Source organism: Electrophorus electricus, chromosome 25 (genome assembly GCF_013358815.1).
Source record: "Electrophorus electricus isolate fEleEle1 chromosome 25, fEleEle1.pri, whole genome shotgun sequence".
Classification (NCBI taxonomy): domain Eukaryota; kingdom Metazoa; phylum Chordata; class Actinopteri; order Gymnotiformes; family Gymnotidae; genus Electrophorus; species Electrophorus electricus.
Window position 1 is genome coordinate 10,835,302 of NC_049559.1, and position 137,500 is coordinate 10,972,801.

General features: G+C 40.2%; 2 protein-coding genes and 2 pseudogenes across 2 annotated transcripts; all 4 read left to right on the forward strand.

Annotated features, from left to right (window-relative positions):
* The first annotated feature begins 46,482 nt into the window (after positions 1-46,482).
* LOC113582422 (interferon-induced protein 44-like) lies at positions 46,483-50,569 on the forward strand. Its single transcript, XM_035522731.1, is given in 7 exon segments — positions 46,483-46,612; positions 48,334-48,423; positions 48,426-48,481; positions 48,783-48,954; positions 50,047-50,147; positions 50,253-50,407; positions 50,554-50,569. Coding segments are annotated over 7 exon segments (720 nt in total).
* Positions 50,570-62,942: 12,373 nt separating this feature from the next.
* On the forward strand, positions 62,943-66,855 carry LOC118240772 (annotated as a pseudogene).
* Positions 66,856-75,162: 8,307 nt separating this feature from the next.
* LOC113582423 (interferon-induced protein 44-like) lies at positions 75,163-81,253 on the forward strand. The gene is made up of 8 exons (XM_035522732.1): positions 75,163-75,187; positions 75,637-75,903; positions 77,364-77,394; positions 78,164-78,357; positions 78,708-78,853; positions 79,043-79,214; positions 80,875-80,975; positions 81,083-81,253. Exons 1-8 carry the CDS (start codon positions 75,163-75,165, stop codon positions 81,251-81,253), a joined length of 1,107 nt encoding a protein of 368 aa, XP_035378625.1.
* Positions 81,254-88,125: 6,872 nt separating this feature from the next.
* LOC113582425 lies at positions 88,126-99,203 on the forward strand (annotated as a pseudogene).
* The last annotated feature ends 38,297 nt before the right edge of the window (positions 99,204-137,500 follow it).

Genomic DNA, 137,500 nt, shown 5'->3' on the forward strand with positions numbered 1-137,500 from the left:
CTAGGCCCTGCTTCGCCCCCCCCCCCCCCCCGTGAACAGACGACCGCAGAGCCGGAGAAGCTAGGCTAAACTTTTGTGCTGGTCTGTACTGGAAATGCTAGAGCAAGAGTGGGAAATGTTGGTCTGAATGTCACAGGTGCAACATGGGGACAGTCAGGACTTATTGCCCAGAAAATGGAGAATGTCATGAAATGGCTGTCAGCCAGAAGCTAAACGCAGACACGGCTGGGTCTACATGGAGCCGGATAAGAGAGAATGCACAGTGGTGTGTCAGAGACAAACTGTGTCAGAGATAAAAGTCATTTGCAAGTATTATGGGTTGCTCCGGAGTATCAAATAAAGGAATCTAAATTCCATTCTAGCCACTGCTTACTGAAAACCAGGCTAAAAATTAACAACGCTGACCTGGTCATAGTACAGGCAGAAGGAGATTTTGCTAAATGAGATCTCGCAGTAAGTGCTGAAGCACTGACTACAGCAATAGATGAGAAGGCTATTAAACCCTGGGTGTGTCACATGGATTCTCTGGTCCTCAGACAGAGGAGCAAGTCTGAGACAAGGCCCCAGTCAAGGAGCTCTAACAGGGAGGAGTCCTGTGCTTGGCTGTAATACAGAGGATGCTAAGTGGGTTACCTCACACTAGAAGATCAGCCAGCCTGCTGCTCCGAACGTGGTGGGGAAGTGCTGACCATGTGTGTGGGGGCGGGGATGAGGGTAAGGATAGGATGGGGTGGGGCGATATTTTGGCCCAGGACATGCACAGCCGTGGTGGAGTAAATCTGTCCTGATCCACCGGGCGTGTAGATACAAGCATTAGCTCTTGAGTCATGCCCAGACAGAGGGAGGGGAAATAGGGAAAAGAGAAAGACAGGAAGTGAGGAAAGAGGGAGAGAGGGATGGAGGGGAAAGAGGGAGGAAGGTCACACTAGAGAAAAATGGAATGAGAAAAGGAGAGTGGGAGGCAGAGATTGAGAAAGAGAGGGGAAGAGAGAGAGAGAGAGACAGAAGAGAGAGAGAGAGAGACAGAAGAGAGAGAGAGAGAGAGAGACAGAAGAGAGAGAGAGAGAGAGAGAGAGAAGAGAGAAAGAGAGAGAGAGACAGAAGAGAGAGAGAAAGAGAGAGAGAGAGAGAGAGAGAGAGAGAGATTAAACAGCGCTTAGTTCTGAATTCAGATCAGACTGGCAAGCACAGAGCCCAGATGATGTGAGAACACAGAGCATGAGGCTGAGCTGATGGAGCTCAGCACTAATGCAGACTACTGTATCCTTCTGAGCATCAGAGAACACACTCTCTCTCTCTCTCTCTCTCTCTCTCTCTCTCTCTCTCTCTCTCTCTCTCTCTCTCTATCTCTCTCTGTCTCACCCCCCCATATACACAATCTGAAGTCTGAGAACATCTGAAATACCCTGTAAAGAAATCTTAAGTAAAATCGGCATTTATGCCCTAAATGATTTATAATGAACTTTTCAGTCCAGTCATTAAGAAATAATTACTCTCTTAATTAAAGTTCTATAATCACACACTTAGAGAGAGCAGAGAGTAGCTAATAATTCATATCATGATTCTATTAAATCAAATATGTTTAGTGGTTAGTAAAGCAAAGTGATAGTAAGCAAAGCTATGGAAAAAATGCATAAGGTAAGATTTGATACAATAAAAACCAATCTTTCTCTACAGGTCTAGGGTCAGATTGTGCTCCCCAAATCCATAATCTTAGTAGTAAACATTGGTCTCAGCTCATGTCAGCAGCTCTACCAACACTAGCAGTTCCAGACTGGGCCGAAATATACTGGGATGTCCAGGTGTGTGTGTGCGCGTGCGTGTATGTGTGTGTGTGCGTGTGTGTGTGTGTGCGCGGTGGGGAGTTGTTTAAGCCCAGTTTGGCTGTGCTCAGGGCCGAGACTGGAGACTCAGATGCCGTGGTAGGTCCTAGCCCTCCAGGGAGGTCTGACTCATGGGGCTGGCAGACTGTGGATCTCCTAAACCAGGTGTCTCGGGGAGCCAGCCAGGGGTAAAGAGGTAAGCCCTTCTTCAGGCTTCTCCTCTCTCCTTTTTTTTCCAAGTCGATGCTGGATTCACAAGCCCTTTGAAACACCAGCCAACTCGATTTGTAATGTTTTCTCGGTCGAGTGTCACATGCTGTGAATATGAATTAACAAAAAAAGGGGCACCATCTGAGAGGGAAACTTGGAAACTGGAGCTGGTGGTTTTGGAGCTACAGATGTCTCCCAGCCTGAAAGAGCTAGCTGGCTGGGTCGTCTGTGTGTTCAGAACTTTGAAGAGGCATGGAGTGGCATTCTGCTTGTAAGTGTACTGCTAGGGGTTATGTGGGAATACCAAACAGCATGACTGAATCTTTAACGTCATATCAGAACGCTTCCCGTTCTTCTCACTCTCATTCTCCCTCACATATCTGAAAGTAACATTATAGTTTAATGAAAGTTAAATGCATGTGTGAAATGTATCTTACTTGCATTTCATTGTGCAGTTATTGAGTCATTTTTGTTTGCATGAGCATGGGGACTGGCATACTGAAATCAGTTTTTCAATCCATTCCCATAAGCGTAGATTTATTTATCATCTCAGCTGTTTGTAAAACTGTAAAAATCTCACAATGAATACTTTTGGGAATATGAGCTTTGGACAGTCCCTGAATCATCCCCCAAAAATCTCTTCATTCAGACATGTGACTGTTGCTTGTTGCATCATCAGGGGAGCCACCATTATCCTCTGTGCCATTCAGGTTCATTGTGATGATAACGAGAGCAGGGTGTGTCATCAGTTTTACCACTGTTAATATTATTCATGACATGTCTCTGACAAGCTCACATTTCCCCATTAATAAATTATTTGCCATGTTCCCCATAGAATCATCGCTGTTTATATAACTTCATCCTGAAATTCACAATTCGATGTGGAAGCCCAGATGTTCAAACATCATCAAGAAGCATTGCTTTCAAGAACAAGTGGAAGACTGAGGCAGGAGGGAGCAAAAATATGCTCTCAAACTTTATAGAAACACAACCCCCCCATTGATAAAGTCTGAGTGGTGCACTCCAGGGTATGTTTAGTCATGAGTGAATGACAGGGCTTGGACAGCTCCATTAGGAGCACAGATGGTGGGGGGGTGGGGGGGGGGGAAGAAAGGCTGGAACAAATGTAATATTGTCTGTGCATAGGGAGCCGCAGGACCTGCTCACAGCTTGAGTATCTGGCTGAGGCCCAAGCTGGTCGTTTTGTCCGGGAAGTGCACGGTGGTAGCGCGGGTGGCCGGTTACGCCGCCGGCAGACCGGCCTGCCAGGGAGTCAGCTCCGTCAGCTCCGTCAGCTTCTGGCCTCGTCACACGTCGGGTACTTAGCTCCTCTGTGCCCAGGAGGTGACGTGGGGAGGTCCCAGCCAGCTGTCTGAAAGAACGGCCCCGAGGAGGGTCAGCCAGGCAAGGTGAGACACACTCAGTCAAAAAGCAGGCTTTCATATCAATGAGACTGTCAGGCGTGACAGCTGATGGAAGCTAGACCACTGCTCATTTCCCTACTGGGCATTCTGATTTCCCATTTCATCTCTTTGCATTAGGAACTGAGGGAATTTCATAGTCAACGCCAACCTCACCAACCACAGTGCCAGGATGGCTGAGCTGATATTCAGAGTTTGAAATTTAAAAGAGTGACCCTGGGTGAAAAGCTAAGCCAGCAAACACAGCACCTCTACTTATCAGTGACCCATTTGGTCAGATGGTCCTGCAGCATCTCTGGCCAGTTACTTTAAACAATGTTGTCCTCTCCTTCTCATGATGAGGACAGAGAAGGAGGATGCATGGGGCTTGACTTCTCTGTCATCGCAGATGCCACACAAGTGCTTCAGTTGCCATCTGTGACTCATTAGTTATAGCCAAACAACAAGCTCATGCTACATGAATATATGCATGAATACAGTGTGTGTCAAGTCAACTCAGTATTGCTTGGATAGCGCTTTTTGTAATGTTCATCAGCTCGACTGCAATCTGCACCCACACCTGTAATGGGAAAGCAGTGCTGAGGAAAAAATGCTGTGAAACAGCACGAGAAAGAAACATTGAGGGATATCGAGACTCAGAAAGGAAACTGGTCCTCTTCTTGAATTCCAAGTAATGGAATTCAAATCACAGATGAAGCTTGCCAAAGTTGGAGTGAAGCAGCGCATTTGGATACTACAGAGGAAAAATCCATGAGGATAGCTAGTGACCGATGCTAAAAGTCTGTCAATAAAAAGAAAATCGGCTCTGTCAAAGGATAATCTGCAGCAAACAACTTTCACAATGATAACATGCGCAAAAACAAGGTCATTTCTGGGGGGAAACAGGAGTAGATGCCAAGTTCTGGCTCTTGCTAGAGAATCTGACTGTGTGAAGGAGAGAAAGAGGACACAGATACTGATAACAGTGCCAGAAGATACCAGTATGGTCCTCTTGCCCCTCATGCACTGTCACTTTCCTGCTCAAACTCATAAGCACTGCTGGGTTAAAGGTACAGTTCATCAAAATAATCTACCATTGATTCGGAGCCTAAAGAGGCAATATGTACAAATGTGCAATATGTATGCAAATGTGATTGCATATCCCAGCATTTTGGCTTCATAGACATTCATAGGATTGAGATTCATGTTATATAAATTTTGTATGACAAAGTGAATAACAGACACTAACAGTCATCTTTAAAAAGTGAAATCCATCCATAAATGTCACCCTGAAGACATTATATTAAGCTGATTCAGACACATGGTTTCTTGCTGATTCTGTGAAACATCACAAACCCATTTTTAACTTGGAGAACAATGTAAGTCAGGGAGATATAGTCACCCTTTTAAGAATATTACTGCCCCAGACCGCAGCTACTGACCACAAAACTACCCCATGCTGTTGCTTTCCATTGGGCCTTTACAGGTCCCTACTCAATCTGACTCAAACCAAACCCATTAGTGGTTTTAAATGGGCTGCGATGGCCTTCTACCTCACATGACGTTACAGTTCCCATTCAGATCTTTTTGCCCAGTCAGAAAAAGCACTGGAAAAAAAGCTAAAATCTACAAACCAACTGGTGAAATGTAGTGGGCGCATAGAAAGCAAAAAGAGACAAAACTAAAAACTGATCCTCCTGCATAGCTCCTAGCCATCACCTCTGTGCCTGTCCATTCCCTGCCTTTCCCTGCCTCGACTGATGGATATCGATCCAAGGCCCCTCTGAAAAAGGCAGCCTCGTATACTGAGCACGAGATTCATACCATTATTCCCTGGCACCCCGCTTATGAGAGACTGGGGGCGATCTGCACTTCAAGTCCCCTAAGCATCCACCGCTGCCTTTAATGACAGCCTCAGTGGAGAGCAGGGGTGAGCAGCAGGTATGAATGCATGCAGAGAGAAAGCATGGCTGGGTTGGAGAGGAAGGGTAAAGAGGTTAGATTTATACCGGTCGTTACTCCAAAACGCAGCTCATGTTGAGGTGATGGACGCGAGATCTGTGGAAGCTTAAGAAATGCCTAGCTCAGAGTGTATGCTGCTGCATCTTTTACCTGGGTTGGTTTGTGTGTGTGTGTGTGTGTGTGCACGTGTCTGTATGTAATATACAATATGAAAATGTGCCAACTTTGAACACTTTTAAACATTTATACCTGTTAAATAAAATTTTACTTGAAGTTGAATCTCTGACAAGTACACCAACAATCATCTTCACCGTGATCATTTGTATTTTGAATGAATAATTACATTTGTTTTCATTGTGCAACTTTGTGCCACTTTATCACTGGCTTAACTGGCTCAGAGCTACAACTAAGTGTTTCACCTCATTGATTAACCTTCATCTGCCTAAAGGTGCAGTTCACATTGGACAGAGCCCTCCAACACAGAAACGCAACCTGACTTTTAATGAGCTCAGAAAATTACTCACTAATACCTATGACAGAGGTGGCTGTGATTGATGAATGTATTTTATAAGGGGAGACACATATGTGTGTGTGTGTGTGTGTTACTTGTCTGGTCAACCAGCGACAGCCCAAAGACAATTTTTTGTGTGACACAACTCTTGCCCTCAAAGAGCAGACATGTGCATCATTGTGTTGTCTGTGAAGATACTTCAGAAAAGGGGGTTTTTATCAGTGCAGAAAATTACCATTCCTATAATTTGTACCATTCATCTATGTGTATTCAACTTCGTCTGCTTAAATAAGCAAACTTTGCTTGATTTGTCCTCTGATTTCACCTTCTTTTGTTTACAAGAGGAATGTAAATTAATCTAGAACATATGTGCCCATGATTATTCTCCTCACAGTCTTTCAAGATAAAACAAAACAGAAACACCACCACCAACAACAAAAATTCATGTTTTTTGTTGTAAGAACAAGATATTTTTAGGGTGTCAGAAGTTCCGCAATTTTGTAGACTGTACTGACCTTTGATGAACTTTTCAATGTTTATTTGTGTTTGTGGAGAAGCTTTGGATTATTTTTTTCAGCATGAGGTTGCTAGTTTAACATCAGTCAACCAGTTTAACAACACAGAAGGGAGAGTAGACTTAAAAAGCAGGAGAGAGACAGCAGGAGACAAGAGAGGCCATAGATATGGAGAGAGACAGTAGGAGGAGATGAGGGGGGGATAGATACAGAGAGAGACAGCAGAAGGAGATGAGGGAGAGAAATAGATATGGAGAGGGATGAGTGAGACTTTGAAGGCCACTGCTCAGAGACTGTATTCACCTCCTGAACTTGTTTACACTGAGGCACAAACTACAGAAACCAGAGACATAAACATTACATTGCATTACTTAATATTAACCTTAGTTGTAAATCTATCAAACATAAAATAAAACAATCAAAAACAACCACAAATGCATATATGATAAATAATAATAAAGAGATTTACCTCACACAAGTTTGGCTTACAAGTAGGCAACAATACATGTCAAAAGTGAGAATATGTGTTTATGTGTGTGTGTGTGTGTGTGTGTGTGTGTGTGAGAGAGAGAGAGAGAGAGAGAGAGAGAGAGAGAGAGAGAGAGAGAGAGAACAGGGATTGCAAAAGGTCAGTGTTACACCTGCGCCCTTCTTTGTTTCTTACTTCTTGTTCCACCACAGCATGCTACAAGCTATGCAAACCACAGCAGAACTGACGAAACTCTGCTGTTAATTTGACTCCATTAAAATGGCGATTTCTACATTTCCAATTACAGGTCTTGAATGTCTACCAACATTAATCAATAAGAACCACATTATGTTACCAATATGTCACTTGCAGTTAGTCTGAAACATATCAGAAATGTGACACACAATGTAAAGACTAATTTTACGTATTTTATGGTCTTGAGGCCTGTCCTGTATCTGTCCGGTTTTGCCCAGTATTCTAGGGTGGGCTGTGTGTGCTTCCCTGCACACGTCCGGCGTTGTGCCACCCTTCCTGATCCAGGCTTAGCCACCGTGTCTGCAGCACAGGGGGCATGAGGAACCCGAACTCACATAATGGCAAATCAATTTCACTCTTCCTGCTTGGGTGAAGTAAGAGCTTAGGGCATAATTACTGGGCCACAGAAAAGAGAGGAGAGAGAGAGAGAGAGAGAGAGAGAGAGAGACGGAGAGGTAGTAGAAAATGGCTGCTTCGTGAGCTAATCCACTGTTTGCCTGCTCTTTTGCTGAGGTGAAACCAATAGTGTTATCCAGCAGGTCCAGCTGAGGGACATCCACACAAACACACACACACACACACACACACACACACACACACACACACACACACACACACACACACACACAAGAACTTGCTCTCTGTCTCAGAGGAATGTGGCTGAAGTAGTAGCATTGACGCAAGGCACCATGTAATGAGATTCTTAACACACCGTCTGCATCATCTAGGTTTTCCGAATTTGCCACTACTACTCACTGTTCATGGAGTTGTGTGTGTGAGTGTGAGTGTGTGTGTGTGTGAGTGTGAGTGTGTGTGTGTGTATGTGTGTGAGTGTGTGTGTGTGAGTGTGTGTATGTGAGTGTGTGTGTGTGAGTGTGTGTGTGTATGTGTGTGTGTGTGTGTGTGAGTGTGTGTGTGAGTGTGTGTGTGTGTGTGTGTGTGTGTGTGTGTGTGTGTGTGTGTGTGTGTGTGTGTGTGTGTGTGTGTGTGTAAAGCATCCCCCTAAGGAGAGGAAGAGTGATTACGCACTTAAAGTGCAGTGCTGAGAGCAGAGGGCACTTCATTTCCACTGGTTCACGGGAGCAAAGTGTCACCTACATGCTGAGCAAATGAGACCCTCCTTGGGCCATGTGTGTGCATGTTTGGGGAGGGGTGTGTATGTGTGTGTGTGTGCTTGATAGAGAGAGAAATTAGAGGTACAGTACTTTGCCAAGATTTGAATCCACTGTGGAAGAGGGACGTAGCGTGTAGGCCATGCCGTGAAATGCTGTGACTCTATGCTTCCAGCGGCCATGGTCAACCTTCACGTCAACTCCAGCTGTGCACTACCCAGTAACCAACTGTAAAGCAGCACTTTTTGATTACTAACTTTAAACTACCTCACTGACAGCTTTTAGATCTGCATCATGACTCCGTGGCTAGACATCACTAGGTCATCTGTGAGGAAGGGCAATGCTGCTTATATCTGAGTCATGTGACCAGCACCACTATGACTACTGGATTCAACATATGTGCATATAAAATATTTTATGGCTGACAACTGTATGTACAGTAAAATCCTAAGCAGCACACCGTTCTGAGTAATAATGGGCTGAAAGGTTTAAAAAAGGTGTAATAAAGACTAGAGAGAAATGGCACTGGTGAAGACTTAAAACATCTTGACGTTCATTTTTTTTTTCGCTGATCAAGTTTTACAGGAGCGCAAACTTCCAATAGAGGAGCTTTAGGGAGGCTCATGTCCTGAGCTGTCGGTTCTCCTTATTACATGCTTTACTCTCACACACTGTGTGCTGCTGTTCTTTAGGGGGAGTCATGTACTGAGATGCCAGGTGCGTGCTGTGCATGAGGCCTTCACTGTCTGCCACGAGGCCGTCACACAGTGAACCTGAACCTTGCCATGAATTACCACTGCTGCTGCTCTCTGGAAGTTAGCATAGGGAGTGAGGTCAAATCAGACCAAGTACAAAGTCTCTTTCCCAAAGAACTCTATTTACAAACTCTTCTGTTCAGCATTAAACACAGAATAACCTACAATAGTTTATAGAAACACTAGAGGCAAAAGGCATTCAAGGACAGAAAAAAATCAATCTCCTCAAGAGTCAATTAATTGCTTTACATTCCACTAAGACCAGCATCTTTTCCCCCCAGAATCCCTCGATCCTGACCCCTCTTTCATCGTTATTCCTCCTCTCCTTTCCTCTTTTCCATTAGGATTTCTCCCATGGCTCTTTAAGGCTTTCTCCATGAGGGGTGGCGGGACACTTTTGTACATGTCAGCAACGACAATAAGGGTTTAACATCTCTGAACTTGGGAGCGGATCCTGGGTGCCGCAAATACCAACCCAATTACCCAGGAGTCAATGGAGAGCAAATTAAAAAGCCCTCGGGCTTTGCGCTGTGCCAGAAAACGCCAGCCGTATCAAGATGGTCAAGGCTGCAAACAAAGGGTCGGCACAGGCCCCCCCCACCAACTCCTTTTCTATCCTCTCTGCAGTGCCCTGATTAGCTCGCGAAAGATTTAGCATTCGCTTTTCTCTGCAACCAAGGGAGGAGGAGAACGGAACTTCATTCACACAGGTCTACGGTTCGAAAACCAAAATGGCCGCCAGCAGGGGGTAGCCATTAAGCGTGCTCGGTGAGGTGGAAATGACCACCTCTCATAATGTGACAATAAAGAAAAACAAGGGGAGACTGAGAGGGACCTTTGATGAACTTGACATGACTGAGGCAAAAGATGAAAAAAAAGTTTGTGGTTCATGCCAGTCAAGGAGTGTGGATGGCCCTCTTCACAGAGGAGGTAAGCAAAAATTTGGAGAGGGACACTTTTTTTTAAAAACAGTGTGCTGGTAGAGATGGTTGAACTTAGTGTTGGGTTTCTATAAAGCTGCTTTGTATGGAACTTGTTAAAAAGATCTTCCAAACCTAAAAAACACACATCGAAATACATCAATTATTTTCTAAATTTTCTCTCTTTCACAAGACTATTTTTAATCACGTCCTGTCCAGTCTTAGCAGGTGCTGACATCTAATCTTTTGCTCCAGTCTTTCTGCCTCTTCACCTCTTCTAGCGTGTAGATGTGCTCTAGAGTTTTTTAGAAAGCTGTTCTTCTCCACCAAAAGCTCTCCCCAGAGAGTCCCTGCACTCCCTTCCCACACCTCATCTCCAGACAGCCAATCTACTTCTGGAACTTCTTTGATCACGTTCCTATCTGTTCTCTGCTCTAGAGGGGGTCCGGAAGGGTGGGGGCTGTTGGTGAGAGTGCTTCTTAACCTCTCCTGATGGCATTTGGAACCGATTCCCAGGTTTATTCCCCTGGAGGGGTGGGTTGTGGGGGTGGAGTGGGTTGTGTAAGTCTCTATTTCTCCCATCTCGCTTGCCTCTCTGACATGAGAACTGTGTGAAGACGGCCCCCTTTTCCTTCAGCTAATGCTCCTCTCTGGCGCGAGGTGAAGCGGAGTGGGCTAAACTAATTACCAGCCCGGCTTTTCTAAGCCTGGAGCTTACGAGGCACAATGGAGCCTTCAGCTTCTCCAAGTCTGTCCCTCTCAGTCCCACATGCTGCTATCAGCAGGGCCAACAAAGGAACCTCCATTAGAGTAATTAACAACTAAATGAAATGCACTCTTGTTCCAGTGTTGTCCTAAGTTGTGATTTTTTTCTCTTCTACAAGAGAGAACCTTCTGAGCAATTGATGGACTTTAGGTTTCCCTCCCCCACGCACATCTCTCAGCAGCTTTAGACTTCTCACCATTGGTTTCCCTTTCTCACTGTTCATTCGCTGTTTCACATGTGTGCCAAATTAAAGTAAATAACTGAACGCACCCCGATGACCAGGCAGGGGTTCTGAAGGCAGGAGCAGTCAATTGGATTTACAATGCAGTTTTTATGACTGTTTAATGCTGGATTGATATTGTCTGTAATTAATATAACTCTCAGAAAATTGTCAGTTTAGCAAACATTTGTGCATCAGAGAGAGAGAGAGAGAGAGACTGAGAGAAAGAGAGAGAGAAAGACAGATAGATTGGTGAGACAAAGGTCTCAGAGTAAAGAAGTTACATCATCTAAATGTTATTTTGCCAAGAAGAGAAATCAAGGCTAATTGTGGGAGTGTTTCATCAATTTGTGACAAAGTAGCCAGTAGGCCAGCAGGTCCATTAGGTTTCCTTTAAATTAAAATATATTAACATACATGACAAATTACCAGTGTTAGTTCAGTCATTAATTTATCGAAGAAAATAAGAAAACAAGTTGACTGGAAATAAAAATCAAGTTACCGTTTTAGAAACTGCAGGATTTTTTCTTAGATTAGAACTTCTTAGATCAGAGCACTAAACCTAGCCAATGGGTATGATTTCAATATATATGACTACTACTTGCTGGCTGGCAATTCTTTATTCAGAGTTTTTCTACAGCAGGATCTGAAGGAGCCTTACACACTCAAGGACCAGGACAAGATCATTCTTTGTGGCATCCTGCTTATTTAATCTATTTCTTGGTTGCCTGTTACTTTACTCTCCAGTGCTGCAGAGAGGAGCATAGCTGTTTCTTCTCTCACTTGGTTGCCCTGCTGTTGCCCTCTGATTTTTCTTTAGGAACCTGGAAGAAGCTCTCAAGCTACTTTGCAGCACTATCTACAGCAAAAAGCACTACAAAAAAACAAAACAAAACAAAACTGGAACACACAATGTGGGCGTGGTGTGTGTGTATGCATGTGTGTATGTGTGTGTGTGAATTGGGTCAGCTAAAATTTTTTGGGGAGCCAGTTTTTTGGCTTAAGGCCCAGTGCTTGAGATCATCTTATGGGCGTATGTGATCATGATATGGGGTGCTGGCATAACATTGCATGTTTATCTCAACAACACTAGCATTAGCTATCACCACTTTATCCCACTTGTGAAAGCAACTGTGTTCTAATTTTTTTGGCTCACTATAGAGAAAAAGACCTGCACCAAATACCAATCCCATTGGTGAACTGTAATATGCAGTATTAATCACTAGTCAAAGCCTCATTATGAACCGGACATGCTAAATGGGTCATTTTGATTGGCATTCAGTGCTATTCTAATGGGCTCTAGTGGGGTAGTGAGGCTCTTTTCTAGCTCCTCTGGGTGTAGTGACACAGGCTCCTGAAGGATCTCCAAGGCTGTAGCAGAAATTTCTGTCTGATCTGTGATGATGAATGGATACACACCTGCAGGTCCACACACACACACACACACACACACACACACACACACACACACACACACATTGTCCCTTCTCCACGCAATCCTTATGCACATATTTTTAAACTTGCAAGATTTTTAATGCCATCTAGAAACAAAGAAATAAAACAACAAATGTGATTGTTTTACTAATGTATGGTAATGCTTTCTGTGATGCAAGTATGGAAAAGCGTTGTGTCCTTGGCAGTACTAAGTGCTGTTGTAGCAGATGGATCTGTAGTTTTTAAAAAAGGTTTAATCAGTAAAATGAGCAGCATTTTATAATCTGTAGCACAAATATGTTTTTAAGAGATAGGGGAAATGTTTACATGTTTGTGGGGTTCTTAAGCTCTATCCAGTAGCGCCCTTGGCTATATAATCTTATCGGAGGTGAAGAAACGGAAGTTTGTTATTCCGTTTCTCACCCCCACTCGTTCAATCACCTCTCTCTCTCTCTCTCTCTCTCTCTCTCACACACACACACAGCTGCTCCATCCACCCTTGCACTCTCACACAAACATAAACACAAATCTCTCTCTCTCTGTCTCACACTCACACACACACACACACACACACACACACACACACATAAAGTGCCTTTGTCTTTAAACCTTTAATGTTAATGATGCAGCAGCGGGAGTTGTTCTACAGGTCCTCCTCCTGTGAAAGACTGTTTATTTTCCCAGAAACCCCTTACCGCTCCTTTGACAACATGGTCTCCACCACTGCCAGGCTTTTACAGATCGAGAGGGGAAAAAAAAAACTCCCACCAAAGCAAGCCTAATGTTGAGCAATACCACATCTCAGACAGCGACATTGTTGGAATGTACCCTAAGCGTTGTGCTACAGCCACGCGGCAGGGCTCTCCTAGCTGTTTCATTACACACTATCTCCCCTACAGCTGTTTGAGCATCCTCGGTCTGTAAACGAACTCTGCTCCGGGCCAGTGTAGCGCCGCGTGCCCCTACTGTTAGCGTTCACCCCGCGATTGCTTGAATGCAGATAGGGGGTTCGGGGCAGGCCGTCGTAATTTTCCGCCGTGGCGGATTGAAGAAGGCGGTGCGGCACGCTGATAGAGGCGGATGGCTTATCGTGGGCCACAGCAATCACCAGTCAGAAATTACCTGCCCTCCCCCAGGTCTTAGATGACTGCTCATATTTGCATTTTGTTGTTGCCTCTCATTTTTCTCCTCATTCTGGATGTGAGCAAGGTCAAGGTGGCGCCGATCTGAGCAGTGCTTGTCCCTTCTGCACTCACACCGGGTCCGCAGCAACAGGAGTGCGACCTGATTTAAACTCGGACGATAGGCTGACGATAGGTGTGTTATGGCAGTAAGTGAGTAATACTGTGGCCCATTGGGAGGGTGGAACATTCATGAATAATACTGAAGTCATTTAATTTTATTTAAAATACTACAACTACAACTACTACTATTTATTTATTTGTTTGTTTGTTGTTATTGTGGCATTGCTCTATGTAAGTGAACATACGTTCTAAGTGTGTGTGTGTGTGTGTGTGTGTGTGTGTGTGTATGTGTGTCCGTACATGAGCAAGGAGACATCTGATTGGTGTCTTTGGCTAAGCAAGCATCTTTAAGCATAATTGTACCTCATCACTTTGTCATCAGAGGACCATATAATCAAGAAAATAAATTCCAGCTACATGGTGCTCCTCGTTGACTAGTTTAGAGTTTTTAATCTTTGGATTCTAAGCTTCTAAACTTTAGACCAAGAACATTTTCATGTACATCATTACATCTGCCACTGAAACAATCCTATACAGGCTAAATGTCCAGTCCATGTTTTGTTATTAGAACAAAAATGTTAAACCAAGTGTAGTTTTAGCAGTTGTAACTTTATTATCCTCGTTTGTATTATTATGTTAGATAATCAAACATGATAAAGGACACCTGTGCTAAATACACGTATTAAGGTACAAGGGGGAATGCATGCAAATAAAGGAATTGCTGTCATTGTAGATGTTATTGCTTCTTTTTCTTTTGTTGGGTTTTGCCTTTAAAGTACTGTAGGAAAAACTCAGAAACATGCATGATGTCATACTCTCTGTATAAAAGATAAAAGAAATTTAAAAGCTTCTTTGAGCTTTGAGCTTTTAGGAAAATAAAATAACCAGAATTAGCCCCCCCCCCCCCCATATACTCGCTGTCTTGCTCTCTCTCCCTGCATGCAAATCATTTGCTCCTCTTCACTAATTAATTGCTAATGCAGAGCACTAGATAAATCCCTTTTTAATGGTGCTGCATTCAACAGATGAAAGATGCTTCTTATAAAAGCACACAGCAATATTAAAGGATGCGTTCTTAAATTAAAACTTTCATTTCAGCCTCCATGCCTCTCTTCTGAACTCTCTTTCCCTTTGTCTTCCCATTTCAGAAGTGTGTGCATGTGAAAGGACTGGGGTGGTAATAACTGGCTTTTTCTCTCCTAGCAGAAAGATGGGGGGGGGGGGGGGAGGATATGGAGGCAGAGGGAGTTAGGGGCAAATTGAATGGATCTTTGATGCTCAGCAAGCTTCACAAATCACCACTCTACCCAGGATTCCTAGCGGCTCCTGCATCACCAAGTGCGTGTTTTGGTACAGTCACTATGGAAACTCTCCCTGTCCGAGACATTATTGACAGACGTACAGGGCTGAACACGCCCAGTGCACTTGTGCGATGGTGTGTGCCTGGGCGTGTGAGATTTCGCGTCTTACCTTCACACACTGCCTAACACCTGGCATTCGATACCACTGCAGGCGTGAGACGGCAAACACCTGCTGGGAACATCAGACCTCAGGACGCTGAAAAAAGCCTGCAAGGATGCTTCAAGCCGAATAAAATAATCAGACCCTGGTGGGTTCTTTTACTGCACAAAGGCCCAAATAGCAAAAGAAAAAATATGGAACAGTGTGAAGCCAAACATTTCTGCTCTGCATTCAATTGCTTGTGAAGTAAATCCTAAGATATATTCAGTTGTGAAGGACATAATACTGCAGAGAAGTAACTCACAAATAAAACAAATCAAGTTTATCCGAAAGTATTATTGCAAAAAAATAAAGGAAACAACTATTTCAAGTTCAAGTTCGGTTTATTCATCACATACATAGTCATACACAGTATAACTTGCAGTGAAATTTGTACATGACCAAGGACTACATTTATGTTTGCATGTACACTTACTGTCATAGCTCACTAAGAATGCATCAATATGTTATTTATTAAGAACATTCCTCAGTGGACCACCTCTCCTGCTATCAAGGATGAGCTGTTTGGTTTGTTTAAGTCATGCAACAAGTCAGAGGAACTGACTGCTTAAATACACAGTGATGTGTAGCACATTAGGGTCATGTGTGTGCATATAGGCAGCAAAGGCAACCCCTTCTTACCACAGACATTAAACAAATGAAAATATGACTGTTAATTCAAGCAAAAAAAGGCAGAATATGTGCATAGCGGATCACTGTTGGACCAGTGTGGATATACTAGTCCCTGTTTGGGCTTTGAGATTATGTCCAGTTACATTAAGCATTTGGGTACATTTGTTTTGGCACCGCTGAGGGACAGTGAGCTTGAAAGAAGAGAATTAAATTAATGTTAAAAATTCTTGGCTCAGTTGGTAAAGATGAAGACCTTTAATTATCATTTCTTCAGCTTCCCAGTTGAGCTTCCTTCTAAAGACCTTTCCAGGAAATTAGGCATACATGTTTTCTCTCTTTCTCTTTTTCAAGCTCTCTTTCCTTCTCCCTCTTTCTTATTACTCACAGTCTTCTTTTGCCCCGTCTTCTCATCGCCATCTCTTCCGGGTTGGCGATTACCGTCTGAAATGCTACAGATATAATTAGCCTTCTCACACATTTTGCTCAGTAAAACTTGCTGGTAGGTGATAGAACAGTTTTATACTCCAATTTTAAAACAACATTTTCTCTCCTTCCTTGCCCTGTTGAGCCAAGAAAGGTAATGGAATCCTGAAAAATTATGTACTGTTTCTGCTGTTAAGCACAGATTCATTTAGGCTCCTAATAGTAGTTATAAAATGTAAGTCATTTGGTTGTATGAGATGCAGTTTGTTTCCTGTACACAGTAAAGGCTCCCTCCTGGACTCGAGGTAGCTGTGTAGGTCTCCAGGTGTGAGTAAGAGCCTGTTGATGGATCAAGAACTGTACACTGCTAGAACTTTTCTGTAGTCACTGCCATGTGCAAGAGTGCAAGTGCAAACCACGGCCTGGTAGATATGACTCTTAACTGGAAATTTAACTGGATCCCTGGGATAGGGCAGGATTACCAGAGCTCTACATATATATGAAATGAGATGGTAGAATAAGTGGTTCGGAGAGAAATAGAATAGAATAGAATAGAATAGAATATGTTATCTAAGCATGGCTCTCTGAAATGTAGAACCACAGAACAGTTGACCAGTAGAGAGAACTGCAGTCTCTAGATAAAAGAAGGATGAGACATACAGCACATAAAGGTAGAAACAGTGAAAAATGTGAGAGGGATGGATAAAGAGAAGGGGGGAAACAGATCAGAGAAAGAACTTTGCCCGTTAATCATGACTGGGGTTGCCTGGGTGGAAGAAGGAAAGGGTGAGCCAAGCAGAGCTGACACTATTCCCCCGCTGGAGCTTGCCAGGGCTCGCGGAGGCCAGCGCAGCCCAGAGAGAAGCACCATCTGTGGGGTGAACTCGGCAAGGCCCCTTGATTCTCCCCCTGCACCTGGAACCACACACACACACACACACACACACACACACACACACACACACGAAGGCTCTCTATGTACATGCCCTCAGTTAGATGGACACGCGCACACACACATACACACACACACACACACACACACAAGATTACAAATGTGCATTAACAGTATATTTCCGCTGACTATGCACATGACCCTTGTTTGTCTGTCTTGTAATTTTTTTGGACTGTTTGACTGAAGTGGTCAAATGATAAACTAATCTCTTGCTGCTGTCTACCAAGAGATTTTAAAAAGATTCCACAACAATACAGTACAAAGCACTACATACAGAGTGAATATACACACAATAAAAGTTTGCAACAAAAGAGCACCTTGTCAATACAGTTGGTGTAAAGCTTTGGTTAGGAGTAACCGAGGATTTAAGAGCTCTGTGTGAAACAGATTGAGGTTTGACTGAACCAGACTGTGGTTTGCATATAAGCTGCCAGCTAAAAAAAACAAAACAAAAAAAAACCAGCCGATTGCACGTCCCAGGGGCACAGTATGTAATTCTAATTCTGCATACAGGTGATTACGCAGGAAACACGTTCATCCCAATTCATTCGAAGCAAGCGCTTCTTGTTAAGTGAATAACGACGGTTAAGTATGTCGGAAATGGAGGCGAATAGCCTCATTTAGTCTGCGCCATGATTCCTTTCAACCGCACTGGGAACGGCATACGCAGGCAAATCGCTCATCATTCTAAAAACAAAACAAAAAAGCGCAACACATATTTCTCACCTTTTAAAACTCTCTGACATTTTGAAAAAGGAAATTAAAAAAGGGAACGCGTGGCATGTGCTGCAAGGTTCATCCCACTTCCGTTATAATGCTCACAATTCTTTTATTCAGTTGCAGAGACAGAGATTGTCAAAGTTGATTTCAATCCCTGGTCCCCCCCCCCCCCCCCCCCCCCCCCCGCCCCTCTCCTTCTTTTTCCTCCTTGCCGGAGCTTTCTCTGGAGGGAGAATAATTTATCATAATGCAGGCGCTGTCGGCGAGCGTCGGCGCGTTAGCCGAAAGTGCTTGGCTCTTTTGTGCGCGAGTCTCCCTCGACTCTGGCTCGGAGGTCTGCGCGAGGGAGAGAGCGGTCGGAGAGCAGGCCGAGCGGTGGAGAAAGAATGGAGCAAAGGTCATGGCTTTTCATTCCTCTGCAGGGTCTGGCGGTGTGGTGTGCGCGGTCAGAAGCGGACGGAAGGGCTGGAGCATGCGATTTTGTTTTATTTCACGTGCGGCCGTAGAAGGTGTGTGTAGGTGTGTATTTTTATAATGCGCTTGTACGCATATGCGAGCGGTTAGGTGTGTGTGTGGTGTGATCAATTGAGAGCACTCCATGGATCTTTTTTTTTTTTTTAAACTTCATGAATGCCCATGTTATAACGTATAGAGATATTCAGCTCATGAAATAATGTAAGGTTCACAAGCTAGCCTATGTAAACACATCTCTGAATATATTCACGCTAGCTTGTGAACCTTACATTATCTCATGAGCTGAATATCTCTATACGTGTTTAACACAGAATGATTTAACTGGGGCAGTTACTACGTAGGTACATACATGTGTATCCAAGTGTTTCAGTAGAAATAAAACTGTGTGACTGGCACATCACACGAGGAAGAGAGACTGAGAGAAACAACGAGATAAAGAGAGAGAGAGAGAGGATGAGAGACTGAGAGAGACAGAGACAGATGAATAGATGGTGGGGGGGGGACTGGGTGAGAGAGAGAAACAAAGTGAGACTGAATGTGTATGGGGTTGAATACTTTTGCATCCCTCAGCAGCCATGCTAACACCATTTTCCTGTGTTCCTTTTAGATCCATGTGTTCTTGTGACTTGTGTCCCTTATGTTTACCATTCAGACCCTCCAAACACTGTGACTTGTGTCCCTTATGACTACCATTCAGATGAGATAATGGATGCACTAACCAGCATGTATTTTCAAGTCTTTCACAGGACAAAATACCTCCAAAGTTGCATCCCAGTAACATCTCTGTGAGTGAACTTCATTTCTAAAAGACACCTCAATTCAGAACCATTTGGCTGAAAGAGAACTCGACCATCCAAAAATCTAGAATCAACTGCATGAAACAAAGACCTACCTGCAATTTTTTCTGAGTGCCATTTATGATTACACTTATACTCTACAACTTGTCAGATGTACTTTTAACCTACACCCTTTCCTGCAATTGATCTAGTTGACTCTGTCTTGGAAAAGTCTTACAACGGAGTTTTGTATTGCTCATCCACTGCATGTCCACATTCAGAGGAAAACGTGATGTACCTCTGTCTCCATTCCACACAATTGCCTCCCAATTGATCTGCAGTGCTGCCATTTTCTCTTCCAACACCCTTCTAGCTGCCTCCTCTGCTCTCAGAGCTGGCCCACGGACCTCATTTATCCACGTCTTTCTCCTTTTCTTCCTTGCTCATTCTTTTATATTTCGCAGCTCTTTTGAAAGCTACATTAGAGGTGGGCTGAAAAGGCCAGCCGGTTGAGCCGCGGCGAGCTTTATTGAAGCAGACGCGTTGCCCATGCCAGCTAGGTGGCTTTGATTGTGTGCTTTGTGACCGAATCAATATTGCTTGTGAAGTGGAGAGCCAGTTGACATCAGCAAAGGGGAGTGGTTTGACTCTTGCCCTCTTTGAAAAGCCAAGGGACAGGCTGAGGCAATTCTGTCTATGAAATGGCACCACTCATAGTTTTCAGACCAATAATCACCATGAAAGACCAGTAACCGCATTAATATAATAGGCAGTAATAGGGCTTGGATGAATAATAATTTGGGTGAGAATCAAAGCAACATGCAGTAAGGTCAGTGGAAGGCACAGCAGCATGTAATCGTGAATACATATTCAAGAATAAGACATAACAACGTGCTTAACAAATGAAGCAGATGATGCTTAACCAGTGGTGACTTGTTCTCTGATCATTAACATGCTTATTTGCCAGCTACATTCTAAATGAAATGATTCAGTACACATGCAATATGTTAATCAGTACACATCAGTACACTTGACATTGGTACACATATAATTCATTAATGACTTAAGAAGCTGTTGCTGACTCCTCCCCACAACTGGCTACGAGTAATAATCCTGTATTGGTTCATCTGGGCTAGTTTATTGAATGAAGGCAAGTGCACTCTTTTCAAATTTCCTTCCCCTAAATCTCTTGATTGATTTTAACATATGACTATATTTCTCTAACCTTCCCTGCTACTTCACTATTCCTCCAAGCACTGCTTACATTTTAGGGTCCTGATATCCCATAACTCGAGCAAGGAGAGCCTGAGAAACAGATCACATAATGTGATATCTGAGTGAATATATGAGCAAGCTGGTGTGTTTTACCGCTGCTCACACTGCTAAAGACGGAAGCCATATTTTACGCTGGACTAAGACCACAGAGGGGTCAGGCTATCATAGTGCATGCAAATGCACTACAGGTGTCAAGTGTGAGATTCAGCATTGCACGCAATCGAGGCGGAGAATGTAAGCAGACTTCATCCACCAGGCTTCAGGAAAATTCATCCCCTAACATAAAAGAGAAAGCTGCAGAATGTGACTGTTCAAATTCTACCCTCTTAAAGTAACTGCTCAGTGCAATGTAATGTAATAAGGTGTCCAAATGCTCCATGTGCTGTACTAGTGAGATTTACATATGCCTAAATGAGCAAAACTTAGAATAAGGCATTATGGACTATGTGTAAAATTACACACAACTTTAAAAAAATGTTGCGGGTTGCTATGAAAAGTATCTTCCACTGGAGAAGAAGAGATTCTGTTCCAGGAGTGGAAGTGACTGCTGTAGACTCTGGCTCACCAGGTACAGTGCCAGAACAGATACATTTACCACATGTTCCATCAGAGGAGTTTCAAAGTAATGGCCTTATATATCTCTCTAGGGGAGTATGTGTGTGTGTGCGTGTGTGTGTGCGTGCGTGCGTGTGTGCGTGTGTGTGTGTGTGTGTGTGTGTGTGTGTGTGTGTGTGTGTGTGTGTGTGTGTGTAACTGCGTGTGACGGTGTGGGACTTTGAGGTCGCACATTATTTGATGAACTCTCTCTCATTCCAGACAGGTACCTCGACCATCATTGCACTAAAGACTCCATCGTCCTCACCAATGCTTTGTCTTTTAGTTTTTAATAGTTTCCACCCCATTTGAGTCCAAATGCCTTCATGTTCTAATCGTGGCTATTAGCTCAAACACATTCCTGACATTAGTGGAAGACAGAATGGATGTCATTTAGTACATAAAGTCACTTCAAAAGACTGTCCTTCCAGTAATTCCTTTTAGATGCACAAAAGCAGTATTATGTTTCTGAATATTGTTTTTGATTGCATTCATACAGATGCTTATGTATTTGGTTATTAATATCTAGAACTGATTTTACTGCAGATAAAGCTAGAGAAATAACTAGCTAGCTCGATAGATAGATAAATGATGTCTTGCAAAGATCCTTTTTATTAGGTCATTACCTTTTAGTAGATACCAGTTTCTGTGGAATTTGATTTGTCTCATCACTCTTTTGTGTTCATCACCAGTCTTGTGTTCATGTTTCAGTCTAGTGCAGTCTAGTTTTTACCATTGCCAAATGGTGCTTTTGTCATCTGACCAATCAATGCTGGTGTTTCCTAAGCCCCTATGTATCCACATCAAACGTTTTCATAGAATCTTAATGACTTTGCTGACAGTCATCCGCATGGTAGATCTTACTGCTGATTGTCTGTCTTCGTGTGGCTGACAGGACAGTCAAAACACGAGGTGTTCCTGACGTGTGGTGGAGAGGACGACGACAGGCGAGGTGAAGCAGGGTACTGGGGCAACATGGTGGGAGCTAACCCACTGGGGAAAGGGGGAGGTGCTGCCAGCGCCAAGCTTTGATGGTACATGACGAAGCAGTTCTACTGCTGCCACTGTCACTGCTAACAGCAGTGTCTCAGACACCTTGACATTTGGAAGCTTCCGGAATGGAAAATTCAACGAGAAGAGAGACACATTCAAACTTAAAAATAAGCTAAATTCTCCATTGCAGAACCCTAACAGGCAAAACTTTCCAACAGCTACAACTGTTAGGGTAGCCATGTCCTCATCCAGTCTCAGGCAATGGTTTGAACAATGAAACGTCTCATTTACTCCCTGTTTTCTACCAAAAATCATTTAAAGGTAATCTAAAATATTGATAGTAATTTTAAAGTGTGTCCATACAGAAAAGGAATAGGGTGTGTGGCCAGTTCACTCTATGAACTGCATAAAGCAAAACCATATGTATTTGTGATGGTGGTAACATTTTTCAATGAAATGGATGAAAATTGTTTACTTATGCTTAGTCATTTTTCTTTGGACAAATGTATATTCTAATATAGAATCTCCACAGGGCAATTTTGAGTTACACAGTAAGGACACAGTAATTCATCAGTTATGCCAACACTTCCTGATTGGGAGGAGGGTGCTTGAAATGCTGAGGCACCACTACCCAGCCAGACAAGTGCTCAGAAACACTCCGGAAATGTACTCAGGTGCTTTAGGTGAGTTGATGGCTAATTGGAGCAGAGCAGATCAGAACAGGTGCCTGGTGAAGCACAGAGAAAAGCCTGACTCATTTTACTGTTCCACTGCCAGCCACCACTCCTTTTTAAATCAGAGCCATGCGGCAGCGAAGTAAAAAAACAGAGGAAGGAAAACTGTAGGAAAGGACTGGTGAATGTATTTGAGAAAGTGAGTGTTTGAACAAAAGTGAGACGTGTCCAATTTTTTACATTTATTTATTTATTTTTAAAGTGAAGTTATTGAAATAACCCACAGTTTGTCCCTAGGGAAATAACCTCCTGAATGTCATGGCTGTTCAATTTAGATGAACCTTCTGACGTATGAAACTGGACTATGTTGACTGGAATGACGTTGGTAAAATTTCATGTTAAGCTCTGCTGGGTGAAATGGCGAATATGGATTACTAGTGTGGAACATCTGGGGGACAAAGATCAGGGCTTGAAAGCAACTTGAGCTTGTTTTCACAAGAAAGCCATGATACACACAAGTGTGTTCGTTGTGGCCAGCACTGGGGGAGAGGGTGTGTTGGGAGTTTGGTATAAAATGTGAGCTTACCTGAAATAGTCTTGCACAGGTACTAATGCTTTCAGAGTTGGATAAAAAATAATACAAAAATAAATACTCAGTAAAGGTGTGCAGTGTATTGTTAAAATATGTATATGTGCTGAGGTTGTCTGTTGTGGAAAGACCAATCAGTTCACATTATATCACATTACTACCTGTGTAGCCCATATTTTCAAATGATATAACTGGCATAAAGCCTCCATATCTTTTAAAACCCATAATAATGTGTAGAAGGCATTTAAGGCATGTAAGACATATCTAAAAAATATTTGCTTAAGTGCATTGTTGATTATCAAGATAATGCCTCAAATATGAACAAGATTTTGTTATTCCTATCAGATGATAGACCATGTGCTTATTAAATTGAGCATTATAGTACTGGTCCTCAGATAAGGATGTAATTCCTGTCAATATGAATTCCAACAGTAGACTGATATGTACCAGTCATACTCTGCTCATTGTAATGGCCTAAAAGAGACCAGATGCTGACATCTTCCTTCATTAAACTCTTCTACATGTCTGCTGTGTCCCACAGCACCAGCTATGTTTATGATACCATTAAAAAATTTGGGCTAATCCTGCTATACTTATTCATTAACACAACCATGGTGCCTATTTTACGGGCAATTTTCACAAACCTGGCACTGTGGGTATGTGAAATCATTCAAATGTGGTGATAGTGCGTTAAGTATAGTCTAGTAATGTCATCATCCCTAAACATCTTATTTATATTAAATATTGATTTTTTTTTGTATTTGTTCTCTAGCCAGATCTCATCAAAACCGTGAACTCAGTGACAGTGATATGTGAAACCCTGCAAGCAGCAGGACATGTCTGCTATGTAACAGTGGTCTCAGAATTCCCCAAAGGCAAAGAGATAAGGATGTTTGCCCATTACCGAGCCCAAAAAGCAATCAGCATGTCATATCTACAGAACCAGTACACAAACTATACAGAAAGGATCTCAGAAAAAGAATGTCACATTGACTGTCTGAGTTTTTGGTATGAGACCAACAACACATTGCTAATTGACTGCGAAGTTGCCACAATTATGTAGTGTGTCCCAGCATTCTGTGTGCTTAATGAAAATGTCTCCTTGGAGATGTGACCTTATGTGACCCCACACAGCATAACTAAGTAGACCACATTATTAAATGTGTTATAATGTAACTATTACTAAGCATTCCAGCAGCATACTGACTACAGACTATGTGCTTGCATTCAATAAACCTTTCAGAGTAGTAGAGCTGATCTAGGACCTGCTCCTGACAATAAAGTTTTATTAAATAAGAGAGGAATCTGATCCAAGATCAGCACTCTTACTCTGAGAAGCTTCTTAAATTTGGGCCTATATGTTTACTACCTAAGGCAGTATCCTGGAATGACACTGATTTGTTATAGTTTATGTCATGTCAACTAAATGTTATTTATTCATTTAATAACTTATTTTTTGTTTTTGTAAAAAGAAAAATGTGAATTTTAACTCTCTAAAATTTTCCTTTTATTTCAGGAATAGGTGAACACACAACATATTTGCTGTTTATCGTTACTGGTGTTATATACTTACATTTCTCAGTTATGATAGCCTCATAAGCCTCAATACAAAATCTAAACACATTTGCACACCAAACATATCTCAGCCGATTGACTCTCTTTGAAAAAAAAGCTTCTTTCCTTTGCCCATGTACATTGTGTACAGCACTTCTGTGTACACTGCCGATCAGAGTTTTCATCTCTTCTTCTGTTACCATATGCTGTACAAGTTACAGCTGAAATTGTAATTATGATGCTATCTGTATGTTATAGAGGTTTAGTAAATATATGTTCAGAGTGATGCTGAGTATTATGCACTTTGTGGCTGGACAAAAAAGAATGTATTGCTTGATCACCTTTGCAGGTACAGCAAATATATGTTTTCAATGAATGGCAAAGTCGACTAGCCCACTCAATGAGCCATCACCCACACAGCACTGACTCAGGAAATCTATCATGGCAAGGAGACCAGTGCATTACTCCAGACTCAGAACATCTTGGATCTATTATGCTTATGGTGAGTTTGGGGTGTAAGTCAGGTTGGTTCACTTTTTTAGTCTTCCAGCTCCAGTGCAAAGCTAATAGAAAAAATATTGGGATATCATATCATATATGTCTCAAGTGACTGAAAACATTTCTGGTAAGCGGAAAACTGTAAATTTGTAATTGCCAAGCATCTTAATATCAGCAGTCTCACCAGTGTTTCCATACAGAGGCATTAGAGGTTAGTCCAAAGAGATCTATAGGTGTTCTATATAAAGAAACTTAATAATATCAAAACTCCCAATTCTGTATTGTTTTACTGTATGTAAAAGACCCAAAATCCCAAATAAAAAGCAAATGTACTAATGTTGCAAGTCAGACATGATGTGGAGATGTCTGGAGAGTATCTTTGGCATGATGCCTGCAAACTGACCTCAGACCTCAGCCAAGTCGAAACAGGGAATATCTGAGTACACATACACAAAAAGGCACTGGAGGCACGGTGCAGCCTTTTCCCAGGCTCAAAGCAGGGCACATTATTCAATAATTTATCCACTCTGCCTCTGAATAATTTACAAGTGGGTGAATCCGGGAAAAGGTGTTTATATTGAACATATATACTTGGTTAGAACATCAGCAGCCTTGTTCTAAAATGAAACAATGAAACATAAAAAGGTAGCTAAATATCTCTCTCTCTTTCACAAACTCTCTCTCTCTCTCTCTCTCTCTCTCGCTCTCTCTCTCTGTCTCACACCACACACACACACACACACACACACACACACACACACACACACACACACACAAAGTGGAAAATGTGTTCTCATTGTGATTTTCAGTTTTAGTTTTATTTAAGGTAGAAATGTTTGCCCTCTGTATATTTATGGTATATAAAAGCACTGAATACTGACTACTGAATATGCAGTAGTATATCTACCCACTGCAGCATTACCTCTTTGCACTTGTTCATATTTAGTCATTAATCAAACATGATGGAATTGGGATGTACTTTGTGCCTTTACCACCAAGTATCTTGTACAAACACTTGCCAAAACAAGCTTTCTACCTTCCAGACTTCGCCTTAACACCTCGCCGTATAGCTTGAACCTCGCCTATGGACCTCAGCTTTTTGTGGATATTTTTCTAGACTGAACATTCCTGATCTAAGGTCTGATGTAAAATGAGTCACAGGAAGAGAGACAGGTGGGATGAATTTAAAGCCATGCAAGCCGGGGACTCGATAGAGACCTTTCCAACAAATCTCAGAGGCTGGAACCAGAGATTTGCTCACTTTATTTCTGATCCTGCCAACCCAATCTCCAAAGCCACCTCAGATAAATGGAGCTTCTGCACTTAGTGATAAGCTTTTAACTGTAATACGATTCTTTTGCCATGCAGTATCCTTGCTCGGGCTCTTCTCTAAGTTAAATAGTAGATTTGCTCTCCAAACTCTGAGGTAAACTGTAACGGCTTTCCCAGTCAGAAACACCTGATAGATATTCATAAGTATTCCACCAAGAGGGTGCTGCTGATAACCCCCCCCCCAAAAAAACCATCAACAACAACATCAACAACAACAAAAACTGGTGAATTGTTTTAAGCAGTCTGAAAAAAAAATCACTAGAGTAATCATACACTCAACATCCCTGAAAGATGAAAGCAATTTGCCTCTAAACTGTAATCAAGCTCTATTACACATGTCTCAGGTTATGAGGGTTGTTACTGGAGGTGGTGCAGGGATGTGTAAATAAAGAAAGAGAAAAGCAACTTTAATGCAAAAGTTAAAGGTAATAATTTATGTCTTAGATCCAAATATTTACTCATTGGAACTGCACAGTTGTATAATCAAGGCCAAAGAGACAGGATCTGTGCTAAAAGGGTTACAAATTACAATCCACCTAAGATGGATTGGCAAGTGTGAAAGTGAGAAGATAAAAACAAAGAAACAAAAAAAACCCAAAGAAACAAACAAAAAACCCCCAAAGATCTTTCAGCCTGTGGAAGTGTGTGTGCAGACTGCTTAGAGACTTAACATGGATTTCAGGTGCAGATATGTTCCTTTCCCTCAGTGGTTCTCACTACCTTGCATACTTAATTTGCCCATGTCACTCTGGATCTAATTGAGTGATGGGCGGGGGTGGGCGGGGTGGGCGGGGGTTGGGGGGGGGTGGAGAGCAGTCATAAAGAATGAGAGAGAGCAGGGAAGACTGATGGGGGGGAAAGAGAGAGAGAGTTGGAGAGAGAGAGGGAGAGAGAGGAGATTGCAGTGTGCAGTGGCAGGAGTAGCCACTCAAATGACTACGCTTTGAAGGCAACAGCTACAAGGTAATTCAGTTTAAAGTCTCTTGGGAGAAAACAGAAAACTGACAGGGTGGGCTTTTTTTTGGGTGCTTTGTTTATCTCTTCTTATCCTCCTGCCAGGCTCTTTTTAGCTACTTCTCATTGGCTAAATGGACGCTAATGGTTTCTCTGTTGGGGCTGACCCTGGGGTTTGATTTCCAGTTCGGCTGAATGGTAAATGAAGGAATGGACACCTGTAATTTATGACAACCTGCTCCCACATGGCAGAGGGGAAAACAGCGGGGTTGGCGCTTTCCTGTTGTCCTCTCACCCACTCACACCCATACTCAACACACACACACACACACACACACACACACACACACACACCCTCCACCCCACACACACCTATACACACACTACAGAGCATAAATGACCACAGCCTGTAACAACAGGCCATACTCTATATTATTACCAGCTAGTGTGGACTGAAAAAAACCACCTTATTTGAGGCTGATTCATTCATTAGAGAATAAACACATTAGAAATAATATTTTTAAAAAGTAAGTAGTAAAAATATTCTTTACTGTGCAATCAACTTAAATGTCTCCAATTTGCAGCTTTGTTATAGCTATATAAAGCAAGCTAACTGTACATGATAGGGTATGTGATGCACTGATATTTCTGATAAGGAAATTTCATCTTTACTAAAAAGAATAAGGAGAGCAAAATATTAAAGAATAAAGACAAACTCAAAAAACATACAAAAGAGGCTGACTTTGGTCTGATGTATCCTTTAAAAAGTCCCTTTCTATCGCTATTACAGATTCATGCATTTATTCATTTGTCCTGTTACAGAGTATTTGGGATGTGTTGGAAAATTGGAGATGATATTGGGATTTAGTGGAATCTGCTTCCATAAGGAGAATGAATGAATGAATGAATGAATGAACAACACAGTGAGCATTTCACCTGAACCATTTTACTTGAAACATCTTATTCAGAACGGAAAACGGAAATCTCTAAAAGCTGTCAGCTGTAGAATACCAGTTATTGCACGCACTTGTCATGCTCTTAGCCTCCTTGGTCTTGGTCCTGCTTACTGCCAACCTCCCCCCTTCCATGAGAGAAAGAGAGCAAGAGAGAGGGAGGGAGGGAGCAATAGAACAGGGCGGATGGGGTGGTGGTGGAGCGAAAAAAAAAGAGTTAAAAAAATCAAACATCGGTCACCGTGCCATTTGCTACCCCACTAATAAGAGCTGTCAGCACAACATCTACTTATAGTAGCACTCTAATGCAGAGATGGATCGATAACTGGAATTTCAAAGAGAGAGACTGTGAGCAATTCAGCACGCACACACGAGTGTGTGTGTGTGTGTGTGTGTGTGTGTGTGTTCATGAACCTATTCTGGATTCTGTCAACTCTAGATCCTGTTCAGCGGCAGGAATGGAGGCTCCCTTTTGATGATCCAAAATGGACTCACTGCTTTGAACCAAAATGGTTGTACTCCCTTTGAAGAACTGATGTGGCCCTCTCTGAAGACACAAAACAGAGTCGCCTCAGACAGCTCTGAAGACTTGGGGTGGTGTGGTCATTCCACTAGTTTTCTGGAAGCCCTGTAGAAGTTACCATTTTTTTTCATCCCAGGCATGAGAAGCTGATACTTGTACTTGAACTCTAGCTTGACCACCAGCTAGATCAGGTTTCACAGCAGGCACAAGTGGGCACACCAGCCCAGAACCCAATTAGGATTTGGTGTCATGGTGTTGACGTACGAAGGACAAAACGGTGGGAGCATGTGTGTGTGAATGTGTGAGAAAGACGAAAGACGAACAGGGGTGCTAGGAGATGACAGACCTCATCACAGGCATGATGGAAAGATCTGGAACACATGGTGCAGTGCTACATATCTTTACAGGCCATACTTTGAAGAGGTCAGAGATCAACTGCTATATGCTTGCATGTACACGACATATGTCCATAGATGCTTGAAAATTTTGATTTTGGCAGCCAAGATTAGCACATACTTAATTTCAGCTTCATTTAAAAAAAAAATCATGTCTACTTTAAGACCAAATACCTTGCTGCAGACAACGTAAAGCCTTAGAATCCTTCATAATGACAAATTGCACAATACTGTGTAATTAGCAAACAACTGTCAATTGTCATATCATTTCTTTATGTTTTTTTAAATGACATATTTTCCTCATAAATATCTCATTTGCTTCATAATTTATTGTCAAAACAAATTGAAACTCCTACAGCTGAAGAGGCACTCTGCATTTCACATACAGTGAGAAATATTTTCAAACTTTTGACATTGAAAAGGTAGACCTCCAACTCTCAACCAATGCTGGCCAACATGAAAAAAACAACAAAATTAGGTGAGTCATTTAAATAATTAGAATTGTCTAAAATGTACTGTATTTATGTTATACAATGTGTGTGGGTGTGTGTGAGAGAGAGGATGTTAAGTCCTGTAAATGCCCGTTTGAACACTGCTTTAAACACAGTGTCAATTCCTACATTGTAAGTGCAGTAGACAGGTGAATTAGCTCTCAAGTCATATCACATCACAGTCTCACCGTAACACCTCTATTCTTTTTCACTTTTCTCTCACACTTTCCTTTTTAGGTAAGTTTTAATCCCAAATACTACGTTAAGAAACTGGGTTAAATCTTATAGAGAGAAACAAAAAAGGTTCGCACACCCTCACCGGCATGTGTTTATTTATACTTACATTACATTATTAACTTTCTAGTTTTGGCAGAAACATCAATATTGTATTTGACATTATAGGCTGACATGCTTTGATTTTGTGAGAGACTGATATGGCATGACTGCTGACAGCTCTCATGTTTATTCACACACACACACACACACACACACACACACACACACACACACACACACACACACACACACACACCTATTGTTTGTGAGAATCCACAAAGAGCCTGCAAATTCATTCGCTTTCTGCAGACCACACACAGGCAGCCACTCCCACTTGGAGACAGGCATGCACTCACGCTTAAACGTGCCCACCCACCATCTTCTGCTGTGCTGCTAATAGCAGTGTTTGCATATAAGACCTGAAGAGGTTTGGAGAAGGGCTTGCAGTAATGAAGTCTGATCTCATTAAAAGATACAATGTGTGTATGTATGTACGTATGTACGTAAGTGTGTGTGTGTGTGTAATGGTATGGTTAGCTATTGTGAATATGCCTATTATTCTGGAACTGTGGTGTGTTGTTTTCAGAACGTATATGATAATGTCAAATGCAACTAATCTGTCATTGGACATATCATTATCAGCTAAGGGTTTCATTATTATTTAAATATTTTTAGCAGTTTGTTTGAGTTTTAATTATTAGTAAATGCTGAACTGTTTCAAACTGAAAGTCTCACAGGTGCTTTGTAATATTTCTTGCATGGACTGTATTGATTTAATCTCTTAAACATGCACAACAAAAAAATAATTTTGATGTGTTAAGTCCACAGAGGGTTTAACATACACAGACACACAAATACACATACCACACACACACCCACACAAACACACACACCTATACACACACCCACACACACTCCTTCTCGTATAATTGAACACATTTAAATAACCCTTCCACCTCTGCTCACTCAGTGCACAGATTTCATGATCACATCAGCATGGATTCTGGCCTTAGGGCAAGCAAGGTGTAGAAGTGTGCATGTCTGTACAAGTGTGTGCATGGGTGGGTGTGTGTAGGTGGTGAACGGTGCAGCCAGATATCCGCTGTAAAACCTGTAGAGTTTCCTGTTCTGATTGCCCTCATGAATGTTTGCCTGACCAGTGGAACTAGGGTCCCTGGGCTGGAATAATTTAGGAACAGTCAGAATCAGCACAGCTGTAAAATGTGCAGGTCTTCCAAAGTGTGGAATAGGTGTTGGATAGAGAGATCCCAAAAATAAGAGCCCTAAAAGTTCAGTGAGACATTTCAATAAAGGATCTAAAATTACCATGACAACAAAGGTTTTTAGAAAATCTTTAGAAAATTTAAACTGCTAGATCTGCATCTTAAGCTGTTGACTTTTTTGTTTTTTGGAGATTTTCTTTCACCACATTTGTGCCTCAGGAAAGCATTAACAGTAATTAAATAGTCAAAGTTCAAATTATTCAGTGGATTATTGTGTAAAATGTTGGCAAAATGTCAGCTCCTTTAGAGACTTAAAAAAAAGCAGCTGAGTATGTAAATAAATAAATGAATAGGTCCACTTTCCTTGCCTTGTTCTCCTGCCTTTACAGTTGGAATTCACAGAGTATGCCTGTTTGAATGATGCTGGGTTGGAGAGTGCCTCTTATGAGTGAAACAGTCATTGCTTAATGTCTTAGGCTGCAGCAGGGAGTCGATCAGAGTGAAACAGGGGGTGGGAGACAGATAAAGAGCATCCAACTAAGGCCACACTGATCAGAGACATGCTCATCACAAAGGGCCAGAACCCCAGACTCTCACTCACACTGCTCACATCGCTCCAAATGCATCCCATCAAAAATTCATATTTCTCTGAGTGCTGAGCGAATGTGGATATGATAGAGAAAGCGAGAGAGAGAGGCCTACAGAAAGTCTCTGAAAGGCTAGCTGAGAACCACAAATGAAGTAATCGAAAGATCTTGGGCTTCTGGAAATAGCCAAAATGAAACTTGATCTGCCTTCATGCACCACCGACCAATGCTTTGACACTTTCATCCAGGGACAGCCAGGTGCATTGTGGGTGATGAGTTAGGAAGGAACACTCTAACAACATCAAGAGGACCTTTAAACTGAGAGCGAATGGAAATGGAATGGGGAAAAAAAAAGAATATGTGCAGGATAAACCTAAATGTACTGCTCTGCTTGACAACTGGATTTTTCATGATCTGGGGTTATCACGTAGATAAAAAGAACTGAAATCAAGGATTTTATCTTTCACAAATGTTAGCATAGCCAACACCGAATGAAAACATCTCGGCACCAGTCCGAGGAGCAATTTAAACAATTAATTTAATTTCAAATGTTAACCAGCTCCCTGTTGCTTTGATTTCTTTTACTAGCGCCACATATGTCTTTAAATGGGATTTTCTTAAATGAAGAGTGGCTGAAGGTCACAGAAGTTTAAAAGGGGACACAGAGGTATTGCTAGATGGGAACACCTTCAATGCCTTTTCCTTCCCGAGGTGACGTAGGGTTGGTAGGGGTGGGGTGTAGGTGAGAACACGAGCGATTGGGCCTCAAATGAACGGAACCGAGAGATGCACACCCTCGTTAGAACAGAAGAACGGAGAAGGGGGAGTAGAGGACAGCCCCCCGGAGAATGTCCGTGAAGCACAGGAAAGTAACTCAGAATGATGGATGACAACATTTAGGAAGATGGAGTGCTTACTTACACCACTCACTGAATCTGGTTATGAGAGCTGCTGTAAATAAATAAATAAACAAACAAACAGAAAACAATCCCAGCAATGTAAAAGAAAAAAGAAAATGCAAATATATCTAGATCACTGGTAAAATCAGACATAATTTGCATATAATTTGGCAGTGTTTGTTGTTACAAATGGATTCTGGTGTGAATTGGATTTATATGACTATAATAGTCACATTTTATGCATGGCTCATAAATATTAAGTGAAACCATATGAATGCATTTTAGATTTGATTTGCTTATTACTGTTTACAAATACGTATTTGCATGGGTAGAATTTGAGGCATTTGTATGTGTTAGTGTTGGAGTTATGCTACCTACTCTTTCTCACTGGCACATTCGCATAAGTGAATATATTCCGCCAACAACAGAGTGCGACTGTGAGCCAAGCGGGTGAACGTGTGCATAAATCTTCCTCACACACACATCCCTCCATCTGGAAGAAAGAAGGCTAAGGAGTATGTACAATTTACTTCTACCCTTACAGAGAGCACGAGACAGGGAGGTGATGGAGAAATAAGGAAATGGGTAGAAAGTGGTTTTGGGGGATTAGAAGAATTTGAGATGACCCAGATATGAAGTAAGATCATGCGTTTAAAAAGTATTTAGCGCTTTTGCAGAAAAGAGAAATCTGGACACTAAAACCTGGGCGGGCGGGGGGTGTCTTGGGTGTAGTGTGGCGGGGACATTTGTGTGATTGAGTGAGCAATGTAAAAAATATTTTAATTACATAGTGCAAAGTTCTGAACCTACTTGTGCTATATATTGCACAATTTTGATACCACAACCCTCAGAATGGAAAGTGCCCCCTTCGCCTGTGTGCCACTGTTGCGGAGCGCACGCCAGTCCATTTCACTGTAAACGATATGTGTCCCGCTATTACCTCCGATGATAAATGTCTCCCAGCTCAGCCAAAGAATGCAGAGGATCACATTGCAAACCAGTGATTTAATTTCCCGTCAGAGGGGCTGCTGCGCTTTGCCCAACACTTATCCAGATTTACTCCGAACGCCACATTCATATAAACACAAGCTTGTCATGAGACATGGGATTTGCATCTGACAGTTAAATTCACAAGGGAATGTGTTGGGGGAGGGGTTGGTGTTGAGCTGAATGTCATAACTACTGTAAATACTGATTTAAAGCAATTCCTCATATATTATATGCACTTAACCGTTTTAAAAACACAGGATATAGATATTTGATCTAGTAAACAAACAAACAAACAAAACATTAACAACCCACAATTGGTTGGTTTCATGGTGCATTTCATGTTTGTACACTCACTAGTCAGTGTAAGTGTAAGTGCTGGTAGTGGTGGTGGTGGTGTGTGTGTGTGTGTGTGTGTGTGTGTGTGTGTGTGTGTGTGTGTGTGTGTGTGTGTGTGTGTGTGTGTGTGTGTGTGTGTGAGTGTGTGTGTGTGTGTGTGTGTGTGTGTGTGTGTGTGAGTGTGTGTGTGAGTGTGTGTGAGTGTGTGTGTGTGTGTGTGTGTGTGTGTGTGTGTGTGTGTGTGTGTGTGTGAGTGTGTGTATGTGTGTATATGTGTGTGTGTGTGTGTGTGTGTGTGTGTGTGTGTGTGTGTGTGTCTGTGTTTGTTTCAAGTGCCATAACGTGACTCAGTCATCACTGGAACCCTTGGCCCCTAGTCTTTGAGATATGGTGCCATGGCAATGGATAAATCATAACAATTATGAGCATAATTTAGGTGTCAAAGGGTCAGTTCGATGACTGGAGCACTGGGCATGAAACATCCTCTGAGTGCTGTCTCTTTTTCCAGAAGGTCAGAACTGGAGTTAGTAAGACACAGACACCTCCACACTGCCACAATCACACCTGTGACTGACAGTATAACATTTGTATAACTGACAATTACATCATGGGGTCATGATACTGAAACACAGAGGTGATACCTTGCCTTGCACAAACACTACAGAAGAGGGTTTCTTTCTTTCAGAACTTGCAAAAGGTCAACGTTGCAGTCAACCTGTGTTTCCTCTCTTGGTTCTCCTGGTCAACACTGTTTGCACTATTGTCTTTTTAGGCTGTATTATAATGTCTAATAACATCTAATGTCTAACTTTATTAGAATATGCACATGCTTATCCATCATTTGTATTTACTATTTCTTTTTTTTTTCTACAGTTACTGGGTATAGCTGAATGATTATACATTTTGACCAACCCGTTGCATACCACAAATAAATATCTTCATGATGTGAGAGGAAACAGGAACTGATAGAATTTTCACAGTGTCAACAGACTGTGTTTCATCTCCATTATATGACTACTTACACAGAAGAGGTGAGATTTCTCATAAGCTGAAAGGAAAATCAAACCAGGAGTAATAAATAAATAAATAAGAGACAAACAACTCTTTTCAGTAACATCTTAAAACTTCTAGCTCTTCCCACTATATCTCACTCTATATAGGTGAAATAGAAATAGAAGCACAAAAGCAATTTTAACTCTAACTCCCGGGCAAGACCAATAATCCTCCACTAAAATCCCTGGAGAGGAAAGTATGATCGAACGTACACCTGGGACAGAGAGAAGGAGGGAGAAAGAGAGTGTGAAATAAAAATATCAAAGAAAGAAAAAAGATATTTTCTCTCAGTGTACATGTGGACTATCACAACCTCTGAGCCATGTGCCTTTATTTTAAAAATCATTATTACAACTGAATAAATAAGTGAGAGAGAAAGAGAGTTTGAAAGGGAGAGAGAGGGTGATGGAGTGAGGGAGAGAGAGAGGAAATATGTGTGATTTGAAATTATTTTCTTTCAGCCTGTATATTAACTGCATACATTCGAAGGGTCAATGACCTTCCTTTTTCACCTCAACTGGTTGCCAGAGCAACTACTGGAATGGGAATTAGTCATTTGAAATGTTCAAATTCATTGGATAGGAAAGTGATTGCAATACATCAGTATCAAGCTTATCTTAACAAGTCCTGAAATCAACCGGGTTTATGACTGATGCATAAATACACTGGAAAGGTTCGTGTATAACACCGAAAAGGTAGCATCTACAGGGTGCAATCAGTAACAAACTCATCAACCTTGCTGCCTGGCTTCAACAAGGCAAAATGATAGACAGACAGATGAAGACAGACAGAAGTGCCTCTGCTTGTATCTGCTGGATGAAAACTATACATGAATATTAAGTATTAGCAAGCAATTATATTTAACAAAAATGTGTTCTATATGCTCTTTTTTATTAGCACACCCCCTAGTGGTACTGAGATATGTTCCTCTCCAGGGCATTAAGCTCATGCATTTATCAAAAGGTTAGGATTGTTCCTTCTGTCATAATTATTTTAGATATAAAATACAAATATCCATGGTTAAACCACTGAAAATACTGTGATAATATAGTAATAATGAATACATTATTTAATCAGATGCATAAAAAGCAGTGATTCAGCTATCTTGCAAATGTAGGCAATATATCTGCGTGTGGTAGAACAAGGTTTCCCACACAATACTCCTTATGGTTACAAGCAACCTGTTACAGCAGTACAAATGAGTCTTGGAAATGTTTATGGCAAGGGCTTAGGGAACCCCCCCCCCCCCCCCAAAAAAAACAAAACAAAAACAGGATCAAGTAAGTCTCACATCAACTTTACAAAGGACCAGGAAGAGGACCATTACAATGGAACAAAGTTATAGATAAAAATGACCAGATGCAACACAGTCAGAGCTTGTCACTTTTTAGATGGTCATTCCAAAGACCTTGGGCATACTTGAAGAAAAAACAGAAACAAATCACAGTAAAAACGTGTCAGAGTAGTAGCATTTGAAGAAAGGGCAAAGGGCATCACTTATGAGGACTGCACAATAGCTCATATCAATGAGCAATTAGCAACAGGACCTATGTCATGAAACTCAGTGGCAGTGCTGGGACCACCTGCGCTGCTCTTTCTCACGTCTTCCCTGCTACAAATCCCACCTGATTCAGTTTATCAACTAATGGAGAAGCACTTCCATTTCAGAATCAGGTTCAGTAGAGCAGGACAGAACATGAGAGCCGAGCATGGGCATCGGAGCACCACTGGCGTACAAGACTCAGAAAACCAGGCAGTCTTAGGCTGTGGAGTGCTACAAGTCTGCAAACTTCAACCAGAGGAGGCGCATGGATCCTGCGGCAGCTGCAGAGCACTTGAACCGTGCGAGGACAGACTGTTTCCATGGACACTGAAACGACAACCAGATGCTTGGCGTCAGCCTTTCCAACGGCAGCCATTTTGCTTGAACATGTGTGTCTTCCACGCTCCGCTGCCTCTGAAGCCTGCCACAGCGGAAAATCTATTTTGCTAAGGTTGAAGGTCAAATGCAGGTAAAAACAGCTGACTTGTAGGCTGGGTAACCACTTTGTCCTTCCTCAGGCCTTTTGCTGTTTTTTTTTTTTTCGAGTATAGCAAGCCTGAGAAAACACCACCATGCTACTGTTGAAGACATGGACAGCCCTCGAAAATAACCCATACCTCAGAGTACCTGCCAGAACACACTGGCATAGCACAGGCCGTGGTGTTCTCACTTTCAGTTTCTCTATGCCAGGTAAAACATAAACCAAACCACTTGTGATGCGTGCCGGCACTCATTTCTGTCTCTCCATGGTTGGGCTCATTCTTATCTTTCTCCTTTTTGCTATGGTATCTCCGCTTGAATGCATTCAAACAGCCGGTGCCTTCATCACGTGTCCAGATCGCTGCTTCGCTCTCATCCTGGAAGGCAAAGCCGGTATTGGGACTGCCAGGTCGTAACTAACAGATATAAGAAAGCATTAATTAATTTTACACCCTTTGAGGATTGGGCCAGCTTGTCAGAATGTTTATCTGTTATTTCAGCACTGTTGTACTCACTCATTTTCCCCCCTCCTTCCTGATTCTCTGTTTCAGGAAAATAAATGAAGAGGAGAAGCAGGAGGATCAGACAGATGCTGATCAGGGATGAGCACTGGAATACTGATTCCATTTTTAACAAGTGATTGGTTTGATGGTTTTGGAAGTTTAGAATAAAATACTCATGACAGTAATGCATTTGTCATCTATGTACTATCTTTAGTACTTTAGTACTACTACCGCAATGATGAATTAACAGTTGTAAACCATTAATTTCAAGAAATGTCACATGGTGTTAATAAGTCAGCGCTTAAGATGGCCCCAGAGCCGAGAAAACACTTTGCTTATGGTCATACTCAACATTGTGAGTAATTCCTCAAAGTGACTGAGAGTGGGTGAAAGCATAATGCTAATGTTTTTGATTCCTTCGTCAATATAATGCTCCTAATGACCTCACTAGTTGTATGGTTATTTATTTATAAGTCCACAACATTTTAAGTTCCCAGTTCCTCTCCTGTTAACAAGCAAATTACAGCTTTGCATACAAAAAAAGCAGTAGAAGAATGAATGTTTGTGTGACTGTATATATTTAAAAAAGTAATAAACTCCCCACTCACCCTCCACCGTGCAGTCTTTTACCTTCATGCTTGGGTCCCTTACCAGAGGCCTGGGAGCTTGAGGGTCCTACGTAGTATCTTAGCTGTTCCCAGGACTGCACTCCACTGGGCGGAGACCTTGGATATTGTTCCTGGGATCTGCTGGAGCCATTCTTCCAGTTTAGGGATCACAGCCCTTTGCATTTCTAAAGCTTTTTGTGTTCCTTGTTCCCAATGTTGCTGTCACTTGGGATTGCTGCATCTATCACCATGGCCCTCTTCTGCTGTTTATCCACCACTACTATGTCTATTTGGTTATTCATTACCATTTCTCTATCTGTATCTGGTGGTTCTGCAGGAACTTACCATGGTCATTGTCCATCACCTCCCCATGCTCAGCACACATTTCTGTGTCATAAAGGGAATTAACTACAATTTACTACAAGTTTGTGTAAAACACAGTGGCTCAGTGCACATGCAAAGACACACTGTAGGCCTGTATCCCAAGTGACATGAAATGTTAAGCTACTTATGTGTGAAACTGTTTCAATAACTATGATGAGAGAATATATCTTTAATAAGGGAGTATTTTCAGTTTCTAAATAATGGTCTAGATCTCTTCCGAAAAAAAAAAGAACTAAGAAATAGATATAAGGTACAAACTAAAAGCCAAAAACAATGCCTTTGACATTACCAAAGCACAGTTACAAGCTACAATACTATTGGCTACAGCTACATGCTCTAAGAGAAAACTCTTGCCTGTGAAACACAGGGTGGCAGCATTAACAACAGACATTTTGGTAAGCGCCCAGAGCATCATATTTATCAGAAGGCCTTGAGAATTTGGGATAAAGTACATTCACACAAGACGTGCTAGGACATTAATTCAGATCGGCTGTTATCTTTCCTCCCACCTCCACTAACCATCACTTTATGAGACACATCGAGTTTGATCTGTCTTAGTTTCTCAGGCTGCAGACAATAGTTGATATGAGTGGCTTGGCTATGCTCCACCACAATGAACAATTTTCTCATTTATATTTATTTACATTTGGCAGACCCTCTTGTCAAGAACAAATTCCATATTTATCAGTATGGCATATGTGTGTGACCTTGGGGTTACTAGCAACTCTCTCTACCAGCTCTACCACTGAGCTGGAGAAGCTTCCATTCCTTTCTCAGAAGATAAAAAAAATCTATATATACAAATTAAAGTTTAAACAATGTCATAAGTTATATCTGGACATATATCCACCAATTATTATTATAAACTGTTTGGTTTAGGACATTGCCTAGGCTAAAGGAACAGATATTAATGAAAGAAAACTTCATCTGTTTTTTTTTTTAAATAATAAGAAAGTTTGAAGCTAACTCTATTTTATGGAACAATGGATGTGTTAAAATTACAGGAAGATCATATAAATCCTGATAGAATGGTATTCTTATCAACTTACATATTTTGTTTATTTGAAATATTGTGGCACTCAAAGCACATTTCTTGGTGAATTATAATTCAAATATGTGTTTGTGGTAAATACTTTAATACTTAAATACTTGAATCCTGCTATTTTCCTATATATATGTATATATATGTAACAAGAAAAAAGTTTTTAAACACTCATGAGCCTGCATGCATGTACAAAGATGTCACAAAGACATTCATCTATTTAATCAATTTATATGAATTAAAAAACGTTTAAGCCGTTGTTCAAGAATTGTAAATCAGTGCAATTAGAAGCAGATGGCATGGGTAAGATGCTAGAGAGGAATACATGAGAGCAATAGAGAGAGGGAGAGAGGGCGAGAGAGAGAGATAGAGAGAGAGAGAGAGAGAGAGAGAGAGAGTGAGCACCAATCAAAGCCAACAGGCAACAGAGGACACAGCACCCATTACTGCGAGCTGGTCTGTATGAATGGCGGGGTGAAGTGCTGCTCTCTCCATCTGCAGCTGGCCACGTATAATAAGGCTGCTGGTCTGAGCTCCGGTCTGGCTTTCAGGGCTCCTCATAATGGCCCTCGACACAGGGCACAGGTGGAGAGCTGCTGTGAGGGGTTTATAATGGACCAGAAATAGCATTAGCAATATGGCTACATAAAAAAGCTAAATCACCAAATTGACACTGGCCCCAGCACGTCACCGAGAACGCTGGCCGAGAGGTAGCAGCTGGATATTGCTGGTCAGAGAGCTCTCCCCCTGTGTGCTCACCCCATGCTGTTGTCCTGCTCTGGTCACGCACAAGCTCCTCCTGCTGTGCAGATGGGATGCTGCTTCACTGGTGTGCAATTAGAAGGTTTAATTCGGCAAAACAGAAAATGGGAAGAGTAAAGAGGCCAAGTGCCTTTCTCTCTGGAAAAGAAAAAATGTTAATAATAGCTGTCAATGTGGTTGTCTTTTCAAAAACTGGAAATCAAGACTTAGAATGGCCTTGTGGTCAGATTGCACTTCACTGAACCTGACATATTTAATCTATGCTTTTTCTTATTTAATCTTGCATTTCCCCCAGTTTTCTTTATTTCTTTATTTTGCTTCTCTTGTGTTTTTTAATCTCCTTTATGTCTTTCATTTTTTGCCCCTGGATATTCACTGATGGAGCCAGTGGTATAATTCTTTCTTTCTTTTATTTATGGATAGTCTCAGTGGTCGTCTTTGTGACTGCATGATGTTTATAACAAATCCACCCCCCCCCCCCCACACACACACATGCCTTGTGATATTCTGAAGTAAACTAGACCTTGTAAAAACAGATTGGCTGAGGAATAGATCAAAAGGAAGGGAAACAGGCTAAAGAGAGAGTAAACGTCATCTAGTCAATAGCCTAAGGACAATCCAACCAAACACAAACACACACACACTTGGACCAGATAACATGTATATTGCGATGACTGTGTATATAATATATATGATAAATTGTGACCAAGAAAGTTCCTTGCAGCCGTCAGTGAAGCAGAGTTGAAATAGTCAGCAACAGTAGTACATGGTCCATCACCACAAGATCTGAAATAACTCCTAGCTCTTATCCCAGACTCACCAAAAAAGATCATGGACTTGTAACTTTCTTACATGCCTTCAAAATCATAAGTGCCCTTCTTTTTATACTCTTCTTGTAAAAACAAATCCATAGCTGATGAAGCATGAAAAAACCATCCCTCTCTCTCAGATAGAAGAATGACTTGTTCCTCCTTTAATGATAATGTTTTCTGTGGTCTCAGTAGATTTGGGGTTTATGAGATCTGGTATTATCACAATAATCATGAACATTATTTATGCCACTCTGTCACCAAATCACACAGTGTAGAACCGGCACTGATATGAAATATGCATTGTAATCTTGTTATGTTTAGGCAGCTGATAAGCCTATAAGATTTAAATTAAGCTTTTCTCTGTGGTAAAATTGCTATGATCTATGGTCTCTTAGATAAAAACAGCTATTTCTTCTGTCTGAGTCCTGTGAAATTTCACTTTCATTCCACCTCATGAACTTCACTGGCAAACTGCACTGTTTAATTCTCTAAATTCTCCTCCTCCTCCTCCTCCTACTACTACTACTACTAATTATTATTATTAAAGATCAATTTAATGGAGCAATAATTAGCCAAAGCTTGTCCACCTAAATACAATCAGAATCCAGGACTTTCTTTTTTTAGATTCTCAGAAGTTGATTCCTTTGCAAGCATTTATTACCACCTCAGCAAGATCTTCCTGTTTGTCTAGGACACACCTATTTATTTGTGTTTACTTATTTAAAACCAAAAGCAAGTTTAATAGAGGGAGACAGATTTGCAGAGGACGGGAGGTGAACTACTAACTTAATCCTCTTATATCACTATATCACACTTATATCACACTTCTTACTGAGGTAAGTAATGAATGGTGATATGGTCCAAGTCAGGAAAATTCAGTAAGCAAGGACATACCTATTTACTTGTTTAGTTAATTGAAACTGAAATTAGAATGCAAGTTTAAATACAGCGAGACAGAATCATAGAGAACAAGAGCAGAACTACTCACCTAATCCCTTTATAGAACTTATATATTATTATAATGCTGCCCTGTATTCATATAATGTAGAACTGTCGCTGCCATAAAATAGGCAATGTACTGCTTATCCGCTGCTTGTACAAGCAATAATTACACAGGTATTTTTAGCTTGCTGTGAAAGCTAAATAAAGATGAAAAATGAAAACTTAAATGTAACCTATACTTAAGTCCTACTTCATTCCAAAGTTTTATTATGTTTTATTATATATACAAAGGCCACGGACATTTTAAAATAGACTGGCTCTATACGTTTCTTTCAGGAAAACTGGTAACATCAGCTGGTACTGGTCAGAGGACATTTGAAAACCAGCACTTCTTAGAAATTGTAGTAATTGATCAATTTGTAAGAAACACAACATTTATTTTCATCTAACAGATACACTATGGTATTTTGGAGGATTGCCTATGCTATGCTGTACACAGATATTAGTCACAAATTCATACTCCACTACATCATATTTTGGTTTAAACTAAGCTACATTACATATTGCATGGGAAATGATGTGTGATGAGTGAGGCAGGATACAAGCGCGAGTCGAGGTTACAAGAAAACAAAAACATTTAAAGAAAACGAAAGTAAAAGACATTCAAACAAAGCAACACAAAATAACAAGGACAAACTTCATTAGACATTAATAGCAATATCAACATCCACGAAAAACATAAACAAACGAGCATATACACACGCTAATGAATATGGAAACTAGACACAGACGAGGACGATGGAGAATTCATCACGTGGATGAGACAGCTGAAGAAAGGAGCATGACACAATACATATAAAATAATAGTTTTATAGTAATGTGCATATAAAACAGTTTTCTAGTAATATAAAATCCTCTTTGTTGCACGCAAAATGATCCCCATACAATTTAAATGGTTTCAAATTTATAGAAAAGTGTTAAAAAATGAAAACAATGTAGAATGATAAATAATGTTGATAAATGGCAGAGAAAGTAAAATAATAGCAGTAAAATAATGTTATAATAAGAAAAAAAAATATTGTTGGCAGCATTGGGAGAACCTCATAATTACTTATGTTAAGGTAGAAATAATATAATACTGCTTATTTAAACACAAAACCCAAGCACTGAAAAAGGTAAATGATTAAAACAGTATACTTGCATTTAAAATGGTTAATTATCAAAAGAAAAACTAAAACTAATTTGACTGGGTTTGCTGTCAAAAATACACTTTTTTACTTTTTGGTAATTAATCATTGGTGAGCTTCCGAATGGAGTAAAGTACAAATGAAAAGTGCCCAAAATTGTCATTAAGTAAAGAATGAATACTCAAATGGTACTTAAGCACAGTGTTGGTCATACTCTGCTACTATCCACCTCTGAATACAGTAAATGTTAAAGAAATATGACAAATTATTCCAAAATTCTAAATAGTAGTGCATATATCATGGAAGGCTATTCAGGAAACGTGGAAATATTTAACGAAAACTGAAAATATAAAATGAACCCTTAATGTACTTAATGAAAACCTGAGAATATTGAATAAAGCCCAAGTATATAAAATTTAAAAAAATAAATCATAAATTGAAACATGAATATATAGAGTGAAGAGAGGTGGCCAAGTGGTTTTAATTCTTCACATTGAAAACATTTTTTGCCATCCTGTTCCCCCCCCCAATAGAATTAATATATATTAATTCTTAATATATTAAGGTTGCTTAATTAAAAACGAAAGTAGAAGACAAAAACACGACACACAAGTATGAACAAGTAACAAGTATAAAGACATTGACAGGGGTAGATGTAGACAGTCAAAGGTTATAATGTGATCACAAACGTAGTCACCAAAGAAGCACAATGTGGTCACAGTAACAGACAGTTATTGGGTTAAGACTAACAGCAGGGTATTTATACACACACACTAACAGGTAAAGGAAGTAAACATAGGTGAAGCGGATAACATCGCTAACAGGGAGTGTGGCAACATGCGAAAAAATAAAATAAACAAAGCGCACATGGAGACATGCTGACAGAAAGGAAATCAAACAATGCAATGTGGAATTGAGGGGGGGGCATGACAGATTATTCAGTAATAATGGACGTAGAATGAGGTCTACTGGAGTTTATTACTGTTTGTTACTAAGCAAATGTGTCTTTTGTCTATAGAGAGAGAGAGAGAGAGAGAGAGTGTATTTCAGTTTTCCTTCATTAAAAGATCTTACACCATTTTCTTACAGCACTCAAACAATGGAGGACAATACCAAAAAAGTAAGTCCACATCACTGCATGTAAATCAAGGATAAAATAGTCTCATGAGTAAATATAGAGCAATACAAGGATGTACTGTTCAATAAAAATGAGATGTTCTTTGAAGTCATTGATAACCCATACATCATTAGTTGATAGGTTTTTGACCACTGGACTACTGCTCATCAGATATTATTTGGGTGGGAAACAGTCTTGGTAGTGGCATGTGTTCTGCTGATACGACAGTACACATCACAATGTTAAAAGTTGTATAAATTTGGGTAGGATGTGCCTTTTGCATTCTTCAGTAGTACTAAAAAACTTTTAAAAGATGATTTTGTGAATAGCTCATCCCTCATCCAATTCAATTATTGTATAAACCATTTTCTCAATTTGTGTGCACTTACACACACGTGCCTGTTCATATCCACTAATATGTTTTAAAGGAAGTTTAGATTAAAAGTTGTGTCTAGATCACCAACAGAATGAAATGACGCAAGTACATATTTTCCCAGCCTGAAAATCTTTCATAGCCTGACTGGCCTATTTTGAGAAAATTCAGTATGCACAATCAAGGCACAATTATATTTCTTTCTATTTCAAACATATATGCCTCATTGAAATGCAATCATAACAGTGAAAATAGTGAAATATAATCCACATGGGATTGTGTCTAAACAGTGCAAAAATGTCCCAAAATGAAAAAGATCATTTAAATGTTTTAAAGTTGCTCAGTCTCTTAAAAAGAAACAATATGCTTGAATTCGTATTTAATGAATGAAATGCTGAATTCATGTTAAAACTGGAAGCAAGCCATCTTGAAATGCAAATCATCTCATAACTATATTGCATTCCACTCATTTTTTTTTTTCCCTAGCAAATAACGATTTTCAAAAAGACAGGGAGTCAACTGGGATTCATGTAGTTTCCTAAATGTTTCCTAATTCTTTGATTATCCAGAATTTCCTACAGCTTGCAAAGAATACATCATATTTAATAAAGCTAACACGGCTTGTTATGGAAGTTTGTTTGAGGGAAAGACTCTTTCTGCTAAAAGTACATTAAATATTTTTGTGAGTATATGCACTGCAAGCTAATGTTTGGACTCATTAAATAAAAGATAAAATATTATTGTCAGGAAGGACCAGGGAGACAGGGAACAAATCGAACCAGATCAAAACACAGAGGGAACGGCTCATGCTCAAGAGCTGGCTCGGGAGACTTAGGGAAAGGAAAGACGGGGTAAATAGGGCAGGTGAAAAGGGAACAAGGTGTTAGGGGCGTGGCCAGCGATCAGAAAGACAGCAATGCAGAACACGGGAGTGTTGGAGGAGTCGAGGAAGAGAATGTGACAATTAGCAACCATGTCTTAAGCGAGTCAACTTTTAGTTTGTGGATAAAAAATTGTTGCAAGCTGCTTGTTGCGTTTTTACAGCACAGACCTATTGACAATTTAGTGTTTATTTAAATGTTCACTGTATGTAAAAAAATAAACAAATAATTACTCCCCAAATTTGCCACTGTTGCTTAGACTGAATTTTGTAAAGCTTTCCTTTAAATATAGACTATGTGGTCTATGTGGTCTATATATAGTCTTGTATACATATGAAGGCCTTTGCTATTATAAGAAGTTGTGAATTGGGATCAGCATTATTCAGGCACACCATATTATTCTTCCTTTTTTGTATAACTAAAATTAAGCTTAAAAACTGTTGTTCCCCAAATATGAGCAACAGTTTAACAGTGAATATGAGTGAAATCAGTAAAGCGATAAACTACTTCACAAGAAAGTGGTCCGTCTTGTTCCCGTCAGTTTATATATTATGTGGTATTTCTGTCTCTGACAGACCTGATGAAATGGTTAAGTTCCTAGAAGATTTTAAAGTCTGTACACAGGAAGTCACAGAGCTTCGCTTCCTTCTGCATGGACCAGTTGGAACAGGGAAATCCAGTACCTTCAACATCATCAAGAATGTTTTTGAAGGACGTTAGTTTGTCAAATGTCTTGCTTCTTCAGAGAATTCTTCAGGCACCAGTCCTTCTCTTCATGTGAGTATAAACTACAGAAGGGAATTCTGACTGAAGAGAAAATAAAAGTTGAATCAATCTTAAGATGAGTCTGAAACTAAAATGTGGAAAACCTGAAATGGTCTGAACTTTCTGTCTGCCTTTTGTATTCTGTTTGACAGGGTTCTGGCTTAATGGTATACCCTGACCTAATGTACTATCATAAGAATTTACTCCATAGAGAAATTAAAAAACTTTTGTAAAATCACTCTGGACAAGAATGATTGCTAAATGCTGTAACTGTAATGTAAATGTAAGCTATTGAAGAAATGAGAGGAACTCATATTTGAGGACATAAAATACTGTCCATATAGACAGCTCATTAGATATTGAGATCTACACAGTGTCAAGGTAAAGGCAGTATAAAGACATCTTATCAAGTGCTTTAGGATGGATGAATCACAGATGAGTTAGATGGATGAATCAGAGATGTGCTACATTAGTTACAAATGAAAGGATTTCAAATGAACAGAATTTAGGAATATGCGTTTTGATTTGCTTTTGAGGAAATTACCGTTGAATGAATGAATTTTAAAGGAACAGAACATAATTTGAATTATTAAAACAGCTGCACTGAGAGTTTGCATGTCTGGTAGTATGTGGTGATAAATTTGACACAATCTAAAGAGCCTTATGGATCTTGTACACTGGTTGATCAAAGACTTATTAGACTTAACTGGCTTTTAAAAGGCCTTATTACAGTAACATGAAGCTTGTTACATTTCTACTTATTATTGTTCCAGCAACATTTCTAGATGATTCTCCTACAATTTTTAAATTACATTAATCAAATTCAAAAGTTTTTCTAATGCACACAGAATTTGTGCTTTTGGCACTGAGTGAGCTTATGGTTTCAACACAATGGCTAATCATAATCAAGTCAGTTTCCCCCCTTAAAGATTAATTATTTTCTGCATTAGCAATAATGTTCAGAAATGTATATATATATATATATATATATATATATATATATATATATATATATATATATATATATATATATACATGTGAGAGAGAAAGAGGAATTTAAAACTGTAGCAAAGTGCTCAATATAAAATATATAAAATCCAAAGATGATTCTAGATGAGTAACTGAAGTAAACTGTAGTAAGACATGTAGAGATATTCTAAATTGTAGTGAAGTAGCCAAAATTTCCAGACAAATTGTTAGGAGGGGATCTACATACAGTGCATAAGGACTACAGGTGAAGGAACCGGTCAAAAAATGATAAAAAAAAGCGCCAAAAAACAGGGAGAACAGGGTAAGGTCAAAAGCGAAACAAAATACCAAAACAGCAAAAAAAAAAAAAAAAAAAAATGAGGGGGAAAAAGTGCTAAGGATTACTTAGTGTGAAGGCTCCAGGCAAACAATACTTCACAAGGTATGACAGAAGGACTAGGTTAATATAGGGAGGTTATGAGGGGTAGACATGTGTGTAGTATTCAGGCGAGGCAGATCAGCATGGTCGTGATGGGTCATGTAGTGATTGACTGATATGAATGGAGCTGCATGAAAAGTCCTGTTTCTCTGGGAACTTTATGTACTTCACTACAATTTTGAATCTGCCCCCCCCCCTCTCTCTCTCTCTCTGTCTCTCTCTCTCTCTCTCTCTCTCTCTCTCTCTCTCTGTCTCTCTCTCAGTAAAAAAATACACCATTGGATGTGAGCACAATGGAGAATTACCTTTTGCCTTCTATGATGTCATGGGCTTGGAAAAGGAGCAAAGGAGGGGGTGTACACTGATGACATCATCAAAGCTGTAAAAGACCACATCAAAAATGACTATGAAGTAAGAACAACTCTGCCTGTGCACGCACACACACAAACATAGAATAAATATATGAGTAAATGAATAAACAAATAGACCTAGATGTAAATAGGATTAGAATCCAATGTAAATGGATTTAAATCCAGCTGTTTGCAGTATTGTTTTCAATGAACAAAAAGAAGATATTAAAACCCTGTAGTCGAATGTGTCGAATGTTACAACTCTCTCAATGTAAAGTTTACAGTATACAGTCCAAATCTTACAACCACAAGAGACATGCTTTATTTTCCTCCCATTTTGCTGTTTTGACTTGTCATTTTAGTTCAAACCTAATTGTCCATTAACTGAAGATAGCAAATATTACATTAGCAAACCCAACCTGAATGATCAAATTCACTGTCTGGTGAGTGTTATACCAGCAGACAAAATTGGTATTATGGATGGTGAAGTCATCAAAAAATTGAAGACAATCCAAGACCAAGCAAGTAAACTGGGTGAGTATTTGTTGTTTCTTTCAGCAAGTGCAATAAATATCTAAAAAAAAAAAAAGTGAAATATGTAAGTAGGTCAGTATGAACCACATCTTCAGTTCATGACTGAAGTTCTGAGCAAGTCCTGCAAAATGTGTACAAATGTGTACTTTTGAACAAATTGTGTTTTGAGTCGTTTTAAAAGAGGGTACTATATACTCTTACTCGAGTATATTTGCGAAGACAAAAAATGTACTTTTGGTCCAATATATTAATCAGTGTTCCTTCTGTTACATTTTAAAATATTTTTTTAATACTTTGTACATTTCCCTACAACCTGTCAACTGTCAGAGGTTTAGTGCAATCCCCAAAGATGATTCAGTAAGTTACTGAACTTACATTTATGAAATGTTGCTCGCAATATATAATTTCCTTTAAGGATTTCTTTGAGGTGTGAAATACCTGCTCTGTCCTAATGTGAATTATTGATATAAATGTAAAGTGTCGTCCGATATCAATAATATTCTAAGAAAACAATGGCTGGTTAGCTTCATATCTATAAACTACAATCAGATGAACTGTACTCATGGCGTGCAGGAATGCCCCACATTGAAGCATATTTTCATGATTTTAAAGATTGTAAAGTATGAAAATACTACAGGTCTAGATTTCAGCCTCATTCAGGATTAATAATAGTGCTTATGTAGCTCATCTGGTAGACCACATAGAGTGACATGCTAGCACCACCGAAGTAAATTCCCAGGGAATACACTTGCTTTTGACTGAAGAATGCATAAGCTTTTTTGATATGAGTGTGTGATAAATGCTGATGTCTTCTTTTGTATATTTGTTTGTGTATTAATAGTCATTAAGATAAATTAGCTAAAATTATCTAAAAAAATTAGATTAAGAAAAATGTAAAATTAGCCAAATGCTGTAAATGTAATTAAGATATGCTGATAACCACACAGAATATAAAAAAGGCCATTCACTTTCTACAAAAAGCGTTTGACTATATTGAGAAATTAGTATTTTCTATAAAACACAAATGGCAATGTACATAAAAAATTACATGATTGGTTGGATCTTTGAATATGTCTACTGGCTGTGCTGCAGGAATCCCACAAAAGCTTTTCATGACAAAAGTGGATAAGGCATGCATACGGACAAAGAAAGATCTGACCATGATCTACCAAAGCAAGAAGATCAAGGAAAAAGTGAGTTGGTTTGCAACTTTGTACATATATGTTTTAGTTTAGTTAGGATAACATGGACTCTTGATATTTTAACTTGGAAAGTAATGACACTGTGTGTGTTACCAGATGACTGAGTGCAGTGATTTACTGGGAATACCAATTAACTGCATCTTCCCTGTGAAGAACTACCATGAGGAGACTGAGATGAATGAGATGATAAACAGCTTGATGCTCAGTGCCTTAATACACACTGTACATTCCGCTAACGACTACGTGAAGAGGTATTCTGACTTTGATATTTCTAAAAGCATGTACAAACATATAGAATGATTCTTCTTTATGATTCATCAGTAGCTAGTGAAAATAACCCAATCCTGTATTTTGTACTAATTCTCTTAAAGTTTATCTTTTCCTCTCGCCCTTCTAGAACCATTAAAGTTTAGCAGGAACAGGACATCTCCTGGTGCAAGGATTTCTAAACCTCTGCATCACAAACCTACATTTAAAAAAGCAAGTTCTTATCACACTCTGTTGTGACAAAATTGACTCTTTCAGCCCTATGTTTTTGCTCTTATGCCAAGAGATCTAATTGTCATAATTCATACATTTTACACTGTTTTCAATTCCCATGTGTATTGGAGAATGGCAGTACCCCCTCTCCATCCTCTTGACTACACTTTCACCTCTAAACAACCCTCAACACTCATCCTGGATTACCATTTATCAGGGCCAGAACTAGTCTTCGACCGGTATATCGGGCAGCCGATTAATCCCAAATTCAGATAGCACTGATGCCTTCTTCCACCATATCATGCCATGTCATTTACTTACGATGTCTTTCTAATATCATTGTGGACTTGCATAGTAAGGTTGTAAATGTTATTAAAGAGTTGATTACCTCATGAATTTAGGTATACTAGGTTGAGGAAACTTATTGAAGTCATGGATGTCTTTGACAAGTTGAATGCAACTAAAATGCTTGCCTCATGTGTCCTAATAACCAAGTTATTCATTTCTAAATAATGTGCTTTGGGAAAATGTAACTGTTTCCTTATATATTGTTGTATGTTATATTACTTTCTTTAATTTTGAAACATGGAAGTTTCAGTGCTCAGGTAAAATTAGTGTGACATTTAAAATTTAATACTGATTAATCAATAAACTTCACATTATTCGCTAACCCTCTGTTTTTGCATTAATACCATTAATATGATTTCATATCAAAATGTCCAGAACAATCTTTGCTTTCTTTCTAATCTCATGTGAAAAAAACCTTTACTCATATGAACCAAACGTTTTTGTGTTTACTACATTTTTTTGTTTAGCATGTTTCCTAAAGTGTTTGGTTCACAAAAATAGTGAAATATATGAATTAGTTAGTATGGAACTTTAGTAAATGTCTAAAATGTGTGTTCATTATGTACAATTGTTTATTGAGTAAAAACCTACTCTACTGGCTAGGATGCATTCTATGAATAAATGACAAAGCACTGTTGAAAGTAGCTTTGGCTAAGAGCATCTGCTAAATGTCGTAAATGTAAATGTACATGCGTAAAAGTGTGTTTTTTCACAGTGCTTTCATCAAATCTTAGAGGGTCAGAGGGAAATGTGACTGAATAATGACTTTATATTAGATTTCAAGCCTCAAAGAATATCAAAATATCAAGCTTCATGTGTGCAAGGGAGAAATGAGCATTACAACAACTATAACCAAAATATGGCAAAAACAGAAGTCTCTGCTGCACAGGACTGTATTCGGTATTGCCAAAACATATCCATTCAACTAAACTATACTATATTGCCTTACTTTCATTAACAAAGTTTAACAATGTAAACATTTACTAATGGACAGTCAATTTTGTCAAACAAAAGTCATGATTGTATTACAGATCAACATTATGAATTTTGCACAGAAGCACAGAAGCTAGCTAGCTAATAGCTGACATCGTGCCTAAATTTAAATCTGTTATAGCGATATCGTTAAATGACATCAATTTAGCCATCAAACGCTTTTATTTTCATAATCTTCTTCATCAGAGGAATCAAACTCCTCAGAAATTTCCAAAATTGCTGCATCTTCAGCAGCTGTAACCTTTTTGCATAACATTTTTAGCTAACTAGCTAGCTAGATGTTGATTGAATGAGTTAGGAAATATTTCAAACATGAAGTGTAAACGCTTAGTGATAAGGATAAGACCTGCGCGGTGAAGACACAAATCACACAGTGAGAGGCAGATGATGTGTATCTTTAACCTATGTCTAATCTCTATATCTAACCTCTCACAGGCCCTTAACTCTTACTATTGACATAACTGAATGGACAGATTCTTCAGATTCAGGAAATGTTTGAACCATATTTCTGTGTTGTATTATTGCAAAGATATTAATAAAAAACTCTGAGAAACATGAAAGCAGATGCGCCAGCATGCACGTCAATCATATTGGGTTAAAATTGGTCCTTGTGGAAAGTATGCTTTAACACACAGCTTCACATGCCTGTTAATAATGCATGTCTAAAACTTGCTTGTTCAAAAGTGGTAATGGATTTTAACTGTGATGGAAAATATTATTCGATCATGTATTATCATGTGATTCATATGTAATGATTCATATATAATCATGTTAATCTTTTCATTATATAATCCTATATGAATAGTTTAGTCTGCACACTCTGTCTCTGTATATTGTGTGACCAAAGCGACTGTTGGAATGTTGCTTCGTGACCTGCATGTGTCGTAAAGAGGGATTAGGCTTATCTTATCTTGCAAACTGTGTCTGTCCTGGTGAGTGCTCTGGTACTGCAGGAATGTTCATCGCCATAAGGAGCAGGGAATGCGTAAACAGATTACAGAGCATCCCTCTCTGGGGGTGAAGTTTAGGTATAAGGAGCAGAGCCAGTCTACCCCTTTAGAGCTTTTGCTTCAGAGCATTAGCTCTCACACAACTGTTCTATTTTCTTTATTAAATTACTCTTTTAATCACATCTGACTTGCTGTTTATTCAAATTTCCACCACATAACTTACACAAGATGGAAGAACTATCCATAGCTATCTCAAGGACACTAAGGCCATCTTTATGTGATTTTTATTCACAAAATTATTCATCTGCTGGAGCCATCTAGTTTTCTGTCAGAGGTTCTCTGTGCCACCTGGTGACAGAGAATGAGAAAATGAGAAGTGTTGTACTCTCTCTGTAGGTGTATTCATACAAATTAATCACTAGGTTTAATTTTGTATTCCCTATGATTTCAAACTCTGTAACAAGCTCAAGAAAGGTCTAGTCAGCTGAATATATCCTTTGAATTACATTATTTGGCTTGTAAATTATGCTTGCAAACTTATTTTGCGTCTCTTGTTCCTTTTCTCTCACATTTATTGCTGTCGGAAAAGGTAACCATTTCTAAAAATGAACCTTTTAAATGAAAATACATTATTTGTACTTTTCAAGTTAAGGTACGAAATAAATTAAAGGATCATAGTTTTTGATTATGTGCTCCTAGAGATCCGTAGGTGTCACAGACGGCTCGTGGTTCAGCCGTGCAGTGGGAGTCCACTGTCTGTCTTGTTAGTATTCATTGTCTTGTTGTCAGTGCCCACCTGTCAGTGTTTAATGTTTGTGTGCGTCTAAACTGCTGTCGGTGTGTGCGGCCTTGTCGGTCATTGTTGTTGCTTTTATTTGTGCTTGTGTTCACATCGTTCATGTTCGTTAGCTATAACCGTCTATTACCGCCGAGGGAGTCTGTGCGTCCTGCTCCTTGGTCTGCGGTACTCGGGCCGTTACAGTAGGTTACAATGCCTTCATGGACTTTATTTTTATTCCAAAAATTATGTTATGTGAACCAGAATCGAGGACCATGAGGTATGAAAATATGCAAGAAGTGTCTTATTTTTATTTTGTTTTCATTCATCTTTGCAGTGAGCCTCCCTGGACAGCTTCTACAGTAAATCCTTTAGTTTGAAAAGGAAATAAATATGAAAGACTAACATTGAGTGGTAAGGAGGCGGACACATGTGCGGAGAAGAGCGAGATTTAATAGGGGCAAATCCAGAATCAGAGTCGCAGTCCAGGGTCATAGAGCCAACATCTAGAGTACGGGGATACATGAATAACAAGACAAGGACTAGGATACACAAAAGCTAGGAAGCACAAAACAAAAGTACACGAAGGCAAACGGGAAGCAGGCTATAACAAAGACTAGGGAACACGGAGGCTAAGATAACACAAAGGCACGGAATACAAACTTACGGCCTTTGCAAAAACATCAAAACAACCAAACACATAAATGCAATGAAGCCTAACAATGAAAAGCAAAAACACGGGGATCAAGACAGGGTTTAAATACAAGAACCAAAAGGTAGAAATGAGGGACATTTCTAAGCAAGCAAATGAGGGGAGGAGAAAATGAAACTAAGGCATGGAACCAAAACACACAAGACAGGGGAACCACGGAAGCTGGAAGCTGGGAGGGACTACTCATGAGATAAATGAGATAAATTAAACATTATTCCAGATGTTCTGCAATCAAAATAACCATCTTATGGATGCCACAGGTTGGGCTGGACACTCTGCCCAGCCTTCCTCAATCCATTTTTTTTAGGTTCAGGTGACACTTTTATCCAAAATGACTCAGTACAAGTTGAGCATCAAGGGTGTTGCTGAGGGGACCAACAGTGGCAGGACTTGAACCAGCAACCTCCCAATTACAAATGAAGTACCTTAACCACTGAGCTACCACTGCCCTTTGGCATTGACAGGACTTGAGTTTTGTGATATTCCAACAAAAAGGCACTGGGAATATGTCTGTTTGTTGCCTGGTCCACTTCATTGTTCATGTCATCCTCTTCCTCCTGCCCCTCTTCTTCTATTTCTCACGTTCACTCACTGCCTCCGTGTTTGCAAAATTCTCATAAAAAAGATGAGCTGACCTGAGGTTTATTTGTAGTGCTAAGAACATAGACTGGTGTTCGGTTACTGTGTAAGTGTATTCAGGTGTGTGCAGGTGTTGTCCATTTCAGGTATGGTTTGCTTTTTGAATTAAATTGTTTTCCTAATGACTGTTCCTAATGGTTCTTGAACAAAACAGTATATAGGATACTACATAAGTGTGTAGGAAAACGGTCAGTACTGAAGAAATATTTGTACTTCTGGTGCCTTTGTTTAAGGCATGGCTACAATGCTTAAGGTTTTGATGTTTTTGTCTAAGCATTAACTTTCTGTGTGTAATAAACTGGCAAAAAAAGTTTTACAATAAATATTTATGACTTATTAATACATTACACTATCTATCTATTTATCTATCTATCTATATATAAAAACATACTTATAAAATGTACAATGTATGATTTTTCCTTATATTTGGCCTCCATCTTCAGTGTTCAGCAATAGTCTGAAAACATAGAGAGGATACACTTTCCTCTGTACTGCTTTTCCATACAATAAAAAAATACCATGCAAATAGACTGAAAAAAAATAAGTGTAAAGCAATATCACACTCTGTGAGCTCAGTAGATTTGGGGGTCTTCTCTATATCTATGATCTCTTAGTTAAAAACAGAGCTATTTATTCAGTCTGATTCCTATAAAAATTTCACTTTCATTCCACCTCATAGACTTTAAGGGCAAACTGCACTGCTCAATTCCCCAAATCCTACTCGTACTACTCCTTATTATTATTATTATTATTATTATTATTATTATTATTATTATTATTATTATTATTATTATTGCCATTATTATTATTAATAAATATCAATTTAATAGTGTAATATTAACCAAGGCTTGTCCACCTAGATACAATCAGCATCCAGGACTTTCTTTGTCAGCTTCTCAAAAACACATCAGCAAGTTCTCCCTGACTGTCTAAGACACACCTATTTATTTGTGTTAATATAACTGAACCCGAAAACAGAATGCACGTTTAAATACAGAGAGACAGAGTTGCAGAGAACAAGAGCAGAACTACTCACCTAATCCCTTTATATCATACTTCTTATTGAGGTAAGATAGAGATATGGTGCAGGACAGGAAAATTTAGTAGGCAAGGTTTGACTTTTAAAAATGGCTTATACTAGCAATGCTTAGCATTTTAAACACTGCCTGTACAAGCACTGTAAGCTTGTTAAGTTTAGCTACCTGATAAGCCTAGAAGATTTAAATTTAGCTTTTTTTCTGTGGTTAAGGAATTCTGCCAGAATGGCACATGACACAGTACATCACCCTGATACTCAGCTAATGCTACTTAGACACGCTGCCCATATTTGAAATTATGTACTTCCATAGTACACTTAACCCTTTCTTGGTATGACTGAGCAATTAGTATGTTCACACTGCAATGCTCTCTGTGATCTCAGTAGAATTGGGGTCTCCTCTATATCTGTGATCTCTTAAATAACAACAGAGCCATTTCTTTAGTCTGATTCCTATGAAATTTCACTTTCATTTTTCATGGATTTTAAGGGCAAACTGCACTAATAATTCAATAAATCCTACTACTCCTCCTACTACTACCACTAATACTACTACTGCTAATTATTAGTATTATTAATAAAGATCATTTTAATAGAGTAATAATTAGTCAAAGCTTGTCTACCTAAAGACAATCTGTGTTCAGGACTTTCTTTTTTAGTTTCTGAGAAACTGATTCCATTCCTAGCATTTATTGCCACCTGAGCAAGTTCATGCAGATTGTATAGGACACACCTATTTGTTTGCTCTATGCATATGCCCAAGACAAACCCCCTCAGTGCATAGGTTACTTTGAGGTACATTTATTGTGGCAAAACAATGAGTCAAAAGATTAAATCTATGTGTTCAAAGGAAATGTGGAAGCATTAATAGGCAGAAAGGCATTTTTTGACCTAAAGTTACTGAATTCCGGAGACATTGTACAGGCTGTAAACCAGGCTAGTGATCGGTTTGCGAAGATATTACAAGACTTTGAATCACTGTTTGAGGCCTTGGGAAGGTAAGAGGGTACTGTCACAAAATAACAGTAGATAAGAAAATTAAACCTGTAGCTCAAAGTTTGAAACATTTGCCATTCCCAATGATGGAAGCTGTAAATCAGGAACTGGATAAACTGTTGGAATACAGAATAATTGAGGAAGTAAATGAAGGATCAGAGTGGGTTTCTAACATTTTTCTTATCTCAAAGAAGGATACAAAAGGGATAATACTATGTGCAGACCTGAGAGAACCAAATAAATCTGTGATTAGGGAAAGATACCAGGTACCAACTATAGACACCATTTTACAAGCAATGCAAGGAGCAAAGGTGTTTGCTAAACTGGATGCACAGAAGGGATTTTGGCAAATTTCATAACATCCAGAGGTTGCTATGATTTCTGAAAGGTTCCCTTTAGCTTGCCCAGTGCACCAGAGGCATATCAGAAGGCATTGGACTTAATATTGTGTGGAATGCCAGTCTGGTATATAGATGATGTAGTTGTGTATGCAGTAAGTGAAGCTGAGTTGGAAGAGAGACTTAGAAAAGTCTTTCAGAGATGTCAGAGATGTCAGTCACGGATGACATTGATTACATTGAACCATATATTGAAAGAATGCTTTATGCTGCTTTACACGATGTCTCTGTCCTCACATTACAAGGACTGGCAGAGGAGACCTCTAAGGATGATATTCTGCAAAGGCTGATGTCAATTCTCAAGTCAGGCATCTGCAAAGATGAACTATCAGTTCACAGTGGATTTATATTGCTAGGACACACAATTGTGTTACCTGATACAACAAGGAAACAAGCACTGATGGTAGCTCATGAGACACATCAAGGTGTGATTTACACCAAAGGCCTTAGGAGTAAATACTACTTTACACCTTAGGAGTAAATACTACTTTACACCTTAGGAGTAAATACTACTGGCCAAACATATATATGGATATTGAAAGGCTAATTTGTAACTGTGCAGCATGTGTCTTGAATCAACAACTTTATGAGGACCAACCTCTCCAACCACTTGAACTACCACCTAGACCTTGGACTAAGTTAGGCATAGACCTAGTAGGCCCAGTTCAAAACCAATCTGTACTGACTGTAATTGACTACTATACATTTTATCCAGACACAGCTGTTTTATCTGATGTATCATAAAAAAACAGTTATCAAAGAACTGAAGTGTATTTTTGAGAGATTTGTATATCCAAATGAAGTTGTTACAGACAACAGTAAACAATTTGTTGGACATTCTTTTGAGTCATTCCTGGAACTGCATGGGATAAAGCACATCCGTGCTTCACCTTACTATCCCAAGAGTAATGGTAAGATAGAGAGATTTCACACATATCTCAAGAAGGCCTTCAGAGCAGCTTAATGTGAAGGAAAACACTGGAGAGAGGAACTACCTCACTACACCACATCGAGCATCAGGAGAGACCCCGACTTACGTTATCTTTGGAAGGGATATTCATACAAAACTACCAGACGTGCAGGAGGAGAACAAACCACCAGGCATGAGGGAGGAGAACAGAATATTAAAAGACATTGAGTCATCACAGAGAGTACAAAGAAAAAATTAAACAGTGTGCACATGAAATAAATTGTGCAAAAGAACATGATTTTAAAACTGGAGATATTGATTATGTTGCAAACATGTTCAGTGGAAAATTGGAACCTATCTACAAGGATAGACATTATGTAGTGCTTAGACCAACCTCTTTTGAACTTGTGAACACAGAAGATGGAAAACTGGTTATTCGTAATGTTAAACACCTTAGACACACTCCACTAACAGCAGAATTGCAGGTACCGAATTCTGATGTTGTAGAGGAACCAGTACCAGAAACAAGTCCAGAATGTTAGGTGATGAAGATGATTTGGCACCCTCTCCAACATCTGAACAGACTCAGATCACAACCAGAAGTGATAGACTGATAAAGTAACCAACTTGTTTCACAGATATGATAATTTAATAAATGGTTATACAGGTTCAGAAACAGGAAGCGAGTTCCCAGATTTAAGTTTATGGGGAAAGGGATTTTTGTGATTGAAATTACCCAGCTCTTGTTTTATGTTGGATAGGTTGTCTCGCTAAACAAAGGAAGGGATGTAGTATAGTTATGTTATTGCGAGAGTTATGAGAAAGAGAGAGAGAGAAAGAGAGAGAGAAAAGAGTTGGCCACAAGACAACAGTTCCTACATGTTGCTAATAAATCAAGTAAATGAAACTAGATGGTCTGCTTGTTTATATAACAACACACCAGTTTCAAATGTGTAGGAAAGTGTTTATAAAATTAAAATGATGTATCTAGAATTATGTTGCTAAATGGCTGAAGGAGTTGAATAGCATGTAAATGTAAATGTAAATGAATAGCAGTAAAAAAATGTTATACAAAGTTGTACTTCATAAATAGTTATGTAAACACTGTTATGAAATAACAGTGCTCATTTAAGCACAAAACTCAAGCATTGAAAAAGATAAATGATTTTGGCATTGCATTGATTTATTATGAAAAGAAAAATGAAAAGCCAACTAATTCATTGGGGTTTGTGGTCAAAAAGTACATTTAATTTGACTAAATTATCATAAATAGATTGTTAATGAGTTCAAAAATAAAAGGTATATCTATTTAATAAAAGTACAAATTAAAAGTGTCCAAAATTGTCAGTAAGTAAAGAATGAATACTCAAAAATGGCACTTATACACAGTCTTGGAGTACATATACATACTCTGTTACTATCCTCCTCTGAATACTGTAAGTGTTGAACAAATATGATAAACTTCTATATAGTAGTGTATATATTATGGAAGGCTATTCAGGAAATGTGGATATATTGAATGAAACTGAAAATATAAAATGAACCCTTAATTCATTTAATGAAAACCTGAGAATATTGAATGAAAGCAGAATATATGGAATGAAAACATGAGAATATTAAATGAAGCCCAAATATATAGAATAAAAAACGAATCATGAATTGAAACATGCATATATAGAATGAAGAGAGGTTGCCAAGTGGTTTTAATTCTTCATATGGGAAATATTTTTTGTTAACCCGTTCCTTCTTTTCCCAATAGAATTCATTACTGTTTTGGTTAATAAATGAGTGGAAAGTAATAGAAATATCACTCTCACATGTCAAGTGAATACAGAAAATGTAAAGGCAACATGGATGAAGAATGACCAGAGACTATATTGTGTGGAAGGCAAGCACTTCATAACAATCAAAGATCAAAAACATAGCCTGACAATTGTGAACACTGATGAAGCAGACTAGGGGAATTATACCCTAAACCTGGAGAACCGATCAGGTAGTGCCTCATGCACTGCCAAGGTTACTCTTGGTATGTAAAAATCTTTTTCAGTAACTTTTTGCAGTCTCTTTGAAATAAAACTTGTTTCTAATAGTTTGAGATTCAAAAGCACTTAAATAATATATTAAGGTTGCTTAATTAAAAACGAAAGTAGAAGACAAAAACACGACACACAAGTATGAACAAGTAACAAGTATAAAGACATTGACAGGGGTAGATGTAGACAGTCAAAGGTTATAATGTGATCACAAACGTAGTCACCAAAGAAGCACAATGTGGTCACAGTAACAGACAGTTATTGGGTTAAGACTAGCAGCAGGGTATTTATACACACACACTAACAGGTAAAGGAAGTAAACATAGGTGAAGCGGATAACATCGCTAACAGGGAGTGTGGCAACATGCGAAAAAATAAAATAAACAAAGCGCACATGGAGACATGCTGACAGAAAGGAAATCAAACAATGCAATGTGGAATTGATGGGGGGGCATGACAGATTATTCAGTAATAATGGATGTAGAGTGAGGTCTACTGGAGTTTATTACTGTTTGTTACTAAGCAAATGTGTCTTTTGTCTATAGAGAGAGAGAGAGAGAGAGAGAGTGTATTTCAGTTTTCCTTCATTAAAAGATCTTACACCATTTTCTTACAGCACTCAACCAATGGAGGACAATACCAAAAAAGTAAGTCCACATCACTGCATGTGCATTAAGGAGTAAATATCCCCTTAAAGTAATAGATGGATGTACTGTTGACATTTGATGGTTGAAACTTCTCAATAAAAATGAGATGTTCTTTGAAGTCATGGATAATCCATACATCGTTAGTGATTTAGTTATTGACCCCTGGACCACTGCTGATCAGATATTATTGGTTTGGGAAACTGTCTTGGCAGTGGCATGGTTCTGGGTGTTGTGCTGAAACAACAGTATCAGGCAGCACAGTTCTGCTGTTTTTTTTATGCATGGCAATGTTACGAAAAGTATTTATAGATTTGAGTAGAATGGGGGGAATGCCTTCTTCTCTCTTCAGCAGTACTAAAACACTTTTAAAAGATGAATTTTTGAATCAAATATCCGTCATCCATTGCAATTACTGTATACATCGTTTTCTGACTTTATATGTGCTGATGCACATGGGCCTGTTCGTATCTACTGATCTGTTTTAAAACAAGTTTATATTAGAAGTTGTGACTAGATCATCAACAGAATGAAGTGACTCAGAATGAAGCAAGAACATATTTTCCCAGTCTGAAAACTTTTCACAGCCTTATTTCACAGGCTTATTATGAAAAAATACAATACTGAAAATGCAATATGCACATGACATTACTTTTCATTAACAACCTGCAGAATAAGTGTCAGAATGAAAAGGAAAGCCTCAGTTAGATTTTCATATCACTTGGCCTTTTTTTTTCTGAAAATACATGGGGCTTAGCATTTAAAAACAAAACAAAACAAAAAACATCTGGACTCATGTCAGAATTGACTACAATTCCTCCTTGAAATGTAAACAAGGCAAAAATGTGTGAAAATGAAGAAGATCCATTGTACTGATTTAAAATTGCTCAGTCTCTTAACAGAAAAACAATATGTATGAATTTGTATTTAATGAATTAAATTCTATATTCATATTAAAACTGAAAGTAACCACCTTGACATTCAAATCATCTCACAACTATATTGAATATTTCTAACAAATCACAATATCTAAAAAGACAGGGATTCAACTGGGATTCATGCAGTTTGCTCAATGTTTCATAAATCTCTTATTATCCAGAATATTATACAACTAAAAAAATTATACAGCTTGCAAAGAATACATCTTATTTAATAAAGCTAATGTGGCTTGTTTTAGAGGTTTGTTTAGGGGACAGACTCTCTGGACAGTATAGCCAGAACATTTTTGCTAAAGGTGCATTAAATATTTGTTTTGAGCATATGCATTACAAGGTAATGTTTGGTAAGCTAAAGATAAAATGTTATTGTCAGGAAGGACCAGGGAGACAGTGATTAACAGTGCAGTGCACTGCAATATAGATTGCATAATCTTTAACAAAAAAATCCAAAGGGCTAGATAAACTCAGAGTTGGAGCGAATCACAACTGATGAAAACACCGAGAGAATAGTTCAGACTTAAGCTGGCTCAGGAGACTTAGGCACAGGGAAGACATGGTTTAAATAGGGCAGGTAAAAAGGGAACAAGTCAGGGGCGTGGCCAGTGATCAGAAAGACGGGAGTGTGGGAGGAGTCAAGGCAGACTATTTAAACCATGTCTTAAGCTATTTTTTGTTTGTGAAAAAAAAACTGTTGTAAGATGTTTGTTGTGTTTTCACAGCATAGGTTAGACCTGTTGACATAATATTTCTTCTTTTTTGTTGAACTAAAATTAACCTTAAAAACTATTGTTGCCCAAATATGAGCAACAGTTTAACAGTGAATATGAGTGAAATCAGTAAAGCGATAAACTGCTTCACAAGAAAGTGGTCCGTCTTGTTCCCGTCAGTTTATATATTATGTGGTATTTCTGTCTCTGACAGACCTGATGAAATGGTTAAGTTCCTAGAAGATTTTAAAGTCTGTACACAAGAAGTCACAGAGCTTCGCTTCCTTCTGCATGGACCAGTTGGAGCAGGGAAATCCAGTACCTTCAACATCATCAAGAATGTTTTTGAAGGACGTCAGTTTGTCAAATGTCTTGCGTCTTCAGAGAATTCTTCAGGCACCAGTCCTTCTCTTCATGTGAGTATAAACTACAGAAGGGAATTCTGACTGATGAGAAAATAAAAGTTGAATCAATCTTAAGATGAGTCTGAAACTAAAATGTGGAAAACTTGAAAGGGTCTCAACTTTCTGTCTGCCTTTTGTATTCTGTTTGACAGGCTTAAGGGTATTCTCTTGACCAATGTACTAACACAAGAATTTATTCAAGAGCATTTGCTAAATGCTGTACATGTAATGTAAATGTAACCTATTTAAGAACCGAAAGAAACTTGTATTTGATGATGCAACATGTTGCCTATGTAGACATCTCTCTAGATATTGAGACCTACTCACTGTCAAAGTAAAGGCAGCATAAAGACATCTTAACAAGTGCTCTAGCATGGATGAATCAGAGATGAGTTTATGTGCTACATTAATTATGAAATGAATTGATGGCAAATTAACAGATTTATTTAGGAATATACTTTTTGATTTGCTTTTGAGAAAATTACAGTTGGATGAGTTAACTTTAAAGGAACAGATCATGATTTTAATTACTTAAAACAGCTGCACTGAGAGTTTGCATATCTGCTAGTATGTGTGTGATATGAATTTGATGCAATCTAAAGAGCCTTATAGTTCTTGTACACTGGTTGATCAAAGACTTACTAGAGTTAAATGACGTTTAAAAGACCTTAATACACCAACATGAAGTTTGTTAAATGTTTAGTTATTATAGTTCCAGCAACAACTCTCCCATTACACTTTTTAATGTGCATTTATCAAATTCACAAGTTGTCTAATGCACACAGAATTTCTCCTTTTTCCAGATTGAACTTCAACACAGTCGCTAATCATAATAATCAGTTTTCCTCTTTAAAGACTAATTATTTTCAGCAGACATTAGTGATAATGTTCAGAAACTAACCTTTCAAGTTAGTACCCTTTCTAGAACATATTATTTTTCTAGAAAAGGCATTATTCAAAATTGTAAAGTACACAGAGTATCCAGAGAAACAATGTTTCAGACACAGGTTCTTCATCACCTGTGTAAGCGAAGTACTTCTCTTACTAATAGTACACTACAGTTAGTCACCTAGAACGTTCTTCAGATTTCTAATTATATATATATATATATATATATATATATATATATATATATATGTATATTATCAGGAAAACTGATTACACACACACACACACACACACACACACACACACACACACACACACACACACACACACACACACACACTGCAGCGAGGTGAGTAATTGCAGTGTACTGTAGTAAGATGTTTAAAGATATTAAAAACTGTAGTGAAGTACACGAAGGTTCCAGTAATGCATAAGGACAACAGGAGAAGAAACAGGAAAAAAGATGCAAAAAGCTAAAAAAAAACAGGGAGAACAGGTCAAATGGGAGATGAGAGAGAAGAGATACAAAAAAACCCAAAGACAAAAACAGCAAAGAAAAAAAAAACAGGAACTGGAGGCAACAGAAGTGCTAAGGATTACTTAGTGTGAAGGCTCCAGGCAAACAATACTTCACAAGGTATGACAGAAGGACTAGGTTAATATAGGGAGGTTATGAGGGGTAGACATGTGTGTAGTATTCAGGCGAGGCAGATCAGCATGGTCGTGATGGGTCATGTAGTGATTGACTGATATGAATGGAGCTGCATGAAAAGTCCTGTTTCTCTGGGAACTTTATGTACTTCACTACAATTTTGAATCTGCCCCCCCCCCCTCTCTCTCTCTCTCTCTCTCTCTCTCTCTCTCTCTGTCTCTCTCTCTCTCTGTCTCTCTCTCAGTAAAAAAATACACCATTGGATGTGAGCACAATGGAGAATTACCTTTTGCCTTCTATGATGTCATGGGCTTGGAAAAGGAGCAAAGGAGGGGGTGTACACTGATGACATCATCAAAGCTGTAAAAGACCACATCAAAAATGACTATGAAGTAAGAACAACTCTGCCTGTGCATGCACACACACAAACATAAAATAAATATATGAGTAAATGAATAAACAAACAAATACACCTAGATGTAAATAGGTTTATAATAAAATGTAAATAGATGTAAAATCCAATTGTTTTCTACTGAACAAAAATAAGATATTTAAACCCTGTAATCTCTCTCAATGTTTACAGTATACAGTCCAAATCTTACAAGCACAAGAGACATGCTTTATCTTCCTCTCATTTTGCTGTTTTGACTTGTCATTTTAATTCAAACGTAATTATCCAACAACTGAAGACAGCAAATGTTACGTCAGCAAACCCAGCCTGAATGACCAGATTCACTGTCTAGTGAGTGTTATACCAGCAGACAAAATTGGTATTATGGATGGTGAAGTCATCAGAAAATTGAAGATAATCCGAGACCAAGCAAGTAAATTGGGTGAGTAATTGTTGTTTCATTCAACAAGTGCAATATATATATATATATATATATATATATATATATATATATATATATATATATATATATATATATATATGAACCATATCTTCAGTTCATGACTGTAGTTCTAAAAAATGCCTCTGCAAAATGTGTACAAAGAGTAAAGTACACTCCTTATGGATGCATATAAGAGTCAGGAAACAGCAAAAAAAAGTTGGGGATGACTTCATCAAAATAGAGCTATTCATTCTCACACAGCTCGGTTTTTGGCACATTTATATGTCAAGTACAGCTTGGCCAAGCTGTTGTCAAACCATGAGGTTTAGTACAGGCATACTTTGTACCAGACCCAGGGCTCCAAAAGGTTTGTGATTATAATAGTATGAAAATACTACAGTTCTAGATTTCTGTCTCATTCAGGATTAATAATGGTACTCATGTATCTTACCTGGTAGAGCAAAGTGCTATCACCACCAAAATCACTTCCCAGAGAATACACTTGCTCTCGACTGAAGATGTGGACATGATAATTGCTGAAGTTTTCTTTTGTATACTTTTGCCATTTGTGTTTTTGTTGCCAAAGGAGAAGTGTTAAGATTAAGTTCCTAATTAGCTAAATGTTGTAAATGTAATTAAGATATGCTTAAACACACAACCACACAAAATATCAAAACAAAAATGCCATTTAGCCTCCCACAGAAAATGTTTGACTATATTAAGAGATGAGTATTTTCAATGAAACACAAATGGCAGAGTGCAAATACTCATGAGACAAAAATAAAAATCACATGTAATTGGTTGGATCTTTGGATATCTCTACTGGCTGTGCTGCAGGAATCCCACAAAAGCTTTTCATGACAAAAGTGGATAAGGCATGCATACGGACAAAGAAAGATCTGACCATGATCTACCAAAGCAAGAAGATCAAGGAAAAAGTGAGTTGGTTTGCAACTTTGTACATATATGTTTTAGTTTAGTTAGGATAACATGGACTCTTGATATTTTAACTTGGAAAGTAATGGCACTGTGTGTGTTACCAGATGACTGAGTGCAGTGATTTACTGGGAATACCAATTAACTGCATCTTCCCTGTGAAGAACTACCATGAGGAGACTGAGATGAATGAGATGATAAACAGCTTGATGCTCAGTGCCTTAATACACACTGTACATTCCGCTAACGACTACGTGAAGAGGTATTCTGACTTTGATATTTCTAAAAGCATGTACAAACATATAGAATGATTCTTCTTTATGATTCATCAGTAGCTAGTGAAAATAACCCAATCCTGTATTTTGTACTAATTCTCTTAAAGTTTATCTTTTCCTCTCACCCTTCTAGAACCATCAAAGTTTAGCAGGAACAGGACATCCCCCGATGCAAGGATGTCTAACCCTCAACATCATAAACATAAATTAACAACCAAATTCTTATCACCCTATGCTGTGACCATTCGACTCTTTCTGCCCCAGGGTTTAGCTCTTCCTCCAGGACATATAAGTGTTATAATTTGAGATTCCCAGGTGTACTGGAGAACAGCAGATCCCCTCCCCATCCTCAATACCCATCCTGGATGACCAGTTATCAGGGCCAGAACTACTGGTTGACCGATAGATCAGCCAGCCGATTATTGTCATTTTGAGATAATCGGCTAATCAGGCCAATTAATGCTATTGTGAGATCATTTTGAGATAATTGCCTTATGCCTACATTCATGTAGCAGATAACCCCGTCTGCTAATGGAATATTTAACTTGTTGGCTTATGTTAACATAACTCTGAAAGATAGCATAAACAATATCAACTTTCCAACATTTTGGCCAACAAACCTTATGATTTTCTAGCTAACATACAGTTTCTGCACATGTATATGTGTGTTTGCGTGTGTGTGCTTAGTCTCTCTCACTCTGCATGTACACCAACTTGGAACAATTATCTTAACTCTATGAGGGGAAGAATATCTGCTCTATCACATTATTGTCACATCTAGTCAGTTGTTAGATGATATGAGCAGTTTGTGCAGTTTTTTTGTGTGTGTTATGACTTCAATGGATTGAAGTTATTCATTTACAAACCATTTACAAATTACCATATGCAATAAAAAGAAAATAGTGTCCAGGTTATAGCTCACACCACAAATATTAAAGGTTTGTTGAAAAGGAATTTTAGACAATTGAAAGCATGTAAAATATGAGCAAGGTTGGCATTGCACCTAATGTCTATCTAGGTGTCAAAGCTAAATTTTGGGAGCATGTTGCATGTTGCATGTAAATGCATAAAAGTTCTACTTACTGCCTACATAGCACGATTAAACATTATCCGAAATGTTTTGTAATTCGCAACTTATATATTCAACAAATTTGTGCTGTGAAACTAGCTAGCTAGTGCATAATTTAAAATCCACATACACTGAATTTCATTTCTAGCTTCTACAGTGTAACTGCTAGCAAGCTAGCTCACTGTCTAGCTAATTTAGTCATTTAAAAAACAGTTAAGATAGCTAGCTAGCTGGTTTTCAGACTCTCAAGTTTAATAAAAGGAAATATGACCTACCAAGAGCTGGTACTGAGGACAATGTAAGAGTAGGTCCTGACCACCCTGGGGCCTGGGGCGCAATGCATGGAGTGCATCATCCAACATCCAAAGTCTGTTTGCCAGCTGAAAGGAGGGAAGAAGGGTAAAATTACTGTACAGGGTGAAACTAAACATCCATGAATACATCCAAGCAAAGGCCCCCAAGGATGAGCTGATGAGGGAGTCCCTCAGTTAGATGGAAACAGAGGAGGTGCCATGGCAGAATAAGCCCCTCCATGGGTCAATATCGACCAGATGCAGAAAACATCAGTGGTAATAGATGTGGCAGGCCCAAGTGATGGAAACACAGAAAAAAATAAAACAGTGGTGTGTAGTCAGGCCCTTCTAACCCTTCAGAGATAACAAAAAACAGGAGAGAAAAGAATAAGCATATTTTATTATTGGTTACTATCGAATGCATTTCTACCTGAGAATGGTACTACGTGCCCCTTCTGGTGATATTCTGAAGGGTTCTATAATGTAAGTCTATTAATAAAAAGGCAGAAAACCTGAGCAAAGAAATGTATGATTTTCACTACAGCCTGTAGCCGCCTGGCCCTTCCCAGCATTCTGAAGAAAGGGCTATGTATTATTAGTAAAACATCACTGTCTAGGTACATACCAATTAGCTAAGTATGGGAAATAGTAATATAGTAATTGATAGAAATAGTAATTGTGGGGTACCTAATTCAAGTCTACCCATGAATGAAAATGTCAACAATATTTCAATGAGTTTGGCCAACTCCATCCATAGATGTCACGGAACACTCACCTCCCATGAGGCACATGGTTTGGCCAAGGGTCTACCCAAAGCCTCGGAGGCAAACCGCCTCTGGGACGCTCCTAGAGCGGCGGGAGAGAGGAGGACTGTTAGGGGCAGTAACACGTCTGGAACCGGGGCAGACGTGCACCTCTGCATGTCTGATGAGGCCACAGACACGTCAAGGTGCCTGCCGGGATGGCGGGTGCCACGTCACAGTGCCTTATGTTTGTGTGAGGGTGCTATTGTGTGTTTGTGTTTGCGCCTTTTGTTTGTACAGGCGCAACATTTGTTTGTGTGTATGTAAACCCATGTCAGGGAATGCAGCATCATTGGTCATTGTTACCGTAACACTTTTTGATTCACACACACACACGCACACGTACATGCACACATGCACACGCACACACATGCACGTGCACACGCACACGCACACACACACACGCACATACACACACGCGCACACACACACACACACACACACACACACACACACACACAGACACACACACACACACATACACACACACACACATGTTCTCCTAAATATCAATTACAATAATTGTCTTGTTCTAAAGAGGAGTATGTCCTGCATAAATACATTCATGCAGAAAAGATTTGATAAAGAACCTAAACAGAGGAATGAAGGGTGTGTGCATAAACCCTTTGCAGTAGTGACTCAGCTGTTTGCACACAATCATCGATTCCCTTGCCTTTAACTTTCAGTTTCACTGTACCACCCCCACTCCTCAGACAGAGAGACAGACAGAGAGCTGCAGACACAAAGCAGCAGAGAAAGGAACACTTCACACTTCTTACATAGGTAAGTCAAGATGTTGTGTCTTGGGTCGGGGTTCTTAAGTTCCTTGTGGTCTAAGGAAATATGTAATACTTGCTCTTAACAGATAAATATTTGGTCAGTATATGTAGTCAGTGCATACAAAGGTGTAAGAATGGTGTTGCATTTACAATATCTATTTTGATCTAAACCATAGTGTGTGCATTGAAAAAATAGTGTCTCTAGATTGTGAAGCAGATAAATGATTTGAGGGTTAAACTTAGGTAAAGAGGATAAGTAATGTGTGCTTGTGATGGACGAGGGTTAAGCAGAATGCAGGGATGAGGCACATCGAACATAAACATACATTTTATTTACACACGAAACATACACGCCTTAACACAGACTACTTGGATCAAACACCGACAACTTTGACGATACAAAATGAGACTTATATACATGCATGACAATTACACACAACGGGGATCAGGTGAACGACACAAGAGGGTGTGGCAAGACGCGCACACACAGACTTGAGGGGGGAGGGGCCATACCACGACAGAGCCCTGAGACCAACGGCAAAAGGTGACTTTGGAGGACCAGACAACCCGCCACGGGCCAGCGCAAACAGGGTATCGGGGCGAAGGACAGGGACCAGGACGATGACAGACACAGGCACGGGCACAGACACAAAGGGGAACAAAGTGACTGGAACATTTAGTGTAATCGGGACAGACACGGTGACCGGGACAGGCTCATGAACACCACCACACACATTCGCTAGTCCGGGGAAGGGGGAAGGAACTCCAGCCAGTCCCCCAGTCCTCAGTCGGGTCGGAGACCGACCAGCCTGGTGGGGAGTGTCCCTCGCCAGCTTAGGTAGTGGCGACTGTCCTGGTTTTGGCGCATGCATGTTGGGACGCGCAGCAGCTGTGTCGCGGGTTCTGGTGCGGGTACTGGTGCCGCTGCCTTTTTGCCTTCATGAGGCTTCGGCATAGGTGTATACACTCTGGGGCTCTTCAACTTAAGGAGGGGAGTGTGCTCATCCGACGACGCCACCTCCCTGCTAGCCAACCGGGTTAGGCTGCTCGCTCCTGGGCAGTGTGCCCTGGGCGGTGCCTTAGTTGCTGGAGGCTCCTTGCTCTGTGAGCTTTTGGCATCACCGTGGGAGGGAAGATCCCTATGAGGGTCCTCTTCTACCTCCATTGGATCTTCCTCCTCAAGATCGGAACCCCTTTCCGACCACAGACGTCGCTGCACTCCTCTGTCTCTCAGTAATCCATGTAGCCCCTATGAATGTCCAGACATGGGTTGTAGGACCCAGCAGAGTCCATCTCCGAGTACCGGTCCTCTTGGTCCGGTTGTTCCTCGTAGCACTCTGCAATGTCCGAACCTGGGCCATACACAGGGCTATCCCAAAATTGTTCAACGGGTTCCTTCCTCCTGGTAGTTCCTTGGAGCGAGGCCAGGATAAAGGAAGGCCTCTCCGCTGGACACTATGAATCCACAGAGTCTGACTCTGAGCACTGGAAGTCACTGTACCAGTCCAGGTCGCCCGCCGGGGTTCCATATGCCTCCCCTGCTTCTGTACCTGGATCTGCACCTGGAGTCAGGAGGGTGCCCAAGAACACGGGAGACCTCGCTGCACGTGCTGTGGGAGGGCGTTGAATTCCCTTCTTTCCCTTCTTCTTTTTGCCTTTCCCAGGCATCCTCGGTAGGTCAGTGTTTCTGTGACAGACGAGGGTTAAGCAGGATGCGGGCATGAGGCACGTCGAACATAAACATACATTTTATTTACACATGAAACATACATGTCTTAACACAGACTACTTGGATCAAACACAGACAACTTTGACGATACGAAACGAGACTTATATACATGCATGACAATTATACACAACAGGGATCAGGTGAACAACACAAGAGGGCGTAGCAATACAGACACACAGACGCGCTCGCATACAGACTTGAGGGGGGAGGGGCCATACCATGACAGTGCTTCTCTTGGTTAAAACATGCCAAACATCAGTTTAGGACACATGTCAAATTGAATTTGCCTTAACAGGTAAGAAACAAGAAACAATCAAAATCCTAGAGAGAAATTATAGATAATGAAGCCACGGACACACACACACACACACACACACACACACACACACACACACACACACACACACACACACACACACACACAAGTTTATAGAGGCAGTAGTAGGGTTCATTGGGAAACTGGTGGACGACACGATTCCGAGAACCACCATCAAGAAGTTTCCCAACCAGAAGCCCTGGGTGGACAAAACCATCTGCGCGGCTCTAAACTCTCGCACTGCTGCCTACAATGCGGGGATCATCAGCGGGAACATGGACGAGTACAAGTCTGCGGAATACGGAGTGCGCAGGGTGGTGAGGGTGGCGAAGCGCCGCTACGGGAGGAAACTAGAGACAGTTCCAGCAGAGTGGCTCTAGATCCTTGTGGCAGGGACTACGGACGATCACGGACTACAGGAGCCCACCCTCCGGACTGATGAGTGCGGATGAGTCTCTGGCGAACAAGCTGAGCACATTCTTCGCTTGCTTCGAGGCTACATCTAGCAGCGCTAATGCTAACAGCGCTAATGCTAACAGTGCTAATGCTTACACTAACAATGCTAATGGTGCCACCATAGAAGAGCGCCCTCTCATCATCACGGAGAGTGACGTGAGGAGAGTGAATACCAGGAAGAGTAAATACCAGGAAGGCGATGGGACCAGATGGTATCTGCGGGAGAGTCCTCAAAGCCTGCACAGACCAGCTAGCACCAGTATTCACCGACATCTTCAATATCTCTCTGACGCTCAGTATCGTCCCATCCAGCTTCAAGCATTCCACCATCGTCCCCGTCCCAAAGAAACCTCGACCCTCTGGCCTCAATGACTACCTCCCTGTTGCCATCACATCAGTCGTGATGAAGTGCTTTGAGAAGCTAGTCAGAGACTTCATCACATCTTCACTGCCAGCCTCCATGGACCCACTGCAGTTTGTATACTGTGACAACCGCTCCACTGATGATGCAATTGCACATCTGCTCCACACCACGCTGACCCACCTGGACAAAGGGAGGGGTAATTATGCTAAAATGCTGTTTGTCGACTACAGTTCAGCATTTAACACTATTATCCCCTCCCTACTCACTACTAAGTTGGAGGATCTAGGACTGCATACATCCCTGTTCGACTGGATCTCCAACTTCCTAACAGACAGACCACAGTCAGTACAGGTGGGCAACTGTGTCTCATCCACCCTCACCCTCAGCACTGGAGCTCCTCAGGGTTGTGTCCTAAGCCCCCTGCTCTACTTACTGTACACCTACAACTGCACAGCCACTTTCAGCTCCACCATCTTTGTCAAGTTTGCTGACGATACTGTCATCATGGGCCTGATCTTGTACAACAATGAGAGGGCCTACCTGGAGGAGATTAAACACCTGGAAAGCTGGTGCCAGGAAAATAATCTCCTCCTAAACGTTAACAAGACAAAGGAGCTAATCGAGGATTGCAGCAAGAAGCAGGAGCGTCACTACCAACCTGTGAGGATCAGTGGAACCACGGTGGAGAGAGTAGATAGTTTCAGGTACCTTGGTGTTCACATCTCGCAGGACCTGTCCTGGTCCCGCCACACCAACTCCCTGGCAGAGAAAGCTCATCAGCATCTTTACCACCTCAGACGCCTAAGAGACTTCAGACTGCCCTCCAAGGTACTGTGGAACTTCTACACCTGCACATCGAGAGCATCCTTACGGGGAACATCACAGTCTGGTTTGGGAACAGCACCAAGCAGGACAGCCAAGCACTCCAAAGGGTGGTGCGTTCAGCAGAGCACATCACTCGTATGGAACTTCCTGAACTGCAGAGCATCTATTACAAGTGGTGCCAGACCAAGGCCAGGAGGATTGTGAAGGACCCCACCCATCCCAACAATAGGCTCTTCTCTCTGTTAAGGTCAGGGAAGTGCTTTCGCTCCCTGATGACCAAGACAGAGAGACTGAAGAGGAACTTCTTCCCACAGGCCATTCGGGCCCTGAATCAGGGAAACTGATAAACTGTGGGGACCACCACCACCATGTAACTGTAAATATTCAATTGTAAGATGGAACTGTACATTGTGTACATACATTTATACATACCCATATATACATTGTACATTGTATATATAAACATATAAATATATTGTACATACATTGTTAATATATTTTGTGTGTGTATATATATATATATATATATATATATATATATATATATATATATATATATATATATATATATATATATATATATATATATATATAGATATATATTTCCCTATACACCCATTTTTTTCCCTCAGTTTGGACAGAGCACTCTCAAACCATTTCACTGCAAGTTATACTGTGTATGACTATGAATGTAACAAATAAACCAAACTTGAAACTTGAAACTTAAAACACACACACACACACACACAGACACACACACACACACACACACACACACACACACACACACACTCTCACATGTACAATATAAGTTTTAGCAGTTTCTCTGGTTTCTACACCTAAGTTGAACCATCATTTTTAAATGTTTCCAAAAACAAAGAGTGGTTTAACTTTCTTAAAATTTAGAAAAAATAGTATACATTCCTATGTTGACTTACTTCTTTTGGCCTATTGTAGTAGGGCTGTGATCATTATGATGTTTACAAGAGAACACATCATGTGGTTTTGCCTATATTTGTGATTATGTCTGTCCTGGTACTGTGTCACTGTAATTATCTGTGTTAGTCATATTGTTGGTTCTCTTGCAAAGCTACAAAAATTGCCAACGAATAGCACAAGTAAAATTTATGCTTAGGTCAATCTCGCAATTTATTCTTTGTTACCAACGTAATTCTTCACCTCACATGAACTCTTCCCCTTCTTTATTTTACTCTTCTACTTTTCTGAGATTAGACGTTGTGCTACCTGATAAAGGTGAAATTCATGTTATTTCAGTCTGTTGTCCTGCTGGTGGAAGCAATCTGACACAATTATGCTATTTACACAAATTTAAGAGTGAATTATTAGTAATTGCACAAAATTATTTTAAAATGTAATTCTTATTTTAAATCTTTTATAGTTACTTTAAACAAATAGGCTACCATAACATGTCCTTATCTCCACAGCAGGCTGGAGCAGGCACATGTACTACAATGCTAGAATTATAGAATAAAATAGCTAAATAATATTTGCAGAGAAAATTGGCTAGCTCCCTGAGCTAAATGATTATTTTTCAAGCATTGCCAGAAAATAAAAATTCACAAAACACAACCTTTTTTCTTAGGTTGAAAAATAGCATGGTGGTGTTCTAAGAGTTGTAACATTCCTTGACAGCATAAATGTAGATTTTAACAGCACTCTTGGACTCCAAATTTTACAGGAGGTACTATCCTTGCTTACCAATACGTAATAACTAGTATTTAACAGCATTAAGTCAATATGTGATAAGTAAACTAGTATTTAATGATATAACAATTTTGTCTTTATGTCCATAGATTCAGTTATGGGATCAAAACCATCAAAACCACGTGAGTCTAAATTACATCATAGACACTGATATATTATGACTTTCAATTAAGAAGAGTTTAATAGCTAATTTAGCTTCAGATAATATTTGACATAGACTCAAGAATTTCACAAAGGGACAGTTTTTACATTGTATACATGCAATAGTCACAAATCTAGCCATTAAGTTTAAACTCACTTAGTTGAAACTCAGCCATCAAGTCATCTGTTCACATATTAGACCAATTCCTGATTGATCAAATTAATCATAATTTTGAATTCAGGAAGTAATAAAACACTTGGTCAAATGTTGAGAGAGAATTTAATAGTTAATTTAGTCATTACCAATCACAGATGTGTACATTTTGCATTTTTCCAACTCCTTTAACTTGAACTCTTGAAAGAACACTGCACAGAGCATATGTGAATAAATACTTTCTGTGGATTAATATTGCCCTTCTCTTTACAATAGAATTCATCACAGTTTTGGGTGATAAACAAGTGGAAATGGGAAAAGAAATCATTCTCTCCTGTGAGACAAACACAGAAGGATTAACGGTGACATGGGAGAAGGATGGACACACACTGAAGTGTGTGCAGGACAAGCACGTCATGAAACAAGATGGTAACAACTGGTCCTTACAAATCCTGAATGCTGATGAAGTAGATGAGGGGAATTATACCATAAAGCTGGAGAACCAATCTGGTAGAGATGCCTGTTCTGCCAAAGTCATTGTTGGTATGCAGTGACTTTTTATTCATCTTCTAACAGACACCCAGTCTTTCAGATTGTTTAGTAGAGAATTTAGTACTTTTTTGATATGTGGGCCTCACTAGAACTCAAGAGCTGATGTGTCAGTTTTAAGAAGTTTATAAATGACAGCACAGCAACACTTTTCATGAGAAAAATGTACATGGCACCATTTAAACCATCTGGGACTGCAGATGCTCTGATGGACCGCATCCTCAAAGATTGCTAGTGTTATGCCTGAGATCACTCCAGTTAAAACTAAAAGCATTTCATGCCAACAGAAAGCACCATGGAGAAAATGTTACTGCAGTTCAAATTCAATAGAGAGAATGCAGGAAGGCTGAATGCAAGAAGGCTGAATGCAGTCGGTGTAAAACAAAACTGATTCACAAACAAAATCTTCAAAGATAGGCTGCATAATAACAAGACAGTAATATGCAAAGTGAGACAATCATCAACAATAGCATTAACAATATCAAAATACTCTTAACAATGGTTGACAAATTTTCGAACACAAATGGCCCCTGAATTAGTATCACCTAAATGATGTAATGAGTTTGCAACTTCTTTTAGCACTAAAATTCTCAATATCAGACAAGCCATTAGTATGTCATTATCCACCACAGATCCTGCACCCTTTCCATCAACATGTAAATTTGAAATGAAAATGTCCCAGTTAGTACTATTAACTATGAATTTTTAATCGATACGGTGATTTATCATCTATTTGCAACCTGGATGTCTTACTTCTAGCTTCTTAAAAAGTGTTTCACTCACTAGCAACCAAAATACTTCAGATATGACCTGTTTTAAGAATCTGACAAGAAAACAATTCAGACTTTTTATTTTACGCTTATAAATTAGACTAAAAATTTATTTTAATAATATGTTATTTAAATATAAATCTACTTGCTATAAAATAATCCTTGTGATGTCAGTGAGAAGATTAAGAAGAAAGCATTTTTTAACCTTTGTCATAAATACAGCTTCCACAGAAATGAAAATGCACATTTATATAGACCAAATATTTACTTACTTCCTACTACATCCTACATCCAGACAGCAGTTTTTTTGTAAAGTAAGTGTTTCTTTACCCAGGCCTGGGAATTCACCAAATGGTTCACTTTTTTTGCTTGAACCCAGCTAACATCACACTTGAACAAAGCAGTTAAACAGACTGAAGTCCTAGTTTACTTGTAGACTACTGGGAACTAAATTAAAGCAAGCGTGTCAGGTGTGTCCAGAGAACTGGGGTGAGTAAAGAACATTAGATGCTTAACAGTGCAAATGTGCATCTTCAGGTTCTTACATAGCACTACCTGTAAGAGAAGGACTTTGGCCTTCAGTGATTTAATGGGTTTAGAAAAACAAACTCAGTTATGTCACCAATGAGCACCTCTTCCAGTGCTTTGCTTGCTCCTGCTACTAATATTGTCTTTCTTTTACAGAACTCAAGGAGTGGAGGACAGTGCAATGGAAGTAAGTCCACAGTCATTCTGTCATATTGTGTCATATGATCAAGGACCAACAATAGCATCATGCTGGTGATTTCTTGTCTCTGCCCTTTAAAATCTATTTGTATCTGATAGTGTTGTTAAAGGAACTACCATATTTTTTGTAGATACTAAATTCTGAGATATTGCTGTGTGCAATATAAATTACAAAAATAATTTCATTAAAATACTTATTACAATGGCCACAATATATTGTTAGTAGTATAATACTGATGCAGTGCAAAAAAAAAAAGAATCTGCAAATTCATTTTTTGGCTAAACACAGAAACCCATAAATGATTGGACGCAGTGGACCAGTTAAATGCCTAGTTCAAATTTTCCTTTTATTCCTAAATATAGTTAATTAGCCAATATGTGTTTGGTTTCCAGCATCTGTTTTTTTTTTTAAGTTTTGCACTGGAGTCATGATGTAATGGAAGAACTGAACATTTATACCTACTATTATTCTTGTACACTCCAGTTGCATTTCACCATGTATAGTTATGTAATCTAAAATACACTTTCTTATGTGGTTTCTGACTCGTGTTATAGTGAAACCCATCTAAACAAACAGACAAAAGTATGTTAAAACACTGACACAGATTTTAAAGGTAAAATTTTGTTCCTGTTTTTGCCCAAAGCACCAGCCAAGCCTTTTTTACTTTAAACATTTGCTGTATGTATTAAATAGATGGTGAAATAAACTTTTATTATTACTCTGGAGTGTTAATATAAATCAACTTTGTTTTTAGAAGACAAAATGAAATGGTCGATTATCTAAGGACATTTACAATTGATATTGACGAAGTCAAAGAGCTTCGTTTCCTCCTATATGGACTAGTTGGAGCAGGAAAATCGAGCACTATAAACACCATCAAGACCATTTTTGGAGGAAGTCAGTTTGTCAACTGTCTGGCTGAGGCAATGTCTACTACAAGTTTTACTATGAATGTGAGTACACAGTGTAAACCTCCTAATCTGTCCAGGATTATTAATCAGTCTGAGACCCTAAGCACGTCTAATAGACAACAAACTTTGCATTTGGTCTTCCTGTTGTATGTTAGTGTATTCAATATGCATTCAGATATGTTTCATGTAAGATTACTCCATCTGCAAAATATTCTCAAAAGATTCATACATTTTGGATAAAAGTTCATAAACTGCTGAAGTAAAACAGTAGTGTTGAACATTAGCAGTTGTAGGAGTTGTATTTATAATATTGGTATTGCTATTATTATTGTTGTTATTGGTGGTGATGTGTTTATTATTATTATGTGGTATTTTTGTGGTATTATTTTCAATATGAAAAATATGTGATTGCCGATGGGAAAGAAGATCTGTTACCTTTGGCCTTCAATGACACAGTGGGTGTAGAAAAAGAACAAGGAGTACACACTGATGACATCATCAGTGCCTTGAGAGGACACATAAAAGAGGGTTATGTGGTAGGATGAAAGTACCTCAATGTGTAAAATGTTTACATTCCTTTTAACACAATATGTAAACAAAAGTCCATAACACTTTGCTATATAAAATCCATTCAAACAAAAACAATTTCAAAACAGGTATTTAGGTTTATGCATATTATCCAAGCCATTATGATACATACTATGCTTTTTGTTTCTTTCCTTTAGTTCAACCCTAAATCTCAAATTTCTGAGGAAAACCCACATTACCTCAAAAATCCCAGCCTGAGTGATAGGATACACTGCCTCGTGAGTGTTGTTGCAGCAGACAGGATTGCAGTGATGGATCAGGAAATAATCAACAAAATGAGGCAAGTTAGACAAGCAGCAAACAGAATGGGTGAGTCACCTCTACAGAAAATATCCTTATGTCAAAAGCTGAATATTAAGATTTTGGTCCAGCATTGGAGCTATGAGGTCTGTACACTGAAGAAATTATCTTGCTACAAAAACAATAATATGGAAAAAGAAATTATTTTTTTCCTGATATAACCGATTTGCCTTGGAGGGTTTTTTTTTTGCCAAAAGTGAAGATTTCAAAATTAACTCTTTTATTCCACACTTTAATTGTAATGGTCTGAACTCATAAATAGATGGAGTCAGCTTTATTAGAAACCACGCTTGGTCCACAATCAAGAAATACATAGAAACCTCCACTTCGGCGGTCAAAGTCTTGGGTCTCCAATAGGGAAAAAGAGGAAACCTCCAACAGTGGAACAGGCTCAGGCTGGCTCTTAGACTTTTTCTTAATATCTACAGTGTCTGGGGCTGGAAAATTGGGTGAACATCTTCCACCGCAGATAAAAATTTTGCCAATAATGCCCTAGCTTCAGCCATAATATAGTGAACCTGTCTTTCTTCCGACCCAGAAGTATCACATTCACAGAGCCAGTCAAGTGTTCTTGCCAGTTGATGTGCTGCCAGCCTCCAGAGACATTTCTCCTCCATAGACTGGTTGGGAAGCATGACAAAGTTGGAGGCTTCCTTGAAAATGTCCAAAATGTACAAAAGTGCTTTGTCATTTACTCATAGAATAGTGAACATAGTGGCATTGCTGTGGGAATCGCAATGCCAGAGAGGCATGACATTAATAAAAGCCATGGTCAAGCAAATATTAACAAATTAACCGTGCAGTCTTTCAGAGTACATACACATTATTTCTTTATTTTTTATTTGGGAGAAGCACTTGTCCAGGGTGATGTACACAAAAACAATTAGAGAGCAAAAGGAAGACAGGACCCACAGAACAGACGTGTTGGAGAAGTCTGATCTAACTCAACAGAGTGAATTTAGAGTAATGGAAAATTTAAAAATGCAACAGTACAAAAACAACACCAAACAGCATCATTTAAATTTTACAAGAGCCTTCTACCAGAGCCCATAACGTAAGCTTCACTTATTTTCTTTTATTAATCTGTATTTATTTATATTGATTATTACAGTTTATTGCAGTTTTTTTTTCAACCACTCAGACACACATTGAACACAATTTCTTTATTTACCAAAGGAAAACTTCTTTGGTAAAATTTTACACAATATTCACCTAATACGTACCATAAACAATAAGCTCATGTTTACTAACCATAATTAAGCTTGTGTTGTCATGAAGAAGATAGGTGAGACCAACAATTAACTCACAATGCTTTCCCATTCTCCTTACTTCATGGCCCTTTTAGTTCTAATACAAACAAGTCTGTGCAGAGAGGTGAAGTTAAAGATGCTGCAGCTACTATTGTTCACATCCATATAATCTAAGTGGGTAACTGGTAGGAGACACCACATAAAATAACAAACATGTAGTAAGCAGGGGACTGGAGTAATCAATCAAAGGAGCAGATTCATGTAAAATAATAAATAATAACAATAAACACCAATAAATATAAATGTTATTACAGTAACAGTAATATATCACTGCTTTATCTGCAAAATGTTTTGCTCCAATGCCAAGGTTGAAGAATGTCACTCTAAATGTTTCATTTGTATGTATGTGTGTTCTACAGGAATTCCTCAGGTGGTTTTTATGACAAGAGTTGATCTTGCCTGCCCACTGACAAAGGAAAATTTGCGCTACATCTACAAAAGCAAAAAAGTCAGGGATAATGTGAGTAAAAAAGCTAGTAGGAGCTTGTGTGGACACCTAAGCAGAGGTTGTCAGTTATGATGATGTACCTGGGAAAATCTAGTGACACTGTGTGTGTTTATGTTCAGATGCAGAAATGCAGTAGTTTGCTGGGTATTCCAGTGAACTGTATCTTTCCTGTGAAGAACTACCATATGGAGACTCATGTGAGTGGCGACATAAACTGCCTGATGCTGGATGCCCTAACACAGATTGTAGACTGGGCTAATGACTATGTGGCCCAAATAGCACAAATATAATGATAGAAATTGACACAATCTACAATGTTGATTAATTTTACTGGGTTAATGTCCATATTTATTTACATTTACATTTATGGCATTTAGCAGACGATCTTATCCAGAGTGACTTACAAAAGTGCTTTGTCATTTACTTGGAGTACATCCTAGCCAGTACAATAGGTTAGAGTCCAATATACCAATGAACCAGAATACTGCTGCAATACAGGGATCAATGCTGATGCATAGACGTGCAAAATACATAAGCTCTATCTTAGACAACAATAAGTGCAATAAACATTTACTACTAGAGTTTGTTAGTCAACAAAGGAGCGGTCAACATCAGTGTAATAAACAATATCCTACAATAAGTAGCAGTTTTGGTTAGTCAACATAGGAGCAGGGTCAGAGGTCATTTGAATATTCTACAAATAGATGGGTTGTCAGACTGCGTTTGAAGACTGAAAGGGACTCTACTGTTCGCACAGCAAGCGGAAGTTCATTCCACCATCTAGGAGCCAGGATATAGAATAGTCTCAATGCTTGTCTTCCATGAGAATTTATGCATGGTATTTCAAGCCGAGCCGTACTTGAGGTTCGAAATACTCAAGGTACGGATCGGGCTTTGACCATTGACCTCATGAATGAAGGGGCTGGTCCATTTTTAGCTTTGTAGGCAAGCATCAAGGTTTTAAATTTGATACATGCATCTACTGGAAGCCAATGAAGGGAGCGCAGCAGTGGAGTGACGTGTGAACTTTGGAAGATTGAAGACCAGTCCTGCTGTTGTATACTTAGAGTGAATACAGAAAAACACAATTATGTTTAAAATATTCCTGTTTTAATAGCATAAAGGTACATTTTTAAATGTAATTGATATCATATTAAAGCCATGTAATAAATAATGCAAATGTGATGGATCCCCCCACTAGCAGCCTTCATCTGTTGGTGGCAGGCAACTGCATGGCTTTTGTTTAGTGACACTAGGAGCCTCTTTTGTCTTTTGTTTTGTTTTTTATGCCATGGCAGACACAGGTGGTGCATTTTTCCATCTCATTCCCTGTGCCACATGTCTGCCATTGTGTATTTTTTACTTTCCTTTAAAACTTGTCTGTGTTTGACCCTTGTATGCTGTGTTCGGGTACCCTGTTGTGCACTAAGCTGTTTTATCTGTGCCTCCATTTGTTTCTTTCTTATGTAGTGTTATTGTTGAGTGTTGTATTGTATTGCTTTGTGTTTTGGTTTTGTTTTATTTGTTGTGTGACAAAACATCTGTCAAAACGATGGCTCGCCTCTGCATACTGCCTCGCATCCTTATGTGATGTTTGCACTGCTGTAGGCTTTTGTTCTGAAAATAATTACATGCCCAGGTTTGATTACATCGAGGTATAGAGTTGTAGGAAATGTAATGTTGCTTACTATATTAATGCACAAGTTTGATTATATTGAGGTATGGAGTTAATGGAAATGTAATTATGTTGATTTCTGCATGAGCAAGAATGTGACATGGCCTTCATCTAAGTCATAATAATAAATAGAGGCATTCTTATTTAAAAAAACAGTGCAAGTATTTTACAGCGAGACCACTGTAATAAAAAAAATCGTTTAGCAAAAGAAGGGGCACAAAAAAGTGAAAAGTTGACCGCTAATATAATAATATATAATAATATTATTTTAACTTCCTTTACTGGCAATTACCAATATAGACACATTCTGTACCCACTCATGAGTATTTTGCACTAGTTAGAATGTATTTTACCCCATTGCTCTTTATGATATTTGAACTTGGGAAAGATGGGCATAACTGCTTGATAAGTCTTGGTGTGGAATTTCTTTTGAGCTGTTCTGTTGTGTTTTAACTCCCATATTGTTATGGTCACCAGTCCAGGTGTTGAAGGTTAAGCCACAACATAAAAGACAACTATCAAACACAATGAGATGAGGTATAAATGTAATATTGTATTGAGAAAATTGGCAGAGAGGACACAAAAGGCCACACTGTGGTCTTGAAATGTGAGGAAGATTTCATGACAAAAATAACTCAATGAAAGTTACAAAGAAAACCACAAAAAATTTCCACAAAGCTAACTTTACTAAAAAAGAAAGACAAAATAAACTTCCTGATTACCCTGTGCAAAAAAAGAGCAAAGGAGTGAAACAAAACCAAAAGGGTCCAAAATAAAAGGCACTCACCCCCACAATCAATGTGACCAAACATATTACGTACACGCAAAAGGCACTCACCCCCACAGTCAACCTGACCAAACATATTACATACATGCAAAAGGCACTCACCCCCACAGTCAACGTGACCAAACATATTACATACACGCAAAAGGCACTCACCCCCACAATGTGACCAAACATATTACATACACGCAAAAGGCACTCACCCCCACAGTCAACGTGACCAAACATATTACATACACGCAAAAGGCACTCACCCCCACAGTCAATGTGACCAAACATATTACATACATTCAAAGCTGTACATAGGCAAGCAGTACACTCTGAAGCATACCACAGATTCCTCTGTACAAGTTGCACACATATAGCAAACTCTATAAGAGCAGCAATTTTCACTAGTGCTCTAAGCCACCATGGACCTCGTGGTTTCAAAGACGGGGCGCAAAGGCGCAGTTGGGCCTTACAGATGGAATTTCTGGACATCAGCCAATCGTGGACAGCATCAACATTATGACATCAGCATGACATCAATACCACATTGCAGGTGAATAATGCATCTAAGAAAAACATCCATTAAACAGAAAACAAAATCTAATCGGAACACAAATACACACCTTGGACATTACATGTAATATTAATCTTATTTTTCAAAATTTAATTTCTTCCTATAAACAACAGTCACATACAACAGAACCACACTGACACGTTATGGTAACAATCACCAACGACACTGCATTCCCTGACCTGGGTTTACATACACACAAACAAACAAGGTGCAGGTGTGTGCAGGCGTGGCCACAAACAAAGGTCCTCCTACTGTACATGGCTGGCCAAACCACGTGCCTCGCGGGAGGTGAGCATTTTGTGACACAAACTTGGTATTAATGACATTGTAGCATCCCGCAATGTCAATGCGGATCAAGTTGTAAGCACTCTAAGTCCAACTTCATGAAAATAGAAGCTCCCTGTAACCTCTCATGGGTGATGGAGATCAGCAGTAAAGGGTAAGAATACTTTTTGGCCACCTCGGTTAGAGCCCTATAATCTATGCAAGGCCACAGCCCAGCTCCACAGAAAAGAAACCTGCTGCCAGGGGGGGCAACTAGAGGGACATACAAACCCCTGCTGAAGAGCCTCCTGCACATAGTCCTCCATAGCCTTGTCCTCTGGGAAAGAGAGGGGGTACAGGAAGGAGGTCTATAGCGTAGTCCCACCATCTGTGAGGAGCTAAGGTAGAACCATATGCTTTGCTGAATACATCCCTGTACGCTCTATAAGGAAGGGGCACAGTCTGGAGGATAGGTACAGAGGGACTTTCTACTGAGGTGAAGCTAAGCGTTACGTAAGCATGGGCGTTACGCCCTCTGTGTGTACATAGTTCAGAAATGCCTGCATCGGTAAGTCTCCTTCATGTGCTAAACAGAGGTTTTGTCCAGGATGGTGGGTGCGTTGCAGATTATTGATGGTAATGGCTAGCTGAATTAAACCCAAAAGGTCTGTTGATTCACCTTTGCAGGCAAACTCAGTTTGCAAATCTCTCTGTAAATCCCTCTGAAATACAGCTCTCAAAGCCGTCTCACTCCACTCACTGCCTGCAGTGATGATATGGAATTCTCTGGTATAATCTGCTATGGAACGTCCTCCCTAATGTAGTTCAATCATCTGAGTACCTGGATCTCTTCCTGAAGCAAGATGGTCAAAAAGGAAAAAATAAAAAACCCCCTCGATTGTAGGGAAGGATCTTAACTCTCCCACAAAGCTGTACCCCAGGCACCTGCCTCACCAGCAAGCAGGGACAGAATGAAATGAACACGCTGGATTTTGGTAGCGAACTGTGAAGCATGATAAGTAAAGTACATGGAGCATTAGGAAGCTCTTACAATGATCTGGTGAGCCATCATATTGTTCAGGGAAGGTGACAGGGTTGAGTATAGCCACTCCTGGAAAACCTGCTTTGGCAGAGGCAGATGGTTGAACACCAGTGAGCCTCTAAAGGGTTCTTCGCAATTCGGCGATAATGCCTTCTTGCTTGGTGCACTTGGCTTGTAACTCTGCTGGATCCATGAGGGCACAGTCCAACATCCAAACCAGAAGGTAGAATCCAAGGGGTTAAGAGTGAGGCCTTGTCTAGGGCAATATCAGAGGTCAAAATCTGGGAAAAGCAACAGAAACAGGGAATGCTCGGTATGCATGAGAATACAATACTTTGGATGCTATGGGAAAAGGGAGGTTATAAAAGAAACTGAAACAAGAGACAGGTGTAATCAATCAGTATTCAGGCGAGGGTGATCTACGTCTAGGCGGGGAAAGGCTAGCGGGCAGGACTGATGCTGTTACAATGGCCAGAACTTCTTTCTTTTTTTAATTTTCTCAATTATGATGAGTATAGCCTCTGAAGATCTTCAAAAAATCAAACAGGACAGGCAGAGACTATAAGCAAAGTCGTAAGCAAAGTCAGTCGCTTGTGGATAAAAGGCAGGAGTTTTATTGTATTGAGACACATGGAAAGATCTGGAAATGCAGTAATGTGCAGGCAGATTGAATTGGTAAGTGACATCATTAATGCACTTGTTGACGTCAAAGGGGCCGATGTACTTGGGACCCAACTTGCGACAAGAACCGGTTTTACGGAAATCTCGCGTGGATATCCATGTCCAGTCTCCAGGCTGGTCTACTGGTGTCTCTCCTCTATGTCTAGCCACCATTTCTTTATACCATACCAAAGCATGTTCTATTCTCTGATGAGTCTCTTCCCATACCTTCTTGTTATGTTGTATCCATTCATCCACTGCAGGGATGTCAGCAGTGATTGAAGTCCAGGGGGCCACGGGGGGTTGGTAATCCAGGAAACACTCAAATGGCATAATGCCCATGGAGGAACTCATGAGAGAGTTTTGAGCCATTTCTGCCCAAGGAAGGAACTTCGACCAGTCACCAGGATTGTTCAAACAATGGAGGAACTTAGTTCTTGGTTTGCATGTTTGCACTGTCTGTTCTGCTGAGGTTGATAACCTGATGTCAGACTTTTAGCCACCCCTATATGTTCAAAGAAGGCTGTCCAAACACATAATGTGAACTGAGGTCCACGGTCTGACAGAATGTCCTCAGATATACTGAATACATGAAAAAATTGGTGGAATAAGACCTCAGCAGTTTGGAAGGCGGTGGGACCAGGAAAGGCTATGAACACCACACCACAGGAGAACCTGTCTACTACTGTCAAAATAGTGGTACTGCCATCAGAGTAAGGTAGGTCTGTGACAAAGTCCACCGCTATGTGGGACCAGGGTCTTTTGGGTATGGGGAGAGGCATGAGTTTACCAGCAGGCAGTATCTTAGAGGTTTTACTTTGGCTGCAAACCAAACAAGATGCAACGTATGTATGTACATATCTGGTAAGGGTCTCCCAGCAATAATGACTAGCGATAAGTTGTTGGGTACAGGTCTCCGCAGGATGACCAGTCATGAGCAAGGGATGAGTGATCACGTTAACACCCAATCTTGGCATGATGCCGGTATGTACCGTCTTTCTCCGGGACATTCAGTAGGAATGATGATGTATCGTGTGGCTTGTTCGATCTTGTCATCAATCTCCCATTGGGTCGAAGCCAGATTTACCCATGAAGGAAAACTGGTCTCTGGGTCAGTAGAGTCCTCCTCTGTCTACCCTAGGTGGATGTGGGACAGGGCATCTGCTTTCGTGTTGCGGGCCCCTGGACAGTACATAATCTTGAAGTGAAACCTTGAAAAAAATAATGACCAGTGGGCTTGATGCGGAGTCATCCATTTGGCCGTGCACATGTACTCTAGATTTTTGTGGTTGGTGATCACTAGGAACTGATGATTAGCCTCCTCCAACCAGTGTCTCCACTCCTCCAATGCCAACTTCATAGCCAATAGCTCTCGTTCTCCTATCCCATAGTTATGCTCCGCCGGGGTCAGTTTGCGGGAAAAAATATGCTACAGGGTGCATTTTGGATGCCTCATTCCATTGTGACAATACCACCCCAACACCTATGTTCGAGGCATCTACTTCAACCACGAATGGGATGGAGGGATTGTGATGCTTTATTAAAGGGTCAGTGGTAAAAGTCTCCTTTAACTGTTTGAATGCCTGTTCAGCTTCTTGGCTCCAGCATAGGTTAGTTGAGGCTTCCTTAAGGAGTGATGTGAGAAGAGCTGATATGTCTAATAAAACATCTATAAAAGTTTGCGAAGTTGAGGAAGCTCTGAAGTTTCCTGATAGTAGTGGGAACAGGCCAGTTGAGGATAGCCTCTATTTTTTGGTTGTCTATGGTGAACCTGCCGTGGCTGAGAATGTAACCTAAGAATGTTGTAGTAAAGAGATGAAATTCACACTTCCTTTCACATATAAACCATTGCCTAGGAGTTTCCGTAAAACAGAATGGACGTGTTGTACGTGGGTCTTGAGATCAGGTAAATAGATGAGGATGTCATCAATGTATGCTAAAACATATTGTCCTATGTAATCCTAAAGAGCACCATTTATAAAAGCTGGAAAAATTGAGGATGCTACGCTGAGGCCATAAGGCATGACTCAATACTCGTAATGACCCCTGGTGGTAATGAAAGCAGTTTTCCAAGTTGTAAGCACTATGGAGGTCTAACTGAGTGAAATATTTGGTGGTTCTGAGGTAAGGTAATAGGCATATTTCTTGGCGATCTGGTTGAGTTTTCTATAGTCTATGCATGGGCGGAGACCTCCGTCCTTCTTCTTTATGAAGAAGAATCCAGACACAAGTAGGGAAGTGGATGGATGAATAAAACCTTGGTTTAGTGCTTCTTTGATGTACGTCTCCATGGCTCTTGCCTCTTCCTGAGAGAGGGGATAAACGTGGGCTTTTGGCAATGTGGCTCCTTCTATGTGGCTCCTTCTAAGAGTTCTATGGAGCAATCATGGGTACGATGAGGTGGTAAAAAGATGGCTTTTTGTTTGCTGAAAACCTCAGTGAGATCCTGATATTCAAAGGGAATGGAACTGTTGTAGGAATCAACAGGGCTTTCTATGGTAGTGGAACACAGGGTAACTATGGGATGGGTCAGACAGTTCTTTTGGCATGCAGATGACCACTGAATGATCTCTTTCTGTGACCACGAGATACTAGGGTTATCTTGTTCTAACCATGGCAGGCCTAGTATAATGGGGAAGGATGAGGCTCCTATAACCCAAAAGGATACAATCTCTGTGTGAAGTGCACTAGTGGAGAGTTTGATGGGTGTGGTGCAGAGAGCGATGGAACCAGCCCCTAATGCGGACCTGTCTAAAGTGGCCAGGTGAAGGTTTTTCGATAGAGGCTCCACCGGGATGTCCAAGTCCTGAACTAGACTGGTATGAATGAAATTGCCCTCTGCTCCTGAATCTATTAAGGCTGTAAAAAAAGAAGATGGGCAGTGTGAACCAACATAAACAGGTAAAGTGAAGGATTTGGACTGCTACCTGGTTTGGTGATTTGGACTCCATGCCACTTCTATGGGCTGGGAAAGCGAACTGGTTAGGTCTAAGACTGCACTATGTCACGGAACACTCGCCTCCCGTGAGTCACATGGTTCGGCCCACCACGTGCAGTGGGAGGACTGTCTTGTCTGTAACCCCACCTGCACACACCTGCACCTCGTTCGTCTTAATGCATATAAACCTGTGTTAAAGTGTGCAGTTATTGTTGTTCGTAATCTCTGAATGTAACATGTTTGTTAGATGTATTCTTGTGTTTAACGTTAACCGTTTCATGTTCCTTGTTTGTGATAAGCATGAGTGCCGTTGTGTCGTTTATGTTAATAAATGTTCGTCCCAGTCGGTGGAGTCTGTGCGTCCTGCCCCTCACCCTACGGAACGTGTCCTGCAGCCCTACAGTAAAGGCACAGACCCTCCTGGAAGCGGCATCTTCTCTCTTCTATGGTGAAAGGAGTGGAATCACACTGCATGGGCTCGGCTGGCTTTTCTTGTCCGGGCTCTACTCATCTAATTCCTGGAGGGGGGTGATTGGTGTGAATATTACTGGTTCTGCACAGTCTCCGTTCTCGAATAAAACGATCCAACCGAATGGCTTGTGTGATGAGTTGATCAAGATCCAGCTCGTCATCACGGCAAGCCAGTTCATGAAGTGCTTCCATGTTTAGACCGTTCCGAAACGTGAAGAGCAGAGCTGCTTTGTTCCATTCGCTACCAGCAGCTCTAGTGTGAAACTCGTGAGCGTGGTCGGAAACCGCACGAGTGTCCTGGTGGAGTTTGGTGAGCCTTTCTCCACATTCTCTCCCCTCATGTGGATGATCAAAAATGGCTTTAGACTGGGCGAGGAAGTCATTATATGACAATGTCTGAGTAGTTGCCTAGATAGCTCCGGACCAATCCATCACTTTCTCCCTTAGCCGTGCGGTAAGGAACACTGTCTTGGCTTGGTCAGAACAGGGAGGAATGCTATTAAAATAAAGGGTGCACCGTAAAAAAAAAAATCCTACATTTGTCCGGAAAGCTGTCATAGTTATTGGCTTTACTCGTGGAAACAACAGGATGAGCAACATTGGAAGCTATAGCGGTAGCAGCGGCAGGAGGTGAGTTGTGCTGGGGAGACGAAATCATGGCTTGTAAGTTGAACATTAAGGTCTCTTAGACACTGTCTGAGTTTAGCCATTTGGGCCTGTTGGTCTGTTTGTTATTTGGCAAGTTCATCCAGAGACTGTGTGACTCCTCTGAGGGCATGTTTCTATAATGTTCCAAAAAAAGGGGGAAAAAAAGCATGTATACAAAAAACACTCTTAGTGACAACCACTCTCTAAGAGAAAACTCTGTATGCTGTCCATTTGCTTTAATATGTGAAAATAGGTGTAATGAACAAGGCCAGAACTAGATGCTTGCAGATATGTGAAATACGGTTAGTTTTATTGACAGAGTTATCCAGAATCAGAGTCATTGACTATTTGGAGATCAAAATCCAAACAGAAGGCAACCACAGCATAAGGTGCAGGTAGAAGGGTAATCAGTGCAAAAATCCAAAATGTACAGAGCCAATTATCAGGCAGATATACCAAGCATATGAGGAATGGGGTTGAGAAACAGGATCGCTGCTCACAGGTGGATGCTGGGAAATGGAGTCCAGTCTAGGGATCGTGGTAATAGGCTTCTGATGCAGGTAATCAAATATGCAGAAAACCCAAATAATTCTAATACTAGAAACAGGAAATGCAAATTCATGCCATAAAAGGCTTTTTCTGCATTTAATGGCGAGGGTTGCTGACATGAAGAGTCCTTCTTATATTATAGAGTGTTTGCTAACCTGGAGTGAACCCGGTCTGATCTGGGTCAATTAAATCTGGTATAAAAGCTTTCAATCAACTAGTAATTGTAATTGTAACACATTGTAAATGATTTTCATCCTCTCACAGACACACACACCTGTACATTCATTTCATTTAGATTTCATTTAGAATTCAGATTTAAGAGTTGCTGTGTAAATTTACCAAAATTGCGATTTTTCTCTCATCTGTCCATAGAACGTTCTTTCAGTAGGTCTTTAGATCATCCAGGTAGATCTTTTCCTCCACTATATTTGTATATATTGTATTGATGAATGAGTGTAGGCAGGATGCATTTGCAGAGACGAGTGATTTCTATTTTGGGCAAATCTATGATCATATCCTGTAATATAATAGAGGGTCCATGAGCCAGAAGACAATGAGGCAGAATAAATTCTAGAATCATGTATTCTGAAAAACGTAACAAAATCACATTTCTGTATATAAATACAGAGAGAGAGAGAGAGAGAGAGAGAGAGAGAGAGAGAGATATTTCTAAATTTTAGTAAAGCACAGTTTCTGGAGAAACAGAACGTTTCAGACAGAGGTTTTTTGAAGCTTTGAAGCATATTGCTCTGTGTACTTCACTACAACTGTGTGCTTCACACCTCTTACTACAGTACACTGCAGTTACTCACCTAGAATATATATATATATATATATATATATTCTAGGTGAGTAACTGCAGTGTACTGTAGTAAGAGGTGTATATATATATATATATATATATATATATATATATATATATATACACACACACACACACACACACACACACACACACACACACATATAAAGTACCTATTTCTTTTTAAACTAAGCAAAATACTAGCAGATAAGAAGAGATAAGAAAAGTTGTGAAAGGTTTATAAGTAACACAAAATCCACAGTCACACGCAGGCAAAGGTTGTCAGCCACAGGACAGCTAAAAAAATACATACAGAGTAGGTGAGAGAATAGCTGTACAAACAGTCCAGGGTGAAATACTGAAGAGAGTCAGATATCCAAACAAACAAACCAAAATGAGCAAAGCCAAAGACAAGGACTAGCTGCAAAAGAGTGGGTACATGGGGATAAAAGAACATGGAAACCCATTCAGTACACTTGGCCAACCATAGCAGTAATTCACAATAAATGTGGGAAAACCAACAGGTTAAATAACAATAAGTTATTAGAAATCAGGAGAGGCAAAATGAGGAAGGGACTGATGATTCGCCAGACATTCAGGAACACCAGGCAGACTCTTGACAAGTGTATTATGGGTGTTGTAGTCTGGGTTGGTTGGAGAGGTGGAGCATAGAGCCTTAAAACATACAGGGAGTGTGACACCTGTATATTAAAAAAATCCTAATTACTGTCCTAAAAATATAATAAAGAGAATAAAAATAATGTGTTTTAGAAAACAGTAGTGGGACCTTTGCTGTTTGAACACAGCCATCGTTTTCCCTGGTCTATGACTTTCAGATTCATAGACACTACACCATCCCCACCCCTGCTCATGCACAGAGTGTACAGCTGAATGCACAGGAAGCATTTAGACAGACAGACAGAGAACTGCAGACACAGAACAACAGACAAAGGAACACTTCACACATCTTACAAAGGTATGTCAAGATGCTTTGTCTTGGGTTGGGGTTCTTCAGTTAAAGACTTCACGCATGGTCTAAGGAAATAGGTAATACTTGCTCTTAACAGACAAATACTTGGCATGCAGTCAGTTCATAGAAAAGGTTAAGAATGATGTTGCAATTACAATACCTATTTTTGTTCTGAACTGAAGCGTGTGCATTGAGTAAACAGTGTCTCTAGAGTGCAAATGAGACATTCAACAAAGTTTTGATAAATGACATTACTAAAGCAGAAAAGATTTTAGAAAAACTGTTAAAAAACTTAGATAAAGATGATAAGTAATGTGTGCTTCTCTTGGTTAAAACTGCCAAACATCAGTTTAGAACTCATGTCAAATTTAATGTTCCTCAACAGAAAAGAAGCAAGCAAAATCCTAAAATGAAATGATAGATAATAAAGCCACAGACACTTTTTGATTCTCTCTCTCTCTCTCTCTCTCTCTCTCTCTCTCTCCCTCTCTCTCTCTCTCACACACACACACACACACTCTCTCTCTCTTACACACACACACACTCTCTCTCTCTCTCACACACAAACACTCTCTCTCTCTCTCTCTCTCTCTCTCTCTCTTGGTTTTAGTAGTTTCTCAGGTGAAGCTGAAGCATTGTTTTAAAATATTTCCATTTTATAGTCCTATTGTTTCAAAAAATTCCAAGACTGGTTTAACTGACTTACAGTTCAGAAAAAAATAATACCCATTTCTAGGTTGCCTAATGATTATGATGTTCACAAAGAGAACACGTCATGTGGATTTGGTTATATTTATGATCAAGCTTGTCCTGGAACTGTGTTAACTGTGTTAGTCAATTTGTTGGTTCTTTGTTGGCACTTTGTTGGAAAGGATTGAACCTATGAATTCACCTATGATTAGGATATTCTCAAAGTTTATATTGTATTGCTAATTTAATTATTTTAGCTCACTTTAGCTCTTCTCAGCTCTTCTCCTCTTTATTTTACTTTTCTACTTCTTTAAGATTAGGCTTTGTGCTTCCTGATAAAGAATTTTAAATTCAACACCTGCTGTAGTCAGAGGTGGCACTATACTTCCAAAAATGGTGGAATGAAATTCACATTATTTTGGTCTGGTGTCATGTGCTGGTGACATCAGTTTGACACTGTTAGATTATTTACACATATATAACAGTGAATTCTTGGTGATTCCACAAATTTATTTTGAAATTTAATTTCTGATTTTAAACCTTGTATAGTTCTTCTATAAAACTAAACTAGGGACTGCAAGACCCTCCAAAGAATAGTGAGAACAGCTGAGAAGATCATTGAGGTCTCTCTTCCCTCCATCACGAACATCTACCTAACACGCTGCATCCGGAAAGCCACCAACATTGTGAAAGACCCCACACACCCCTCACATGAACTGTTCACCCTTTTGCCATCTGGAAGAAGGTACCGCAGCATCCAGTCCTGCACCTCCAGACTGTGCAACAGCTTCTTCCCAGAAGCCATTAGACTCCTGAACTCTGGCTAACTCCAATTCCAATTCAGATTCCAAAATGGGCACTTTTATACATGCTTATACACTGTCACATACACACACACACACACACACACACATACACACACACACACACACACACACACACACACACATATATATATATATATATATATATATATATATATATATATATATATATATATATATATATATATATATAATTATTATTATTTTTTTTTTTTAAAGAAATTTTCAGTACATCAGTTACAGGAAATGCACAAAGTTGTTACTTTGCTATCAAACCATCTAGATCACATTAATCCAGTTCATAATTGATATATCACATTAATACTAATTGTGAACTCTGGAAGTTATAACAGACACAGATCAAGCGTTGAGAGAGAATCTAGTAGTTAATTCATTGGTTACCAATAACAGCTGTGTATATTTTTGCATTTGCACACATGGTTCAAATCCAGGTTATGTTAATAAAATATGGTATCATTTCTGAGTATTGTTGTAGCTTTTGAACAATAGCACCTTTTGCATTCATTCTTGGGGAAATTGGTTGTATTGTTTTTTCTTCCTGTTGCACTGATTGTAACTACAGCTTAAGCTCAATTGATGCCATACCCATATGGGTGTCTCAGTGTGAGGTCCTGAAAGTTTCAGCACTACAGACCTTTGTATTTTCTGTCCTCTATTGCAACCAATTCATTCATAAATAGTTTAGTCATTGGTAATGCTGTGACACTCCAGGGCCTGACTCTGAACTTCCTGTTATAGTTGAGGGTCAGCGATGTTGCTCTCTAACTTGACCTCTTGAAAGAACACTGCACAGAGCATATGTGAATAAACACTTTCTGTGGATTAATATTGCCCTTCTCTTTACAACAGAATTCATCACAGTTTTGGGTAATAAACAAGTGGAAATGGGAAAAGAAATAATTCTCTCCTGTGAGACAAACACAGAAGGATTAACGGTGACATGGGAGAAGGATGGACACACACTGAAGTGTGTGCAGGACAAGCACGCCATGAAACAAGATGGTAAAAACTGGTCCTTACAAATCCTGAATGCTGATGAAGTAGATGAGGGGAATTATACCATAAAGCTGGAGAACCAATGGGGCAGTGTCTCCTGCTCTGCCATGGTCATTAGTGGTATGGTGGGACTTTAATATATCTTCTAACAGACACTTTATCTTTCAGCTTATTTCTGACAAATTCAGATGTACAAAAACATACTCCTTGTGATGCTAGTCAAAAGAATATGAAGAAAGCATTTTTGAAGTCCATAAATACAGCTTGCCACAGAATTGGAAATGCACATTCACTGGTATAGACCATAAAATTCTACTTTCCTCATAAACCATCCTATATCCAGGCAGCAGTTTTTTGTAAATAAAATAAATATTTATTGGCCCAGGCATGTGGAATCGCGAAATGATCCATATTTTTTCTTTAACCCAGCTTTAACCACATTTGTACAAAGCAATTAAGCAGTTAACTTGTACTGGGAACTATGCAAACATGTCGGGGGTGGCCAGAGAACCTTAAATACTTAACAGTGCAAATGTACATCCTCAGTCTCTTATATAGGAATACCTATGAGAGAAGGACTGTTATCTTTGGCCTTCAGTGATTTAATGGGTTTAGAAAAACAAACAAAGTTATGTCATCAATGAGGACCACTTCCAGTGCTTTGCTTGCTCCTGCTACTAATATTGTCTTTCTTTTACAGAACTCAAGGAGTGGAGGACAGTGCAATGGAAGTAAGTCCACAGTCATTCTGTCATATTGTGTCATGTGATCAACAACAGTTAAATGGTTGCTTTGGCTGCTGTATCAGGGAGCTGACTCTTGTTCTGGTGGTCAGATCTTACATTTACTTCCTGTCAGCTATGGGTTTGAGTCCCGGGTAGAGTGGCTGCCTTTCACCGTCATTATACATGGTGTCAGAAGTGGGATGGAGGCAAGGCCATCAGGAGCCTGTCCTAGGTTGATGAACCCACCCCATCTATGTGGGGATAGTGTATCCCAGTGTGCAGTTGAGTGCGGAGGGACATGTGGACAGTGTCACACACAGGGGCGCTCCCCGGAAGTGAATGTAAGGGTTGGCACCAGGCCGAGGCCCCCTCCGGCCACCAGAGGGAGGCCTGGAGTGAACCACACGACTAATCAGGCTTAACACCCAACAGCTGGGCTAGACATTATATAAGCCCAGTAAACAGTCATTCAGTGCTGGGTATTTGCCAAAGTTCTGAGCCAAGCTCCTAGCTGGTAACGTAAGGTATTGAGGTCCGTGAGCTCTCGCGCTACACCTCACTTCTGTGCTGCGAGGGTGTCCGTGTTTTCACACATCCCCTCCTCTCTCCAGTTTTCCCTCTTGAGTCTGTCTCTCTCCAGAGGCTTCCCTTAGCTATTCAAGTCCTGCCCGTTTTCTGTTTTTTTTTGGGAAGTTTTAGTTTGAGTTTTCTCCAGTGCATCGGGGTTGCCATTTCTTCCCCTGGCGTCCTTTGTTCTACCTTTTTTTTCTCCTAAGCTCTAACTGTTCGGCACATGGGCCCACCGTTGTTAGATCATGGTTGCTCACCCAGTAGACTGTTGGTATCATCACCCAGCTGCCCTGGCTTTGAGACTACCTTACAAATACCCTCTGAAGGGGAGAATGGTGTGACACCTTCTGTCATTTAGGAAGGATAAATGGGTGCTCTGACTGCTGTGCCAGAAACCTGACTCTTTTGTTCCATAGTCAGAGCTCACAATTACCTCCTCCCAGCCCTGTGTTCAAATCCTGGGTAGAGCGGCTACCTTTAGTGTTTTTGCACATTCCAAAAATAAATTAAGAAATACATATTCCCATAGTCACAAAATATTTTTAGTAGAGTAACCATACTGATGCAGTCCAAAAATAAATGTAAAAGTAAATATTTTGGCTAAACACAGAAACCCATAAATTATTGGACACAGTGGACCAGTCAAAGGCCTAATTCAAATTTGGGTGATCTTCCCATTATCCCAAAAATGTAGTTAATTAGCTAAGATATGTTTGTTTTTCAGCATCTGTTTTTGTAAGTTTTGTAAAGGAGCTATGATGGAAGAACTGGAAGTTGTACCCACAAATAATCTTGTGCACTCCAGGTGCAGATTATCACACTTGCATTTCACCACATATAGTTATGTAATCTCAAGTACACTTATGTGGTTTTTGACTCATGTTATAATGAAACATATCTTTACAAACAGACAAAAGTTTTTTGTATAGTTTAAAACACTAGTAACAGATTTTAAAGATAAAATTTTGTTCCTGTTTTTGACCAACACACCAGTCAAGCCAAACGTATAAAATGGTTGGTGAATTTTAAGTTTTTATTACTATGGATTATTTCAATTAATATACTTTTTTGCTGTTGTTTTTCATAGACAAAATGCAATGGCCGATTCTCTAAAGACATTTAAAATGGATAATGACCAAGTCAAAGATCTTCGTTTCCTCCTGTATGGACCAGTTGGAGCAGGAAAATCCAGCATTGTAAACACCATCAAGACCATTTTTGAAGGACAACAGTTTGTCAATTGTCTGGCTGAGGCAGGATCTATTACAGGTTTTACTATAAGAGTGAGTACACAGTGTAAACCTCCTAATCTGTCCAGGATTATCAATCAGTCTGAGACCCTAAGCACTTGTAGTAGACAACAAACTTTGCATTTGGTCTCCCTGTTGTGTTAGTGTATTCAATATGTATTCAGATATGTCTCATGCAAGATTACTCCATCAGTAAAATATTCTCAAAAGATTCATACATTTTGGATAAAAGTTCATAAACTGCTGAAGTAAAACAGTAGTGTTGAACATTAGCAGTTATAGGAGTTGTATTTATAATATTGGTATTGCTATTATTATTGTTTTTATTGGTGGTGATGTGTTTATTATTATTATGTGGTATTTTTGTGGTATTTTTTTCAGTATGAAAAATATGTGATTGCCGATGGGAAACGAAGATCTGTTACCTTTGGCCTTCAATGACACAGTGGTGTAGAAAAAGAACTAGGAGTACACACTGAGCACATCATCAGTGCCTTGAGAGGACACATAAAAGAGGGTTATGTGGTAGGATGAAAGTACCTCAATGTGTAAAATGTTTACATTACTATGATTTGGTATCGCAATCCTTTTAACACAATATGTAAACAAAAGTCTATAACCACTTTGCTATATAAAATAACCATTCAAACAAAACAATTTCAAAACAGGTATTTAGGTTTATGCATATTATCCAAGCCATTATATACATACTATGCTTTTTGTTTCTTTTTTGTTTTAGTTCCACCCTAAATCTCAAATTTCTGAGGAAAACCCACATTACCTCAGAATCCCAGCCTGAGTGATAGGATACACTGCCCCATGAGTGTTGTTTGCAGCAGACAGGATGGCAGTGATGGATCAGGAAATAATCAACAAAATGAGGCAAGTTAGACAAGAAGCAAGCAGAATAGGTGAGTCACCTCTACAGAAAATATCCTTATGTCAAAAGCTGAACATTAAGATTTTGGTCCAGCATTGCAAGCTATGAGGTCTGTACACTGAAGAAATTAATGTCTTGCTATAAAAACAATAATATAGGAAGAGAATTATTTTTTTCCTGATGTAACTGATTGTCTGATTTGATTTTTATATGCCAAAAAGTGAATATTTAAAATGAACTAATTCAAAAGATGCTGCAGCTGCTATTGTTCACTCCATATCATCTAAGCGGGTACTGGTAGGAGACACCACATAAAATAACAAACATGTTAGTAAGCAGGGGAATGAAGTAACCAATCAAAGGAGCAGATTCATGTAAAATAATAAATAACAACAAACACCAATAAACATAAGCGTTATTACAGCAACAATAACATATCAATGCCTTTATCTGCAAACTGTTTTGCTCCAATGTTAAGTTGAAGAATGTCATTCTAAATGTTAATTTGTATGTCTGTGCTACAGGACTTCCTCAGGTGGTTTTTATGACAAGAGTTGATCTTGCCTGCCCACTGACAAAGGCCGATTTGCACTCATCTACAGAAGCAAGAAAATCAGGGATAATGTGAGTTATAAAGCTAGCAGGAGCTTGTGTGGACACCTAAACAGAGGTTGTCTGTTATGGTGATGTAACTGGGAAAATCTAGAGTGACACTGTGTGTTCTTGTATCCAGATGCAGAAATGCAGTAGTTTGCTGGGTGTTCCAGTGAACTGTATCTTCCCTGTGAAGAACTATAATATTGAAACTCACTTAAGTGACGACATAAACTGTCTGATGTTGGATGCCCTAACACAGATTGTACACTGGGCTAATGAATATGGGGTCAAATGCTCCACCGAACCAACACATGCAGAGTGATGAAAATTCACACATAATCTACAATGTTGATTAATTTTACATTATAAATTGTCACAATTTATACCCTGAAATTGAACACATAAATACATGGATAAATAAAATCATTTTAAATTTTTTGTTTGTTAATATAGTCTTTTATAGCAATAAGAGTACATTCTAAATGTAATGGATATCATGTTATAAATAAAGCACACAAGACAACATACCAGTTCAGTGATTGTTTGAATGAATGATCACATTTAGAACTTCATAGTACTGGGATTTTTTTCATTCTTGAGACTTCACATCTTCAGAAATGTCTCTAACTTATCTTGAAAACTAAAGAAGCTTACTGTGTTCATGAATGAAAAGCCAATTTCCACTCAAGTGGACTCACGTCCAGTAATGTTTCATTTTAGTTCTTAACATATACAGGCATCAGAACCTTTTCATGGTTATGTATGATGTGATCTACTATAATGCCAATGCCTCAGCTCAATTCTTTCTGATATGTTGACAATGGATTTTTATGACAAAGAATTAATTGTGCTCCATTTTGGATGAAAGCGAACAAAGTGAGTTGAAAAGGAACCATAAAATTTGTATATTTGTGTACTGCATATACAGATAATTTGTGCCACTGACTTCTCCAAACTTGTTTTTCTGTTTTTGTTTTGTGTTTTTTGACTATTGCATTGGTCTTGGTACTGAACTTCTCAAGTCCACATATAAACATACAGCTTATTCAAAAAGAAGCTGCTAGAATGCAATGGTTGAACATACAGAGACTAGCTATTTTGTTTGCCCTGCTGTAGCCTTTGGTTTTGAAAATAACTACATGCACAAATTTGATTACATCAAGGTATAGAGTTATTTGTAAATGTATGTATGTTGATTTTGTGACGGGTGGTGACACAGAAGAAGCGGAGGTGAAGTTGAGATAATGTGCTCTTTTTTCCATGCTACATAAGGTGGGTAGTAAAGTAATCCGCGGGGAATGCTATGAGAGCCGAGATGTGATGCCACCGAGAGATCGCCATAGCAATCTTGGCCACTAATGCATTGCTCCTCGGGACCTGTAGGTGCATAAATAGGCGAGACACAATGATGAGCAGGAGGTGTCTCTACTCAGTAATCAGGCAATTGAGAATGAGGTAGACAAACGGTAACGGCCCCCTTCTGACATGGGTGTGTCCTTATCATTGGGAGACAGGCCTACCATGACAGAACCACCCCCCAAAGGGTCTGCCAGCCAGCTGGAGCATGGCCTGCACTGCCTGCGTGGGGCGGACCTCTGCGGGTGCAGCCGGTGGAAAGGTGGCAATGAGGCCGGGGTCTAAATCTGGGAGGCTGGGATCCAACTACGTTTCCTCAGGGCCATACCCCTCCCAGTCCACAAGGGATTCATGTGGGAATTGAGTAGGGCCCTCACCTTGTATGCTGGGCCCCTCTGTCCAGGGGCGGATGCGGGTTGGTTGAGGAACTGTCCTCTATGGCGAGGGGACCTTGCTTCAGTGCCAAAACATGGGAGGCCTGGGATGCCGACTACACCTGTCAGGACCAACCCAGTAAGTCACCTCATGATCCTTTCCTTTGACTGTATACAGGGCCCTCGTATTTAACTGCCAGTTTGCCCTTGGTGGCCATGTGGCTGTCTCTGGTTGAGACCCACACCTTCTGACCCAGTGCGTATTGCAGTCCCCCCCTTACCCTGTCCACCTTCTCTTGAACACGGCCAATTGCCTTGGGCAGTCATTGATGCGTCTCCTCCCATGTCCGTTCGCTCTCTGCGCACCAGGGTCTCGACCGCCGGCTGGTCCGAAGTGGGGGCGTTCCAGGGGGGTAGAAACAGTGGTTTGATACCCTAGAATGTACCCGAAGGGAGTAAGGCAGTACCCGCGTGATGCAGAGAGCTCTGTGCAAACTCCACCAAGGGGAGGTATGCACTCCACGTCTCGGGATGGTGTTGACAATATAGACGGAGGAACTTGCCCAGTTCTTGGTTAGCCCTCTCTGCTTGTCCGTTTGATTGTGGGTGATAGCCGGATGTTAGGCCTGACTAATGTTGAGCTTGCCCAGCAGTTCTCCTCCACAAATCGAGATGTTGAACTGAGGGCCTCGGTCAGACATGATGTCCTCTGGCACCAACGAACTGGTGGAATACTTGGTTGAACAGTAGGTCGGCTCATCTCCAGGGTGGGGGGGCAGGGCTGCCAAAGGGATAAACTGAACCATCCTGGAGAACCTGTCAATCACAGTCAGAACACACCGTGTAGGTTGGTGATGAAGTCCACACGAGGTGCAACTATGGTCTTAGAGGAGTAGGCATGGGAAGCAACTTACTGACAGGGGGGGCATGCCGTGGGTCCTTGCTTTGGGCATAATCCATACAAGAAGCCACATTTCGCCACATCTTTGTGCATAGCAGGCCACCAGTAGCAAGTGCCTATTAGCTGTGCTGTACGTGTGGCACCAGGGTGTCCTGTTTCCCATAGAAGTATGTAGCCATGTGCTCAGAGCACCCTGATATTTTGGCGGTAAGTAGAGGTGGTCGGCTGGCACTGCGATGTGGATTCACTGCCTTTTTTTATTGAGAGCCCTCTCCAGGATGCCAAAGAAGCATGAGGGGGGAAGAATAGACTCCTCACTCGTCAGTAGGGCTTCTGCTGTGGTGTTGTCGGGACAGCTCATCCACCCTGGCATTCCTCTCCCCAGGCCTGTAGTTACGTGGAACTTAAACCTGGAGAAAAAAAATGGACCACCAGGCTTGCCTAGCATTCAGTCTCTTTGTGGTCTGTAAGTTACTCCATGTTTTTATGGTCAGTGTATACCATAAAGGGGTGACGGTGCTCCCTCGCGCCAATGCTCCACTCCTCAAAGGCTAATTTCATGGCTACAACTTGTGGTCCCCTACAAGTAGTTCTGTTCCACAGAGCTTAGCTTCTGGGAAAAGTAGGCAATTGGTTTGAATCCCCCTTTCTCACCTGTATGTTGGAACAACACAGCATCCACACCTGTGTCCAAGCCATCCACATCCACCACGAAGGGCCTTTCCGGGTCAGGTTACTGCAGTACCAGTGCTGGTGTGGAAAGCAACCTTGAGCCCCTTGAAAGACTTCTCCACCCTCAGCGGTCCACCTGACCCGCTTAGCTGGTCCCCCGAAGTTGGTCTGTGAGGAGTTTTGCGATGGAACTAAAGTTCCTGATGAACCTTCTGTAGAAGTTCGCAAAAGCCAAGAAACCATTGTAGCCTCCTGCGCGTGTATGGCCTAGGCCCGAGCCCTCACCGCCCCACTTTGCTCTGGTTTCATGCACACACTGCCCTACTGGATGACATATCCCAGGAAGTCTACCTCCCTACAGTGGAACTCACATTCGCTGCCTTGCAGTATAGGTGGTTCCTTAATAGGGTCTGGCACATGGCCCGCACTCGAGCATGTGTTGGTTCCAGGAGGAGGAATAGATCAGGATATCGTCTATGTAAGCGAGACAGAACCTCCCAAGTTACTCCCTCAGAACCTCATTGATGTAGGCCTGAAAGATGAATGGGGCCATGGCCAAACCATATGGCAAGACCAAGTATTCTTAGATGCCTGTGGAAGTGCTGAAAGCGGTTTTCCACTTATCCCCCTCTTTGACCCGTATCAAGTTATATGCCCTATGTAAGTCCAATTTGGTGAAATATTTAGCTTCCCTCAGCAGTTCAAGTGCTGCCGGAACCAGTGGGAGGGGGATAAGGGTACTGAACTAACTGTTTGTTTAACTCTCTGTAGTCCTACGCATGGTCCGTATTCCCCCGTCCTCTTTTTTCACAAAAAAGACCCCTGCAGACACTGGAGAGGTAGAGTGGTGGATATACCCTTGCTTCAATGCCTCTGATATGTACTGCTACATTGCTCACTCCTCCTCCTGGGATAGGGGATAGATCCTGCACCTGGGAGGCAATGTGCCTTTCTTGAGGGAAATGGCACATCCCCTCCCAATGAGGGGGGAGCAACGTCGCCTTCATGGGGCTACATACCTATGCAAGTCCTCATACTCTTGGGGGACAGTGACCTGCTTGTTCTTCTCCAGGGCTCTTGATTGAGGTCACCAGGAGGGGCATTGTCCTTGTTGGAGAGGCACTTTTGTTGCAAGCGGGTGCCCACTGGAGAATGCGGTTGTCTGACTGTCACATATGGGTTGTGTGTACACAACCATGGCAGACCTAGCATGATCAGATGAGAGAGTGAGGACAGTAGGTAAAAGGCCATGTGTTCCATGTGACATGGGTAATGTCCCTCAAGAGCCCTGCATGCTCAGTGGGCGGGTAGGGTGATGGCTCTTATCCCCAATCTTTTCGCAAAGCCCCAATCCATGATGTTACCAGCTGTCCCCAAGTCTACTAAGGCTAAAGCAGAGAGCAGGTGGCTTTTAAATGACACCTAGACTGGGATTTTACACATCGAGTGTATCGGGGAACAACTCACCACGGTGTTGCCTTTCTTTTGTTCCACGGGTTGGTGCCATACTCCAGCTGCGTCCAGCTGCATGGCTCCTCTGGAGGGTCATCGGTCCTGCTGTTAAGGTCCCCTCCCATTGTGGTGAGCCCTAGCTGAGGCACCAACTCTGCTCTTGCGGAGGCGGTCATAGGTGATAAAGTTTAATAAGCCCGCTTCCTGTTTGGAGGTTAGTTCTGCCAGCAACTCTGCCCTTTAACCCTCAAAAAATGATGCTCAATCAGCACGGGTTCCTTCAATCTTGTTCCTGCAGCCAGGGTCCAGAACTCTATGGTGTAGTCAGCCACCGGTTTGAGACCCTGCCTTAGGCACAACAGAGCTTGTCCCAGAGCCTTGAACACAGCCCTTAGTTCCTCGACAAACTCGGGGTAGTCGCTCATCAGGGGCGACACGTTAGTGACTAGCGCTGCACCCCATGTGCGATCTTTCCCCATGAGCCTGGAATCATGAAGGACATCTTTGCGTGATCCGTTAACGAGCAGGTACCCAAAGAAGAGCTCACACTGGACAATGAACCCCTCACAAGTTTCCGGGTCTCCTCCATATTCCTCAGGGGTAGCAATCAGTCCTTTTGGCCCCTTCAGGACTGAAGGGGTGGTCACCCATTGCTCTGGACTTGCTGCCAGGTGGTGCACATACTGCCCCAAGGCCTGCACCATTGAGCAAAACTCCCCTTTCTCCTGCTTCTGCTGGTCCAGAGCCGACATCTGAACCGCTAGCAGGTGAGCCAGTCAGGGCTGCTTGCTTCGCTTCCAGGTGGCTGCGCATTCTGTGACGGTGGTGGCACCGAAGGAGCGAGAGGTGAAGTTGAGTTAACGTGCTCTTTATTTTCCATACTGCATAAGGTAGGTAGTAAAGTAATCTGTGGGAATGCTATGAGAGCTGAGATGTGATGCACCGAGAGATCTCCATAGCAACCTTGGCTACTAATCTGCAGCGTTTTCCTCGGGACCTGCGGGTACATAAATAGGGAGACACAATGAGGAGCAGGAGGTGTCTCTACTCAGTAATCAGGTGATTGAGAATGAGGTAGACAAACGGTACGGCCCACCTTCTGATGTGGGCGTGTCCTTATCGTTAGTAGACCGGACAAACCATGATAGAATTCTACATGAATGGCTGTAAGAATGTGATTTGGCCTTTATATAAGTCATTATTATTTAACAAAACCATGTTCAAAGTTCAAAGGAATTAATGTTATTTAATGCTTATTTCTATTTTAGCTTGTTTACCACCTGTTGTTTTTTTAAATTATTTTCTTAAACAGAAAAAAAAAGTTAGTGTCATGAGTTCCACCTCCCTAATATTGGGTTCCCACAGAATTAAATCCACTCCTACCCTTCCATGCCCAACAATACATTTAGATCATTATTTTCCTAAAAATGTATGAAAATGTGTTGCAAGGAGGCAAAGCAGGATGCGGAGATGAGTCATGTCAAACACAACAAAACATTTCTTGTGACACAAAACAAGACATGTGTGGCTAGCAGGCTAACCAGGTGCAAACATCGATAACACTTTATATTCAAACAGAAAACTTATATACAGTTATGTGCAAATAATAGCAGTCTAACATCACTACTATATTTAATTACTGATTTTGGCAGAAAAGACAATACAACATGGGAATGCTAATAGGCATGAGTAATGGGCAACCAACAGAATCCTCACTCACATGGGTCTCCCCATGGTAGTTCTTCACAGGGAAGATACAGATCACTGGAAAACCCAGCAAATTACTGCATGTCTGCATCTTTATACAAAGACAGACGCAATGAAAGTGTTGCTATTTTTCAGGTGCGGTAATTGTCAGTTATACAGAGATAGCTAAACAAGATTCTACTAGCAGAAATACTCTGATAATCTGGCATCTGTAGATATAGCACAAATCTGCCTTTGTCAGATCACAGGCATGATCCATGTTTGTCATAAAAACTGCTTGAGGGGATTCAGTCATGACATTGCATGCCTGCTAATTGGGTGTAATTGACTCATTTAATGAAAGGGGCGTGTTCAAATTAATAGCAGTGTGGAGTTCAATTAGTGAGGTCATTCATTCTATGAAGAAACAGGTGTCAATTATGGCCCTTATTTAAAGAAGGAGGGCAGCAAATGTTGTACCTGCTGGTTTTAGCCCTTGCTCAGTGAGTAAAATGGATCATTTCAGACATTGTACTGAAGGAGAAAGAACTTTCCATCAAGAAGTTGATTGGAGAGGGGAAAACAAATAAAGAAAGTGCAGAAAATAGTTGGCTGCTCAGCTAAATGATGTCAAATGCTTTAAAATGGCAAACAAAACCTGAAACACATGGTAGGAAAAGAAATACTATCATCCACGTAGATCATAGAATAACAACAGGAGCATCCAATGGATCAGCTCCAGGGAAATCAAAGAGGATCTTCAGTTACCTGTGAGTACTGCAACAATCAGAAGACACCTACATGAAGCCAAAACTATTTGCAAGAAACCCCCGTAAAGTACCATTGCTGAAAAAAAGGACGTGCTGAAAAGGTTACAGTTTGCCACAGAACACATTGAAGAGAAGTGGCACAACATTCTATGGACAGATGAGAGCGAGATTGCTCTTACTGGGTCTAAAGGCCACAGACAGTTTGTGAGATGACCCATAAACATTGAATTCAAGGCACAGTACACTGTGAAGACTATAAAACATGGAGTTGCAAGCTAATGGTTTGGGGATGTTTCTCATACTTTGGAGTCGGACCCAATTTATCGCATACCAAGCACCATGGACCAGTTTGAATTTATCAAAATACTGGAAAAGGTCATGTTGCCTTATGCTGAAGAAGAAATGACCTTGAAATGGAGGTTTCAGCAGGACAGCGACCCCCAAACACACCAGCAAGCGGGCAACATCCTGGTTCCAGACCAACAAGACTGATGTTATGAAGTGACAGCCCAATCACCAGACCTCAATCCACTTGAGAATTTATGAAGTGACATCAAAAATGCTGTTTTTGATGCAAAAACCCAAGAATTGCAAAGAGCTGTGGAATGTATTCCAGTCAGCTTGGGCTGGAATATTTGGTTCACAGTGTCAGATGTTGATTCCATGCCATACAGATGTAAAGCAGAATAAAGGTTATACAACAATATTAGTTCAGTTATCAACAGAAAGCTAAATCTGTAAACAAATATTTGAGTTTGTAAATGAAAATGAAGACACTGCTATTTTTTAAACAGCCCATTATTCTTTTTTTTCTTCATTATCAGTTTAAAAACTGATATTTTGTTCATGGTTTTCATTTGGAATTGAATGTGCAGTGCTCCCAGTGCCTTTGTGTATATGGAAAGCTTTTTCTCAGTGTTTTAAACCACATGCTCTTATTTTGCACATAACTGTACATGCACACTAATGATACACAATGAGGAGCAGGTGTAAAACACAGGGAGGGCATGACCATACAGATGAACACACTCTGTCCTCAGTTTGGACAGAGCACTCTCAAACCATTTCACTGTGAGTTATACTGTGTATGACTATGTATGTGACAAATAAACCGAACTTGAACACACACACACACACACACCACACACACACACACACACACACACACACACAAAGTGACGTTTGGGAGGAGGGGCCGTACTATGACAGAGCCCCTCCCCAACAGCGCAACTCCCGGCGCGCCAGCCTATCGGGCTACGGCCCCAAAACCCAGAGGACCGAGCGACCCCAGATGGGCCAGCGTGAGCAGGACAGCAGCGGGAAGGACAGGGACCAGGATGACAACAAACACAGGGACAGACACATTGATGGGAACAGGCACTGAGACAAAGGGGGACAAAGCAACTGATATGGCAATCAAGACAGGGATAGGTACAGTGACCAGGACAGGTACAAGAACAGGACTACATAAAGAACAATTAGACAGTCTGGGAAAGGTAGCAAGAGCCCCAGCCAGTCCTCCAATTGTTGGCTGGGTCGGAGTCTGCCCCAGCTAGATGGGTTCTTATCTCGCCGACTTGTGTGGCAGCAGCTGCTCTGGATTCGGCACATGCATATCCGGAGACGCACAAGCTGATTTGTCCGTCTCGGGGGTGGGACCGGTGACGCCGCCTTCTTGCCTTTACGAGGCTTCCACGTAGGTGCTTGAGCTCTGGGGCTCTGAGCCTTTGTGGAGGAAGTGTCCTCATCTGATGACAACACCTCCCTGCAAGCCCCATTGGGCAGCCTATTTGTTCCGGACCAGCGCCTCCTGGGCGGAGCCTTGGGTGGTACCTTGGGCACCGGAAGGCCCTTCGCTCTCAGATTCCGCAGATGTGGTATCCATCTCTGAGGGAGAATCCCTATGGAGGATCTCCTCCACCTCCATGGCCAGATTCTCCACCTGATGGACCTCCGAGTCCGATCGGAAGCTGATGTTGGTGTATTCTGATTGGAGGCTGACGCCCATATAGCCCTCAGTCTGTTTAAAGTCTCCGTAGCTCTGCCGGTAGTCCCAGTAGAGGTAATAGGACCCCGTGGAGTGCGGACCTGGATACTGGTCCTCCTTGTATCAGCTCTCATAGTCCATCGGGGGCCCGTAGGACTCCGTAGAGTCTGCCCCTGAACTATACCCAGGGCCCTCCAAAAATTTTCCAGGAGCACTCTCCCCTGTTGTTTTGGTACTAAGAGTGCCCAGGAGTATACAGGGTTTCCCCGTAATGGCTGGGGAGGAACGGTTATGTGCATTCTTTTTATTTTTCTTGCCCGGCATCCTTCATGCCTTTGTAATGTGAGGAGGCAAAGCAGGATGCGGGGACGAGTCGTGTCACACACAAAGAAACGTTTATTGTGACACAAAACAAAGACAAACACTTGTATTTAAACACTTATATACAAGCACACTAACGATACACAATGAGGAGCAGGTGTGAAACACAGGGAGGGTGTGGGCATACAAACGAATGCGCACACACACAGACACACACACACACACAGCGAGACGTTTGGGAGGAGGGGCCGTATCGTGACACAAAACAAACACATACATGCATACTTGTTGAGGTTAAACTATTTTCTCGTAGTAAAATTACATACAGTCATAATCACTGTCATATTATGTTATTGGTGCCCAGTTGTTATTGGACAATTGAATAATGTGTTTTAGAAAACATTTGTTATAAAAAGAAGTAGTGGGCCCATGGATGTTTGAACACAGTCATCGTTTCCCTGGTTGTTAACTTTCAGTTTCATAGTCACTGCCACATTCACCGCCTCTGCTCATGCACAGACTGTACAGCTGAATACACAGGGTGCATTTAGACAGACAGACACAGAGTTGCAGACACAGGTCACCATAGAAAGAAACACTTCACACTTCTTACAAAGGTTCCCGATGCTGTACCTTGGTTGGGGTTCCTCAGTTAAAGACTTCACATGTGAACTAAGGAAATAGGTAATACTTGCTCTTAACAGAGGAATACTTGGTATTCAGACAATGCAAACACAAGTTTAAGAATGGGGTTGCATTTAAAATACCCATTGGTGCACCATCCAAGATCTAACATCCAAAGTCTGTTTGCCAGCTGAAAGGAGGGAAGAAGGGTAAAATTACTGTACAGGGTGAAACTAAACATCCATGAATACATCCAAGCAAAGGCCCCCAAGGATGAGCTGATGAGGGAGTCCCTCAGTTAGATGGGGGAACATGATTACCATGGAAACAAAGGAGATGCCATGGCAGAATAAGCCCCTCCATGGGACAAGATGCAGAAACACAGCAGTGGTAATAGATATGGCAGGCCCAAGTGGTAGAAATATCCAAAGCAATAAATCAGTGGTGTGTACCTAACCATTGTAACCCTTTAAACCGAAAAGGGGTAACAAAAAATTATTGATTACTATAGAATGCACTTCTATCTGAGAATATTACTACGTGCCCCTTCTGGTGATAGTTTGAAAGATTCTGTAATGTAAATCTATTTGCAAAATGACAGGAAACCTGATCAATGAAATTTAGAATTTTCACTACAGTGACTACACTACAGTGTAGCAGCCTGGCCCTTCCAAGCATTCTGAAGAAAGGGCTACATATTATTAATAAAACATTACTGTTTAGGTACGTACTAGTGAGCTAACTATGGGAGACAGACATGGTAATTGTGGGGTACCTAATTCAATTGAAAAGCCTTTTTTAAAGCTAGCCTTCAATGCAAATGTCAACAATAATTCATTGAGTTTAGTCAACTCCATCTATAGACCCTAACCAGAAAGGAAAAACAAAGATGTTTCTGTAAATCAAACTGATGCACACAAACACACAATACACATGTTCTGCCAAAATATCAAATTGTGGTAATCATCTTGCTTTAAAGAGGTGTATGTCCTGCATAAATACACTTTATCTATGTTGTTAAATAGTTCTCTATGTTTTTAATAAAGGACAATTCCCTCCTGTGAGACAAACAGAAGAATTAATGGTGACATGGGAGAAGGCTCACTACAAGCTGAAGTGTGTGCAGGACAAGCACGTCTTGAAACAAGATGGTAAAAACTGTTCCTTGAAGATCCTGAATGCTGATGAGTGTCATTTGGGGCAATGGAAAAGTAAAAATCCAACAATACAAAAATAGCACCATCATTATTTTAATTTAACAAGACCAATCTCTACCAGCTAGCCTTCCACCACAGCCCATAAACATGGCTACATGTATTTCTTTCTATTAATCTATATTTATGTATACTGATTATTACAGTTTTACAAAAAGATTTTTGTCAGTCTGTGATACCTTGAACACATTAAAAAAAAAACCTTAGCTAATATTCACCCGATACATGCAAACTGCAAACCTCCTAATCTGTTTTGACATAAACCATAAGCAAAATTTATCTTAACACAAAGAAGGTTGGTGAAACCAACAACTAACCTACAATCCTTTTCCATTCTCCTTCCTTCATGGGTCCTTTTAGTTCTAGGTGTAAACAAGTCTGTGTAGAGAGGTGAAGTCAAAGAGTGGGTAACTGGTAGGAGACATCACCTAAAACAGCATACATGTATTAAGGAGGAGACTGCAGTAGCCAATCAAGGGAGCAGTTTCATTTTAAATTATAACAATAAACACAATAGAACAATAAGTATTAATATATCACTGTTTTATCTGCAAGCATCATTGTAGTAAATATGTGAAGTCTGTATGTCGGTTCTTCAGGAATCCCTCAAGCAGTTTTTATGACAAACATGGATCATGCCTGTGATCTGACAAAGGCAGATTTGTGCTACATCTACAGATGCCAGATTATCAGTGACAGTATTTCTGCTAGTAGAATCTTGTTTAGCTATCTCTGTAACTGACAATTACCGCACCTGAAAAATAAGCAACACTTTCATTGCGTCTGTCTTTGTATACAGATGCAGACATGCAGTAATTTGCTGGGTTTTCCAGTGATCTGTATCTTCCCTGTGAAGAACTACAATAGGGAGACCCATGTGAGTGAGGATATAAACTGTCTGATGCTGAATGCTCTAACACAGATTGCAAAATGGGCTAATGAATATGTGATTAAATGTTTGGGGAAAGCACACAGAATGGTAATACCTAAATATGTCTGGTGTATAGATATAGATAAAAGCCCAAGTTCAAATAAACTATCTATATAGTCAAATCATTAGAGTACACAGATTGGAAATTTGACTAATGAATATGGGCTCAAATGCTCCACCAAACCAATACATGTAGAATGATGAAAAACACTTTGTAATGATGAGACATGACGAGGAAGCAGGATGCCAATAAACAAACACAATTTATTTAAACAGAAACCTGAAACAAAACACAAACCTGAGAACAAGGACAAACTACACTAGACCAAACTAATGTTGAACACAGAGAAACTTGTGAAACACATGGAGTTAAACACCGACAAAAAATACAAACCCTTAAATATACACGCTAATGATGACTGACTAGGGACAGGTTTAACACATAATCGAATAACAAAGGATGGGTGTGGCCATGTAGATACACACACACACACACACACACACACACACACACACACACACACACACACACACACACACACACACACACACATACACACACACACACACACACATACACACACACACACACACACACACACACACACACACACACACACACACATACACACACACACACACACACACACACAGAACAACAGATACCAACAAGACATCACACTGACATGGGTAGTGTATAGGAGAAGGGGGCTGCGCCATGACACAAAAAACCCCAAAACAATTATTGAAATATTCTAATATTTATTATATTTGATTAGGACATTTTAAATGTAATGAATCACATTATAATTATTAGTTAAAAATAGTTAAAAATTAATGCAAGTAAGATATCATCATTGCTTATTTGAATGAATTAAAGGTTATCCGATTTAAATCATAATGAAAACTACATTTAGTTGGTGAGCAAATGACATCACAAAGTTGCTCTGTTTTTATGGTTCTATGTCAGATTTATTGCAATTTTGAATGGTAAACCTTTTTTTTGCATTTAAATATTTGATTTTTCCACTTCCACCTCTAGCTAGATTTGAATCATAAACCAACAACATTTTATGTAATTTATAAATTCTTTATTTTGATACCAGTTTCACAAACATCATTCCAATAATATTTTTCATTTTTCGTTTTTTCATGTATTAAGACATTTTAACATTTCATGGTAACATACACAATGCCAATGCAACAGCTCAAGCAACAGAAAATGTTTGAATTATTGCTCATTGCTATGTTGACATGAACCTGCAAAGAATATATATATTTTTATAAGAAAGGATAAATTATTCTCCAACAGGAATGAAAATGAACTGTAACGGTAAGCAGTAAGGAGGTGGATGCATGTGTGGAGAAGAGCGAGATGTATTAGGGGCAAAGTCGCTGTAGTAGTCCAGGGTCATAGAGCCAATATGGAGCATTCGAGAATACATGATTAAACAAGACAAGGCTACACACAAAACAGCAGCTAGAACTAAACACACGGAAGTAAACATGAGAAACAGATACGAGACAAACACTAATTCTTTTTCACCTGCAATGAACAGCACACACACAGGGCTCAAGACAGGGTTTAAATACATGAACTTAACAAGACTAGAAACGAGGGACAGGTGTGGGAAATCAAATGAGGCGCTGCGAAAATGAAACTATGGCATGGAACTAAAATACAAAAGACAAGAAAAACATGGAACACAGAAGCTGGGAAGGACTAATCGTGACATGAACAAACTGAGGTGAAACAGTCTTTTTTGTTTGTTTTGTTTTGTTGTGTTTGTTGAATACTGTGATATTTCAATTAATCAATTACAGCGTATTTTAAACGCATCTGCTATAATGCTTACTAGAACAAGCAGGTCTAACCACATTACTGCAATTCAGAAATGCTACTGTGGCTACCAATTCATTACATAGTAATAGTAATTAATTTTAAAGTAGTTCTAATTGTATCTAAACCGCTGAATAGCCTAGAACCAAAATACATCTCTGTCCTAGTTGAAGTATACAAACCCAGTAGGCCTTCCAGATCACTTGGAACCAGTCAGCTAGTAGTGCCTAGAATCTGAACCAATCAAAGTGAGATCAAAGAGTTAATCATTATGCTGTCAAAAGCTTAAACAACCTGTTAGATATGTAATGCATATTAGTGTCATATTAGTGTCATATTGATGCCATTTTAGCCTTGATGAAGAAACAGATTTAGAGATCACAGTCAGGGATCATGCATTTATTCAGCATAAACAATTTCCAAAGAAGGCATTTCAGACATAAACTTTCAGAGGTCTTAACATGAGTGTTGTCACCCTTGATCAGTCAAGACTGCCCAGATACGAACAGGTGGTTACTACTTTCTTCAGGGGCTATCGAGCAGCACATTATCTCTGTTTGGGTTCAGGAAATATCAGGCACACCATTCCAAGGTGTGACTTCATCTTGCAGAGGTCCTTTTATACACACACACACACACACACACACACACACACACACACACACACACACAAAGCCAAAACACAAACTTTCTATAACACATAATACAGATTATTTATGAATGAAAATTCAAAAATATGAATGGCACCACCCTCCCTTTGATCATTATGACTCACTTAGGCATTAAACAAGCAACAAGGTTTAATGTAGTTGAGTGAGGAATAGGAACAGAATACAGGTGCAAATTGGTTTTAATTAAGTCCATGGGGCATGCACGCACACACACACACACACACACACACACACACACACTCAAAAAAACCAGCAGAAGACGATCAAACAGAACAGGAAGCTAAATATACAAATAAACTACAAAATACAGGGCAGACCAAATAAAGAACATGGCAAGAAGGCAAATTAGGAATCACACAAATAGATGACAGTCAAATACACTGCTCAACTGAACTAAAGTAAGCACAGGGGTACACAAAAACTGCATTTATGTAAATATGTAAATACAGTTTGTGTATTTACATATTACAATACATTATTATATAAAATATGTAAATACAGTTTGTGTATTTATATATTTATTGCAATGCATTATTATACATTATTATATAGTAATTACACCTTTTAAACTCATATTTATTACAGTGGGTTATTACAATGTGTTGCTGCCTAGTTATTAAACTAGTTTTTACACTGCATTATTACAATGCAATGCAATTAGTTATGACAATGTGTTATTGCATAGTTAGTGCCATGTGCTATGACATGTCTATTACAATATAGTATTACATAATTATTACAATCTGTTATTGCATACTTATGCAATATACAGTTTTTACACTGTATACATTACATTGCATGACATTTACTGTGAACACTTCTCCAGCTGTTCTGTCAGTGTCATAGGTACAGCAATTACTAAGTACTAGCATCCATTACTTCCCAGGTATTAGCATCCAGCTGAGCTAAATGGCAAAATGCACTACTGCAAGAATAGTGCAGCCCTAACACTGACTAACATCCAGAACTGACACTTCGCCTGTTCACATGTAAAACAATGAGCACCTATTTTGTCCTTGTTTAACTTAAGAAAATGACATGACATTCAGTCCTTCAGGGCTACTATGCACTCAATTAGAGTGGCTACTCCATTAAGATCATTCTATTTGACAGAGATACTGCATATCATAAGCATAACAATTAAAACATCTAATTAAAACACCAAGAGGAAGCATGTGAAGCGAAATTTGGACCAGGAAAGGAACTCTACTATATTTGCTCTTTATCTCAGAAGCATATATAATGTATAATATAAAAATGAAAAATCTAAACTGTAACACAGCATAAAATTTCAGTTGACATCTGTAACGGGGCTCTCCTCAGCGTCCTCATGGTGGTATTCGTCACGTGGTCCTGTGTTTGTTTTCTTTTTCACCTGTCATTGTGTTAGTAATGTACTTTGTTTACATTCCGCCCCCTCATGTTACCATGCACCCATCTTGCTGTTTGCCCTTCAGTAGTTATATCGGCCTCACCTGTGTCAAGATACTTTCCTTTATATGTGTATATTTTGTCCTTCTTTGTCATTTATCGTGTTGGAACTGCAGTGTGCAGGACATGTTTTAGTGTTTGGAGATTGTCTCTCATTTCAAACAACTTTGTTTTTCAAACCGAACAAGTCACACATGCATCCTGCCCTACACTAATCACATCTTCTATTTATATTAAAATAGTGGTATCGTATAGCACAGTGGTAAGGGGCAAAGTTATATAAACACCACACCTGAGGATATATTTCTTTTATTCTGTCCAAGTGTATCATTGCACAAATATGATTACTGAGAGGAAACTGTAATTGTGATAGTAATTATTGTAATATAGTATAGTAGCCTAAAATATCAATATTTTTGCAGAAGGGCATATTCTCCTAAATTCTCCTTATAGGTGCTATAGGTAACAGGACCTCTTTGAGTTGATATTAAGCCTGTAATATATATATATATATATATATATATATATATATATATATATATATATATATATATATATATATATTTCAGAGATGGCAGCATGGTTATTACACCAATCATGGAATCATGGTTGCACACAAACCAACTAAAACCATAAGAACGATACTGTCAAAACCAAAAGAACAACCAATAAGAGGAAAGAACTAATGCTATCTATAAAATCCAATACAACAACTGTAACAAAAACTATGTGGGTCAAACAAGGAGAAGATTATCAACAAGATTACATAAACATCATTTGGCCACTAGAAAACACGATCCACTCTCCTTAATCTCAGAATATGAAGACCAAGAAGGACATAAATACAACTAGGGCAGCAAAGAGCATAATGGAAGTAAGAACAAGGAAAGAAAGATAATTCCTTGAAGCTTGGTTCTCCACTGAAAAGACAATAAACAAACACATTGATATTGATCCAGTCTACCAACTCCTTAGACTCAAAGAAATGAAATGACAAAAAGCCAGATATTTCCTATGTTGCTCGGTTACCAAACTTAGTAAACAGTAAACCAGACCACTACACTGCACATTCCTTTGAACCAATCCTGTCTACCCATTTCTCACTATCACTTAAAAAAATAAACCAATCATCTATTGAATCACAACATCCTACAATGCCAACACCCTATATAAACGCAAGCGGTTATAAGAAACATCACATACAACTGATGTCTCCTCGATTGGTGACAAAATGTCTGCAATCTAATTGCCAAGCTTGGCAGACCATTCATAATCAATAAACCACTATTATATACATCTTTGACTGTCATAACATGGTAGGTGCAGCAGGGCTTCTATATATAGCCTTCTTCTCTGATATATAACATAAAGTCATGTATGCCTGGAAGATTAGCTGAATCTTAAATAACTATAGAGAAAGGGGGTCTAAACTCATCATATCGGGATGTCCTGGTGCCTGACAAGTTGAACTGATGCTTGTGCTGTGAAGGACTATGATGTAGCAGAGTGTAGTAAGACAGGTACCTATCACACCTCCAGTCTGTATATGGAGACACACTACTAATGAGGAAGTCACCAGCAGACATCCATCAGTCACAATAGTCACCCTTAACTGAAAAGGAACAGATTACAAACAGTTTTAATAGCTGGGGGAATTCTTTGCTCTCATACTGTTGTTCCTCGATGTATGTGTCTCTCCTCCGGTTTGGATGTTTCCCCAGACACATAATGCTTGGATGATTTTCTGGATGACATACCCAAACATCATATGGCTATCTATGATGAGGGCTAGTGCTCATATCTGAATCGGAACCAGATGCATTACATCTTTCAGTCAGGGTTTAGGCCTAACAAAGTACAAAAAAAAGCACTAATTAAAGTTAATGACCTGTTGTTGGCTTCTGACCAGGGTCTCTTTGCTTATATTGCTTGAACTGAGTGCTGCATTTGACACTATAGATCACAACTTTTTACTAGATAGACTTGAAAATGTTGGGATTAGGCGAACAGCCCTTTCCTGGTTGAAATCTTACTTAGCTGGTTGCTACCAGTTTGTTAACGTAAATGGAGACTTCTCAGCATACAACAAGGTTAGCTATGGTGTCCCACAAGGATCTGTTCTAGGGCCTTTGCTTTTTTCTTTAGAAATGCTCTACCTATAAGTGACATTATACCTAAACACTGTGCTAGTTTCTACTGCTACGCTGATGACACTCAGCTATATGTCTCAGGAAAACTAGAGGACATGTTTCAGCTTAATATTATTGGTGAATGCATAAAGGACATCAGACACTGGATGTTGAGGAACTTTCTCTCACTTAATAGTGAAAAAAAAAAAACCAAAAAACCCAGAGGTGCTTCTATTAGACCCAGTTACAACTAGGTCCTCACTCTCTAATTACTCAATGAACCCCAGTGGTATCACAATCACACCTTCCCTAACAGTTAAAGATCTTGGAGTTATTATGGATCTCAGGCTCTCGTTTGAAGCTCATGTAAATAATATTTCTAGGACCACCTTTCTCCACTTTAGAAACATTTCAAAGATTAGGAACATGCTCTCCTCACATTATGCATAAAAGCTAGTCCATGCATATATTACTTCAAGTTTGGACTACTGTAATGCCTTACTATCAGACTGTACTACTAAGCACCTAAACAAGCTCCAGCTAGTTCAAAATGCAGCAGCCAGAGTGCTTACTAGAAAATTTGATCACATCAGGCCTATATTAGCTACTTTACATTGTCTCCCAGTAAAATGTCATATTGATATAAAATACTTCTAATGACCTACAAAGCACTGAATGGTCTTGCCCCACAGTACCTTATAGAACTCTTAGTGCATTACGATCCACCATGTCTGCTCAGATCAGAAGGTGCAGGCTCTTTACTAGTACCAAGAATAAGAAAATCTACCGCAGGGAGCAGATCCTTTTCCTATAAAGCTCCCACACTATGGAATAACCTTCCTGTAAATGTTCAAGATTCAGACACAGTCTCAATATTTAAGGCTAGGTTGAAAACTCTCCAGTCAAGCATTTTATTATCTACTTCCCATCTTAGGTCTGGGGGTCCATGGGCATTGAGAGTTCTGGTAAACTGGGATGTTATGATGCTGTCACTTCAGCTCTCTTTTGTCACTCAAGTATGTTGCCTGACAGCGGCAGAGTGCTGATGTTCCAGGGTGCCCTCATGCCTGTGTTTCCTTCTGGCTCTAGACTTTTAGCTGTGCTGCCATAGCTAGGTCTGCCGGAGTCCATCATTGCACATTGTAGTTCCCTAATTTACACACCCTTGTACCTGGACATGCCTACCCCTGATGTCATGATGTTACTGAGCTTCATCCCATTTCAGCTGCCATGGCTACTCCTACTACCCCTGATGTCCCTGCTGTAGCCCACAACACCTCCACCCCAGCCAGCTACTTCTCCATTGCCCTTAATGGACATTCTGTTGATGGATGTCATAATGTTCCTGACCTTCTACCCATCTCAGCTGCCATGGCTACTCCCGCCTCCCCCTGATGTCCCTCCTGTAGCCCACAACACCTCCACCCCAGCCAGCTACTTCTCCATTGCCCTTAATGGACGTTTTCTTGTGGGATGGGTGGTGACCATTGTTGGCTAGAGGAGGAAAGCCCCCTTTGATCTTTTTCTTCAAAGATCCTTCCTTTTTCTTGCCACTTGCCACTGCACTATATAAATTGTTTTTTTTTTTTTTTAATTGGATTATACAGCATAAAACAATGAAAGGCCCATAATATAGAGATGAAGGTGTAGAGAAATGTCTCAGGAAAAATGTTCAGCAAACACACACACACACAGAAAGTGCATATATAATACCTGGTCAATAAATACACATTCAACCTTCTTCAGCTGTAATTCCAGAGCATCAATATTACTCTATTGAAGAGACAAGGCATGCCTGCAGGGCAGATCGATGCACATGCATTTTTTTACCTTCCTGTTTTCCCTCCATTCTTGTCTTTCAGCTCAGCATCTGTCAAAGTGTTTACAATGCACAGCTTGTTTTCTAGAATAAAAGGTGTATGGACGACATGCTTACGTTTGACAGACAGAGAAAAAAGCAGCAAGGTACCTTAGTGATAATAATGTTTGGTATTTGTTATTAGTGAGGTGGGTTTACCAGGGTACTGAATGTACATGTCAATATTTTCTAGAAAAACAAACATTAGGAGGATCAAGTGATTCATGGCATACATGCTTGCCATCCTGTATTTCTGTAGTGGATGCCACTGAAGAGAAACATATACATGCATGTACCTACAACCACACTCACAAATGCACATAGACATAAACTCATGCAGACACACCTGCAACATACAAAAAACATGTAATTTGACCACAGTACATAATAAATACTACAGTGCTAGCAAGCAGGTTTTTGACTGGAACAGATAAACACATTCATAAATTACTGCATTGTAATGACAACAATGAAAATAATTATAAATTCAGGACACATAACTGCAACAAGAAAATCATGTCAAAATGTGTTACTGCTATGAAAAGCAAAATACAGTTTTATCTAAACCAGCAAGAAAGTATGTGGGAAGATTTCAGACAGAGGTTGTGTGACTTTGATTGTAAATATCTTTTTGAAGAACATGGTCAGATGGGATTGCGATGTTACATGGATCTTTGTCATTTCTGAGCCAGGAGCACATTATGTGCAGATGTCTCGAGTGCAACCGCTGGTCCCAGTGGGCCAGCTCTGGAGCATTCTTCCTGTTCTCTCTCGGATACTTTCTGATTTGGTCCTTCATCTGTCTGCATCTCTTCCATTCTGACCCCAGAGTCAGATCATTTCATTCCTCATTACCTTCAGGATAGAAACATCCAACACATTGTCTCTCTCGCTTTCTTACTGTCACACATTCGACCCATTCTTCTAAGCCTTCTCTGAAAACAGCTGAGCTTTGGGGAGCTTTTTTTTAACTCTTAAAGACAAAGACTAAAAGGTATAAAATGTCAATAATGTGTTTCAGTTGTCAGATTTCAGAACTGACATGCATCCAGCACATATTTTCAAATAATTCCATCATAACAGCATGAACAGAGATTTTTGCATGCTTTTGCATCATTAACCTATGTCTATTATCTTATGATATCTTATGCAATATAATTTTTAAATCAGCATATGTCTACCCTACTCTTTGATCTTTGACAGTAAAACTGTGGTATTATTAAACTAATTAACTAACAAAAAAGTGAACTATTTTCTGCAATCTCTGCAATCATGATGAGCCTGGTTCCTGTCCAAGTTCTCCATTTGCTCTGGCAGGGGTTCTTCCAGAAGGTCTGGGTTCAGCTGCCCTGCAGATGTCTGTATGTATTCAGTGTGAACTAGCACTTGCAGAGGGCTCTGGGCTCATGCCCAGGCCATGCCACTCTATTTCCTCTGAGGCTTCGAGCCATTGGTTTCAATGCCCATTCTCAGAAACCCCATACTCTTCAGGTTTTTTTGTCTTTTTTTCTATGACAAAGCTCACAAAAGACAACATAATTAGCTGATAAGTTTGAGCATTGGGAGTATTAGATCAGTACAAGTGCCTGTACTCCCTAAGGCTGGTATTGGACATCACTGCTACGCCCACCACACGAGTGAATTATTTTTTTTTAAGGACAAAAGGGCTGAAGAAGTGAATGCAAGAACAGACTGATTTAATCACATACAAGCAAGTTTTTTATGTGCTCGTTGTAGCCACGTTTGTTGTGGACACCAGGCACATACATATTTCCAGGATTTCAGACATTTGTTTAGGTTTCTTTCAGTACATTTAACTTGCACACATAAGACATTCTAACCATGGGGTGTATACAATAATGCGCTTTCTTTCATTTTTGCTTCATAGTTGTAAGTGGAGTTATCTCAAAAACTCTTATACTCTCCTCCTGCTGAAGTCAGCGAGTATTAGAGCATGCCCATTGTGAAGGGCCATGCGAGTACAGGCACCATACGAGTGCAAGGACAACAAGATTAAGATAATGAATTCATAGTCCACTCCATGGTTTTGATGAGAGCCATTTAGTTACATATTGATTAGACCCTCCAGCAATGAAAGTTTAGTTTTTGGTGTGTTTGAATGTAGGGCAATGCACCTTAATGAAATTGCCTAATGATTTCCTTCAATCTGCGGTTTGCCCATAACAGCCGGCTACTGGCTATTTAGTTTCCTCTGAGAGTGCGGCCATCATTAGAAACTACAATTATACACAATTACCTTCAATTCGGAGGGGATGAGGGAACAAAATAATGGAATTGCCAATTTGTTTGTGGGGTATGAGAAAGTGTGTGAGTGAATGCATTTCTTTGTAGGGTCTCCGCAATGTGCGGTGTAGACACATCATGTCAACAGAGGATTTGGCAGCACCCCATAGCCCGGCCTTCCCAAACCCTGCTCATGTCTGCTTTTTCCCAGCAGTTCTCAAAGCCTTGATAGCTCACCAGATCATAGTACTCACTGCTAGGTTGGATGCAGGTTTTCCAAACTGACCGGATCTTTCCTGTTATTCCTCAGACATGCCACTTTTCCCATGGCTGCTCTGTGAGTGACCTGTGGAGATCAATGGCCAATGTCGACGCAGTGGCCAGCCAAAACCCCCCACGGGCTACGAAGCTCTGCTGGCCGCTAGCTGTCTGCTAGTCGTCTGCTTCCTGTCACTTCAAACGTTGTCTGAATTTAAAGGCCATCTGGCTGTTAGGAATGTTAAAAATGTAATTACTAAGCCAGCAGACTGACACAACATTTAAATAGTACACCAGCAAACTGAGACAGCTTCTATGTTCAATGTCCCACAAAGCCAACAAGCAACAAACTGCAGTGAACTTGACATCTTACCTTGCAAAAGGGGGTGTCATGTTTGGAGGATAGGCCAGAAAAAGCGCTGTGTTGTGACACTCGCACGGTATCTCTCGCGGCTCACTCCTCCTGTGTCGTCTCTCATTCTTCACCCAGTCTCTCAGCTCCCTCCATTGTTTAAGCTAGTTTCTCTTCATCAGCCACCTTATTTCTTTTTACATCTTTTTTCTTGTATTTCCACAGAGTTTCCATCTGATGTGTCATGTATTTTGCTGCTGGACCAGATAGATTTGTTCAGAGTTATGTTGGCTCATGCACAACAGGCTGTATGGGCCTGTCCACAACGACGCTTCAGTGATTTTGCATGTGATTTCCGTGAGTTGCCTATCTAGGATGGGGCGCATGTACTTATGGAGTGTTAGCAGTGGTGTTTATTCCTGAGTATAAGAACACAGTGGCGGTACAAGCAATGTGAGTTAGTAATGAACAGGAACAGAAAATAATGATGGGAAAGAAATCTGACAATGTAGAGTCAGGAATTTATCCTCAGATTCTCAGTGTTTATTTGCACGCATGGACAAACTTTAGATCCATTTTTACTTTGTTTTGTTTTTAACCGGAGAAACATCAGGCAGTCGGTGTAACCACACAGGAGTTTGATCAAGCAGCAGCGAGACAGCAGGAGAAAGAGAGGCTTCAGCTCAGATCATAACATCACCTGACCTTGGTGCCTGCTTTCACCAAGGTACAAGGTGCAGAGACATTCAGAAAAAAAATATAGAAGTACAAATATAATATACAATAGAATCGAAAACAATCACAAAAAATAAACCATATGAATTCCTTCACAAGACAGGCCCCAGGAACATGACATGGGAGGGCCATGCCTCTCGTGTGCATATATTTTGCATAGGCCAGCCTCATAACCTTTTATAGTGAAGGACGGCACAGGTGTGGAGGGAACCGTTCTGCCTGTTTAGGCAACAAAGCCCAATTTACAGGAATGGGGAAGACATAATAAAGCGTGATAAGAAGAACAGAAGAAGCTTGCGTTGTCTTCATTACACATTAGGAATGATTAGAAACTAATACATACCGATAAGACTGTGTACTGAGTAGGACACTATGATGTAGTACACTTTGAAATTTCAAATAGCCGGCATCATATGCAAGTTTATTAGTAGGATGTGCTACACTGGTAAACACAAGACACAAAATCTACATTAATTTAGCATTTAGAAATATACATTATATAAATAAATGATAAATTAAATTGCAATTGATAATTACATTATAAATTATACATTATAAAGGGATTTATATCATTCAACTGGAGTTGTAGCATCTCCACATATGAACCCACAGCAGAAACAAGCATAGTTTTCTATATGCACACAAGAGTAAAATCCATTAGTGACTAATATTTGTTAGTTTAAACTGAAGTAGTAGATCCATATACTTATCATACACAGTGGCATACACAGAGGGTTGACATGCATAAAAAAAATTCTGCCACACACATGAACACGTGATGTGTGTGAGGATTGAACATTTTGTCCTTGCCATTGAAGGGAATGTCTGAAACAGTATGTTTGAGTCTGCTGACATTTGCGATGAATGCTTCAGCTGAGAGCTGCTATAAATAACATTAGAAACATTTTTATATAGTTTAAGTGTGCTCACCTTCTGGCCAGAGAGGAGGCTTTGCAGAGAGAATAATGCATGAAAGAAATGCGCTTCACAGCCTTAGCTAGTCTTGCTCTATTGATAACTACTGTTTTACTGACTGTTTTACTGACTGATACATGGGCAGCACATTGGAAAGACTTGCATTAGTTATCAGCTGCAAAATACACAGGCAGGCCACGGTGGCCCTAGGCCAGCCCTAACAAAGCACAAGAAAAGAAAATGCCGAACCAAAGCATCAAAATGCTGGGTTTCAACTCCTTGATCTCTGGTGTTAAGAAAGTTCACAGCTGTCGTAGGCTGTATTAGTATCCTAAAAAAAGATCAAAGTTGCAGGTCAAGAGGGAGAAGAGAGGAAGACGTTCAGACAGTGCTCAGAGCTCAGGGGCGTCTGACTAATCTCTGCCACTCAGAGGGATTTTACACAGATCTTATGGGAAATACGTACTGCAGTCATGTGTGAGGTGCTGTGTGTGTGCAATTGTGTTTTGGGTTCACTGGTGACAATATATTCCACTCGTGTGTGAGTTTGTTTTTTCTCATCTCAGAAGAGTTCCAGGAAAGAAAGCATGAAACATATTTTTGTAGCGGAAAGAATTTCATAAAGTGGGGAAAAAAACAAAAACATGGCAATCTGAAGGGATGATAATTTAGTTACTCAACCATCGCTCACATATTTTGGATTTAAATTGACGGAATGCCTGTACCACCACATTATATAAGTAAAACAAATCCACTGGTATTTAATGGAAACATTTAAAGCAAGTTTTTATAGTGCTCCTTAACCCAACAACCCCCCCCCCCCCCCCCCCCCACCAGCCAGACCAGGCCTGGCTCCTGCTGTTGATTTAATTCCTTTTACATTATAGCGGACATGAATAAACAGACCTAATTTCTCACTTCTCTTCCACTGCCTAAGTGCGTGTGTGTGTGTGTGTGTGTGTGTGTGTGTTTGTGTGTGCTCAGACAGCTGAGACAGGGTTATATTTTCATACATTAGGTGTCCTCGAGAGAATGAACTCTAGTAGCACGGAACACATCTCATAGCCCGGTTCACACATCACTCGTTATGTTTAATGTAATATTAGTCAGGGGATAAGAATGAGTGCAATAGCCGGCAACCCTGATGTTACTGCTGCACATAGGAATGTGTTTCCTATTGTCAGGGCTTCACATGATCAGATCTAGTCGAGATTCAGTTCGAGTCTGCTGTGTTCCATAAGGAAAAACTCAAGGTTGAAGGTACTAAGCTAGCCACAGGACACAGGCTTCATAAAATCCCTCATTCCCATTTTCAGCCTGCACCAGATAAGCATGTGCACAAAACTGCACCCAGTGGACAGCCAAGTCACTGGCTCTCCATGGAGAGCGCACACCAATTCATGTGTCAAACCAAAATAACTATTAAGTTAATACCTAATTTAAACTCTCACATCTCATCAGAAAAATGTCTGAAATACTATATCACTAGCATGATGCATCAAAAAAAAAAAAAAAGGTTTCTTTGTAGCTGTGCACTGAGCGGGAATAATTACTGGCCGGTTAATTGTTTTGTCATAATAATTTTTCAGCTAATAGGCTTCACGTTGATTCTTTAAATTGACTTTCCAGTGTAAATCACTTGGAGACTTTTTCAGCAAATGATGGCATCGATAATTCTGAGAGCCCTGCATTGATGGCCTGCATCGATTGTGGTATGATGCTAGGGTTACTGTGCATAGTTATTATGGTCTTTGTTTGACTGAGGATACTGGCCGCATTGAAAGGCATGCCGTGCACGCACCATAGGGAATGTGCACGTGCAGACTGATTCGGAGCCTGTCTACCCTCTCCAGATATGACAACATTTAGTGCGGGAAGAGTTGTTTGACAGCTGGTCTCAGTCCAGTACAAAATTAAAACTCTACATATTTCACCAACTAGTAATAGAGACTTGGGTCACATAAGTTGGGGCAGCCTTTGTTGGTATCTTTCATCAGTAACCTGATTCTGACCAAAAGAACGATTTATAAATTACATTTATGAATGCCTTTATACCTCCCCTTTTCATCAAATACTTCTTAGTCTGTGATGATTTCTACGTGCAATGGCTTTTGGCTAACGGCTATGTGTGTGTGAGGAATTAATGGTGAGAACAGGTTTATTTATTTGATAGGGAAGCAGCTTTAATTCACTGCTTCCTGCTCCTAACTTCTCTCAATATGCATAACAGCAAAACCAAATAAAACCCTAAAACCATATTCAAATACATTGCATCACATGTTTCAGCTTTTAAAGAAAGGCTTGAATATATTTGCATATATTTAAATAAGAATTTACAGTATATAAACATGCACACAGTATCTTGTGAAGACCTGGCCTGCTGTTATAACAGATAACTCATAAAAAAATTAACCATGTAAACATGGAATAAATTTATACAGTACGAGAACAGATACTGTCAGTCAGCGAAGCCCACAATAGTGCTAAAGCGGTGGCGCATTACAACTCATTATTGATGTCTATTATTGAGTCTATATGTAAAGCAACAGAGTAGGCATGTCTAATAAAGTGGCTGGTGAATCTAAATGGAATCAGTTTTGATTAAAGCAATGTCCAAGAAATAGTGTAGAAATTACTCTTCATTCTCATTATTTGAAACACTATAATAACTGGCATTTGCTGTAAAATGGCCAATAATCCATCTCAGCACTTCCATATCAAAGCGTGTGACCCCTAACACAGGTTTTTGAAGCAATAGCCATTCTAGCCATAGCTCGGAGCTCATCATTTGTGTCTTTACGGCAGTATTTACGACAGTGGCATTGATTCCTATATGGGGCTTCTCCTAAAGAAGACATGGCGGCCCAAGTCAAGTTTTCTCCTCAGCAATTTTGCCTGGGCTCAGGCTCTCACTCACCAGCTGCCTCAACTGATCACGCAGTAACTGCCAGGTGCTGAGTCTTTAATTAGCCCGCTCAGATGTGCTACTTGCCGGCTGGAACAAAAACGTGAAGCAACACTGGGAATAGCTTTGGGGACGTATGCGGTAGGCCTGCCTCTCAGTCTGGGCTGTGAGCTGTTGGGCTGCTTATTTTCGCCTGACTTTGCTGTTTCGCTGAAGTGGAGCAGAGCAGCCAATGGTGTCGAGCGCAGATGAAGAGTGTTCTGTCCTTGTGGTACTTTAGTCACCTTTTTTCTCTTTTTATACCCAGACATTTCCTTTGTGTTATGTTATTTTAACATCTATCAGTGTATGGGGAGACAACCATGTGACACCGTGGCTTCTATCTCTGAATGCGCTCTGTCCTTTGTCCACACACACACACACACACACACACACACACACACACACACACTATAAGTTCCCATGTGGGCCCTGAGGCGAGGACTTGAGGAGGTCATCATAAGCTCTATTGGCAGCATATTGCAGTGCAGCCTATATATATATATATATATATATATATATATATATATATATATATATATATATATATATATATATATATATATATAACAGTGTACTGCTGTGGAGGACTGCAGTCAGTGGTCAGCGAATCACTGTGCGGCGATGCATGTGCACAGTTTACGAACTATGCTTCTGCCTGACAGACACCAACCCCTGCCCCCCCCACCCCCAACCGCAACCAGCAATAAGAAGAGCTTTTTACACATATGGTGCAGGACGCCCTATGGTGTGGCATAATTGATAAGCAGGCTCCATATCCATATGATATTTCTGGCAGAGCATCTATGAAGAGGGAGAGATGGGAGAATACGTATGTAAACATGGGACATCTGTCTTCATATCGATTCAAGTGTTGAGGGGGGAGAGCACAAGGAAAAGGGAGGAAACAGAAGATAGCAATGGAGATGATGTTCTGATGAAGTTCCTACTGAAGACTTAGGTGTCCTGGTTTGTGTCCCTGCCCAACAGATGATTTATTCCAAGGGCAACGCATATGAGCCATACAACTGCGAGTTCAACTACATCAGCATGCTGACACTGGCCCTGCAACCCCACTACACTCTAACTAGAGGTCAGTGTACCATACTTCACTAGGTGGGCTCTATGAGAGCTGAACATGCAATGTTTCATATGACCATACTCTGGAAGACTAAGGCAGATAGTGAGAAACGGCATATAGAGATAACAGGCATATACAGCCCATAGTGGTCCACATACATGCCGTGTGTCATTTTTTGATGTTTATATATTTGCGATAAGAGAGTGTAGATATATGGTTCCTGAATCTGTGCAACTTGCCTTTAAATTTTGTGAATGGTAAGAATAAAGAGCCTATGAGAGGTTAGATATAGAGGTTAGAATATAGGTTAAGATACATGTCATCTGCCTCTCACCATGTGATTTGCATGTTTGTGTGTCACTCAGGCCTTAGCCATCTATTTGCCACGTGATTGGTGAATTAGTGTGTCAATTTGTATGAAACTAACCAATAAATGATGAAATCATTAAGGATTTACCCTTCTCGTCGGAAACATTTCTTCCTCATTCAATCAACCTCTAGCTAGCCAGCTAGCTAAAATGTTGTGCACAAGTGTACAACTGCTGAAGTTGCAGCAATTTTGGAAAGTAGTGAGCCTGAAGGGTTTGATTCCTTGATGAAGAAGATTATGGAAAATAAAAGATTGATGGCTCAATTAATGTTATTTTACAATATCGCTATCAATAGTGGATTTAGTCACATTAGGCACAACTGACTGCTACTAGTTAGCTAGCAAGCTAAATGCTGCTTCTGTGCATTCATGAAATTGATTTTTAATACACTTGTCATGGCTTTTGACAAAAGTGACTAATATACTTTATACTAGTATATGTACTATGTTCTATATACTACTACTATATACTATGAACTTTATATTAGTATGTATAATACATATAACTACTTTATTCATATATCTCACTGCTTTTGTGAACCAAACACTTTGGAAAACTTATTCAAACACCAAAACAGTTGATTCACTTGGATAAAGGTATATTTCACATGAAATAAGATACATTTCTAAAATCAAGACCTCATATTCCAGATTTATGGCTATACTATTTCTTTTTGCAGTGCTCTAAGTCAAATGGTAGCGAATCAGGAAGAGAGCTGAGATTGGTCTGAACATTTTGATATGAAACATATGGGTATCATGCTATAAGTAACAACCTTTAAAGTGAATTGAAGAAAATATGCAAAACAGCAAAAATGCCCTTAGACTTTAGGGGGTTACACTGTAAGATTCAGGCAGACAGTTTTTTTATGCCAGTGCAAATTACATATTCCAAAATTTTGTATTATAAGCTTATCACAATTCATTTCCTTCCACAAAATACAGCAGGGATTACCTAGAATGAATATACTGCCACAAGCTATGAAAGCATTGCTATTATAAATGAATAATTTGACTTTGGTGATGTTTGTCCTGAGGAGTGCACAGCTACACCACAAGTTTAGCTTTGGAGTTTAGTTTGGTTTAGTGTTTACCTTGTTTGACCATTTGACTGAAGTATTTATTGCATGTTACTGATGTTTGCCTTGAAGAATGCAACCTCAGGTGTGTTGCTGCATTGGTCTTTATCTATGCATTGAGCTCATGATGTTTGCTTGGCCCAGTTCATGACAAGTTTGTAAAGATTTATGTGTTGTGAATGGCGGTTAGCATGTTTCTAGGACAGCTAATAGACAAAGAGGTAACAGACAGTTCAGTGGCGCCATGGAGGATTGAGATCTCCTTGACAGTCTAGGTCTGCCTTACCTCGCCTCATCTTGTCTGTCCTTTCCTGGCCTCTGGTTCCAAAGCCACTTGTCTTGACAATGAGTATTGATGAAAGGTTAGCAAGGTTAGATTATGGTACAGAGGCAAATTGGTTCTTGAATACTTAACATGCCTTTGGTGATTAACTACAGTTCGGGTAGGGGGAAACTGCTTTGATTGCTGTCCTGAGATCTTGAAATTTGCAGTGATGGATGTATTTTCTGTTTTGTTGACTTTCTGGCACCCTGGGATATTACCTCTGAATACCGCTTGTAGGATCCACTAGAAACAGATTTGGATGCCATGACATGTTTTCAGGAGCAGAAATGGTAGAAATGACAGTTCTTGATGTGAAGACTGGATTGACGTGTGTGGGTGGGGTTTATTGCCTCTCATATTGGTTGGTTTAAAGAGCTTGTTTTTCCCCCCTTACTGTCATTCCTGTTTAATTCCTTCTTCTTTTTGTGCTGGCCTATTCTTTCGCCCCTCATACCAGAGTAGCAATTGACACACTGCTGGAGCTTTTGGGCAGAATCAGGGCGAGAGCACGCGGCTGCGCAGGTGGGCAATGGGGATGTGTTTGCAGAGGCCAATGACATGCCTTTTTGACAACCTCAGCCAGGTCTAACTATGACATTCAGCAGTCATGGTGGCCATCTCACAGTTCGAGTTCAACTGGGCCACCCGAGAGAGAGAGAGAGAGAGAGAGAGAGAGAGAGAGAGAGAGAGAGAGAGAAAAGACATGGTGAAAAAGGAAAGATAGAAGATGTCAGAAGAAAGGATGTCACCTGCACTTCAACCTACCTGTGTTCCTCGGCCTCAGCCCCTACCATCTGCCCCCTCCCCCTTCCCTTGCCACAAGTGCCCTGTGCTCTTTATGTCACCTCCGTACATTTGCACACACTTAATAATCTCTCTCTGCTGTCATAGATCAGCTGAAGAAAGGAACCGAGCTGCAAAACGTGCAGTGCTGACTGAGGGCTCGAGTGTCTAGCCTTGCTATCTTGGAGCATATCTTGTCCCGGTCCTGCCGCTCCATCTGTCGCTCGCCTCAGGAAAGGCACGATGCGGCTCATCGTCATGCCGCCTGTGAGCACTCCAGGCTACTGACACGAAAGGCAGAGAGCTTGTGATGGGAAACAGCAAGAGTGCTCTGAACTGGGAGGGATGCCTGAAGCCAGCACTTATCGCGCCGTACGTACAGCCCACCAAAAAAGAGGGTGGGGGGGGGGGAGAAGGGAGGGGGTTGAGAGAACAAAAGAGAACGAGGAAGAGAGTAAAATATTATAGTTGGAAAGGAAGGACTGAAGTTCATGAATGGTTCAATTTTTGTGAAAGTAAAAAAAAAAAAAGAAAAGAAAAGAAAGATAGAAGGGCAGAAGATGCTGAAATGGAGGATTGGAGGTAATTGGGAGAGAAAGAGAATTGGCAGAATGCATAAAAATATTCGCTCTTAATCCAGTAGGAGAGTGTACCGATTTCACTGAAGTTGAACATTAGACGGAAATGTCATCTCTGCATGTGCAATTTACTGTCCCAGCCATTTGCTTCACCAAAGAGAGTCTCCTCCAAAATGACAGAGGAGACGGAGAATGAGAGGGAGTATGAAATAGGCAGAATGAAGTGAAGTGAAAGATAGCAGTGTTTTGTATAAGAGGTCCCTTAACTTCAGTGGCATTTATCATTACAGTAATACAGGAAGGAGGAGAAAAAAATAGATCTTAAACTCAGGAAAATATAATTACTTTTGCTTTTTACTGAAGTATGCTCCCCCCCCCCCCACAAACCACTCAAACATACTCATTAGGAGACAGATGTGGTGAAGAGGATAAAAACTCTGAAATAAAACACTGTTCTCTGTATGCATCTCTCTCTCGCTCTCTCTCTCTCTCTCTCTCTCTCACACACACACACACACACACAGCCAACTTTCTGCCTCCAGCAGCTGTGCATCTCTCTGTAATGAAATGTACACAAATGTAACAGCATATTTCAAACATTCAAGCTAGCTTTAACCGCCCTCCACCACCCCCAAGAAAATGTTTCTGTCTGGCAAGGTGTTCGGCAAAGATAAGGTGTCGGACGATTGCAGCGTCGACTCAGCACCTAGCTGGAAAGAAAGCCATGTGATCGATACATCATCAATCAGTGCGTTTAATGTGAGCCATGCCAGATGTGAGCTAGCATGAGAATAGGGGATTAGGGGGGCATGGGGGCACATGGCAAGCAACTGGAAGGATTTGCATGCTAAAGCCCATCATTGAATGGAGAACAATGTAGAAGCAAAAGAGCAGATTGTGATCGGCAGAGAAAGTGTGTGTGTGGGTGTGTGTGTGTGTGTGTGTTTGGTGTGTCATGAACAGGTTTAGCAAAGTGTTTATCCATATCAGAGATGAGAGAAAACTGAACTTTAAATACACATTTGCATGTGCACCATTTTTTCGCTTTGTATTCGGGTGCATTTGTTATGCGAGAAGCATACCATGTAGTCGCATTCTAATGTTTTTACATAGGTGCTTAGCTGTACATATACTGGGCCAACTACTGTGTATTGTATCACCAGTAAAAGCTACAATTTGAAGAATTTACAAGAATTTACCATTCTACACAAGCATTTGCCTGTTTAAGCCATGCGTGACAGATTAGTGGATATAATTCTGCAGGAATTCCAGCTACAGGGCACCAGACCCTTAGTTAAGGCCCAGGTAGACCTGAATAAACTCAGGAACACACATTCTGAGATTCCCTGTGCGCTGGTCCTAGTTTTGCCACGCAGTCCATTAATCTCCAGGAACAGGAATAAATGGAGCCATAAAGACTTCCTGCTTAATCCTGCTTAATCTTGCTTCCTCGCCAATTCTAGGTCCTAATTAGTCGAGTGAGAGGTCGCGCAGGAGCAAGAGGCAGAAGCATCGGGTGCAGAGTAATGGTGGGGCTGGGGGTGGGGCAGCTATGGTGGTGTCCAATGCTGCAAGAAGGAAAAAAGAAACACACACAGATGTGAGGAGAAAAAAAAAAGGGAAACAGTTTACACGGCCTGCCGTTCCATCCCTCTAACAATCTGAGAGCCATTGTCAAAATCAGTAGGAGAAAAGAACCAAGCATTCTGCAGGGCTGCCTGCCAGTGGCCCACACGCCAACGCCTGATTTATTGCTCTGCAGCTCCAGTTGGCACAGCTGCCCAGCCGCATCCAAAAGGGGCAGACTCAGCGGCCCAATGGGCGAAAGCCCCTAAATGGACTTTTCTGGGGGAGTATTTCCCCGGACACACGCCTAATCTCGCTGCCACAACCGCTGCATGAAAATGTACCCACCAGGAAAATAAAGGGTGCTCAGCTGTGCCCCAGCCCAGCGCAAAGGGGATTTGCTGGATAGAATATCCAGCTATACACAGCCATGTCAATCTTAAAAATATATTAAGAAATTCCAGTGATATCTGTGATATGCACAGGAGTTTTCAGCAGTACTAGGAGATGAGGGGGCCTGTCAATACAACAGAATTTTTTTTCACAGGTCATACAACCATAAATTTGCAATACCTTCAGTCTGTGTTTTTTAGATTGGATGTAAAAAATCTAAAGACAGGTAGGTAAGAACGTTCCGGTACATCTGGAGGTCTTATCTGATCTTAAGTTGTTTTGTACGTTGCCAGGACAATTGTGCACAGTACAATAGCTTGTAGCTTCATAATAGAACAATGGCTTATCAAAATCACTCTCCTTCTAACCCAAATTTGTTTTCAGCTGCAATAGTCTCTGGAGCCAATTCTTAAGATATTCAAATGGTCTTAAATTATAGCAGTATAGTATTGTTAAAGTATCTATATCAATAGTAAATACAGTTGCCATTCAGAGAATGAATCAAATTGGACAAATTGGATCAAGAAAAAAAAGTACAGTCTACCTACTGTACTTTAAAATGCAATCAGCTACACAGTGATCAGTAAATTTACTCTGAAGCTCACGGCAGCACATGACAAGAGATGTTAATTTCTTGGCAGAGATAAAAAGTTGGAAGTTAATTAAAATGCTTCAGTGCTAATCACTTGAGCACAGCCTCTTTAAAGAGAAATAGCAAATGCCTTGTCAAAAACTGAAAGAGAGAGCGAGAAAGAGAAAACCTGCTGTGTACATCTCCAATTTGGGATTAATTATTTAATCAAAGACAAATTTGCTTGCCAAGCTTTGCCCAATCAGATACCCTGTCACAGTGCTACGGAACTAGGCACTGCATGAAGTGGAAAACTTTAATAAGCTAATGTGAATAACATCGGAATCAGCCTCAGTGATAAGATGGCCTGAAATATTCGGTTTCTACTAGAGTATTATTGCTAAGCAGATAACACTTTTCCCCTCTTTGTAAAATTAAGCTTCTGAATACTTCATTTAGTAAAAGGATCCTGCCACTACACAAGCCAGCAATGCCCTACCCTGCTTGTATAGTTTTATTCTCCTGTAAGGATGTTTTGCACTGACCTTCCACTGCTGTGTTTATTCAAGTTCAAGTTTCAAGTTTGGTTTATTTGTCACATACATAGTCATACACAGTATAAACATGCAGTGAAATGGTTTGAGTGCTCTGTCCAAACTGAGGGAAAAAAAAACAGGGGTGCATAGAGAAATATATATTCTATATATATATATATATATATATATATATATATATATATATATATATATATATATATATATATATATATATATACACACACAAAAATATATTAACAATGTACGTACAATATATGTATATTATGTTTAAATACACAATGTACAATGTATATATGATATGTATATATGTATGTACACAATGTACAGAATGTACAGTCCCATCTTGTAATTGACATATTTACAGTTATATGTTACATGGTGGTAATTGAACATATTTACAGTTATGTTACATGGTGGTGGTGGTCCCCACAGTTTATCAGTTTCCCGAATGGCCTGTGGGAAGAAGCTCCTCTTCAGTCTCTCTGTCTTGGTCTTCAGGGAGCGAAAGCGCTTCCCTGACCTCAACAGAGATAAGAGCCTATTGTTGGGATGGGTGGGGTCCTTCACAATCCTCCTGGCACCGCTTATAGTAGATGGTCTGCAGGTCAGGAAGTTCCGTACGAGTGATGCGCTCTGCTGAACGTACCACCCTTTGGAGTGCTTGTCTGTCCTGCTTGGTGCTGTTCCCAAACCAGACTGTGATGTTCCCCATGAGGATGCTCTCAATAGTGCAGGTGTAGAAGTTCCGCAGTACCTTGGAGGGCAGTCTGAAGTCTCTTAGGCGTCTGAGGTGGTAAAGACGCTGACGAGACTTTTTTTGCCAGGGAGTTGGTATGGCGGGACCAGGACAGGTCCTATGAGATGTGAACACCAAGGTACCTGAAACTATCTACTCTCTCCACCGTGGTTCCACTGATCCTCACAGGTTGGTAGTGCCACTCCTGCTTCTTGCTGCAATCCATGATCAGCTCCTTTGTCTTACTGACGTTTAGGAGATTATTTTCCTGGCACCAGTTTTCCAGGTGTTTAATCTCCTCCAGGTAGGCCCTCTCGTTGTTGTCCGAGATCAGGCCCATGACGACGGTGTCGTCAGCAAACTTGACAATGATGGTGGAGCTGGAAGTGGCTGTGCAGTCGTAGGTGTACAGTGAGTAGAGCAGGGGGCTTAGGACACAACCCTGAGCAGCTCCAGTGCTGAGGGTGAGGGTGGATGAGGCACAGTTGCCCACCCGTACTGATTGTGGTCTGTCTGTTAGGAAGTTGGAGATCCAGTCGAACAGGGATGTATGCAGTCCTAGATCCTCCAGTTTAGTAGTGAGTAAGGAGGGGATGATAGTGTTAAATGCTGAACTGTAGTCGACAAACAGCATTTTAACATAATTACCCCTCCCTTTGTCCAGGTGGGCCAGTGTGGTGTGGAGCAGATGTGCAATTGCATCATCAGTGGAGCGGTTGTGGCGGCATGCAAACTACAGTGGGTCCATGAAAGCTGGCAGTGAAGATGTGATGAAATCTCTGACTAGCTTTTCAAAACATTTCATCATGACTGATGTGAGGGCAACAGGGTGGTAGTCATTGAGGCCGGATGGTCGAGGTTTCTTCGGGACGGGGACGATGGTGGATCGCTTGAAGCTGGACGGGACGATACCGAGTGTCAGGGAGAGATTGAAGATGTCAGTGAATACTGGTGCTAGCTGGTCTGCGCAGGCTTTGAGGACTCTCCCGCAGATACCGTCTGGTCCCACCGCCTTCCTGGTATTCACCCTTTTAAACACCTTTTATAACCATGTTTATGATCAAATGCAACTTCCCCTAGAATAAGTCATGATTAGTGTTTTTAAATTAGTTCACTACAAAGATCATAAAATCTAAACATTTTTCTAATCCAAATGTAATGTCTTAACTATCTGAAGCAAAAATGTATTGTTCAGCAGTCCGTTGGAAAATAATGTTAATGAAAATATTTTAAAAAGGTCTACCATTTTGTCCACAATGGCCTAAGAGAATGGAAATGTGCATATGTTTGTTCCCCAAACCTCTCTACGCACTATTTGGAAAGTCTGAAATGGCCCTGACTGAAAAGAAGGTACAGTAAAGAATATTGAGTGTTGAAGTGTAGAAGCAGGTAAGATCACTACCTCCTGCTTCCGCCTGTGAAACCACCTGTGAACCAACCTGTGAATCTGTAACACTGCAGCTCACGCGGCTTAAGTTTAACCCTCCTAAAATACCCATGATGCTCTCTCACCAGCCGTTCAGAGAAGCTGTAGCATCCCATGGAGTGATGAAGATGAATGGCTGATTATGTCCACATTTGCCAGAGATCGAGGGCCAGTAGCCTCTAAAACAATCTTCTTCACTGCCATTTATTTGTAACGAAAGCCCTTGTGTGGTTTCCCTGATTTCCCTATTCAATCAAGCTCATTTCAATAACACCATGAATGAATAGACAGCTATAAGCAGAGGTTGTCAAGGGCTGTTTGGAAGTGGGTGGTGTGGGGAGTGAATTAGATATTCTTTCATTCCTGATGCATTTTCATTTCCTTGATTGTGCAGTTCATGATATGATAAATTTTTTGCTTACCACTGGTACCACTGCCCTGTTTAGCGAGCCCTGGAGTCTCATTCAGGGACAAGAACTATTCATTTTGACATTTAATGAGTCCTTTAATTACCATTCTGTGAAATGATAAAGGAAGTATGGACTATTATTCAGCAGAAGGTTTTGTCCACTGACCATTTTATGCGTCATTGGGATCATTTATAACCATGTCTTGATTTCTTGAGGGCATTCAAGTGTTGCTGCGCTGAAAGTGTTAGATAGGCAAGATTGTGTTACAGTCATATTTACCATGACGGATGGTTTATGCACCCTGACATCTCATTTCCTGTGCTGTGATGCTTTGATTTAACACAGCATATTGCCACACTTGCGGACGGGGTACTTCTTATGTTACACCACCTAGTTCTTGACCTCACTGCAAAAAAATTATTTTTTTTTCTCATGGATGTGAATGCAACTGCCAAGGCAGTGGGTTTGTCTCAACATGCAGATTTATATATATATATATATATATATATATATATATATATATATATATATATATATATATATATATATATAAAACCCACAGAAATCCTTTTTGGCTGTGTTCCCTTTTCCCATGTCCTTCTTTGTATTTTTGGCAGTAGGCCTACCATACACAGTGAACCATTATCAACAAGTCATTAACGTATAACGAATGAGTTCCTCAAGCAGAGAAAGGGACTCAGGGTGATAACGAAAGTGCTGCGGACGCTAACATCGCGCCAATAAATCACGTCGATGGTTGTAAACATGCAAGCGCTTGGTCGCACGCTTTGGCCTCTGGGTGACATACCGCTGTCTGTGAGCCACGGCTTCACCACTAAAACGGAGACCTCTGACCTGCATAACAGTTTTGTTCAATGACAGAAGAGTAAACCAGGAAAAATAAAAACATTATCCCATGACAAATGTATAAGGGGAGATAGAAAGAAAGAAGCCTCATTTGATCGCTCCTGTGTTTCCATGGTAATCAAGATAGATTTTGGTAATGGTGCATAGCTTCTTCATGTCTTCCAGGATTGTGCCTGCATACCCTGTTTTGTGCCAGAGGAAAAAAAAAAGCA

Bases quoted from the DNA above. Each gene is read 5' to 3' on its own strand.
- LOC113582423 (XM_035522732.1), top strand. From the start codon at position 75,163: ATGGGATCAAAACCATCAAAACCAC. The intron at 77,395-78,163 runs GTAAGTCCACAG...TGTTTTTAGAAG, and splicing joins TGGAGGACAGTGCAATGGAA to ACAAAATGAAATGGTCGATT. The intron at 78,854-79,042 runs GTAGGATGAAAG...TCTTTCCTTTAG, and splicing joins ACATAAAAGAGGGTTATGTG to TTCAACCCTAAATCTCAAAT.